The sequence below is a fragment of the Carassius carassius genome, chromosome 18 (genome assembly GCF_963082965.1).
Source record: "Carassius carassius chromosome 18, fCarCar2.1, whole genome shotgun sequence".
NCBI lineage: Eukaryota > Metazoa > Chordata > Actinopteri > Cypriniformes > Cyprinidae > Carassius > Carassius carassius.
The window spans coordinates 16,411,924-16,539,610 of NC_081772.1; the positions used below are offsets into that span (position 1 = coordinate 16,411,924).

At 37.5% G+C, this 127,687-nt stretch overlaps 2 protein-coding genes across 2 annotated transcripts; one reads left to right on the top strand and one right to left on the bottom strand.

The window, feature by feature from the left end:
* The first annotated feature begins 2,811 nt into the window (after positions 1–2,811).
* LOC132091724 (nesprin-2-like) lies at positions 2,812–93,850 on the top strand. Its single transcript, XM_059497850.1, has 99 exons — positions 2,812–2,947; positions 6,091–6,152; positions 7,003–7,098; positions 7,191–7,268; positions 7,372–7,464; positions 11,049–11,239; positions 11,353–11,552; positions 12,302–12,402; positions 12,807–12,914; positions 13,009–13,146; positions 13,904–14,068; positions 14,490–14,602; positions 15,238–15,406; positions 16,670–16,766; positions 17,142–17,335; positions 17,506–17,676; positions 18,605–18,742; positions 18,918–19,019; positions 19,938–20,114; positions 20,198–20,356; positions 20,444–21,514; positions 21,656–21,790; positions 23,349–23,530; positions 24,157–24,235; positions 24,590–24,699; positions 24,841–24,982; positions 25,053–25,204; positions 25,598–25,751; positions 26,079–26,650; positions 27,350–27,505; positions 27,600–27,750; positions 27,965–28,123; positions 28,204–28,371; positions 28,838–28,939; positions 29,140–29,343; positions 29,555–30,001; positions 31,778–32,032; positions 38,845–40,572; positions 41,400–41,591; positions 41,989–42,144; positions 42,928–43,169; positions 44,180–46,223; positions 48,508–48,842; positions 51,468–51,615; positions 52,581–52,781; positions 52,926–53,185; positions 53,266–53,416; positions 53,504–53,647; positions 53,817–53,957; positions 57,029–57,211; positions 57,312–57,449; positions 57,528–57,713; positions 58,464–58,586; positions 58,670–58,852; positions 60,243–60,332; positions 60,461–60,547; positions 61,067–61,141; positions 61,614–62,132; positions 62,232–62,426; positions 63,105–63,206; positions 63,653–63,856; positions 63,940–64,101; positions 64,333–64,458; positions 66,818–67,023; positions 67,213–67,336; positions 67,483–67,665; positions 67,774–67,920; positions 68,205–68,384; positions 68,474–68,629; positions 68,766–68,921; positions 69,653–69,823; positions 70,018–70,148; positions 70,453–70,657; positions 71,793–71,975; positions 72,086–72,199; positions 72,306–72,464; positions 72,805–72,948; positions 73,321–73,412; positions 75,853–76,084; positions 76,201–76,395; positions 77,790–77,915; positions 79,252–79,407; positions 81,147–81,308; positions 83,048–83,214; positions 85,091–85,253; positions 85,909–86,096; positions 86,532–86,682; positions 87,055–87,237; positions 87,323–87,460; positions 87,579–87,773; positions 87,895–88,114; positions 89,928–90,025; positions 90,169–90,295; positions 90,820–91,022; positions 91,123–91,323; positions 91,436–91,564; positions 91,690–91,881; positions 92,844–92,893; positions 93,041–93,850. The coding sequence occupies exons 1-99, from the start codon at positions 2,860–2,862 to the stop codon at positions 93,246–93,248; spliced, it is 20,829 nt and encodes a 6,942-aa protein (XP_059353833.1). The 5' UTR covers positions 2,812–2,859; the 3' UTR covers positions 93,249–93,850.
* LOC132092547 (estrogen receptor beta-1) lies at positions 93,374–114,794 on the bottom strand. The gene is made up of 11 exons (XM_059498829.1): positions 114,606–114,794; positions 112,246–112,372; positions 110,491–110,974; positions 110,221–110,387; positions 109,576–109,692; positions 108,535–108,858; positions 106,440–106,578; positions 101,070–101,203; positions 99,315–99,498; positions 95,772–96,003; positions 93,374–93,431 (listed from the first exon to the last, which is right to left on the bottom strand). Exons 3-10 carry the CDS (start codon positions 110,895–110,897, stop codon positions 95,790–95,792), a joined length of 1,686 nt encoding a protein of 561 aa, XP_059354812.1. The 5' UTR covers positions 110,898–110,974; positions 112,246–112,372; positions 114,606–114,794; the 3' UTR covers positions 93,374–93,431; positions 95,772–95,789.
* Positions 114,795–127,687: the final 12,893 nt, after the last annotated feature.

Here is a 127,687-nt window from a genome sequence, read left to right on the forward strand (position 1 = left end):
AAAAAACGATTTTGTTGTATGAAAACTAGTATTGATTATGTGGACACTATGTAAGTGTAGTATGGCAGCTGACTTGTATTTTGCCCGACAGTGAAAGTTAATTAACCGTATAAGGTTATACAGGTTTTCATGAGTTTCACATACTGGAATAAAGGTGCTTTCCAGCTTTTAACTTTTATGTGCTTGTGTGCTCATGCTCATTTATTTCACACTGAATTTATGCAACAATTTGTAACACATTTTAGTTGTGACATTATTTGAATGTGTGTTAATTTATACAAGAAAAGTGACACATAATGCACGTTTAGGAGTTTGTTTTCCTAATTTCTCCTTTGCAAGTGAGCAGCTCGGGTGTAAAAATCAAAAGTTGAACAGATTGTTCCAAACACACCAGGTTTGGACACCCACCTCATGTCCTATGTCCCATTCTTTTTGCTAGGGCATGGGTTAAACAGCACTGTCCTTGTGTTTAAGTAATATGATTCTTTCTAACTGATGATCAATGGCAGCAGCATCCCCACCCATGCCTGTATCACACAGAGTCTTTTCAGTATGAGGCTTTGTCTGGTCTTGCTGTTCCACTAATTAGATGTTTTGGGGCGCTGTCATTGTTATGTAATAGATCTGTGTTTGGAGGGTGCAAACGACAGGCTGTAATAAAGGATACACTAAATTTGCCTTGAAATATGGATTTCTGTTTTTGCATGATGACCCAGAAATGTGTGTGTTTAGTTGTGTGAAACTGAAGCCACCTTTGAATGAGTGTCACAATGATTGTCCCTGCAATAATAATAACACCACCGTCAGTGTAATCTGATACAGTTTCACTTGAAGTGGAACAGTTAGAGTGAGAACGTGTATTACACTGCACATTATGAGTTGCATGATCATAGCATGTAGATGTGCTTTTGTTTATAAGGACTTCTAGTTGGTCAAAGCCTGTCAAAAACAATTCTAGGTGATATTTCACCCAAAATCAAATAAAAGCAATCCTGCAAATACTAAATCTAAATATTTAATTCATAATATGTAGGTTTATGTATGCCATTTGTTTTTGTATGTTTATATATATATATACACACTAATATACGTACACACACACATATATGCGTGTGCTGAATGAGTGACTGTATTCTGGAATAATCGGGAGGGAGTGTCCTCTAATGAACATTTAGTAATTTTCACATTTAATAACAAGGTCATGAGTGTTCAGGAGAGTCCTTGAAGGTATCACTTCCTGTTATGCTTTCAGGTAACCCGTTTAAAGTGAATATGAGCTTGCATTTGTGTTGATGTCAGCATGTAGGCTACATGTGCAAGAACAGCTTTTTTTGAGACCTAAGTTTTTTTTTTTTTTTTTAGAAGCTATTTCTCTTCCTTGTTTTTATTAGTCAATATTTTCTACTTAATCTGTAATTTTGTTTTACATTTTTTTTTTATGTTCGGTCTCTCTAAAAACAACGAATAGCGTTACAAAACTGTTTTTAACAGGAAAAAATACAGGTAAGGCAGCTTTATTTTTTTAATATGGTGTTTGCACCTCTTTATTTATTTATATATTTTTTATTACGTGACAGCCTAAAATGTGTTATAGAAATACCTGACAATCTTTTTTGACATTTTATTATTTTTGTTGTTGTTGTTTTTGAGAACAACATCATAAAAATAGTTGATAAATATAAATGTCATATGTATATATGTCTATGATAATTTTTATTATGATCAACAATAATAATAATAATATAATAAGTTAATTATTTCAATTATATAATAAGTTATATTTACTTTTTCATTTTATTATTGTTGTGAACAACAATAAATTGTAACTATAAATGCAATGTAGAATACATTTAATATCATAAGTTCATCAGTATATGATAATTATTGTTAATACTTTTGCTTGTACTTTTTTAATTATTGTTATTATGTACAACAAGAAATCTAATTAAAATGTTATGTATAATATTAACAACAATAATAATAATACTAATAATTATAATATTATTAAATTAAAATATGATCACACAAGTAATATACCATTTTATAACCCCTCCTGAATATACATTAGTCAGTGTAGCATTTTAGAAATGATTAGATCAAGTCATAAGCCCACAGGCTGCCTGTGTGTTCATATTTGATTTATCTACTTCCCTTGAATCGTACTTCTGTCTTGATTCACTTAGTAACTTACTGTTCTGTATTCATTTATTAGACTTTATTGGCATTGTGTGTGGGTTTGGAATATGATTAGCTTAATCTCCCCAGGACACTTCCTTCTTTGCTTTCCTTCTTCACATTTGGTACTTTGTGCTGATGTTGTTTATCTGTTCACAAGCCATTTCTCTCCCAACCTAATTCACAGTACCATCAGGATTATTTATGTAATGAAGAGTCGACGGAGCTCTTTATGTTGTATCACAACAATGTAGTATTTGAGACCTCGCCTCAGATGTTAGGTTTTGGAATGTAATCTGTACGTTATTAAAGAAAGGGTCAACCTCTGTACCATATGAAACTGTATTTTCGCCTTTTTAATTTCTCATATTTGCTAACTGATGCTTGCTGTATCAGTCATGTGAAGTAGTTTCCATTGCAAAGTCTCCTGATCAACATCAAAACAAGTTCCCTCTTTTTTTATTTTATCAGAATGTCTCCAAGAGCACAAGTGAACAAATATTGTGCTTACTGATTTAGAATAAATGAGATCTAATAAAATGATTACAAGTGTGCTGTGTTTATTATAACAATAACACTACTTCAGTTATTGTAATTTTCTTTTACAGTTACCCCCCCCAACCCCCCCCCCCCCCCTCATTATTTCCATGGAAATGAGTGTGTGAGAGTGTCGAAGCAGCAGTAATGGCGTCAGGGGGAGAAACCTGTGCTTCTGCGGAGGACAAGGGGGGTGTCCCGCTGGACATTGATGATGTACATCTACTCCTGCAAGGTCAGTCCTCACTCTAAGCTTTTTGATCATTGTGATAGATTGCTGCCTTTTAAAAAAATTGTCTTCTGTAGCCAAAGTGTTTTTTTAGATTTGCAGTCTGAAAAAAAAAGACTTGAATCGATGTAAAAAGTTAGTCAAAGCTGATTGCATAATTCCACACAGAAGAACCTCGTTTGGTCAAGCTGTTTCTTTACTCAGAGCATCACATCAGTGGAATTCAATACCACAATCAATTAGAGAATGTACAGCATTTAACTCATTTAAGCAGTATTTTAAGGAATGGCTTCTTTAGAACCAACAATGTGAACATTAATGTTGTTTATATATCTTTATAAGCTGCTTTATATTGTAATTGTGTTCCTGTAGCTCAAGTGGTAGAGCATTGCTATAGCAAGGTTGGGGGTTTGAATCCCAGGGAACACATGTTAGGAGAAAATTGTTAGCCTGAATTCAATGTAAGTCGCTTTGGATAAAAGCGTCTGCTAAATGCATAAATTTAATAGAATTTTATTTTTTAAATACATATATTACGGTCAGTTTGTATAATTTGTTGTTCAATTTTGGTTGAATTTGGTTGTTATAGTTTATTTTCTATTTTGTTTCATTTTTTTTTCCTCTTTTTTTTTTTTTTTTTTTGGCCGAATGACATCTGGCAAAGGGACTACCAATGAGAACTAGCCTTTGGGCTAATTTGGATACATTTACATTCACGAATATTGATTAATGTACACTGTCCCTTTTTTTATGAAATAAACAAATACAGCCTCTTTCCCAGTAGTCTCCTCTTTCGGAGGTTAAGGGAGGATTCCAGATGGCAAGTGGGAATCGTAAACTGTTGACTCACCAAGTTTTCAAACAAAAACATGTTCTGGGAGGGTGTGCTAGACGTTTATCCTAGAAGTAGCGTGATATGCTTTTTCTAGAACCTGCTCATCACCATTCTGAATAAACGTACTAACTTTAACCTGGCAACTTTATAGTTAAAGTGTCATTTCTGCACCATCAAACAATTAGCAAACGTAATGAATGGCAAACATATAGTCCTTCCTAAAACATCTTTAACCACTCAGGAGTCATTTGTGAGAGCAAGAAGCGATGATTTTTTATTTTTTTTTGCTGTGATGTATTAATTTTTTCGAATGATTATTCATCTACCAGCTTGCTTCACTTAAACTGTAACTGTTTTATAAAGCCAAATCCCCTTGAAGACCTTTGAACCTTAAGTTGTTGGTGTCTCTTCTTTCATTTCCTCTGACTTGTGTGTCATGTGTCTCAGCGTTCCTGTCAGTTAAAACCATCGGTTTGTGTGTGTGTGTGTGTGTGTGCTGGACTTAGTTCAGACCCTCTTTGCTCGCTGGCTTACGGTTGCTAGACAACCAAATGTTTGCTATGACGACAGGCCAGTCTTAAAGAGAGACAGTCTGTCTGAAGTCATGTTTGAGTGACATCACATGTTTGTCTTCTGTGCAGTGAAATCACTTCAGTCATCTGGAGAAATATTAGCACATGTTACTTTTAACAAGTTAGCTGTTGTAGTTTGATTACATTTTATGAATGCAAATGGAGATCTGTGTTGGAATGTATATTATATCTTTTTGATATCATATACAAAGGCCTTTCTTAATTTATGAAAGTAGTACTTTCAAGAGCACATTCAGTAACCAGTGTTATTTTAGTTTTTATTCATATTTTGGATCAGTTTTTATTTTTATTATTTCCAATTTTATTTTAGTTGTAGTAATTTTGATGTGATTTAATTAGATTGAATTAGTTTGTAATTTAGTAGTTGTTTTCATATATTAAGTAGTTTATGTATACCGTATTTTCCGGACTATAAGTCACACTTTTTTTCATAGTTTGGCTGGTCCTGCGACTTATAGTCAGGTGCAACTTATTTATCAAAATTAATTTGACATGAACCGAGAGAAATGAACCAAGAGAAATGAACCAATAGAAAACATTACCGTCTACAGCCGCGAGAGGGCGCTCTATGCTGCTCAGTTCTCCTGTAGTCTACACTGAAAACATAGAGCGCCCTCTCGCGGCTGTAGACGGTAATGTTTTTTCTTGGTTCTAAATAAATGCGACTTATAGTCCAGTGCGACTTATTTTTTTTTTTCCTCATCATGACGTATTTTTGGACTGATGCGACTTATACTCATGTGCGACTTATAGTCTGAGAAATACGGTATAGTATGTATGTATGTTTGTATATATGTATGCAGTTTTTTTTTTTATTAATTTTTATTTTAGTTTGAGTTGAGATGTATGAGATGTTGTCTTGGCAACTTTCTTAAATAACTGTTTAATATTTTATTTTATATGAGATTTTCATTTTTCTTTTTCCACTTTAATAACCCAGAGTAACACCAACATTTCAGTTTTGTTTTTCATTTTATTTTTGGACAATTTCAATATATATTTTTTTTGCTTAATTTAAATTTAATTTAAATATTTGCATACATGATTAAATATTTCTTAGATTTAAATGATTTAAAATCCTGAAATGATTTTTTTTTAAACTCCATTGTTTATTGAAATGAGGGAACATCATTGTACAGCAGTAAAGTGCATTTGTGGCTATGCAAACAGGATGTCCAGTATCTTATGGGCACTGTCAAGATAAATGACTGACTCGGCCTGTTGGATCCTGTCCCATGAAGCTAAATTAACCTCTCCTATTGAGGGAAAGGCCAAGTCTACCATTTATAGCATGGGAAGAAAGTCTAAATTAAATACAGCTGTGATGGAATGGGATGCTGGTTAAGCCGACTGAGTGTCTGCATTGGTGTTCAGTGAAACACTAAATGAGGGAAAATTTCACACAGAAACAAATGAATATGGTGTCTCTCAAAACTTTGTTTGAGGTTGAGGGCGTTGGCGGCTCCGAGATCGGTAAGTCGAGCCAGGTTTCCAGATGTCATGCAATGTTATCTGCTTATAAATAGTCCTATATGAAGACATGCAGTGTTTTTGATGTGCTATAAACCAGAAAGCCCTGAAGCTGTTCTCTGGCAAGATGTGTACATACTTTTTCATGGATGTATTCTAGTTGTGCCAACATGCACATACGGTTTCCTACACATACATACAGTTTTTTTTAAGTGTAATTTTGGTCTGATGTAATGTTATTTTATTAACAGTGGAACAGGAGCAGATTCAGAAGAGGACATTCACAAACTGGATCAATGCACAGCTCTCCAAGGTAAACCCAAGAACAGCTCATACTATGACTACAGTCTAAAAGTATTAAGAGTCAAACCGAGGCTGAGGCTGTAGCTGAATCGCTGACTCACTGGTCAGCAAGTAAATTCTATTCTGCTCCGTCTGTCTTTGAGCATTGCATATGGCAAGGAGCTTGATTTATTTATAGTTCCCCGCCAGCAGCATCACACTTCAGCAGGTTGTAACATGAGCCATTTAGTCCACCGCTACTTGGCCACATTTTAAACACAAGCGCTCTTAAATCTGCAAGTGATCACCTGTGTAAAGCTCCAGTGATCTGCAGGGCAGTCTCTGTATAGCTAGACTGTTGCACCAGATTAACTCTTTAATGCATTAACTACTACCCAGTTTTTAAAAAAAAAAATTTTAATAGAATGGTTTATTTAACATTTATACAATTGTTTTGACTATCATTTATGATACATCAGGCTTTTATGGCTCATATAGAAAAATACAGGGCTAATACTCAGGAAAAAATTGTTTAATTTTATTCAGAGGCTTAAACTGACCAAAAATATGTAATTTGGTGCAAAAAAAATTTTAATTATCAATTAGATGACAGAATGTGTACAAGTTTCAGAACATTTGTTTTTCAAAATGTTGATAATGTTCTTAATTTAGATATTTTAACCATGCATTTAGATATGATACAGTAGGCTTTAGGGTTAATATGAATAAATCATATATAATTCCGCAATTCTTTTGTTTTAATCCATGCTTTGTGTATTTGGCTGTTTATTGGTACTTCTGCCACCAGAGCTTGACATTAGGAATGTTCCAAGTATTGCCCTGTGAACACCTTTCAGATCAAATAATAATGTGTGTTTCAGAGGAACCATCCAGCTGTTGTCCAGGATCTGTTCTCTGATCTTGGAGATGGGACTCGACTGCTTGACCTACTGGAGGTGATGAGTGGCCAACGCATGGTGAGTGCTGAATATCACACTAAGATTCAACCAAGAAAGTATTTATTTTTACTGAATGCTACACACAATAGAATGTATTTGTTTCTCTGAAGAAGCGCGAGCGGGGTCATGGTGTGTTTCAGCAGAGAAGCAACATAGAGACTGCTTTGAAATTCTTGAAGAATAAATCAGTAAGAGTTTTGTGATTCTTACAAGACTGATGATAATTTTCCATCTGTTAGGACATTAACATTTATATACAAATGACGTAAACGACTGTTTATGTTCTCTCAGATCAAGCTGGTGAACATAAACATCCCAGACATCATAGAGGGGAAACCTTCCATCATTCTGGGCCTGATATGGACCATCATTCTGCACTGTCACGTGAGTATAACAATGAAAACAACATGTCTTTACAAAAACTAGCATATATACTTTCATCTTTCTTTGCCTTGAGCTGTTTTTTCTTCTTCATTTTAGCTTCGAGTGGGCTTGTACTTTTTGAGATGTGAGAGATGTGAGACTTCCAGAAGAGAATAGTAATATAAGAATAGTTGCTTGCCTTGAACCGAGCTCTGCACAGACTCCTGTTCAAGATGCTAACTGCCAAGCGCATTTTCGAATGCATTCGTCCAATGGATTGGTTTGCAGCGATCGAACTGAAGGACGCGTACTTTCATGTCTCCATTCTTCCTCGACACAGACTGTTTCTTCGGTTTGCTTTCGAGGGGCAGGCATATCAGTACAAGGTTCTCCTATTCGGGTTGGCCCTGTCTCCCCGTGTCTTTACGAAGGTCACGGAGGGAGCCCTGGCTCCTCTCAGGGAACAAGGTGTCCGTATTCTCAACTACCTCGATGACTGGCTGATCCTAGCTCACTCTCGAGAGCGGTTGTGCGAGCACAGGGATCTGGTGCTCAGACACCTCGCCCGACTGGGTCTTCAGGTCAACTGGGAAAAGGGCAAGCTCTCCCCTGTGCAGAGGATCTCTTTTCTCGGTATGGAAATAGACTCGGTTGCCATGTTCGCGTGGCTTACGAACGAGCGCGCGCAGTCACTGCTGAATTGCCTGAGACAATTCGAGGGCAAGAGAGCGGTTCCACTGAAACTGTTTCAGAGGCTCCTGGGGTATATGGCGTCCGTGGCGGCAGTCATGCCGCTCGGGTTACTCCATATGAGATCGCTTCAGCACTGGCTTCACCACCGAGTCCCGAGATGGGCACGGCAACAGGGCACGCTCCGAGTGACCATCACTCCGGCCTGCCGCCGAAACTTCACCCCGTGGTTGGACCCCTCATTTCTACGGGCTGGCGTGCCCCTAGAACCGGTGTCCAGACATGATGTTGTGTCAACAGATGCCTCTGCCACGGGCTGGGGTGCCATGTGCAACGGGCATGCTTCGTCGGGCTCCTGGAAAGGACCCCGACTTCAGTGGCATGTCAATTGCCTCGAATTGCTAGCAGTACGTCAGGGTAGTCTATGCTCCCGCCGCATGTCGCAACTCGCTTGCCATCTCCTCTTGTGGAGTCACAAGCATCTGAGGCCGCTTTGTGCCATACACATTCCGGGCAGGCTCAATCGTGCAGCCGACGAGCTCTCATGGCAGCAGTCTCGCCCCGGGTAATGGAGACTCCACCCCCAGTCGGTTCAGCTGATTTGGGAACGCTTCGGAGACGCTCAGGTAGACCTGTTTGCCTCTCCAGAAAGTTCCCACTGCCAGTTGTTTTACTCCCTGACCGAGGGCACTCTAGCCACGGACGCCCTGGCACACAGCTGGCCACTGGGCTTGCGCAAGTATGTATTTCCCCCAGTGAGCCTTCTTGCACAGACATTGTGCAAGATCAGGGAGGACGAGGAGCAGGTCCTCATGGTTGCGCCTTTCTGGCCCGGCCGGACCTGGTTCCCCGAACTTGTACTCCTCACGACAGCCCCTCCCTGGCCAATTCCTCTGAGGAAGGACCTTCTTTCTCAGAGACGGGGCACCCTCTGGCACCCACGTCCTGATCTGTGGAACCTACATGTGTGGGTTCTGGAAGGGTCATGGAAGGTTTAGGTACCTTGCACCCACAGGTGGTAGCTACCACCACTTCAGCTAGAGCCGTGTCCACCAGACACGCCTATGCTTTGAAGTGGAACCTCTTCGTCACTTGGTGTTCTTCACGGCGTGAGGACCCCTGGAAATGTCCGATTGGGTCAGTGCTTTCCTTTCTTCAGGAGGGGTTGGAACGAAGGCTGTCTCCTTCCACCCTCAAGGTCTACATGGCCGCCGTTTCGGCTCACCATGACCCTGTTGAAGGTAAGTCTCTTGGGAGGCACGATCTGATCATCAAGTTCCTGAGAGGAGCAAGGAGGCTCAATCCGCCTCGCCCTCAGCAAGTCCCTCTTGGGACCCCGCAGTGGTTCTATCGGCACTGCAGAGGGCTCCCTTCGAACCCTTGCTCTCAGTAGAGCTAAAGTTTTTATCTTTGAAAACTGCGCTCCTGACAGCTTTGGCTTCAGTGAAGAGGATCGGGGACCTGCAGGCATTTTCAGTTGACGAAGCATGCCTGGAATTTGGGCCGGATAACTCTCACGTTATCTTGAGACCCCAGCCTGGGTATGTGCCCAAAGTTCCCACCACTCCTTTTAGGGATCAGGTGGTGAACTTGCAAGCGCTGCCCCTGGAGGAGGCAGACCCAGCCCTGGTGCTGCTCTGTCCAGTACGTGCGCTCCGCACCTACGTGGACAGAACTCAGTTCCCTGGGTTCCTCCAGCACTGTTTATGTCCAACACTTGCGTACATGCCCTTTGGTCAGCCCTGTGTGGGACTAGGTGCCTCCATGTGTTGTGATTCCCCTTTTCTGGGCAATCCCACATGTGTATGTCCACAGTAAGTCTCTCCGCAGCATGTGTCTTTCCCTTGGCAAGCCCCTTGCCAGCTCTGTCGTTGAAACTTCCACTCTGCGGGCTGGGTACCTCAGAGTTCTTGTGTATCACCACCTTGGTGGATACCTACCTTCTGTAAGTCCTCCCACGAGCAGGCAGCCTGCTAGCATACGTCCAGCTGGAAAATGCTACCCAGTGTATTCTGTGTGAGCTATAGGCCCTCACTCCTGCTGGCCTTACGACAGGGTGCTATCACTCACACGGGTCGCTGTAAGACAGCCATGTGGCGTTTTGTAAGGGACCCCATTTGTAACGTCGAACGTGACCGAATGAAAGGGAACGTCTTGGTTACGTATGTAACCCTCATTCCCTGAAGGAGGGAACGGAGACGTCATGTCCCCTTGCCACATTGCTGTTCCACTGAATGGCCTGGTCACTGGCTCGGCTCCTCAGCGAAGACTTGAATGCAAGTTATTCGCGTTGCTCCTTATATACCCGCTCTGCGGGGCGGAGCTCGCGATGCAAATCCCGCAGACCAAGGTACTTTGTGAATCATTGGCTCGTTTTGTACCACTCAAAGGTGATTGGGCTCTCGGGCGAGATCCCATTCGTAACGTCTCTGTTCCCTCCTTCAGGGAACGAGGGTTACATACGTAACCAAGACGTTTTTCAAAATGTTGATTATGTTCTTAATTTATATATATATATATATATATATATATATATATATATATATATAAATAAATTCTGCAATTCTTTAAAAAAAGTTTTAGTCCATGCTATTTGACTGTTTATTGGTACTTCTGCTACCAGACAGTTGCATCCCACTATATATGAACTAGCTGTTTTAAATGCAGTATTTTTATATTTAACGTTAGTTTATCAGTATGTTTGAAAGTATATTTTTTCGATTATTGGTGATTACATAGGCTCTCTCTCATGCACATGCCTGTTTTTAAACACCAAATAGTTAAGAACAAAGTCTCTCTCTTGCTCCACCCATGCACGATACTATCGTGTATCGTCGATCTCATGGCCTGACGATATGACGATTTGAAAAATGACCAAATCGCCCAACACTAATTCTCACTTCTCATTACTACAGATAGAGGAGCTAGCCAGAACTCTGTGTTATGGATCCCGTTCATCCTCCCTTGACTCTCTGTCCAGTCTTGATTCTGTTCCTGGATCTCCACGCAGTAGTCCTGTTCCCCGAGGAGCATCCCCGCTCCGCACCCACTTCCGTCTGTCTGCTAAGAAGGCTTTGCTCCTGTGGGTTTGGGACCAGTGCCAGAAGTGAGCTTTCATCTAGCTTATACTTTCATGCACTCTGAATGTTGGTCAAAATGCTTAGTCTGTTTAATTTCAACACCAATTGTTCCTCTAAAATGATTGTTTTCTTTCTCAAGAGTTGGTTGCTCAGCCGGTGTGAGGGACTTTAAGTCCAGCTGGAGGAGTGGTGAGGTGTTTCTGGCCATTCTCTGCTCTCTTAGACCTGATCTGGTGGATCTCTCTCAAGTCCAGACCAGCAGCCACCGGGAAAACTTGGAGAGGGCATTTCACCTTGCTGAGAAGGAGCTCAGAATTCCCAGACTGCTCGAGCCAGAGGGTAAAAGCTTTTAGCAGCATTATCCATTATCCATTAAAATGATCTATTCATAGTGATATTTTTTAAAATAAAAATAAATAAAATAAATATAAAATAAAAGCAATTTATTTGTTTTAAGTCATTTTTTTTTCTAATACAGTGGCAATGTAAAAAATGTGATTTTTAGAAAGGATTTAACTTATGAAAAAGTTACGTAAATTAATACATTAAAAAAAGCATGTTTATCATAAATATACATTTTTCTATTTTTTTGTAGTAATTTTTTTCTTGCCAAGCTAATATATTTTATTAGGTAGAAATTGTGAATACAAAATAGTTCTTTTCCAGTTGATTATGAACAACTGGAAAATGAATGGGGTCTAAAAATATTTTTGTGGAATATGTTGTAAATGTTTGTCAAAAAGGTTGAGAAGAACCTCTGCTGGAAAAATAGATAAATAGTGAATGCTAAATAAATACTAAATACAAACATATTTCCCAGATAATATTTATAATATATTATAATAATAAAATTATATTAACAATTATAATGACAGTATAAAAGCCAATTTAAATATGTCTATATAATATTTTTGTTTTATATTTTTCCTACAATATAAGCAAGTCTTTATATGTGAAAATATACAGGAGTCTTTGTATTTAAGTAACAAGTTACTTTGCAAAGGGATCATGTTTTGGGGCCCTGGGCATCAAAAAGTTTATAAAGGTTATTGACGGTTTATGTACATTTAAATTGTCTTTCCTCTCAGACGTTGATGTCAGTAACCCTGATGAGAAGTCTATCATGACATACATTGCTCAGTTCCTGCAGTACTCCAACGATCTGCCTGTAGCTGATGATGATTTTGAGGTAAGACCACCTCCAACTGAATCTCCCATCTGGATCTGCGCTGTTGCAGGTCTGGGTTTCTTTATTCTTTCTTATGTTCTTTCTCTTTCTACCCCTCTTTCCTATATCATATCCCTCCAACTTCACTTCCTCCTCCTCTCTGTTGCCCCCTTCTGGTTGGATGCAGCTTCAATCTCTACTCTTTCCCACGTGCCTTCCTCCTGCCATCCTCCCTACACACTTCACTCCTGCTGTGCTGGCCTCCTCACTCCACCAGGTACGGACGTCCCAGAGCGCTTGTGAATTCCTCCACAGATTTCCTCTTCAAAATATCATTCCAGAATCAGCCTCTACTTGTTTCAGCATGTTTTCTGATTTGAAAATCAATCTCTAATTCAGTTGTATGTTTCCTGCCCTGCCCTTAGGCTTCACCCAGTCAGAAAGCCAGAGAGATGAAATGCTGGCTAGAGCGAGCCTGTCAGGAGTTGTTGGGGGCATGGATTTCCACAGAGGGATATGCAGAGAGGTATCAGGTATGCTGAATGTGAAATGGTAGCTCATCACGTCCTAATGTACAACACACACTTTATGACAAGCCCTGAATGTGTGTCTGTGTTAATATCCAAGGCATTTCAGAACTTTGTGGGGACTTATTATGACCAGCGACGTCCAGTTATTCCAGTTCTCAGTGCAATGAGACACTACGCTAAACCAAGTGAGGAGCTGATGGCATTGAGAAAGGCCTGGGACACCATGGAGGAGAGGGTGAATTCTGCTGATTACATGATTATATGATTATATCTGCTGATATGTCACCAAATACAAATTTACACAGAAATTCTAATCGTCTTGGGAATAGACTGGAAATTCCAAACAAATCACTTATATCGTTCTTTACAGCAAAAGTGTTTATGAAGTTATAGTTGTCATGGAAAAAACATATACAGTATCAATACATTTTCAGAATCGTATTTTCTTTAAACATAACAAATGCAGAAACAATCTTATAGCAGTATAACGTACAAATATTATTTGTTATAATTTAGATATATAATAACAAGCATAACAACCTAGAAATTAAAATTACATTGAAAATAAATTAAAACCCTAATAAAAATTAAAAAAACATTACCTACAGTAGTATTTTTTATTTTTAGCTTTGCAATAAATCATTGTGTACTATGAAAAGGCTCTGAAGATAGATATAAGGTTTGCTGAATGTAAAATCATAAATAATGCTTATGTTGCTCAATTGTAAATCATTTTGGATAAAAGGGTCAGCTAAATGCATAAATGTAAATAAGTTCAATTCAAATAAATTATTTAAATTATATTCTAAATTATTTAAAATTCTGTAACAATTAAAAATAAATATATATTTTTCATATATATTCTTAAAGAAATATTTTTATGTATGAAATTTTTTTTTTTGGCTTTTTTTTAATGATGGGATCAATGATATAAGTTATATTCAAATAATTAAATGACAAAAATCTTTTTTGTACACCTTTATTCTCCCCAGTTGCAAGAGTTCAGAACAGAGCTTGATGTTGGTTTGCCAGCCCCTCTGAACACACTGGGCCGGTGGCTCCAGCATATGGAAGCTGTGTTGTCTGAAGACAGCGGGAGCACAGAAGATCATGCACTTGCTGCTAGAGATGCCAGACACAAGCAAGAACAGCTGAAGGTCAGTGTGAAGACCGGTATTATCATTGTAACGGAGTACAAACTTTATAATCGTGGGGAAGAAGGAGGCGGGAACTGGCGAACATTCAAATGAAACATTCATGAGAAAATAAACTCAAAACAGCGCGACAGCCCCTCGCGGACGACTGCCGCTCACAAACAAAACCAAACACAAAATAAAATCCAAGCCTGGTCCTCTCTCGTCCTTCACTGTCATCGCTCCTCTTTTGTATCCTTCCGATCTCCTCTGTGGGACTCGAGACCGGTGAGTGGAGCAGCTGTCGCTTATTTCCAAATCACTCCACAGGCCTCGCTCCGTTCTCACGGCTCTCAGCCCCGCCCCACTCATCACAATCATGCTTCACTGTGTATTTCTGAAATATCTTTATATTTTATGTTTATTCTTCTTATTGTTTCCTCAGGTCTTGGTTGAGGACTTAAGCCAGCACTTGAACATCCTTCATCACTACCGTAACACAGATGATGATGGCTGTCTTCAAGTGCCAATTGAGAAGCTGGAGGAGATCAAGAGACGGTTGGACAACAATATCTGTTCAGTGCTTCCTGCTGAAATGACCAGCATCTGTAGTGTTTAGAACTCCGGATGTCTGATCAGCTCCAAACCAACACAATTTGCTTGGTTTAATAATGCTTTTACACTGCGTGATAAGGCTCGGTATGGCTCACTTTTGGGGGAGGTTTCCACTGTGTATAGTACCTAGTACTTGGTACTGTTTTAGTACCACCTCGGTTGAGGTTCCAAAGAGCTGTACCAATACTAAAATGTGACGTGTAAACATCACTGATTGGTCAGAGAGAATTGCCATTACCAGCGTCATTGGATTTGCAACACAGACACCAAACCCGCTAGACTTAAATAGTAAGCAACAGCCACTGCAGCATCATTTGTTCAAATGGCTTTTAAACGACTTGATTTAAATGACAGTCTTAAGAAGCTTAAAAAAAAAAAAAAAATGGCTGCATCGTGGTCAGTAGACAAGGTGGCAACTATAACAAGCCAAAGTAAAGCACGCCAAGCGGAGTCGTACCTCGCAGTGGAAAAGTGCCATAAGATGGTCTTTTCAGCAGCACCTTCCCTCAGTTACTCTTAATATTGTCCTCTTCAAGATACCCAGGTTTGTTTCTAATGTTCCTCATTCTCTTTGATAGTTTCACCAGTGCCAGACTGTCAGCCAAGTACCACGGCCTCAAGCTACAATACAGGGAGCAGATGCACCAGGTTTATGACCTGCTGGGACGTCTGAAGTCTAAGCTGAGCCTGTGGAGAGGACCTTACGGATCCCAAGAGTCTGTGCACTCTCTGCTACATGATTGGCATGTATGTGGCCCTATAGAGCAGTCATTACTAATGGCAAAATAACCTGCCATGAGCTTCCTTCAGAAACATCTACAATCACTAAAAGTAAAAAGCTGTTTGTAGACATTAAACAAACTACACCATAGTTGCATAACTTCAGATGTTTTTTAATTAATTTAAAAATTAATTTGAAATCTACAAAATGGAAAGTTTGAGTTAGAATATGTAGCAAGAGTATAAGTATAAACACAACAATGCTATTAAAGCAGACTGGTGAGTAGATGATGTGATGACATTTAATGTCCTTAATGAACTTCTGTAGTCCCATTTAAAGGGTACATAACATACACAGTTTCACCTAATCTCATGTTAATCTTGAGGACCTATAGAGTAGTACTGCGTCCTTCTTATATCCAAAAAGTCTTTAGTTTTATCATATTTATAAAAGAAAATTACAGCTTTCCGATTCTTTCCGGAAAAAGCCGAGCTCCTGTAGGCGTGCGGTGGGCATAGCTATAATACTGATGTTTCGTGTTGTTTCCATTAACATATATTCACTTATGTGCTGATTTCCAACAAAAGACAGAAATCTGATGCAATTGTACTTCCATGAATGGGGTCTTTTATCACAGGGACAGCTCTATGTTTTAATAGCAAACGATGTGTAAATCCAGCATCGACTTGGGCCTTGTTTATAAAACAGTCGTCACTCAAATGACCAGAGCACACAAAGGCACTTGATACACTCTGTTGTTACCCCGGAAAAACAAACTGCGTCCACTGTTCATGTAACACTGGGTTCTTGTGGAAGCTGAACATGGTAAAATTTCCCTCACATCCAAAAACGCAATTATTTGGAGGCATTCTCGAACAAATCCTATGCTGCGCTGGCGACGATTTTGAAACGCGTTGATGTGCGCGGTCACGCTCTCCTCTGGTTAACGTGTGCGCGGGCGTGCTTTTCCGGGAGAGATGCTAATATAAAGACTTCCGCTCTCGTCTACATCATTAGATCCATGATCGAAAAAAACCAGCTGAAACTTGTACCAACCCGGAAGTAAGATTTTCGGCACAGAAATTCTCAGTCATTCTTCTAAATATTTTTTTTTAAACTTTCGCCATGTTTAGCATGAGAATCCATCTCTTTAACACTGTGAACAACTCTGAATACACCAAACACCATTGTACCCCACCCCCTTTAACCACTTTTTAGTGACAACATTTTTCAAGACACATAAAAGCTTAAAAACAATCAATTGTAAACCATGATTATATGCCTTTTAGGACACTGTTGACAAGCAAGGCCTGGTGTGGATGTTGAAAGAAGCACTTCATAAGCTGAAGGACACAGCAGTCAGTTACACCAACAAAGCAGCTCTGGGTAAGTTTATACCGTTTACTGCTCTGTTATATATGGTTTTTATGAAAGCTAGTGCTTCTTCCTACGGAGCCCCGAACATGACACGCAGGAAAAAATATTAGGCTAAATCGTGTGCACGATTTACTAATTCATTCCCTCAATGTACTAAAACATGCACACGATTACTATAGCATTCCCTCGATTTACTATAGGGAACCCAATAGTAAATCGAGGGAATGCAATAGTAATCGTGTGCACGTTTTATTAAATTGAGGGAACGAATTAGTAAATCGTGCACACTATTTATTTATTTTTTTCTTGCATGTCATGTGCGGGGCTCCGTATGTTCCTGTACCTTATGCCTTATTTATCCTTTATCCTCTGATTCTTTTCCAGCTGACGACGCGCCTGTAGTAAACAGGAAGGTAAAGGAGGCCGATAGTGAGACGGGAGCCAGTACAGAAGCTGCAGAAGCAGTAAGATCCACCATGGAGCATGTTCTGGCTGCATGGGTGTCCTACAAAGACTGCCTGTATCTATTACAGGTCTGGCAGGGGCAGGAGGGACAATCAGAGGAACAGGGGCAGGAGGTACTGTAAAGCATTTGTCATTAAAGACAGGATTCAAAGTATACAGTGGCCAAAAAAAAGTTGGACTTAAAATGTATTAATGACACTTCTCTTAAGTTAGGGCATAATGCTTGAATGTGGTTGCTTTTTATCAGAGGTTCATTTGTCTTGTTATCTCTTTCATAATGCAGCACAAGCATTTTTCATCCAGCTTGAATGAGTGGAGATCACGTCAAGCCCAGCTGAATGAGGCGGGAAACATCCTCATTGATATGAGTGATGCTTCCACCAGCCACTCTCTGACTGAAGAGCTCCGCAAACTGAACATACAGTGGGCTGACTTTATAAAAAGGACCAAGTTTGTGAGTTTTGTTAAGACCGAACACTCTAGTTTTCAGCTGGGTCCAAAATGAACACTTGCCTAATGCCAAAAAGCAAGTAAAAGTTGTCTTTGTTGAAGAAATAAAGCAATTTCTAGTAACATTAAAAGAAACGTGACCTAATTACTTTAAGTCTGTTTGGATGACAGTCTGAGTGAGCTTTTTGAACAAAGAGACAAAAGCTCAAGCAGTATCTCTCTCAATTTGAATTTTGACATATTTTCAATGGAAGTTATTCCGTTTCAGTATCTAAGGTGCCTGTTATAAAACTGACACGTCACATGATATATCTTTCATGTTAAACCACCAATTTCAGTATATTATTTGACTGTGAGAACCAAATATTGTTGTATTGACAACAGAAAATATGATGCAGGTGTTTCTCACAAAATATTAAAGGAAAAGGCTAAATACATCCTATTGTCAAGGACCAAAATGATGCAAAATATAGTTTCATAGCTGGGAAGAAATATTTATTGCCGGTGAATTAACTCAGTTCATTCGCAAGCAGGTGTGGCAAAGAGTTTTTATTTTGAATCCTGATTATGTTTCAATTTCAACTTGTTCTACTGGATTGAATAAGGAGTTTTGGCTTTAAACTGCTAAGACCCAGCCTTTTCTGATTCTCTCTGTAAGTTGCAAAACGTGTTGGTGAATCGTTACTACTATTTTCATTTTCTTTGAGTAGTACACTGACAAGCTGTTACTTTGGCCCATTGTGATTCAAAACCACAGGAGCATTCTGTTTCATCATTTGTTTTTGCTTTTCATCAAAGAATGTGCTTGCTCTTGTTCTTTTGTCTTTTAACATTCTACACCCTTGAAAAGATTGTAATTGTTGTTTTAAAAAAAAGATGTTCTTGTTTAACAATCAAAGAGCTTATACTATTGGAAAATGGCATGTTTTCAGGCAGTGGCCCCTCAGCCCATCGCTGCAGTCCCGGGGGTCCAAGCTGCTCAGTCCCTGATGCAGGAAGCCGGCTGGGTGCTTAGAGAGACTGTGGAGGTGTCATCTGGACCTTTGCGTATTTACAGAAAGAAACTTCAGGTATTCAGATCATTCTGTCGTAGCTGTGCTTCATACTGTTCATATTTTTATACTAGATATTTCTTCATTTATTTGTCTTTTTTAATAAATTTTTTTACTTTGTCTTGACCGTTTCTCACACCCATTTTTCACTCTCTTGTCAACGTTATTTATGCTTGTCTTTTTTGTCACTCAGGGCATAATTAAGAAGATGTCAGCGTTCAATTTGAACTCTTTTTCTCCATCTCCAGACTGCAAAGAAGAAACCCTACAGAAACTCAGACAAACTCTTCCAGAGGTCAGGCAATATTCCTTTTATGTTATAGATGTATGTATTTTATATTTACACTAAGAGACCGGGCACCCCAAATTTTATTTATTTATTTATTTATTTTTTACTTTTTTTTTTTTACTCATCCTCAGTTATCCTGTGGAACACAGAAATACAATTTTAAATAATCTTCCTGAGCCATCAAGTCTGTGAGTGAATAAATCACTCTGAGTCAGTCCTTTCCAATGAACTTGTTCATTAGACTGATTTGTTCATTTTTGTATATATACATTTATTTGAAATAGGGCTGTCACGATATCATATTTTTACTGAACAATTATTGTGGCTAAAATAATTCACAGTAACAATTTTATTGCAAAGTCTACAGAAATTTTATGAATAATGTGACAATGCTGTCAGTCAAATTCGTCTTTAACTTTATTTTCTGTTTTGAATTATTTTCCATTCTATATTTAATTCTACAGTATACAGCTTTTTTATATTTTATTCTTATATTATTATTGTTTAATTTCTTTTTAATTCTTTCATAGCTATATTTAAGTATATTTTCATCTGTGTTGTATTCTTTAATAATTGCACTGTCCATGGAGCGGACCTGACTCACATGTCACTGCTGGTTATATATGCTCTATATAATTATGTATGTGACAAATAAAAATCTTGAATCTTGATCTTGACAAAAAAGGCGTTTTGGGAGACAGAAAGTTTGTAACAATAACTTCACAAAAGTGTACAAAAACAACTGTTTATCAGCACTTCTAAATTATTTTGTGCACTGTAGTAGTTACATATAACCCTTTAAGGTACAGTACTACCATCTATGTTAGAGTGTCAACCAACTCTCTAAACACTCTGTTTCTCTAATGAGAATAATTGATTTAACTAGGACAAACTGAACAAATCTATGGACATGTTTCTTGGCAGACCTTTGAAACTTTGACCCGGGTTGATCAGGTGTGTATTAGACTCCAAAAAGTGACATCTCTGCTTGAGGGGAGGCTGGCTGAGCTTGAAAACTGGAGCACAGAAGCCCAAAAGGTCTGCAACCACCTAAAAGAAAGGCAGCATAGGGGCCACCGGGTCCCTCATCCCAGGGTTACAGTGAGCAAAATCAAGTACTTGAGTTCATTTGGTTGATTAAAACAGTGCTTTCACATTGTCACCTCTTGTGTTTCTCATTGCAGGGACTGATCTCCAGAGGTCTACATTTGGAAGGACAGGTAGTGACAGAAGGTGAGGACCTGCAGGTGCTTGTGACATTGGTGCAAAATAACTCTTCCCTGCCTTACCTCAGAACAATGGCAATACAAGACCGACTGCAACGGAATGTCTCACACTCTCAGGTGAATTTCATTGCAGGCCAGTATCGGTTAAGGAAAGCTTAAAATCATGATGTTGTAACTTCTCATATTCTTCTGTGTGTCTGTCAGGAGGTTACCGAGATGCTCAGTTCCCTTGGAGTGAAGTGTGAAGGACAGCCTAAAGGTGCACAGTCTGCTTCCAAGATCATACAGGCATATTCTCAGCCTGAATCCCAAGTTGAAACCATTCAACACCATCAGAATCAGACATTTTCTAAAAGCAGCAAACATTCTCCAGAGAGCCCAGTAGAACCTCGAAGCCAAGAACTCTATTCTTCTCAGCTGCAGTCACAGTTGGAAGCCACAAGTGACGTACAGCCCCAGGTTCTCCCCCAGGATCATGATAAATCCCTGAAAAACCAAAGAAAAGCTGTATGCCAAGTACAACAAGCAGAGCTCAAACAGACTTTGTTGTCATCTGTTGTTGGCAGGGAGGTTCAGATGAAACCCCAGACTCAAGTTCAACTCATCTCTGTAGACTCGAGCCTAACCAGTAGCTTTGAACCATCAGACCTTCAAGCCGCCTCAGTAAACTCAAGCCAAAACAGTGGCTTTGTACCCTTAGACACTTTACAGGTTATCTCTGTAGACCCAGTCCATACCAGTGACTTTATACTTTCAGAGCTACAGGTTGTCTCAAGCCAAACCAGTGAATTAATGCCATTAAACTCTCTCCAGGTTATATCTGTAGAATCAGGCGAAACCAGGGACTTTGAACCATTAGACCTTCAGGTAATCTCTGTAGAGTCAAGCCAAACCAGTGGCACTGAACAAGCAAACCCTCCGCAGTCTTCAACTATGTCCATTCCAAGCACATCGATTACACCGGTTACCATGACTGAACTAAGAATGCCAGTCGAGCAGAATCTTGGTTCACCAACAAAATGGCAGCCTCAGACTTCCCTGACGACTCTACACCAAAGACAAACTGTTCTATACAAAAGTCACAGCTTTCCAGAGCCATCAGAGGCTCCAGGTGTTCCCCATGTCCTGGTACAGAATGAGGTGTATGCTATAGCTCAGGCTTTGGCCAGGAGCAGACTGGATCAAGCCAAAAAGCACCTGCGTGAACATATACAGGATGTCATCACTGTGATAAGTGCCAGAGACAAATCTAAAAAACAAGCCAAGAAAAAACAGGCGAGGCCATTTAAAAATCTGTAGTTTTCGATCCAATAATTATTTTCAATCAAGGAATGGATAAAAAAAAATAACACATGTTTGGTCAAAACACATACACATAAGCAGTTAAAGACTTGTGATATTTTTTTGGTTCTATAGGCAGTGTCACGTCTTCTCAGACCTAAAGTGTTGGAGACGTTTCTAGAAGCTGTGAAGGGAATGGGGTTTTTCTGCTCTGATGCCAAGCTCAGAGACATGGACCTCCTCTCTCAGTCAGTCAGGGCCCAGTGGGAGGTAAGAGAGAGATCATGGTCCTTCTAGCTGTGCATTAGTGTATGCTGCTCAGTACAATCGTAAACTCAAAACATCAGAACTGGATTGCTGTGATTGGTCTAGGTTATGCTTGCGAATTATTATTTTTTTTTATATGCCATTTACGTTTCCCTGAAAAGTTTTAAAGGTACATTCTATTTGGTCTTTAGTTAGCATTAACATTTTGGGTAGGGATGCATCGATCCGATACTCAGGATCGGTATTGGCTCCGATACTGGCATGTTCTGCGGATCGGGTATCGTTCAGAGAAGACTCTGTTCTGTCCCATTTATCACATGTTAATGTCTTTATTACTGTGCTATACATTTAAAAGAAACGTCTTTTACATTTCTATATAAATGTATATACTTGTTTTTTCATGAATGTATTTTACAACAATACAAAGAGCAATGTGAGACATCTTACCAGATTTTAGACTTATTCATTTTTATTTGTAAATAAAATATTTCACTAGATTTTATAACATTATTGTGCACCCGTGATATTTCTAGAATCTAGTGTATCTTTTCCTGCTGAATTATCCACTAACCTAGTTTATAATAGTATTTTTTTTCATAGATTATGATTATATATCATGGGGTTGGCCCACACGGTGCATAATTAAAACAAGTGGACATGTATTTATTATTTTTAATAAATCTTAAATTATGCATGTTTGCACACAGGTTTTATTTTAAAATGTACATGTATACAGTTATAAATAGTAAAATGTGATACAGTGCATGTATTTAATCTATTTAGTTTTTTGTTTACTAAACATTGGTATATTCTGATACTGGGTAGATCAGCTGGCTTGATTGACCAATGCCACTATGGTTCTTAGGTCACTTTGTCCCAGCATTTATTAAATCATAGCATCTTTGGATGGATCTACCATATATATCACCCTGTCCTGTTTAGTCAGTGTAATTCTGTGTGTGTGCAGCTAACACATTCCTTAATCTACATGCCTCTGCATGTGAACGTAAATGCATTAAGTCTAAATTAATCTTTTCTTTGCTCAGTATCTGTAACTTTTACTAACTACATGGATGCTCTATCAGTTTATGAAGTTATTCCTGTCCATCAAGTCTCTGAAAGTTCTTAAATCTTATTCAGTAGTTTTTATTTAAAACTCAGTTTTATCATTTTATAATCATCAAGGGTTGATTTTGTTGTAACTGGGATCATTTATTGACTGCATGCATGTTTAGACAGGTTGATATAGACCGTTTCTTGTTTTAAGTTAATGTTTATATCACATTTTGCATGCATTTCTCTCTAGTCACAACCAGTTAGCCAAGTTAGCAACCCTCATTACTTCAGCACTCTTTCGAAATGGCCATTATGCATCCACCACAAAGAAGACTCCTTTTGCTGACTGATATTAACTCCCATTAACGTAAACCTTGATGTTAATCCCCAAATCATGATTGTAATACTTTTTTCAAAATATTTTTTGTCATAAAAATTTGTCTATTTCATTAAATCATTATTGTCAAAGAGTTTGGAATTAGTTTGTTTTTGGTTTACACCTCAGGTATGTGCCACAGCAGCTGAGCGGTCAGTGCATCTGGAAGCCTTGAGAAGAATTACAGAGAGTCTGCAGCCCAGAGAGAGTGTTCTTCTAAGCACCACCCATCTGAGAACAGACACAAAGAAGGTGGAGAGTGTTCAATGCCGCACAGACTCCACAAGTGACTTGGCACCATGCCAGGATGGGTACGTAAGAAACAGTGTGGAAATTTTGAGGTTATATAATTAAAATATCTAGGCTATATTTTGTTTAATATATATATTCTGATACAGTATACATTTTAGAAATACACATTTCGTAACCACGTGTAATAGTAGAAAAAATCTATTTCAAATAAATGCTGTTTTTACAGCTTTTTCAGTATTGACAATCATTCATTATGGAGCGCCAAATGAGCATTTTATTTTAGCATATTAGTGATTTCTGAAAGATCGTGTGACCCTGATTTAATTAGAAATGAGAAAAGAGAGTTATTTTAAATTATAATTGTATTGTTTTAATGTATTTTTGATCAACGCAGTCTTAGTGAGCATAAGAGACTTCTTTAAAAAAACATAAAAATATGAACAACCCCACATTTTAAATATTATTGCATGTCTTTTTCAAACTCTGGCCTTTCTTATAGACAGTCTAAACTTACTGTTGTCTCTTATGTATTTGTGCTTGTGTACAGTACATGCCTCAATTTCATAGCATACTGTATACATAGTATTCAAGTGTTAGGTTTAGTATATAGTAATTATATTTAGCTTTATATAAATGTTTATAGTACTATATAAGTATAAGTAAATGTGCATGTGTGTGTTCACAGCAGGGGGGGAGCAATCAAGAATTGTGTCCTGTTGAGAAAGACTGTACTGCTGGATGACCTAAGCATCGACCATTCACAGGTGCACGTGATCATGTGCTGCTTGTGTGTGTTTGTGTGACATTACTGTTTCATGTATTTTTAAAGAATGTGGTATTTTTTTTATTATTATTATTTCTCAGTCTCTCACACCAGCATGACTTTACACTAGCAGGTACTTGAGCATCTGTGAGCTCCAGATCTGCGAAGTGTTAACATGGCACATTTGCTTTGCCAAATAAACCTCTGATTGGATGTTGTTGACCTTCTTAAGCACATGGACCGCTCGGAGGAGTTAATCTGTTGAGACGGCTAGGGCAGCTGAACATTGTATTGGCTTGTTCTAGGGTCGTTTGACCCCTACTTTTAATGACCCTATGGTCATTCTCTCTCATAGCTTGTTGTCCAGACCAACATTGTGGAGATAAAACCGATACCAGAGAGGGCCGTCATCCAACCCTGCTCAGCACAGGAAGAGAAGGTTACCACAGAGGAAACTCAGAGCAGGTAAACACGTTTGAAGTTTCTGAACCTTCAAGAAATTGATATATTTCCCTACTCTGTAAATACTATCTAAAGTATAAAAAAAATATAAAATCTATGTTAGGACCTTTCTATATGCAACTTATATGCTCCTACATTTTACAGTAGCTACAGTGCTGTTCAGTCAGTCTTTCAGCTGCAGCTGCTTAACAACAGTCAGCAGCTGGGATCAGAGTTTCCCATCAGCCTCGGCAGCAATGCTAGTACCTCTGCTGACTCACTGAGAACTCAACTCCAGCACCTACTGGTTAGTCTCCTTCACCACTTTCCTGCATTTGAGGTGCATTTTGTATACAAATAGCTGTGTGCTCATTTAGGATCTTAAGAACCGGACAGAGGCTCTGTGGTGTGAGTTTGAGCTTCAGTATTCCCAGAACTCTCAGCACATGGAAGATGGCTGTAATATGGAGCAGGAGAGAACTCGGCTTATTCAGCAGTGGAAGGAACAACAGATGTCTTTTCAGGCCAGGTGAGACATGTGGTCATTCCAGAATGTCCTGCAATCCTCCCATGTGGAGCTCTATTTCTGTGGTGCACAGAGTTGTTGTTGTTGTTGTTCAAAAGCTGGTCCAAAATTGTCACTTATAAGCTTTTATGACCATGTTACAAGGGAGCTTGCTAGCTTTTGGAGCAGAGCTACTGTTAGCCAAAAGTATAACAAAAGTGTCTACACAAAAATACTATAGAAACCATAATAATAATTGATTCTGTCTACACTGGATGTGACATGACAAATCCCTGACAGTAACTTGATTTGCAACGGTTGCTTGTCATGTCCAGTGTAGACATCCTCAAGCTGTCGTATACAGTGTTGACATGGTGTAAGTGGCTCAAAAATAATATTATTTTATATGTTGTTCAGGTTGAAGTCTCTTGAAACTACGGTAGAGCTGCTGGAGTCCGCAGACATTAAGATCAGACTGATTTCTGATCAGATCAAACAGATTAGTCAGAAACCTCTAAATATTAAGAACTTTGCTATTGCTGATCCCAAAAATCTACATGAAGAAATAAAGGTAATTATCCTTCAAATTCATCTTCGTGCTTGCAGATACATGTAGTTATAAATGTTTTTCTCAACTCACAATTAGCAAATCGGACAACTGACACAAAATATTTTTTTCTTTTAAAATGTCCAGCTTGTGCATATTTTCCAAAGTTAGTTGTGTATTTTAGATCCATTTCATGTCCTGTTTTCTTTGGACATTTGCAAAATGCTGGACTTTCCTAGAAGAAATGTTTGCTTCCTCATTCAAAGCATACATTTAAATATTTGCGTAATGTACCTAACATGGACTGATGTACTTTGCATGTTCAAACTGACTTCTCTGTTCTTTGTTCAGCGTCTAGATGAAAGTATCGAGAAGGAGCTGTTTTTGCTTAAGAGTGATGGTGCTCATCTGAGTTCAGCTCATCTTCCTCTGCAGCAAACGCTCCACAACTGCACAAAATGCTTGGACCAGCAAAGACAATGTCTGAGAAAGAGTGAATCAGCCCTGGTGCGCCTTGTGAATCTCCTGTCCCATCTCCAGCAGATGAATGCCAAACTCAAACGCAACGCATCAGATCACAGTTTAGTCTCCATCCGGCAAAGCCTTCAGCTGGCCAGGGATGAATCGGTTCAGTTAGACCAATTGCTGGATGATGCTGGTATTAGAATAACTCTGGATGATAAACCAGGCAGCTGTCATGAGATGGTTTCAGCTCTGGCTCTGCGTGTCGAAGAGGTCGAGGCCAGACTGGCTGTAGGGCTGAAGCAGTCTGACAGAGAAGGGATAGGAAGAATGGAGGGAGAACAGAGGGACAGAGCATTCGGTAGGAAGAGGATGGGCCTGCAGGTCGCCCTGAGGGAGGTGCTGACAGCAGTTGAAAAACATGGGCTGAAGGAGCCCACAATTCCTGCACTACAGCACAGGTCAGCAGACTTTAAAACAGGACTGCTTCTATGTTTTTTTTCCCCTTCCTTTGTTTTGCATGCAGTATTTTCAATGCTAAATTAAATGAATCAAAAAATGCTAGTAATGTATATTAAAGTAACAATTGCAATATACAGTTGAAAAAAGTCAGGATTGCTTCTTTTTCCTCATGTTTTGCATTAAACCATTTAAATGTTTAAATGTAATTAATTTTATATTGTATATTGCAATATTTTAAATTAACATTACTAGTTTTTTTTTTATCTAACTTTATTATAACAAGGTGCTGATTATGGTCATTAAAATAACAGTTACAATATACAATATTAATAAAAAAAAAAAAGGTATCTTTTTCTATATTTCTAAGCATATTTAGTTTAACTCAATTTAATTTGATTTTTTAATTTATACAAAAACAAGTTACTAGTTAAATCAATTAAAATAACAGTTGTAATGTACAATATAAAATAGAACGAACTTTCACCACAATATATACTGTATATAGACATGTACCGTTTGGAGATAATATAAATAATGATTGATGCATAAGTGCTTTCTCACAGTAACACCTATATTTGATCCATTTCGGATAGTAAAATGTGGAATGACTTCTGAGAATTTTCCAACTTTAAATTGGTTACAATAAAGAAGACAACATGCTTCTGTCTCTGTCTCACCAGTGTCTCTCTCTTTCTCAGGTTACGCTTCATGACAGACATGGAGAGTAAACTGGTTGCACTACGCTCAGAGATTAAGGATCTGAGAAATACTTGCCCACAGACAAGCACCTCCGAGAGAGGCATCAGCGAGCTGCAGACGCAATGGGAAAATGCACACAGAGCAGTCACAGAGAGGTGACGACAAACACACATGATTGTACAGTAGGAAAGCTCTTTGTGAAATGCCATCTTGCAAAATGGACCCATTGCTTTCATACTTCTATTTCAGTCATGAACAGTGTGTCTCTCTGACTGATCTGCTGAAGAAGTTCCAGAGCTGCCGAAATCACTTGGGCAGCATTTTGCAAAAAGCAGAGCAGACTATTGGTGATCAGGCCTCCTATATAGGCAAAGACAACCTGCAGCTCCTGATCAGTAAGGTACAAAGTTACTGGAAAATACTGTGTACAGGGCTTCCATTCCCGGTGGACTGCAGATGGCAGTATTAACTGCATCGTTTTAGATTATCTTTAGTACTAACTGCAGATTGATATATTTGAAAATTTATTCATAACATATTCGTTAGATAAAACTGGAGTCAGAAGGAGTATGAATAAATGCATGCCTATTTATATTTTGTGGATGTGTGTGCAGGTGAGCAGTTTAAAGTCAGATCTCAGTAGTCTTGGGGACGGGGTGGAGGAGTTGAGATCTGTGTGTCGTCAGCTGCAGTCTCTGTTGAGAAGGATCCCAGACTGTGCTGACACTCCATTTGAGAGTGAGGCTGATTCCCTCATGGACCGCTGGCTTGATGTATGTTCCCTCAGTAATGTCAAATTTCTTACTCTCTTTCTCTAATAATGTACAGTATTGACATTAACCTGCTATTTCAGGTTACTGAGAAGACAGACTGTCATCTGGACAACCTTCAAGCTGGCTTTTCTCTTTGGGAAAAACTCCTGCTGTTGGCTGGAGAGGTGGAGGGCTGGAGCGCCCAAAAGCTGATGACACTTGCTCAGTCAAACCCCTTTCAGACAGAGGAGGACGTGTCTGTCATGGAGGTAAAAACGTTTTTAGGTCATAAACAATTTTAGGTATAACTTTCAAATACACTTATTTTAGAATTGGGGGTATTTTGGTGGTTAAATTAGAAAAATATATCATTGTAACTTCATCAACTGAACATCCATGGAAAAGAAACATGATATTGTTAGTGATATTTACACTACCATTCAAAAGTTTGGGGTCGGCAAGATTTTTCTTTGAAATAAATTGATCAAAAGAAAATAAGGACATATGAAATGTTCTATTCTATGCGCCTTATAATCCGGTGCACCCTGTATATGAAAACAGTTCTAAAATAGGCCATTCATTGAAGGTGCGCCTTATAATCCAGTGCTTTTTATAGTGCGGAAAATACGGTACTAACTCCAAGCTTTTGAACAGTTTTGATGTTTCATATGTATATTAGACTTGCATAAATGGTGAATTCTTTGATAATAACATCAATATAATTGTTTTGCACAGGATGAGCTCAGGATTCAAGAGGAGAACATTGAACATTTCCATCGCAGATCATCAGAGATCCAGGAGCTGCTGCAGAGTCGTGAGTTCCCACTGGAGCTGCAGGTGATTTTCAGACACATCAGCCAGTTTTCACAATGCTAATTTATTTAATTAATGCTAGAGAATGTGTAATGAAATTTGTATGAAAAATTATGTGAAATGCTCTGTTCTGTAGGTAAACCTCATGTATTAGTTAGTATTAACCAGCCTAGCTCTTTAACAAATCTTCAGATTTTAGCAAATTCACGAGTTCATTTTTAAAGGTTATTGAGAGCCAGCTGAGAAAGAAGATGGAAGAGATGAAGGAGGTCTTTTCTGAGGCCAGTGATGTTTTCAGGCAGCTGGAAGCTGCCAAAGGGAAGGTGGCATCTGATATTGCAGATCACCTGTCCTCCATTCAAACTATCACAAATGCACTGACCTCACTGACCACATCTGAAAGCCCACATGTCTTCAACACCATCCAGGTGAAGGTTTATGCTTTAAGACTAAGCTGTGAACACAGTCAAATGTAATGCAGCTGTTCAGTGAAGTTCAGTTTTGGCCCATTTTGGTCTTGGCTCATTTGCTCAGTGGCTCTGTCACATACTGTACTTGAATTTCAGTTCATTTAAACCCTCAATCAGTTCAGCCAAAAAAGTTTTTTTTATGAGCTAATCCTACCATTTTTACTGACAGGGCTTATCGGAGGATCTGCTAGCAGAGGCAGAGCAGGCCGATGCATTACTGCAGCAGATAAATCTTCTGGCCAGCATTGCAGGTCTAGAAAACCTGCAGGTGCTGGCTGAAGATGGAGCTCAACTTCAAGAAAGCATTTGCACGGCTAGAGAGCTGGTCATACAGAAGAGAGAGCAAGCGATGAACCCCAACAGACCTGAAAATCCCAAGCACATCAAGCCGCAGAAAAACGAAGTTACTGCACCTGAGTTACAGTGTGAGTCTAATGGTAAAACAGAGGATCAGTCACACAGAGGCCAGACACAAGACCCTCTTCTTGAGTTGAAAGAATTCAAAGAGCAGGCCTGCAGCTGGTCCAGTGAAGTGCATCTGAAGGGCGATTTTCAGGTTTCTGAAGATGAAAACAGACAGATCACACTTGAAGAAGATGACAGCACAGCAGTGCAGGTAGTTTTATTGTCAAGGGTATGTTTGTTCTCAAAGGGAGTGTGTGTTTTTAAAGTGGCCTGAACTGAAATATGAACATTATGAACACAACATACGTTATATTATATTATACTACAAACCCAATTCCAAAAAAGTTGGGACACTGCACAAATTGTGGATAAAAACAGAATGCAATAATGTGGAAGTTTCAAATGTAAATTTTTTATTCAGAATACAAATTAGATGACATATCAAATGTTTAAACTGAGAAAATTTATCATTTTAAGGGAAAACAAGTTGATTTTAAATTTCATGGCATCAACACATATCAAAAAAGTTGGGACATGGCCATGTTTACCACTGTGTGGCATCCCCTCTTCACATGCACTCATGCAACCCCACACCATCAGAGATGCAGGATTCTGGACTAAGTGCTGATAACAACTTGGGTTGTCCTTGTCGTCTTTAGTCCGGATGACATGGCTTCCCAGTTATTCCAAAAAGAACTTTCAATTTTGATTCGTCTGACCACAGAACAGTTTCCCACTTTGCCACAGTCCATTTTAAATGAGCCTTGGCCCAGAGAAAACGCCTGCGCTTCTGGATCATGTTTAGATATGGCAACTGCAAATGGCATGGTGGAATGTGTTCACAGACAATGTTTTCTGGAAGTATTCTGAGATCATGTTGTGAATTCCATTACAGTAGCATTACTGTATGTGATGCAGTGCTGTCTAAGGGCCCGAAGATCACAGGCATCCAGTATGGTTTTCCCTTACGAACAGAGATTGTTCCAGATTCTCTGAATCTTTGGATGAGATTATGCACTGTAGATGATGATAACTTCAAACTCTTTGCAATTTTTCTCTGAGAAACTCCTTTCTGATATTGCTCCACTATTTTTTGCCACAGCATTGGGGGAATTGGTGATCCCATCTTGACTTCTGAGAGACACTGCCACTCTGAGAGGCTCTTTTTATACCCAATCATGTTTCCAGTTGACCTAATAAGTTGCAAATTGGTCCTCCAGCTGTTCCTTATGTACATTCAACTTTTCCAGCCTCTTACTGCTACCTGTCCCAACTTTTTTGGAATGTGTAGCTCTCGTGAAATCCAAAATGAGACAATATTTGGCATGACATTTCAAAATGTCTCACTTTTAACATTTGATATGTTATCTATATTCTATTGTGAATAAAATATAAGATTTGTAAATTATTCCATTCCTTTTTTTCCTCACAATTTGTACAGTGTCCCAACTTTTTGGGAATCTGGTTTGTATGTTGTTATATTACTGACAATAATATATTAGGTGTTTAATTTGCAGTAATAGTTGAACAGTTTGTAACTGTAATGTAACGCCATAGAAGGTTCTCAGACATCTTTATCTGCTGCACAGTCCTGTTTACATGTAATTGTGTTAATGTTTTTGTTCAGGATGTGTGTGTTGGTTTTGGTGAGAGTATGAATGAGGAGCTGAGGTGTGCGATGTTAAAACAACAGAGCCACAAGAGTCTGGACTATCTACAGGGCCGGACAGAGGAGAGTATTCATGACTCAAATGCTTTAAAGGTAAAAGACGCAGACAAAAAGCATTCACCCACAATCATACATACTTGTATGTAAAATACTGTACTACTACACTTACACTTTTGGTTTGTTTTAGAAATGTATTTATTACTAACAGGGTTATATAGTTTCATCCTTTTCAAATTAGTAGTTTTCAAAGTATTGAATATTAGCCTTCTCCAGTCGCTTAATGTAATGAGACTAACTGCCTTGGTGGATTCTCGGTAGGCTCCAGAACAAGTGAAAGGAAACCTATTAGAGGTTGAGAAACTGTCTGAGGTCCTGCAGGCAAGCTGCTATGAAGAGGGACAGACTGCTCTCTCCCAAGATGTTCAGACGCTGTTTGGAAAGACAACAGCCCTGAGGAAGATCTTGGAAGATGAGAGGACTCCGGAATGGAACTCTGATCCAGATCAGTGTTCCATTCAGTGCATCAAACCTCAGCCGCATGGAGTATTTACAGAGGAGCTACAGTCAGTTCAGGTAGTTGTGGTGTCTCTTTTGCACTGGAAGTGTTTAGGGAGAAAAAGGTTTTGGTACATTTAGGGCCTGATCTCACACACACAACACATTTTTTTGGCAGTGAGAGGCTTTTTGTTTTTGTTTCTGCTAATATGACAGTTTCCTTGACCACAAACAAAAAATTTCAGAGTGCTCTCGCTATAATCCTTGTTTAGACTGACAGGACAGCTGATTCAGTGGTTGCCTGGGAACATTAAAAAAAATAACTGCTGCTCTTTTCTAAATGACAAAAAAGTCGGTCCCCAAAAAAACGCATCTTGTATTTTCAAACTTGTGTTTTCTATCTGATTGGGGCCTTATAAAGTACAATTAAGCAATATCAGTTGCTTTTTATTGTTCCAAACCTGTATGACTTGCTTTCTTCTGTAAAACAAAAAAAAGAGGATATTTAGGCAAAACAAGTTTATTTATATAGCACATTTCGTACAGTGTTGGGGAGTAACTAGTTACATGTAACGGCGTTACGTAATTTAATTACAAAATTATTGTAACTGTAATTAGTTACAGTTACTAAGAAAAAATGAGTAATTAAATTACAGTTACTTATGAAATTTTTTACGATTACAAAGGGGATTACATTTGAATATTTACACACATCCACATACAGATTTAACTGATTTCTTTCCCAAATTGCACTGACTATTCTGAGACATACCGCCCTAATAATTTCCGGGATGCGGAAATACAGTCTGGTTCGTAGAATCCAGTCATAAAAACGAAATGCCTAACGCGGACGGAATATGCCACATTTTGGATGACTAAATCAAGAGTAGGTCAGTACACTTGAATCAAAACATGACATCGACTAGTGTCTGTGAATATAAAGCCCCAAAAATGCAAAATATGACTTGCACATTCTGCGTGTCTGTGGAAATCAGGCGCGGACTGGACACCGGGAGAACCGGGACAATTCCCGGTGGCCTGGCAGTTGATTTTGTCCCACTATTTAATATCATTATTGTATAATTGCCTGCCGAATGTACTAAAGCGATCATTTGCGAATCCGCCATTTGATAATTAAATCTCTAATAAGTCATGAAGTGTTAGTCATGACTCGCGCGTTCTCCGCGCCTCCGCCAAACGGTTTGGATCAGACTCAGAGTAATCAGAGTAATCAGAGTAATCAGAGTGAGAGAGAGTGAGAGAGAGTGAGAGAGAGTGAGAGAGAGTGTGAGAGAGAGAGTGAGAGAGAGAGAGTGTGTGAGAGAGTGTGTGAGAGAGTGTGTGAGAGAGTGTGTGAGAGAGTGTGTGAGAGAGTGTGTGAGAGTGTGAGAGAGAGAGTGTGAGAGTGTGTGTGAGAGAGAGAGTGTGAGAGTGTGTGTGAGAGAGAGAGAGTGTGTGTGAGAGTGTGAGAGAGAGAGTGTGTGTGAGAGTGTGAGAGAGAGAGTGTGTGTGAGAGTGTGAGAGAGAGAGTGTGTGTGAGAGTGTGAGAGAGAGAGTGTGTGTGAGAGTGTGAGAGAGAGAGTGTGTGTGAGAGTGTGAGAGAGAGAGTGTGTGTGAGAGTGTGTGAGAGAGAGTGTGTGTGAGAGTGTGTGAGAGTGTGTGTGAGAGAGAGAGAGAGAGAGTGTGTGTGAGAGAGAGAGAGAGAGAGAGAGAGAGAGTGTGTGTGAGAGAGAGAGAGAGAGAGAGAGTGTGTGTGAGAGTGTGAGAGAGAGAGTGTGTGTGAGAGTGTGAGAGAGAGAGTGAGAGAGAGAGTGTGTGTGAGAGTGTGAGTGTGTAGACTGCTGGAGCAGAGAAGCAGAACTCCTGTTCAGGGTTTTAGGTCAGTTTCATCTGTAAAGATGCTTTTTTGTCTTTGTTTTTTTATTTATTTAATCAAGCAGCAGGACGTTGCTCATCAGTCATCACTCAAAATACTATATAAAGGACATCATTATTATCTGTTGTAATGTTACAGTAGTAATTTAGCTGAAAAAAAAATTCCGTTTTTTTTTTTTTTTTTATATATAGGTTTAGGGGGAGCTACGACAGACAACAACACAACCCTGACGAAAATTAACATTTTAATATTTAACTATAAATCCAGAGAAAATGGTTACTATTGTTTAACTGTGATAACCAAAAATGTTAAATTATTTTACAAATGTATTTATTTAAAAAATAAATACAAATCCATTTGCAAAAAAAACAACAACAAAAAACAAGGTTATTTTACTTTTATATAGGCTAATAAAAGCATGGTTATTTTTTGTAGGGGAAAACATGACTCGTGTATTAGGATTTTTCTATAAAGATATTGTAGAGTATTGTATTGTAAAGTATAGTTTTGTTCAATCTTGAGTATTAAAGTCATGAGAGAGATGGATAACAGGGCAAAATAAAGAGACTGAAGAGAAAAATGGAAGTGAAGGTGCAGTTCAGGAGAGAACTTTTAATTATTTTGCATGTCCCCAAATTAAAGATTTAAACCTTTTTTATGTCAGGTCCATACAAAAAATAGTTTTGTCCATGAATTTGTTTGTATGAGTTTGAATTTTCCAGTCTGAATTTTTTTCCCAGTCCGCCCCTCCTGTAAATTAATGGCAAAGACATGGTTTCATTTACTACACATAGGCCTACTGAACCTCTGCCCCCTCAATATAGGAGTACACAAGCACATAAACATAATTTCTAGAACTGCTCTGTGTCACTTCATGTGCATTTGACTTATTTTGAGAAAACTATCATCATATACAGAGACAGCAGTTTCAAAAAAACACCAATGTTTCAGGAGTTTATTACACAGAATACGTCACATGCTTATTAGATAACTGTATTTAAGTTGATGTATATGCTTTTATTTATTATTCTTTAATTTTCACAAATTTAGAAAAGTAATCAAAAAGTACTCAAAAGTTATTAGTTACATTACTTTAATAAAGTAATTAAAAAAATGACACTACTATTACATTTTAAACAGGGTAACTTGTAATCTGTAACCTATTACATTTCCAAAGTAACCTTCCCAACACTGCGTACACAATGGTAATTCAAAGTGCTTTACATAAAAGAAATTAAAATAATAATGAAGAAAAATAATAACAAGAATAAAACAAGCAATTTTAAAACTTTTAAAATCATAAAAAAAAATTACTAATTTAAAATGAATTCAAAAAGGTTCGAAATGATTTTACATGAACAAAAAAAACAGTGAAAATATAGTGCAATCAGTTCGCACATTGCACAGTGCTCATTCAATAAATGCACAGATGGGTTTTGAGTCTAGATTTAAATGTGACTAGTGTTTTAGCACATCTGATCTCTTCTGGAAGCTGATTCCAACTGCGGGCGGCATATTAACTAAAGGCGGACTCCCCTTGTTTTGTGTGAACCCTTGGTATTTCTAACTGGCTTGATCCTAGTGATCTGAGTGCTCTGTTAGGTTTATATTCAGTGAGCATATCTGCAATATATTTTGGTCCTAGGTCTTTTATTGACTTATATACGAGTAAAGGTACTATAAAATCAATCCTAAATGTAACTGGAAGCCAGTGTAAGGACCTGAGGACTGAAGTGATATGCTCCGATTTTCTGGTTCTAGTCAGAATCCTGGCGTTCTGCAGCATTCTGGATGAGCAGCAGCTGTCTAATTGTCTTTTTGGGAAGGCCGGTGAGGAGCCCATTACAATAGTCCACCCTGCTGGTGATAAAGACATGAAAAAGTTTCTCCAAGTCTTGGCTGGAAACAAAACATCTAATTCTTGCAATGTTTTTTAAATGATAGTATGCTGATTTAGTTAATGCTTTGACATGACTACTGAAACTAAGGTCTGTCTCCAGAATCACACCAAGATTCCTGACTTGATTTTTAGTTGTTTAACCCCTAGAGTCAAGGTATGCATTTACCTTGAAAACTTCATCTTTGTTTAGGTGCTTAGGTAAATCTGGGTATCATCAGCATAGCTGTGATAGGCAATTTGGTTCTTTCTCGTTATTTGACTTAGTGGGAGCATAAGTCAATAATGTGAGAGGGATAATGTGTCTGGTGAGATGGGCTGTGTCTCTGGTGTTTCCGGTGGCTGTGATATGTTGTCCTGGCTTCCCTTGCTGTTTTCCAGAAAGTCGTCCTTGGGTGCTGAATCTTGTAGCTGTTTTGATACATCACAGTCTGTCTGTGAGGAGCTCTGTGGGCAGGGCTCAGCCGGGATAGTGTCTATCAGAAGTGCTTGTTTTGGCTGCATGGAGTTGTCAGTGTCCTTGTGGGATATGTCAACCACATGATGACTCGGACCCGGTGTGTGTGTGATGAATGGATTGATGCACTCTGCTGAAGGATTACGGAGGGAAAAGTAGATATTGTCCTTAAACACTCTAGCACCAAGTTTGTTTGGGTGGAGGCCATCCGGTTTAAACAATTGTCTATGGACCCAGAAAAGATTGAAGTTGTCGATGAAATTCACTCCATTTATATTACGAGATCTTTGTACTCATGTGTTCAGCCCAAGCAACCGTGAAAACATATTTGTTCCCCTTGCTGGGAGTGGTCCACTGATGAACGACTGAACTTTGAGTCTTCGAAGTATTTCAAAGAGTTCACTGAAGTCCTTCTTAAGGAGTTCTGACTGCTCTTTCCGAATATCATTTCCCCCCACATGGATGATTATTCAATTTGCAGTCTTGTGCTTCATCAGAATATTCTGAAGTTCCTTGTTCACATCAGAGGCCATTGCTTGAGGATGGCACCATGTTGTTGTAGTCCTGCTACTGATGTTTCTGATAATAGAGTCACCCACTATCAGAGTCCTTGGCTCGGCTGCGCTCTGAGCTGAATGCCACTGTCTGCTCGACCTTGAGAGCCTGCTAGTAGTGGTGTTAGCTGCTGGCTGATCCGATCCATGTTTAATCACATTTGGGGATTCCTCACCCACATTCATTAATGCTTCAAATCTGTTCTCAAGATATATGGGGGTGGTAGAATACCAGTATTTACTAGCCTTGTCATAGTCGTATCTGGGGTAGAGGAAGCTACAGCAGCAATACGAGAAACTCTTGACAATCTGATGTCTCGTGTTTCTTTGGGTCTCGCTCCCTGTTTGTGCCATCGATTAGTGTGGCGATCAGTTTCGGCTTGTTCCTCTACACTTGGTATAACTGTTGAGATCCATAAGATTCATGTGACTCACCGGCTGTATGCTGAGAAGGTCCATGACGACGATCTGCTAAGTGTTCCGTCTGTTTTGGAAGTCCAGCAAGTAACTTTGTTTCAAGAATCACATTCCTTTGTAGAAGTTTGCAGCAGTTCATGCAACAAGTAGATCCAACAGGAGGCATTTTCTCTCTCTTCTGTTTGAATGTAGGTAGTTGTTATCCCGTCTACGGAATGTAAGCTGCTGGCAGTGGGAGGCAAAGTTTTCTTTTTGCAGTATTATTCCAGTCCCAAAGAGTTTTTAGTTTTAGCGTTTGTGCCAAAAATCTATTGTTTGAGCACTGTGCTGATCTGCTGAAGTAAAAAATCTGAGAAAAGTACAGAAATAAAAAGCAAAGCGCAGAGCATTAAGCTAGAACGTCCGAATGCTAGCAAAGACGGAAGCTGCTCTAATATTTAGAAAAAATATTAACTAATTAAATATAAAACATCTTGTTTTCTGCAGTAGAACGTAAATCAAATCGGTTCAGAATGAGTTGAGGGTGAGTAAACAATGATAGAATTTGTAAAATTAACAGAAATCTCTTGTCTGCAGTTATTCTTTGACAGAAGCGTACTTGCTTTTTCTTTCTGGGTCTGGTTTTTGGGCAGCTGGAGAAATGTCATTGAGTGTACCACTGTGGCGTGGGCACAGAATCACTCTATCCTAGCTAAAACCTTCTAAATGGAGTACCCACTCTGCTCTGCGTCTAGGGCCATTATTGTAGTTTGGCACCTCATTGCTTTTAAGTGCTTGTTTTTACCTGCTTTCTGAGAAAATTACTGGATGTTCCTTGTTTTGCTTTGTGGCACAATACTTGAGTTATGGCATCAGAAATGCACCTGGTTTATCTTTAGACTACATTATCAGCATTTTTCTGCTCTGGCTGATGGTATCTCAGGAAACAGTTTACATGGAGAACTGAAAATGTGTCACAATGGGTAGTGCGCATGCTGATGCCATAAAGTAAAAACAGTAATATTTAGAAATTTGATTAAGCTTTAAAAATAAGTTTTGTTGGAGTGAGTGAGTATAAGGATTTTGGAGTATAAGATGCAACTAAGTTAGAAGATAAGTTACAGGTGCTGTCCCATGAATAGTTTTAAACGTTAGAAAAAACATTTTTTATTTAGTACGTATATGTAATGGAAGCCAATGCATGTTAAAGTATCGGGGAAATTTGCTGACGAGCAGTTGTGTAAGTCAGTACCCGCACAGCCGAATTCAAAAAATATTTGAAATGTCTTGTATACCAAAATAAAGAGCAATGAAATAATCAAGCATCGACATAACAAAGGCAGTGATAAGCTTTTCTGCATCAGGCAATGATAGAGAAGATCGACGTCTGGCTATTTCATTGGTGGAAAAATGCCGCTCTCGAGACCGTTTTATTATGGGCATCAAACATCAATTGCAGATCAAAATTAACACCAAGATTGGAACAATTACATTTATGCAAAGCCATTGACATACCAACAAATAAAAGCTGATTGATGTAGACTTTTTAAAACAATGACAATTGTATTGGACAAAAAGTATGTATTACAGTTTTATATAAAAAAAAAAAAATCATATAACAAATGACCAGGGGTTGAATAAAAACACATATATTGCTGAATTAAGTTTATTAATGTTGTTGGGTCATAGTAGTTATGTTTTATTTTGCAGGTTGCCACTGACAGTGAATGGTCGGATGATATAGAACGTATGGATATAAAATTCTTGCCCTCAAAGGAAGTAAGTAAAACCGAACATATATCACCTTGTTCAGAAGAACAAGCAACCAAAGATGTTGAGAACCTTCCATCAGGCCACGACTCCAATAAGCAGCAGTTCATGTCTCGATCTAAAGAGAGGGATGAAACTGGATCTGTATTAAGAGAAGATGACTGCAAATTCACAGATGGCTCATCCTGTGAATCACTAAAGCCTGTCTTTACCATAGTGCTGGACTCTGATCTTACCAAACCCAACCAGATCCCACTGACACAACCTGTCCCAGCTTCTTCAACTAAATGGGATACGGTTTCAGTTGTTCATGATGGGACTGCAGAGACATCAAAGGATGGATTGAAACTCTTGGAAGTCAGACCAAATGTTGATGTAGCTGTAGATGAAGAACATACTGTCATAAGCTCTTCTGATGAACCTGAACATTTATGTGCTGATCTTTCAGCATCAGAAGTGCAGTTTAAAGAAAACAGCCACACTGACAATATTGAACCCACTCATTCTGCTCTAGACCTTGATTTCATGCATAAACCAGAGAAGGACTCATCTACTCAAGCATTTGACCCAATGCTTTTATACCCAGAGAAGCATCAAGCAAGCTCTGGAACTGCTAACAGAGTATTTACCATCATCCCAGATGTTGAAACTCCTACATTATCACCAGACAGGTATCAATCACTGCAAGAAACACAATGTACAGGTCCTGATGACTCAACCACAGATGAGTTCTCCCATTCAGATGTAAAAAATCAACAGAAGAATGCCTATGGTACTGAGAAACATGAAGGCAGAACGGCTGGACTAGGTCTTTCAGAAAAGTCTGATGTGAAATCAAGTAGCTCTGAAATGCAGCCAGGACAGAAAGAGGCTCTGCTTATCCAGCCCCAAACGCCTGAGATCATAGAGGCTGATGTTCAAAAAGATGAAAAAGAGAAGCAACATGAAGTCACTGATGCAGAAGCATCAAGCCAAATGTATGTCCTCAGTGGAGGAGTCAGTGAGTCAGGGTCTGTAGTTCACCAGCAGGATGTCCCAATTTTGGAGAGTTATAATGAGGATGACAACAACACCTTTGAAGAGCCTTCAAATGAAGCAAATGCACTTCAAAAACCTCCAAAAGGTGTTAAAGGTAGGAAGAAGAACAGAAAACCAGTTGGTGTAGAAAAAGCAAACAATATCAGTAATAATAAGCTGAGCACATGTAAATCTGAAGAAAAGAACACAACTCACTCAGAAAGCCTTCAGACTTCTGAGGTCAGGCCATCGGATGCCATAGATATGGCCTGTGTCAGTACAATGACTGTGCCTTCAGACTTCAGTCAACCAGACACTGCAAAGCCATTGAGTACAGAAAACAAACGAACAGTGGACACTGTGCAGAAAGAGACCTTGACTCAAACTGAAACGGAGGATGGAAATTTTGAAAACATTAGCATCTCACTTGCCGGAGGCTCCAATATTAATACCACAGATATGGTTTTAGCAGCAGTGGAGGCCGTACAGTCAACACATACGAAGGAATCCGAACTAATGCCAGAAGATTCTTCATCTGTTGTGACAGCTGACTGTATAACACAATTTTCTACCACAGTCCCATCAGAGTTACAACTCAGCCATGCTGAAGCTCAGAGGACAGAGTATTCAGATGGCACTTTCCCTTTGCAGGTAGGATTCACATAGTTAAATGCTTAAAAAATATAGGCCAATCTATTGCACATCTCATGTGGCATCATTTACAAAAACCTTGGTGGTCATGTTTAGTACCTGAATGAAATGTTTTTAATGTGCCTTTTTCTTATTCAAAACCTTTTGAAACTTATTTAACGATTCAGAAGGACAACATTTATAATATGTCACATGGATAGTGAACTTGCAGTGCTTTTGCTACAAGCAGTACATTATTTCTTTTCATGTTTTACAACGTTCACAGTAGTCCTTCAAAGAAGCCAATGGTTAAAGAATATCAGTGAATGAAAATCATTGAAATGAGTTTAAAAGCTCTAAAATTTGCACTCAGACAATTACATAGATTTTCTCCATTTGTAGTTGATGTACAGTATTCTATTCTATTCTATTTTATTCTATTCCCCATAGGCATCATTGCTGTATCGTTCCATGCGTTGGCATTCTAATAGATTTAACCCTCTAGACTTAGCATGTATGTTGTAGCACTAATCAATTTGCTTTGATATCATGTTATGCAGTATTGTTTCTGTAAGCAATAACTTCATTAGGCTTCATTATACAAATTACATTCTGTTAGTGTTACTTCCTGCAGTACCGCCTCCTGAGGTTGTTTTAAGCTTGAATGCACACCACGCCTTTAGAGGGAAGACTCCATTTCCAACTTGGCAGCATTCCTTGTTCTTCTGACTCCGTGACTTAACGAGTCAAAACCAGTGCTGTTTCCCTTTTAAATGGGCAAACAGGTGCAAGCTATTTTGTGGTGAAACCTTTCACTGAAATATCAACTGACACTTGCTTTATTGTAGTATGAAAAAATGCATGGAGCCAATTCAGATTCATCTGCCGGGAGCAAAATGTTCAAAAACAGAGGATCAGGAGCAGACAGTGAGGATCAAACGAGGCATGCGGAGCAGCATACCGGGACACGTGCGTGGGCCACTTTACTGAACACCATCACTAACGCTCAGCCTCTTCTGATCACCAGTCACGGTACTGAGGTACGTAATGTGAACACTTTATGATTTTGTTCTGAATTGTTCTGGGAAAAACTAGAAGAACAACAGCTAGAAAAATATTTTGGTAAATTAAACATTTACACTTTTGAGACAAAAATGGCTTCAGAAAAAAACTGTAATTTGTATTTCTGTATCTGTTATAAATTAAAACCAACATTTACTTGTGCTGTCAAATATAACTGACTGTTATCTGTTAATCAACTCATTTTAATCTGTATTTGACTTGAAGACCATATACAGTATTCCTTCTGGGATGAAATTGCACAGGAATGAGAAATTTCCTGTACTATTTTCTGCTTTTAACTTAAGAATTTTATTTCTGTCTGTGTTTTTAAAAAAAAATCATTTTAGTTTAAATTTTTACTTTTCTTTTTTGCAGGAATCTAGACCAAGGAAAGATTTCTGGCTTAGGAACACATCACTCTTAGAGTCTGACAGCTGTCTGGTATGGACTGTCCTGTGGGTTTTCAGATGTCGGTACAGACCGGCCCAACTTAACATTGTACATATGGCTCATCAGCTGGAAGAAGTTGAGGTACAGGACATTACTTCATTGCACTGGTTTCTCCAAAAACTCAAACAGTTGTTGACTGTAGAAATTGTCAGTTCTAGTCATGGATATACAGGCTATGAAACCAGATACATTTGAAAAATTTTCATTTCAAAACGTTTTCCATCCACACTAGTGTTTTCAAGTGTTTTCCAAAAGTTTCTCACCCACACTGAAACATCGGAAAACATTAAATTTGCCTTTCTGAGCATGTGTAAAACCTCAAATAAAGCTCATTGAGATGATACCAATGGAACAGACATACGTTTTCATGCAGTTTTTCTGGCACTGTTATTTTATTTATGAAAATATCCCACCATTCACTGGCGTCAAAGTCACAATTACTCACTCCTATTTTGATCTAAAACCAACTGCTCTATTTTCTGTTTTGTTGCAGGACCGCAATTGTGAGCAAATTTTCTGTCAGCACTGTAATATAAAGAGTGTACGGAGTAAAATATATTTAGCAACAGTGTAAAAAGCACATAACAGGCACAATACTGCTATGAACGGATATCTATTGGTACAATGTGTGTCACATGACTAAACATGCATTATCGTTTTCACAGTCCATGCTACAACGCGAAAACGGTGTTATCACATTATATCCACTTTTGGAGAGCGTATTCAAAAAGCAGTTTTCCTTGACAAAAATGCCAGCTCAGTGTGGCACATTTAAAAATAGTTTAAATCTGGCTCGCAAGTGAAACTCTTGAATTATAACCATTTAAAATGACAGTGTTATGACATGATATCTGTGTGTCATAGATCTGCCAGCAGCATGTCTTGGAGCAGGTGTCTAGACTGCCTCGACGTGAATCTAATGCAGGATACACTACAGAGCTTGAGCTGAGCATAGAGGGGAGATGGAACAGAGTTCTGCTGGATACCTCAACCATGGTGGAGTTCAAAAAAGTACAGCTCCAGCAGGTCACACAGTACCACCAGCAAAAGCGGGTTCTCACGGATACTCTACACAATCTGGAGGCTGAGCTCAACACATTGACACAGTGAGCATCCTTGACATTTTCTGTGTGTGTGTGTGTTTAGAGAGGACAATATCCAAATTTTATTGTGGTCCCCACATTTTTGGAAAACAGCATATCAATCATACAGAATGATGTTTTTTTTAATTATAAAAAATGCAACAAAAAAAAATGTGTTTGGGAAACTTTTACAAGTAATACATTACAATTTTGCGTTACTCCCTAAAAAAGTAACTGTAACTAATTACGTTACTTAGTTACTTTTAATGGAAAGTAATGCGTTACTTTTTAAATAAGAGCAGGGCTTGATTGTTTTTAATATAAGAAGTTCTATAGCAGATAAAAACCCTTTCACACAAAAAAGTGTAATGAATAAACCTCAGGCTGAAAGATAAGTAAATTCATGTCTGTACAATAGAACACAGGAGAAGAAGGTTCAACACTATAACAAAAAAACAATGAAGCACAATTGTTAGTTTATCAAAAGGCATTTTTTCTTATTAGTATGGTTAAACTGGATCATGGAAGGTCAGCAGCAAAGACATTAGTTAATAAAATAGGATTAGATACATTTGTGTTAAACCTATTTAATTATTGCAGGTTTGCGTCATATTCTGAGTTTGCATTTCACTGTTTTAATTCATTTTGATGAATACTAATCATTTTTTTTTTGCAAGTGGATGAATTAATGCACATTCACATTTAGTCTAGAACTACATCATGTTCACACAGCACAAACAATGAATGCCTTTGTACTTCCGATTTCTCCCAATATGGGGACAGGAGACTTGTCAGTCAATAAATGGGAAAAAAAATAACTGGCATTACTTTTTTGAAAATGTTATTTTCTTGTAAACTAAAAAGTAATGCATTACTTTACCAGTTAACTTGAAAAAAGTAATCTGATTATGAAACTCATCTGATTATGTATCTGTGTGTGTGTGTTTATAGTAAACTAATGGAAATAGTCATAATAAAAATGAGGGGGTGTGACAACATTGATGAGAAACCATATTATTTTCACATTTTTGAAGGGATTGCATTGACAGCAGCACCTTGCAAGTGGAGAAGCTAAATGCATTCCTGAAGAACATGCAGAAGAAGAAATGCACACTAGAGGAGCTCCTACAGACATGCTCTCAGATTTCAGCCCATCTGGGTGAGGCAGAGGGACCTGTGGTCTGCATTGAACCTTTTAGGACTTTACAGGAGAGATGGCAAACTATAGAGCAGGTTGCCTCCAGCAGTCTGTGGTGTGCTAACGTCTGCACAGCAGAAGCATCTGCAATCCTGCAAAAAGCCAGAGATCTGCACCATGAACTGGAGCTTCTGGAGAAGTCAGTTTCTCTTCCGCATCCCTCTCAAGGACAGATGGACTGCCGAAGTGAGCTACAAGAAACTGTCAGAACTGCAGACTTTGCATCGTTAACTGAGCACTACTTGTACCTTCTTGAGGTCTCTCAGGCTCTTTCCTCAAGTCCCCTGGGAAAAAAAGAGCTCAGAGATGTGGAGGATGCAATGCAGGGCCTGAATTCTCAGCTTACACTAATTCAGGAGAAGCTCAGCTCTCAGACTTCGAATGGCAATGGCTGTTCACCGATCACAAGGATTATCAGGGAATATGTTACATGGGCTAAACAAACGGAAAGCAAAGTCAGCAGGAGAAGGAGGTTGGCTCTGTTTCCTGAAGAGGCAAGTCACCAGGTCAATCACATGAAGAAACTGCAGTCTGAAACATCTCTTAAGAAGTTTCAGTTGGCCACTGTATTGAAAGAGCTAAGAGAGGAAGTTACAGGACTTGACAAGGAGGATTCCATGTCTCCCACCATTGCTTCCCTAGAGGATTTGTATGTTAAGATTACAGAGAAGACCAAATGTGCTGTTGCAGAAATGAACAGAATGTTTCATATAAGAGAGAGACTGTGGAAACAGATCACTGACAGCAGCTCTTGGTTAACCTCAGTATTAGAAAAAGAGTCTGGTAAAACAGTGGCTTCTGAACCTAAAACTACTATCCCAGAATTGAGGGTTCAGCTTCAAGTATGCACAGAGGCTTTGAAGGAAGGCGAGAGACAAGCAAATAACTTGGATACTCTGTTAGATGAAATAAAAAATGTGAATCACGGTCTGAGTGTACCCGAAAACTTTCAGCTTATCAATAGGCTAACAGCGTTACAAGAAGATGTCTCTAGGGTTGTGAACCGTAAGCAGGCCTTGCACTGGGTGCTTGAAGAACTCCTTCATGCTCAGGAATCTTCTGTTGAGGAGCAGAACATCATCCTGAAGAATTTGAGACAGACAAGTGCTGATGTCATGAGGCAGAAGTATCCCATAACAAGGGACTCACTCTTGGCTCTTGAACCTGTTCAGCACATCCTGATGGAGCTTCTGTGCAAGGTGCCAGAAATTCCATACTGCCCAGATTCTCGGAGGAAAGAGATGCTCAATGCTGTACTAGACCTACAGAGGAGAATGCATCTGCTGGAGTTACAAGCGAAAGAGCATGAGGAGTATGTCATTTTAAGGCAGTGCATGGAGAACTCCAGAGAGGTGGTGAAGAAGAGCTTGTCGCAAATTGTAGACTCGAGTGTAGGAGCTGACATAAGGCTTGGTTTTTGTCAGGCTGTTCTGGTGGAGCTAGCTCTGGTGAGAATGACATGTCAAGGGGCCACTGACCACCTTGAGGCCATTTCGAAAGATCTCTATCCATCCCAGCTGACAGCAGAAAGGCAAAAAATCTGTTTGGTCATTGAGCAGCTCACCTCTTGGGAGCTCACAGTAAAAAATGAGGCTAAAACCCTTGAGTGCTCTCTAGGGGAGAGACTCAGGAGTCCTACAGAACTCAGTCCATTCACTGAGCTCTTCAACAGTGTCAGGCAGCAGCTGAATGAGTGCATCAGCTTGGAGCCAGATTTTGAGATCATTGATGCAGAGCTACGAAAGCACTGGATGCGAATCCAGACCGTTGAGTCTGTACTACGAATGCTGGAGCACTGCAGGAAAGCAGTAGATGCTGAAAGCTACCAGATGACCATTGGTATTGGCCAGAAAACTCTTAATGATTGCAGTATGCGTATGGTAAGATCTATGCGTCCACGCATTTTTAAATCACTAATACCACTGGAATGCTACTTTTGTAACCATTGTAGTTTTCTAAAAGTATGACAACTTTGGTATTTTTTAAGGATTTTTAGTTGGACTGTGTATACAGTCGTGGCCAAAAGTTTTGAGAATTACATAAATATTAGTTTTCAAAAAGTTTGCTGCTAAACTGCTTTAAGATCTTCGTTTCAGTTGTTTCTGTGATGTACTGAAATATAATTACAAGCACTTCATACGTTTCAAAGGCTTTTATCGACAATTACATGACATTTATCCAAAGAGTCAGTATTTGCAGTGTTGGCCCTTCTTTTTCAGGACCTCTGCAATTCGACTGGGCATGCTCTCAATCAACTTCTGGGCCAAATCCTGACTGATAGCAACCCATTCTTTCAGAATCACTTCTTGGAGTTTGTCAGAATTAGTGGGTTTTTGTTTGTCCACCCGCCTCTTGAGGATTGAAGTTCTCAATGGGATTAAGATCTGGTGAGTTTCCAGGCCATGGACCCAAAATTTCAACATTCTGGTCCCAGAGCCACTTAGTTATCACTTTTGCCTTATGGCACGGTGCTCCATCGTGCTGGAAAATGCATTGTTCTTCACCAAACTGTTGTTAGATTGTTGGAAGAAGTTCCTGTTGGAGGGTGTTTTGGTACCATTTTTTTATTCATGGCTGTGTTTTTGGGCAGAATTGTGAGTGAGCCCACTCCCTTGGATGAGAAGCAACCCCACACATGAATGGTGTCAGGATGCTTTACTGTTGGCATGACACAGGACTGATGGTAGCACCCACCTTTTCTTCTCCGGACAAGCCTTTTTCCAGATGCTCCAAACAAACGAAAAAGGGCTTCATCGGAGAATATGACTTTGCCCCAGTCCTCAGCAGTCCATTCACTATACTTTCTGCAGAAGATCAATCTGTCCCTGATGTTTTTTTTGGAGAGATGTGGCTTCTTTGCTGCCCTTCTTGACACCAGGCCATCTTCCAAAAGTCTTCGACTCACTCTGCGTGCAGATGCGCTCACACCTGCCTGCTGCCATTCCTGAGCAAGCTCTGCACTGGTGGCACTCCGATCCCGCAGCTGAATCCTCTTTAGGAGACGATCCTGGCGCTTGCTGGACTTTCTTGGACGCCCTGAAGCCTTCTTTACAAGAATTGAACCTCTTTCCTTGAAGTTCTTGATGATCCTATAAATTGTTGATTTAGGTGCAATCTTAGTAGCCACAATATCCTGGCCTGTGAAGCCATTTTTATGCAACGCAATGATGGCTGCACTCGTTTTTTTTGCAGGTCACCATGGTTAACAATGGAAGAACAATGATTTCAAGCATCACCCTCCTTTTAACATGTCAAGTCTGCCATTCTTACCCAATCAGCCTGACATAATGATCTCCAGCCTTGTGCTCGTCAACATTCTCACCTGAGTTAACAAGACGATTACTGAAATGATCTCAGTAGGTCCTTTAATGACCGCAATGAAATGCAGTGGAAAGGTTTTTTGGGATTAAGATAATTTTCATGGCAAAGAAGGACTATGCAATTCATCTGATCACTCTTCATAATATTCTGGAGTACAGTATATGCAAATTGCTATTATAGAAACTTAAGCAGCAACTTTTCCAATTTCCAATATTTATTTAATTCTCAAAACTTTTGGCCACGACTGTAGATTTCCCAAATTAGTTTGTTTGAATTCACAAGCTGTTGATTTGATTTGTTTTGGTTTTGATTTTGATTCTGATTCATTTGGTTATATTTTACTTATATATAAATTTTCTCTCTGTCGTCTATTATATTATACTGATTCAAACCAGTAACTCATCTTTTAAAAGTCTCAAAGTTTTAAAAGTCAATAATTTCGCATATGGGCAACATTGGTCACATAGTATGTTTTTAACAAAAAAAAAAAAAAAACAACAACAATATCAGTTTTTATTTTTTATTTTATTGGATTACACTGGTGATGTTTTGTTTGCTTTACATGCAGCCACTACCAACCATTTAATAGAAAGACATTTATTGCCATTCAATTCATGGTCCACAGATTTTTTCTTATATATATATATATATATATATATATTTGTTGTAATACAGACTGTGATATCTGCAGCAGGGAAACTGCTATACAAAAAGCAATATCTTGGAGTTGAAATGAAAATCACGATCATTCGGAAAAACGGAATGTTTACCCATCTCTAGTTTTTAGAGAGCTATGTGTTTTGTTTTTTCCAATTTCTAAATAGTTTGTGTTTCGCTGTCCAGGACAAGCTGCTCCAAGCTTGGGAGGCACTGAAGCATTACCACTGGGCTGTTCAGGGTGCAGAGAGCTTCTTTCAGCAGATTAGATCCAATCTCATGATCCCCTCTGATGGTTTCAAAGGCTACAAAGAGGAGCATCGCTATATTGATCGGATTTTTAGCACTCTGGTTGAGGGTTTCCAGGCCCGCTTGTCTGAAGTTGGTGCTTCTGTTCCCCAGCAGACATGCCTCTCCATCCCTCTAACTGAGCAGCTTCATATCGAGGTTTTGAGTCACCTTCTAGTACAAGAAGCCAAATTTGAAGCTCAGGCTCAGCTCAGACTTGAGGTTTTACAGAGGTTGGTCATACTCTATAAAGCATGCTATGGGTTGTTTTTCTATAAAAACTTAATTACCTTGACTTATGATTCAGATTGTTTATTTACCTTTATTTTACCAGGAAATAATCCCATTGAGATTCAGAATCTCTTTTTCAAGGGAATCCTGGCCAAGACGGCAGAATAATAGTTCCATTTTAAAAATACATATACAAACATTTAACAGAAAAAGACATTTTGGCAATTTAAACATCATCTCAACATATTCACCAGCAGCACTCAGTAACAGCACATGTGCATTTAGTACTCAAATAGTTCTTTATCCTCATTTTAAATTGTGTCATTGTCGGTAAATAGTCAAATTTTAGCTTATTCTGCAATTTATACCAGGAAAAAGGTGCAAAAACTTTAAAAGCACTTTCACCTAAGACAGTTCGCGTTCGTGGAATATCATACATGATTTGGCCATATGATCTAAGATTACACGTCCTGGTAGTGTCTTTTGGAGTCAGAAGAGAACATAAGTAAGGAGGCAATTTACCAAGTATGGCCTTAAAAAGAAAAATATACCAGTGTTCCAGCCAGCGATTGTGCAGAGATGGCCAACCAACACTCTCATACAAGTTGCAATGATGAGTACGAAAATTGGAATTAGTCACAAATCTTAGTGCTGCATGATATACGGAATCCAGCATTTTCAAAGAAGCTTTGTTTGCATGCATATATAAAATATCACCATAATCCAGCATTGACATAAATGTTGTTTGTATAAGTGTTTTTCTTGTACTAAAAGAGAAACATCCTTTGTTTCTATAATAGAAACCTAACTTTACTCTTAGTTTTTTTGTTAGACCCTCTATATGCTGTTTGAAAGACAAATTTTCTTCTAAAAGGAAACCAAGATATTTATAGACTGATACTCGTTCAATTACTTTCTCGTCTAGTGCAGCAATTTGACTAGCATCTTCTGTTTTCCTTGATTTAGAAAAGCACATCATTTTAGTTTTATCAGAGTTTAGTACAAGTCTCAATTTCTGAAGATTCTTCTGAATAATTATAAAGGCAGATTGCAGATCCTCTATAGCACTTGTCAATGCTGGAGCAGAACAATACAAAACAGTATCATCCGCATAAAAATGACATTTAGCATTTGTTAAATTTTTACACAAGTCATTTATATAAATAGTAAATAAAATGGGACCCAAAATGGACCCCTGGGGAACACCATTTTGTATAAATAATGAGTTTGAGGACACACCATCAACATGAACACTTTGTGTTCTGCCACTCAAATAGTTGCCAAACCATTTGACAGCTTTTGGAGACATTCCAATATCCACCAATCTCTGAGACAGAACATAGTGGTCAACTGTGTCAAATGCTTTTGAAAGATCTAAAAACAGTGCAGCACAATAATCTTTAGAATCAATAGCACTTATAAAATCATTTAACACTTTCATAGTGGCAGTGACAGTGCTATGATTTTTACGAAAACCTGATTGCGAATCATGTAAAATATTTTTTGTTAATAAGTAGTCTTTTAACTGGTCACTTATAAGACCTTCTAAAACCTTGGCTAAAGCAGATAGCTTAGATATAGGCCTATAATTATTTGGGTTTGATCGGTCACCACCCTTTAATAAAGGAGTGACATATGCTGACTTCAAAACACTTGGTATTAATCCAGTTTCAATGGTCAAGTTGAAAATGTGTGTCAAAGGTTCTGCAATATGTTCAGCAGCAATATTTAAAAAGTATGGATCCATCCCATCTGGACCAGCAGATTTCTTAGTATTTAACCCTATTAGAGCATCATACACCTCCTTTGTTCCAATACAAACAAGATCAAAATCATTAGGTACATTTTCCCTAGTCAAAGAGTCATCCTCTTGTCTCTGATGTTTTGTTGAATGGTCAAACAACAACCCAGAAGATATAAAGTGCTGATTCAGGGAATCTAACATACTTTTCTTGTCTGTAATAATTTTATCGTTTAACTTCAATATATTTGGCATAACAGTATCCCTAGCGTCAGAAGACAGTGATTTTATAACTTTCCAAAATTTTGAGGGATTAGCTGAGCTATCACATAATTCATTTACATAAAAATCTGATTTTGCTTTATGTATTTGAGAGACACATTTGTTTCTCAGGTGCCTAAAATTTTGCCAGTCTGAACTATTTTTGGATTTCTTTGCCATTGACCAAGCAAGATCACGGTCATGAATTAAATCAAACAATTTCTCTGAAAACCACGGATTATCACGGCCTTTAATTTTATATTTCCTAAAAGGTGCATGCTTGTTTATAATATTTGCTTTCACATATAATTGTTGCTTTCACAGTTCCCTCCGATGGTAGTTGACATTTTCATATCAAATTGGAAGATGATTTTGTAATTGTAAATAGTGGGGACTTTACATTTTTGGATTATTTGGGGAATATGTTTCTACAAATAATCAAGCATTTTCTCAGAAAACTCTTTAAATGGTACCACTTACGGTAGAGTACTTGAAAACATTTTCCTCATAAAACAAGGCCAAACAATTAGTCTGGTTGGAATACATCTATTTGGTTAAATAAAATGTACTAGAGGCAGTTTTATTTAGCTGCCTTTAAAGGTTTAATCTTTCTGCTCCAATTTAGGTACATGAAAGACCAAATTGTTCACATGAGTCACCATGAAGAAATGAGCCAACTTCTCAAAAATGTTGATTCTCGAATCTCTAGTCATTGCTTAAGGCAAAAACCGGCTGATTCCGAAGCCTGCCAAGATCAACAGCTGAAAGTAAAGGTTTGTGTTCATTATATACCATACACAGTCACTTAATTCCATTTTTTTTATCATGCATGTTTTGATTGGTTTAAATTCATTGCAATAATGTCTATGGAGTTCTTAAAGGGACAGTTCATCAAAAAAGGAAATTTTGATGTTTATCTGCTTACTCCCAGGGCATCCAAGATGTAAGGGACTTTGTTTCTTCAATAGAACACAAAGAAAGATTTTGTACTTAAACCGTTGCAGTCTTTCAGTCTTATAATCTAAGTGGATGGGAATCACAGCTTTGGGAGTCCAAAAAAATACACAAACAAAACCAAATTAAACCCTGTGGCTCGTGACAATACACTGATGTGTAAAGACACAAAACCATTGGTCTGTGCAAGAAACTAAACAGTATTTGTGTGGTTTTTTACCTCAGATTTTCATCTCACTGTCTGTCTTGAGCGCTTTCTTCTCAACAGCAGGCGCCTGACGCATCATCATCATCTTCTTGCTTTACAGCAGATCACAGACTTGTAAGTGCACCACCACCACCACCTATCTCTCAAATGGATAATTGACACTCCTAATTGAGATTATAGATAGTGTGAGTTGTCCATTTGACAGATAGGTGGCGGTAATGCACTTATTAGTCTGTGATCTGCCATAAAGCAAGAAGAAAATGATGCTTCAGGCATAAATTCTGATCCACTTACATTATAAGGATGATAGATTGCAACAGTTTGAATTAAAAATCTCAGTTTGTGTTCTGCTGAAGAAACAAAGTCACGTACATCTTGGATGCCCTGGGAGTAAGCAGATAAAAAAATGTAAATATTTGAGTGAACTATCCCTCTAAAATGATTTGGGGAACCAGTGAAAACTTGCTTCCCTTTTGACTCCTGAAAATAAGTCTTTCTTGGTTCCCTGTGCTGCTACTTGTCTCGTAACACTGCAAGTATGCTAGATCTGTGTGCATTAAAAATCTTCATCTGCAGTTGCTCCAGACAGAGCTAAAGAATGTTGCTAAAAGGCTTGAGGAATTGAGGGAAAGTTGTCCCGGTCTACGCTGCAAAGCGCCTGTGGATCTGATGCTGGGACAGCTCTGGAGGTCTTGGGCAGTGCTGCAGTGGAGAGTAGAATCACTCAAAGCCAGCACGACTAATAAAGAAGCAGAGTGGAGAGACTTTGTGATACGTGTATGTAAACATTTATTTTATTTAATATTTTTATTTTATTCATTTCTTTTTCTGCTTGTTAAAAATGTAATTTCCTTATAAAATGATTAATGAAGTGAGCTGTTTGTTAACCAATTTCTATTCATGTTTGGGTCTGCTGTGCAGCTGAATAAATCAAAGGAAGGTCTTGACAGACTGCAGAAGGATGTTCCAGACTCCTCTATGGTGGCGGGATCCCTGGTGGATCTTCAGGTTGTTCTGAGCCTCACTGAGCGCCTTCAAGATGGAATTGAGCAGGAGCATCACACTTTGGCATCTCTACAACACCATGTGGCACGATTGCTTGGGGTCTCAAATTTGCAGCAGCTGAAAGTGTGCCCTCAAATCTGCCAGGACTTGCAGTCTTTACAGGGTCACTGCAGAAGGTATGACTTATATACACACAGACACATGAACGCATATATGTTAAGATATACTATTTATAAAGCTTCTTTTTCATGTGTAGCCTCAGAGATCAGAGCAATAACATCCGTCGGGAGGTGCTTTTTGAGATCCAGGAGTTGGGTCGTGTGCAGGAGGAGTTGAGTGCCATTCAGCAGAATGTTCTCTCTCTTTTGGTGGTTTTACAGTCAGAGTCAGCTGCTCAACACTTACAGGTTGGTGTCTGTGTTTGACATTCAAGGTGTCTGTTTCCGCAGTCCTTTGTGTTGATGTTGTATTCATTGTGTTTTATTGCACTGTAGGAAGTTAAAATGGAATTGGTTTCACAAAAGGCTCGACTGCAGGATGTCATGGACAGAGTGCAGACGAAATGGAGCTGTGTACCCTCAGAGATTCAAATCTTACAGAATGAGCTTGACATCTCCATGCAGGAGGCTAAGGACAAAGTAATTATTAAAAAAAAGCAAAAAACAAAATAAAATAAAGCGATACCTTGAACATGTGAAAAAAACAACGACATTTGTTTGCTAATCTTTTTAAAAATATATATTTAAAATGCCACCTGCAGTTTCAGTATTTTGGTGTTGTGTTGATTTAAATTATTATTTTTTTCAGTTGGGCATGGTCATGGAGAGAAGTGGTCCTCTCTGTAAAATGGGTGAGCTGATTACAGAGGTGACCGTTGGCTTGAATTGTGTGCAGGCCCTGCTGAAGCAAACGAGTCCTAATTTTTCTGAGGCCAAACGTGCACAAAAGGTACTTCTTTCTTGCTTGCATTCACATGACCATTATTGACATAATCAGTCAGTTGCTTTGTTTTTTTTCTTTATTTCTTTTTTCTTATAATAATATTTTATTATGTTCTTACTCTTTAATCTTAAAAATAAGTATAAAACAAACAAATTATAGTGCCATAGTCATTGTAAACAATTTTTATTATAAACAGCAAAACTAATTCATGTAAAGCAAAACTGAAACAACCGATGTGTGAGTAAAGTGCTGTACAAATAAAGATGGTAATACACTACACACCCAGATTTTTGCTCTGATTTACGGTCTGGACAAGTTGATGCTAGTTACTGAAAATCACAGCCAATCTGCAGATCTGAGTTGTCGGATTACATAGAAAATCCTGTAGGGTATGATGGTAACAGACCCTCAGGGCCTGTTCACTCTAATCAGTTATCGGTCTGATTTGTTGAAATGGTTCCATGTATACCTGACCATATAAATGTGTGTCCACAAAATATAATTATATAAATCCAATCTTCAGTTCCCACGCTACATGCAAATTTAACGGGGTTCACATCAATGAAAGCAACAGATGTGCACTGCATTTTATTCATCATCAGCTAGTTTCAACATTAAAGACCACAACAGCAGACAAAGTGCGGCATCAGCACTGGAGTTAGTCTTACTACTTTTAATGAAGATAATGCATGATGACGCCTGCGACTTACTTGCCGTTTCATCTGTGGCAGTTTGTGTGTCGGCTTGCTGAAGAGATAATCAGCTACTCATCCGCGGCGATGCGTGTTACATTAGCACCATCATATCTGGTTATGACATGTCATATAGTCTATAACAAGCTCTCGCACATTTATTATTTTAGTATTTTAGGAGGACTAAAATGTACATATGTGATTTCAACAACCAGATGCATTTAGACTTCCAGTTTCATCTGGAATGCGTCCCAGACTACCTCCTGATGTGGTCTAAGCGATCAAATTTAAATCTGTCTCCAAAAGCGTTTCGGAGGGCATTCACACTCTTTCCATGATCGGATGGCAAACTGATCAGAGAAGACTCATGAAGTGACCAGGGGTAAACAGGCCCTTGCATTTTTTTTAGCTTCACACTATAAATCCATCCAGTCAGTCCTCCAGTGATCCTCAGTTGTTTAGCGTATGATGGCCAGTTTTTCCTTTGTAACTATTTTTAAAGTTGGAAAGAGTATGATCTTTTTAGATTTTAAAAGTCTTGTAGTGTATTCCTATGGAGCCGAAAGAGTCTCAATAAAGATAAATGCACACACTACATTCACATATGCACACATAGGATTCATACATGCACACACATAATTCATAAATACACACACAGGATACACAAATGCGCACAAAATTCACAAATGGACACACAACATTTAAAAAGCACAGAAGATTCACAAATGCATACAAAATTCAGAAATGCACACAAAATTCAGAAATAGACACACAATTCAGAAATGCAAAAAAACATTTACAAATGCACTCAAGATTCACAAATGCACAGGACAAGATTCAGAAAAGTATTTCTGATGCACACACACATATATCTTGATTTACAAACTGCTTGCGGTCTGTGAACTTCACTGCATTTGTGTGTGAATTATGAGACTCCCCTGACTTGGCTCGACACACAAAAGTCTTTTTTTTAAACAGGGAATGATCTGCAACCAATCAGATATCTCCCTTGTTTAAGCCAATCACAAGAACGCACCCCACGTGGGGGATTGTTTACTTATAAGCCAATCAGCAAACGACTCCCTTTCCTCAGCGAACAACCCACTTTCCTCACACAGCGAACGACTCACTTTCCTCAGCGAACGATTCACTTTCCTCACGCAGCGAACGACTCACTTTCCTCAGCGAACGACTCACTTTCCTCAGCGAACGATACACTTTCCTCACGCAGCGAACGACTCACTTTCCTCAGCGAAAGACTCACTTACCTCATGCAGCCGGCGACCCACTTTGCGCAGTATTTTCTGTAGTATTGTAAAATACAGTATTGTATTTTCATACAATTTCATAAATAAGTAGGCTATAATATGCCGCACCACAGGCATATCGCGCTGTGTGAACGCGTTCATGTGATTGGCTTATAAGTAAACAATCCCCCACGTGGAGTGCATTCTTTTGATTGGCTAAAAGAAGGGAGATATCTGATTGGTTGCAGATCATTCCCTGTTTAAAAAATGCATTTGTGTGTCGAGCCAAGTCAGGGGAGTCTCATAATTCACACACAAATGCAGTGAAGTTCACAGACCGCAAGCAGTTTGTAAATCAAGATATATGTGTGTGTGCATCAGAAATACATTTCTGAATCTTGTCCTGTGCATTTGTGAATCTTGAGTGCATTTGTAAATGTTGTTTGCATTTCTGAATTGTGTGTGTATTTTTGAATTTTGTGTGCATTTCTGAATTTTGTATGCATTTGTGAATCTTCTGTGCTTTTTAAATTTTGTGTGTGCATGTGTAAATTTTGTGCGCATTTGTGTATCCTGTGTTTGTATTTATGAATCATGTGTGTGCATGTATGAATCCTGTGTGTGCATATGTGAATGTAGTGTGTGCATTTATCTTTATTGAGACTCTTTTGGCTCCATATATTCCAGCCTTAAACCTGGGTTCACATACCTCTCCCATTCAACACAAAACCGAATGTGAGCGGTTTGCACCTTTTATTTGCTTGATGTTACATGTTAGTTGCATTATATAAATCCCATTGGAAGTCTTAGCATGTTTCAGATAATAATAATAATAATAATAAAAAAAACATTTTAATATTCTGGAAAATACATTGTTTGTTATAGTTTGTATAGAGAGAGAGAGAATGTGAACACTTGTGAACAAAATTTCATTTTTAAAATGTATCTAAAATTATTTACTTTTAATATGTACAATAAATAAGATATACAAATAAATTAAGAATAAAAGTGAAATAATAAGGCTTCATCACATATTGCATGAACTGTTCTTCCAGCTCTCAAATTTTAATTTGTGTCCAATGAAATATGGTGTCAAAAGTAGCTGAGGTCTGATGTGCATCTGTGCCTGTGTGTGCAGCGCATATGGGATGAGCTGGACCAGTGGCACACGCGGATAGCTAAGCTGGAGGCTGAGGTGCAGGATCTGGCTGAGCAGAAGCCTGAGAGAGAACACGTCCTCATGGACCAGCTCACAGAGCCTCTGCAGCTCTATCAGACCACAGCCAAACAGGCCGAGCAAAGGACCGCCCTCATCAGCAAAGTCAGATGTTACCAATAATCATGAATTCACAACATATAATGCCACTTATAGCATACACTGTACCTTGACTGACTTTGTCTTTGTAATTTGGTCCCATCAGATCCCTGCCTGTCTGCAGGACTATGAAGGTTTACTCAATATCTCCAAATGCTGGTTAAGAGAGGCTCAGTCCTGGCTGGTCGCTCCAAGAACCTACACCACTGCGAAATGCATCCACTGTCACGCCAACTCCCTCAAGGTCAGGTCGAAACCTCACATTAAAGCCATTTTGCTTTTACATAGTAACTTGTTAGTAACTCATGTGATGTGTCTGCAGATGATGCTGGATGAATCAGAAGGATACAGGGGAGCTCTGGAGGGCTTGCTGCCTGCCCTGCAGGAGATCACTCTGGTGTGTGACACCAGCCCTCAGCAACAACTTCTCCAACTGTCTATACAAAACATCACACTCGTACAGCAAAGCATTCTGGAGCCTCTCTCTAACCTTCAGCACCTAGCAGCTGTAAGAACTATCATTACACTCCAACAATTATAAATAAATTATATTTACTGTTATATTTACTTATTGTCTAAGGATTTGCAGTGTCCAAGTGTGGTTCAATACTAGTGTTTAGTTGTATCAGTTCCAGTGAAATTTCATGATTCCTGATTTGATACCCGTTTTGGTACCACAACTATTGAACACAGTTCCTTTATACAGTATATATTAACGTAAGAATATTAAGACATTGAATCAAAACAATAGTGTGTGTGTAGCCTTTAAGTATTTCTCAGTTAGGTAAAAAAAAAATTGTGAACATAATAAAACTAATTAATAAATATGAATAAAGTAAATGATGCTTGACTATTTCAGTAGAGAACCAAATGTTCAAGAAAAGCAAATATTAATTTTTTATGTTTACATTAGATGTGCACTACTGTTCAAAAGTTTGGGGTCTGCAAGATTATTATTTTTTTATCAGTATTGTGGAATAAATTGATAATATATTATTATATATTATTAATATATTAACAATTATTCCAAAATACTGTTTTAGTATAGTTTTGATAAAATAAATGCAAGCTTGGTGAGTATAGAAGATTTACTTAAAAAACGTAAAACACGTTGACATCTGTAACAGAATACACTTCATTTGAAGGGTTTTATGAGATTCCCTTACTTGAATTACTTTCTAGAATATAATACTGTGATGAAATTTCTTAATTATGTTGTCTATATTTTAATTGGAATTCACTTATAACTTGTTTTTAGGAGATGGACGCCATTGAAGCAGAGGTAAAGACAATGGAAAAAAATATAACTAAGATCAGAACAATCCTTTCGACCAGTGACACGGAGAACATTTCTCCTGAGGAACATCTCGAGAACATACAGGTACTGTACATCATGTCTTGCTATTCTCTGTTAGGACTGTAAACATTTACATTACCTCATATCCCTCCCATCCTCTGTAACAGGTCATTCTGGATAATGTCCAGTCAATGAAGAGGACCATTGATGAGATTGAGAGCTGCAGGTCAGGTCTGGGGCTTCCTGCTGGGGCAGAGCAAACTCTCACAGCCTTCCGTCGGGCCCAAGAGCTCCTGCAGCCCATCCAGGAGCTACAGCAGCTCAGTGTGGAGCAAAACGCAGCTTTAATGGTCTGTAGCTCTAATAATTTGCTTGTGTTTACCAAGAGTTGAGGTTTCCTGCTTACTGAGCTCTATTATGGCAATTTCAAGGTTCCTAATATTGTTTTGGGAGTCTCGTACAATAATAGTTTTATTATTTCAAAATATGCAATTAATGTCCTTCCTTTCCATGAGCCTGCTCTCCTCTGATTGGTCAGGTGGCCCATTCTGTTTTGATAGGTCTACCACATGTGCCCTTGTCTGAAAACCGTACACCCATTGCCATTGTTCATATTTTGAATGCTTGATAGAAAATATAAACATCTATTATTTATCATACTTACAGGTTGAGATTCAGTGGAGCCAGCTGGTCCAAATAAACTGTGTACTGAAAGAGTTTTGTGAATCCTATGTTGAACTCCCCCCAGAGATTAGAGAAACAGTCAGTTCTTTCTTTTGGGAGACAATAACTTTACTTATTTTGCTTTATAACTTTACATATAATTTACATTCACATACAGCTACATGACATACTGCATGAAAGGAAAAATTCGAAATTCGACATAATAGGGGCACTTTACTTATTTGCTACATGAAAAGCAGCTTTCTGTAGTTAGGGTGTTTTTTTTTTTTTTTACACAACATTAAAATGTTAAACTTTTACAACTTGTATAATTGCAAAAGAGGAAAGTGTTAAATATGCATTTACATTTTTCTATTTCATGTTGAGTTGGCAAATTTAGCACCCCCCACCTACAGGAATGTATTCATTTATATTGATTGCTAAATATAAAATACATATAACTTCCACAACTGGTTACCATTTTATTTAATTTCACTTAAAAAGAAAGAAAGAAAAAAAGAAGCTATTTTGTAGATTATTTATTCCTGTGATGTGAATGGCTTTTTTAAAAGTTTTAATGTTTCTTGTAGTCCTTAGATTAAAGCTGCATTACGTAACTTTCTTTGTTTTTAAAGTGATCCAAAATCAAATACTGAGCAAAATAATAATAATAATATTATATTGCTATGTTTAAAATGACCTTTGTTAGTTCATCTTATGAAAGTGCAGTAAATTTGTAGTGTTTTTAGTGACCGTGACCGGCACGTAACCACTTTCATATCTGTGGGAATGAGAGGATGAGAAATTCCCTGCATTTAAAGCCAACTCAGAAAAGGGATGTGTGGGAGCCTTGATTTTTCTGATTGTGCTTAAAAAATAAAGTGCTTTTAAACTTTAATATAGTGTGGCGATAAATCATTACAGGCATGGCTTTATTGGCGAAGGCAGTAGTATCTAGTTGAAAAGCTCTCATGGCTTTTCTCATGATCTTTATCATGTGACCTTGTAACATTGACTGTGGTTTGCCAAAGTTTTACAACTTGATGAAGCGAAGTATTTTACTGATTTTCTTTTCAGACCTCTATTGGGCAACCAGCTGAAATGATTCTCCCTTCAAACCAAACCACAGAATTCACGATGCCTCATCTTTACACTGGAGATGTGAGGGTAAGTCCATCAACACCTTAGAAGACATCTAAAATGAGGATGAGTAAATAAGACTAAATCAGCTCATTAGTTCTGTCACTATAAAAACCTAAAGATTAATATGTCCTTGCATAACCCTGGTGTATCAGGTGTCCATGGAAGCCCGTTTCATTGAGGAGGAAGATGAAGATAATCAGTCTTCATCCTCAGGAACTCTCACAAGCAGTATTCCAGAGGTAAAGCCCTCAAAACCTTCAATTTATCTCCCAGGCTGAATGTATCCCTTTGCCGTAACCTGAAAAGCAAACATTTCTGGACTCGTGTACGGTCTTGAACTTTTTGCTATGGCTGTTTATTTGCATGCATTTAATTAATTATTTGTATGTATACATTTATGAATGGAAAGCATTAATACAAATCTAAGTATAAATTCTTAATAAATGTATATAATACTATTTATATGCATATTCATATTTACATACTTTTTTAGATCTATTTTCTCTATAATTTCACAGGAATTGGTCGTAGATGCTTTTGTTAGTCTTGGAATTGCATGATCGCAATTATCTCAGCACTGTTGCTATTAGAGTATATGCTAAACACTCATTGCAGAATGCTGGATATAACTCCACTTCTTCTTTCAGTAACAGCTTTCTTCATTTGTCTTTATGGAGCCTATTTTTCTAATGCATTGGCCATCATCTCTAATAATTTTTAATCATTTCATCTAATAATTTGTCCTTTTTCTGTGCCAGGACCCAGGTGAGACGATAGAAGAGGAAGATATTAAGACAGGCACTGCCTCTGCTGTAACAGAGTGTGTCATTAAGGTAAAGACTGACCCCAACAAAGTTATCTGACTTTTATGGCAGACAGTGATTCATTGCCATTATTCCTCACATTCCTCATTGTGAAATGGATAGTTCTGACTGATTGGATGATCCCTGTTCAAATTCATTGTAAAATGCCAATAAACACACACACACATATACATTAATATGTAGTTTATTCCTGTGATGCAAAGCTGAATTTTCAGCAGCCATCAGAATCACACGATCTTTCAGAAATCATTCTTAATATGCTGATTTCTTATTATTAGCTGAATTGTTAGTTTAAAATTGCTTAATATTTTACATGTATACAATACGAACAGAGTGGGATCTATTTACAATGAATGTACTCCATGAAATTAGCCCCAATGTTGGCTTATGTGCTTTTAGATACCTAAATGCGTCCTTTAACCATGGTGAAACCACTGCAAAGCTGCTAGTGGCTTACTGTTTTTTGTTTGTTTGTTTTTAGGAATCCTCTCCTGATGAAGTAGTAGATTTTCCTGCAGATAAGCATGTAGTACAGGACACCAACACAGGAAGTTGTTTACTGGAGCCTTCTGGCTTCCCTGAAATGCCTGGCATAGACCGCAGACCAGTTATTGAAGAGACAAGTTCTCTACCTGCACTAAAATCCCAACACTTGAAAGAATTTACAAATGATAGTAGTCTGAAGCCTGACAGTGCAAATATAGCTAAGGAAAAGCAAAACGAGTGCACAGAAACCAAGCTGACTGAAGCAGTCCCAGCAAAGCCAGTAATATGCTCAGAAATCACCATGTTAAAATCTGAATCTGTAGATCAGAATGAAGCAACTGTAAACACAGACACAGGTACAAGTGATCAAGTGAAAACTACAGCCACAAAGCCACCTGTAAATGTTACTGATGGTGACCAGACCCAGACAGATTCTAAACCCATAGACGCCGCAGCTCCTCTTTTGCTCTCCTCCCAGCTTATAGAATGTGTGCCACAGGAAGATAAAACACTGGTAACTCTATGTGAAATAGGTGTAAGCTCACATGTGTTATTTCATTTCCACTATGGTCCATGGTTCATATGACTTAATACTGCCCTTCCTTCTCTTTAGGATATACAGAAAGATCTGATTGAGGCCTCCGTTCACGAGAGCTGCAACCAGTCTCAATTTCAGCACACAGCATCAGTCAGCGATCTGTCCCAGTCTGAAGGAGGAGAAGATCAAGAGAGTCTAGTTCAGCTTCTCAACTCTTTGAAGGAAACATCGGAGACCCTTGGATCATGTCAGGAAATCAGTTCTTTAGAGGTCAGTTTCAGCCCTGCAAAAATGCTTACTAAAACCAAAGAACTACCCTAAGAGTGAACAAGTGTCTGTGTGCATTTTCTGACATTTACAATACTGTTCAAAAGTTTTTGGTTAAGACTTTTTAATGCTTTTGAAAGAAGTATCTTTTGCTCACCAAGGCTGCATTTATTTGATCGAAAATACAGTAAAAACTAATATTGTAAAATATTATTACAATTGAAAATATCTTTTATATATTAAAATGTAAATGTATTCCTCTGAAGGCAAAGCTGAATTTCTAGCAGCCATTACACCACTCTTCAGTGTCAAGAAATCATTCCAATATGCTGATTTGATGCTGATTTGATTCTTCTTAATGTCAGTGTAGCATTTATTTGAAACAGAATTTTGTGTAACATTATAAATATCTACAGTATACTGTCTCTTTTGAGCAACAAAACGCATGCTTTCTGAATTCATTTCTTTAAAAAAAAAATTACTGGCCCCAAACTTTTGAATTGTAGTATAGTTATAACTAAGAAGGGTCAACATGTGAAGAAGTTAATCTGCAGTTTGGACAAATTCAAGGTTATATTCATATCTGAAAAAAGATTCAGACAAGTGGATGACAGAAAACATTTCATAGAGGCTCTAAGACGGATTTAGCTTTTCTGCATCTTTTATTTCCTGCCTTCACAGACGAGACAGCATTTGTTAGAGATTTCGGTGTTTGCATTGAGTTCCAGTGAATCACAGATGGGAGACTCAAACAAACTCCTCAAGGACCTTTCAAGGATCAAGGTATCACCAATTCACTTGCAAAGTCTACAGATTGCAAAGCCTACAGAATAAAACAAAACTTAAACAGAAAAAAAACACCTTTCCTTAGGTTGTACAATACTGTCTCCTCTTTACATCCGTCCTCAATATGTAAATGACATTAATAACATCCATTTACTTTGGAGTTTAATCCACAGCATGTGTTTTAAGATTTATTTAAATAAATGAATATATATTGCTTGTATCTTCTTTGGGTACCTTTTGTCACTATAATATGTGACCATGCAAAAAGAAGTTACTGTGTTTTTGGATTATTTTTAAAAAATGTTGTTTTAGAACTTTCCAAATACACACAAACATACTTCAGTATGCAAATGTATCTGATGACAAGGTAGACCCCAACATTTGCTAATGTAGGATTGGTCAGTAACGTACGTGAAGTTCTGATCTAATGTGTTTTCTCTAAGAGTCTGCAAAGCGACACCTGGACTTTGAAACTTGAGCGGCGGAGATCAGTGGGACAGAATATTGTTGACCTCCAGAGATGTTCTGAAGCTCTTCTGAACGGTCTGCGGGGTCTCCTGGAGTTGGGCTCTGAGCGGCTGCTACGCAGTCAGGATGCACAACCACAAAACTGCAGTCAGCTGCACTGTCTGCTCACAGAACACAAGGTACACGGCTGACCAACTTAGTAATTACATTATTATTTAATAATGGAATGACTCTAATGATATATGGAATTGAATGGTAACAGAAATACTTCCGAGATTTGAGGCAGAACCTTGTAATGGTGAAGCTGCTCTACCAGAAGCTGCCAGAGGGGGCACTGCAGGCCCATGCAGAGGTGGAGCTTTTAATATCAGCTCTACAGGATCAAGCACAAACTCATGGTGTCCGAATGCAGCACAGCTTAGAGGTACAATAACATGAACTTATTCAGACCGTAATGTTATCAATCTACCCCATTTCATAACACATTCACATCATAATTTAGTATTTTGTATCATCATTGCGTCAATCAACACTATTGTCATGAATAGTTCTAATTTAATAAACCAAGATTTTATATGAGTATATGAGATTTATAAAATTAATTAAGAGAAGTGAGCAACAAAAGCTCCCTCAATGCTCTTTATGTGTGTTGTAGGAGTGGTCTCAGTATGAAGCGGTCACTGAAAGACTGCGTAAGCAGTTGGATGAGATGGAGACAAACATGTCCAGTCTGGATTCAGAGCCAGAGGGAGACCTGCAGGGTCAGCTGCAGTCCTATGAGGTTAGTTAGGTTAGCAGCCATTAGTACACTAATGGCTGCATTTCTTTGAGCTAGGGCTGTGTTTATTTGATAGGAAGATTTTAATATTCTATTACTTCACATGAGAATTACAGAAATGCCAATCAGTAATCTTAATCAAAGTTTTTGTCTTGTTTTACAGTTTAAATATATGAATTTTTCTTTTTGCGTAATTGTAAATCTTGAACTAGGTTATAGAATTGGTTTTCTTTCTCTATTGGCAAATTTCTCTGTGGTTTATGTTAAAGACTTTTTTTTTCTCCTAATATTTAACGATTGACTATAGCCATTCAACATTACAGTACAATTGTGAGCTATAGGTTTGAACATTTATTAGACTTTAAAAAATAACTTCTAATTTAAGTGAACTTATGTGAATCTTCACATAAACCCATTATAATGTTATATGTCATATTTAGCTGCATGTGCCCTTCAGCAAGTAGAAAATTTAATATACAGAAATCAATAAAGTTATCAAACACTACATTCTAAATTAAATGTAGATGAATCCTTCATCTTACAAAAGTCATTGATTTTCTTTTTTTTTCTTTTGTTCTTTGTTTAGCACACATCACAGTAGCTGAGTTATTAGGTTATTTTGGCTGCTTTAAAGAGCTGCCACTGCTGAACATTGGGAAGTCGTGGCCTAATGGTTAGAGAGTCGGACTCGCAATCAAAGGGTTGTGAGTTCGAGTCTTGGGCCGGCAGGAATTGTGGGTGGGGGGAGTGCATGTACAGTGCTCTCTCCACCTTCAATACCACGACTTAGGTGTCCTTGAGCAAGGCACTGCTCCCCAGGCGCCGCAGCATAAATGGCTTCCCACTGCTCTGGGTGTGTGTGTGTGTGTGTGTTCACTGCTCTGTGTGTGTGCACTTCGGATGGGTTAAATGCAATTCTGAGTATGGGTCACCATACTTGGCCGAATGTCACGTCACATGACGTGGATCTGAACTCTTTAACTTTTCTGACCCACTTCAACTTTTAAAGCCTCTACTAATAAGCTGACGAGATGCATTTCATAGATGTTCTTAAATCTAACTCGTATACAACAAATACTTGCATGCACAGTTTTAAGGCAGGTTTTTTGGTAACTGATGACATAACTACAGCATGCCCTGCCGCATTTGTGCATGCAACTGAAGAGCACATGCTACAGACACTGGCTGACAGTACAGGAAAATTATTTTCTACTGTCATACAGCCTGACAACATAACTGACTGCAGTTCACTGATGTTCTACTGAAGCTCCTTGTTACCTGTAGCTTTTATTTCAGTGCCAGGCCTGGCATTGAGGTGAAGTTATAGAGCACGTCTGAAAAGTCTCCCGTTTGATGTGGTCGTAAAGACGTTCTTGTCTGCATTAACTCGCTAATTTTGAAAAAAAAACCTTACTTTTCAGGTTTCTTTTGTTTTACTGAAAAAGAAAACAATTGCAGGTTATGAAAAATATTTTTTTCAGTACTCTGTCCCTGGTTGTGTTGTATTGAATAAATAAAAATCCTAACCAAGTTAGACGCAGCATAATGCACTCTTGTCTGTATTACGTCACATAGAAGTATTTTATTAGCTGAGCACATTATTGAGCTTTGAGGACTCCTGCACATATGAATTATTTGGATGGGTATCTACTAAGCAGTAAAAGTAATAAGTATCTGAGACATGTAGGCGTGTGGAGGAGGGGAGGGTCTTCTCTTTTCTTTGGTTATATGTTACATGAGAGTTTGGTGCTTTTTTTGGTCCAGCACATGATGTTCCTGATTAAATTACTCTGTGTGATAGTTGCCATATCTGTGGAACTTCATGTTCTGCGGCCTGCATTGGCTGCTGTTTTATTATTTGTTTCCCTCACTATTACAATTTCTCAGCTTCACTGACTCACACGGAACAGTCAGTAGCATATGGTTGGTTGCGTTCATATTATTTTCCCCTTTATGTCTACCAAAGCTCATTACTCAGGTGGATTGATATACAGTAGGAGGAATGGCAAGCAACCCTTTTTGTTTCTGTAATAGATGTACAGTGCATCAAACCCACAAGCCACTCCATCTCCATCTATATACATAGAGAGAGATAAGGAATATGTTAAGTATCAAGTATAATACACTAATTTTGTCACCCAAATATTGTTATATTATATGCCATTTGAAGTCTTTAAACTGTCTGTCTTTTTTTTTAAAGCAAATAATGAGGTTTTGATATTAAACTTTAAAAAAATAAAACAAATACTTTATATAAATAGTTTATTGTTTGTTATAACATATTTTTATAGTCTTAAGTGTAAGGTAATAACCCACTTTTCTTTTTTTTCTTTTTTTCTTTTCCACTTTCTATTATTGTCAGGGGTTTCAGAAGGTCCTGGAAGACACGAGGCCTCAGGTGTGGGAGATCCAAGACCGACTCGGGATCCTACAGGAAAAGGGCTGTTGCCGGGAACGGCCAGACCAGCCTGTACCAAAATCACAGCTGTTGATACGCTGGATGGAGCTTCAGAATCGACTACAGCAGAAGATACAGTCCACACAGAAGATCAGAAAGAATTATGAGAGGTGTGAGAAAACCAGTGATCAAATAATAAATAAAAACTGTTTGTAAAAATTGTATAATTTTCCCCTCACAAATGGATCATCAAATTTGGAGGTCCAGGGTAATAAAATGTTTAAAATCCCTTTGTTTAGAAGCCACATTGTTATATCATGTTACAAAAAAGGTGTGTATTTCTGTGCGCTTATTTGCAGGTTCCAGTGCAACTCAACAGAACTAGAAGTGTGGATTTGTCATGCTCAAGAACAGGTTCAGAAGTGGAACACGTTGTCTGATTCTGATCCACTGAATTCCAGAACAATCTTGTCTCAGCTCACGGTGACTAGAATTTGATTTGTGTTTATATTATTATATATTTTTTTATAATATGTTAACATTACTTATTCTTAATTTTTTATGACATGTGAACATGCATCATGCCCGAGATGCAAAAATAAGAATGTGGCTTTGTTTGAATGTTGCAGGAGTTCTTCAAAGAGCTAGAGGTCCGTTCGGCACAGAAAGCTTCTGCAGAATGTGCAGGCACACAGCTACTGCAGCAGACTGAAGGTGAAGCTCCAGGTCTGCGCAGACGACTGGCTCAACTTGAGCAGGAATGGATGAACTTGACTAGTGAGCTGCCCACCCTCTGCCAGAAACAGCAACAAGTATGACTAATGTGTCTCTCTTAAGTTTTCTCTCTCCCTCATCGATCAATTAGAAGCGAAACTCTAGCAAACAGATATTAAGTAAGCATCCTCTTGCCCTCCTTCTAGCTTTTGACAAACCAGTCTCACAGTCATATCTTGGCCAAATTGCCCTCCTGGCTCGAGCATGTAGAGAGACGGCTGGAGGATGAAAGCTCGGGGGTCCGATGTGCCCTCGGTTCCTCTCAGCTGTCTAGACATCTAAAGGCTTTGAAGGTAATGCACCTACACTGTGGATCCATCATCAATGTTGAAAACAGTTGTGCTGCTTAATATTTTTGTGTAAACTGTGATTCGTTTTTATGGATGCTTTGATTAACAAAGTTCAAAAGAAAAGCATTTATTTAAAAGAAATCGTTTGTAACATTAGACATGTATTTATTGTCACTTTTGACCAATTTAATGGGTCTATGTTAAATAAAAGTATTAATTTCTTTTTAAAAAATCTTAGAAAATATATACATGCAATGTTCCACATTTACAATGTTTTCACATACTAGGATCTCAAGGCTGAAATAACCAGTCACCAGCCATATGTTGACGTTCTGAATCATCAGTCTGTGGAGGGGACAGGATCAGTGAATGAACCCACTGATCGCAATGAGCACATCCTGTTTGCTGAGCAGCTGGGAGCTCTCAATCTGAGTTGGCTTATTCTACAGGTCAAAATTGACAGCAAGGTGAGTGCAGAAGTACAGCAAAGTTGTAGTAACCTACATAACCTGCCAAAGCCATCATATTTAAATGTGACAAGTTCTTCTGTCTCTAGATTCATGATGTTGAGGACCAATGGCAGACCTGCACGGACAGAGAAAAGCGTTTGCACTGTATGCACAGCTGGATCTCTCAATGTATGGAATGGGTGAAAAACAGCTGGCGACCAGAGAGCTGTTCACAGATTGAGCAAACGTTACAAGAGTGTGAGGTGAGTCTCTTATCTCCCAGCTAGCTTGAAGAATTTATGTACAGTTGTTATTTGTTGGTGTGAAGGTGAGTTAAAGGAGTGCTTTTAAAAAGGGAAGTAAGATATTTGAGAAAACTTTGACATTGCTTCATTGCAGGAGACAGAAGAAAGGCTGCAGGTGAACTCTTCTGAGCTGAAGGCTTTGGGAGCTCTTTACCTGTTCAGGCAGAAGGACGGTGAACATCCTGGAGATCAAGCATTCTCCAAACAAGTGAATTCAGCCATCCAGGACTGCCAAGCTTTGAGTCGACAGGTAAGTTCTTAAACCCTGTGAATGAATGCATCAGTAAATTTGTGAACACTGGCCACATACACTACTTTTACAAAATGTTGGGTTGAGTAAGATTTATTTTCTCTTTTTTTAAGAAAATAATACTTTTAATTCACTAAGGATGATTAATTTGTCACAATTTCCAGGAAAGATATTAAACAGTAGATTTGTTTTAAATATTGATAATGTGTCTTGAGCATCAAATCAGTATATTAGAATGGTTTCTAAAGGATCATGTGACATTGAAAACTGGACGTCTATCATAGGAATAAATTACATATTAAAATGTTACAATAGAAAACAGTTGTTTTAATTTGTAACAATATTTCAGAACATTATTTTTTTTTACTGTATTTTTGATCAATGAAATGCAGCCTTCATGAGCACACGAAATTTCTCTCAAAATCTTTAAAAAACTTAGACACCCTAAACTTTTTAATGGTAGTCTACATACAGCAGCTTTAAAACACTGTGCTTTTTTATTTTATATTACAGTATTTAACACCAATCAATTGATGTTACATCCCTTATGTTTTGGATATTTGGTTAGAGGTATGCGGGAATATAACATTAGAAAGAATTCAATTGATTTGTGTGTAACGATTGTTTTACAACATCTTTAAATGTGTCAGATGTGTTCAGTCAGAGTTCATTCATCATACCTGACCTAGTGAAGAAATGTTATTCCTAGCTCTGTGTGTGTTTTTTCTTAGATAAATGCTCTTAAGTCAGGTTTACAGGAAATCAAAGATGAATGGACTCGCTTTGAATCTAAAATGAGTGCAGCAGAACTGCAAACAACTGGGGTGCTCTACAAGCTGGAGCTCTGCAGAGTTCCTGTGTTCTCATCTGAGCAGAGCCGAACTCATGTGGAACATCTGCAAGTGAGGAAACTGCTCTAAATGAAACCATTCCATTGCAAAAGATTGTAAAAGTTTGACTTTTTCTAAATTGTAAGGTTGTTAACATTATTAACCAGTTTTATTCTGCCAGTATGAGAATTCACACATAAATGTTCAACATTGCAAAGATCACAGTGTGATTTATTGGGTATATTATTATCCATGCTTCCTAACAGGAGCTTGAAGGGGAACTAAACCGATCAGAGACTGGGACCCAGTTAACTGAGATGTTTTCTGATTTGAAAGACAAACTCAACCCTTATGTGTCTGAGCTTTTGTCTGATCATCTAGAGAAAGAGAGATCCCGGTAAGTAATTTTACGTTACATATCCTCCACTTACTTTAATTCGCCTTTTAAACTTTGAAATGGCACCAAACTGACAATATCTCTGACATTTAGTCTTTGTCATTGTTGAAGAAGCTACTTTAAAATGGCAGTGTCTTTATAGATTAGCAATTGAATTGAGTTTATCTGATAATTTATTTACATGAATCATACAAACAAACTCACTCACTAAAATGAACCAGACATTGCTATGCAAAGAAAGAACAGAACATGTTTGTTTCGTTTGTCTGGACCTATGCGGGTATTAATTCTTGCTCATTTTCAGACATCAAGCAGTGATTGAAGATGTGCATGCAGATTTACTTAAGGCCCGGAATGCATTGCCGCTTTGGCTGGAGTATGAGCATCTCGCAGGAGAGTGCTGCGTTCAGCTAAATCAGCACTGGGAGAGGCTTAGAGAGCTTATGAGTTCTTCAGACAGAGAAGAAAACACTGCAGAGCTGCTCAACAGCAGGATGCAGGGCATCAGTGTGAGTAATGAATAGTATCTAGGCCCCTTTAACATCTGTCATTAGGATGTGTTTCCTATCCAGTACCTGGATATTCTTCATCTCCAGTGTTATCAGACAGAGGTTTGATCACACTTACATGTACCCAAGAAAAAATGGACAATGCCAACCGCATATTATTTGAAATATTAATTAAATGAGACCCTAATATGATTATTGTCCAAAATTACCTGAAAATGACTGAAAGGTACAAAACACGTTAACTACAATATTAAAAGGTTAGTGGCTAACAAAATGGAAAACCGCAATAACTATATAAAATACTAAACCAATACATACCACAGTAATAATGATTAACAGGAATGTTAAACTGCTTGTTTCAAGGGGTACAGGTTTGGATTAAATTTTTGTCATTTTAAAGAAAATAACATTTTGCAAAGTAACGAAACCTAAATAGTAGCCAGTTTTCAGCATGTGCTTGTTAAGTGCTAAATTGTTCTAGTCCTACAGATGGGTCTGCAGTACTTCAGTCCAGTTGTGGTTTTGAAAAGAAGGAACATTGAGATCTGAGCTGGAGCTTTTCTGAGTGGGCTAAAAATACCAAATGAGACCTGTGCTACTCTTAACAAAATATGTTCAACACAAAAGAACATGGAATCACAAGTCTGTTCTTATTCAATTCATTTCAATTTGAGTGTTTTTTTTTTCCATTTCACATAGTTTGTTAATTAAACATTAATAAAGAGATTTATACACTTTTATAATTCCTGTCTAAACATAAACACAAACAAATAATATATTTAATAGATGTTAATGTATGTTGTTGATAAAACAATTTCATTTATTGTATGTGTATATATATATATATACACATACAATAGATCATTCATTCGGTGTCATTCTAATATGCTGATTTGATGCTCAAGAAACATATTAACAAAATTTTATTGTGCTGCTGAATATTTTTTTCAGGATTCTGTAATAAATAGAACATTCAAAAGAACAGCATTTATTTGAACATTATGAACGTCTTTACAGTCACTTGGCCAATTGCTGAATAAGATTATTACTTTAAAAAAAATGTTATGACATGATATGTTACATCGTTTCCTGTGCGCTCTTCTAACCTAATGTCTAAAAAAACTGTCTTCCACAGGGTCTAGAGAAAGACATGCCGGTCTTGCAAAGCAGTGTGGGAAAAGTCCTGGAGGCCTCGAAGCTTCTCATTGGGCAGATGAATCCCCAGTCATCCTCTCTAATCAAATCAGAAACCATGTTGCTATCATGTGACCATGCGCATCTTTGCAAGGCACTTTCTGACATTTGTGCACAAGTTCAGGTGAAGGGAACAAGTTTATATCTTTAGAGTCTGAATACAATATTATGTAAAAGTAATCAGATTTATCTGCAAACAATATTGGCAAGTGTTTTGCTGTTCTCTGTCCATAGGAGGAGCTGGAGGAACACTGCCGTTTCAGCAATGAGCTGAAATCAGTGGAGCAACAACTTAAAAACTTTGAGAGCATAATGACCTCCTCTGCTACAAGCATGGATAGACTAAAGGTGAATCTGTCAATCTTGTTTTCATAAATCTTCCTTTATTATCCTCTTTGTGTTTCAGAGCAAACTAAAAGTTTGTTTTTATAGAAATTGTTTTTTTTTTCCTAAGATGGTTCTGTTAGATCTAAGTGGTCTGAACCCTAACCTTGCTGCTCTGAACCAAACGAGTTTCAGACTCTCCTTAAGCTCTACAGAGGAAGAGAGGTTACAGTCCCTCAACGCACAGTGCGTTCAGGTCTTCTCTCAGGCTACAGACCGACACAGGCAAGTGAAACTTCACTGAGTTAAAGCTGTTCAGTTCTCAAACATTTTGATTTAGCCCTGATCCCTAAAATATCTTAATAAAAGGAATAGTTATATTTACACATGAGAATTTTGTTATTAACTCACCCTCAATTTGTTTCAAACTATTTTAAAAAGTCTCTTGTTGTGTTCCATTGGGAAAAAAATTACTGGTTTGGAACGACAGGAGGGTGAATTTTCATTTTTAGATGAACTATTACTTAAATATTATTTCTGTTCCATAAACAAACCTTTTACACCCTACAAATAAGCTTTAACTGAACTGTGTCTGGTGAATGCCAATGCACATATCTGTCTGCAGGAAGATGTATGGAGAGCTGCTGCATGCTCTGAACTTGCAACAGAAGTGCCAGTGCTGGATGGAGTTCCAGGACAAAATCAAGGCTGGGTTATCCAATCAGACGTCTGGAAACTCTGCTGCTGTAAAAGAGCAGCTAGCTGCACATCAGGTAGAGCATACAGTTATAAAGTTAAATCCATTAGAAAAGTATTTCGCAATATTCAGTTTCGTCATGTGATCTTGCTTCTTAATGACCATGCAAACATGCAGAACATATTCAAATTAAGATTTGATGCTTAAACATTTACAGATTTACTGCTTAATAACTTTGATAATTGTTTTTCAGCATTCATTGGTGAATAGAAATGTATAGAAATAACATTATTTGAAATATAAATCTTTTGTAACATAAGTGTAAAATAAAATACTCTTATTTTTAAAATACTCTTAACGACGGGAACTCTTGGTTATAGTGTATAATTTATTTTTTAGACGGTTGTACAGAGCTCATCTATTCATATATTAGTAATAAATCTTCCAGAAACTGAAAGTGGAGGTCCTTATCTGCCAGCAGCTGGCTGCCTCAATCAGTGAGGATTTGTGCTTCCTGGAGAGCAGTCAGAATGAGGACAGGTGAGCTTTTATAACACTACACTCAATAAGTTCTTCCCTAGTTATCTGTGAGCGCAGAATTTTCTTACTAACCTCTAGTGTGGGACTTTGACATGGATAAGAAATCAAAGCATGTGTTTTAATCATTTATTTTGAATGGAATGTCTCCTGATGAGTAATTAAAGTCGAGATTCTCCAATGTATTATTTTCCCCCACGGGCTTCAGAAGAGGCTGTAACTCTTGGGAGTTATGTGGTGTGGAAGAGCTCCTTGAGCTCAGCGCTGGAACAAGCTGGCTCGCTCTCTGGAAATGAAACCGCATGTGCTACCGGCATGAATCATTGAAATCATTTTTCTATTCAGCCGATAAGTGCTGCTTCAGGTGGAACTCCTGCATGGTTACGTTCAAGATGTTTCTTGGGACTGTTTTTTTTTTTTCCATTACAGGAACAAATGTAGATCATGTAGAGAGCCACATAAATGTGGCAAGGCTAATGGCCAGTGGAATTGCAGTTAGTTTTATGGTGTTCACATCCCTATTTTGTGTTGTTTATTAGTTGTGATATCTATGGTCTCTTTTAAAATAAATAAATAAATAAATAAATGAAATCTGTTAAAACCCCGATTTAAAGGGATAGTTTACCCAAAATAAAAATCCTGTCATCCTTTACTCACCTTCATGTTCAAAGTACAAACCCATATAATTTATTCAGTTTTTAAACACAAATAAAAGTATTTATATAGAAATCTGAGAGATTATGGACATTGAGAGTTCATTCACACAGAACTTTCATGGTTCATAAATGCGATAAAGGGATCATAAAAAATAATCCATATGAACCGAACAGTGCAATCCAAGTCTTCTCAAGAGACATTACCACTTTGTGTGCTGATCGATACCTTTGGATTACTTTTACAATGATTTTATGACCATTTTGAAGTGCAAAGGTTTTGGGTGAATAGACATTCAATGCAGGAAAAGAAATCTCTCAGGTTTCATTAAAAAATATCTTAATTTGTTTCAAAGATTATTGAAAATCTAAAGACTAAAGGGTGAGTAATTGATGCTAAAATTATTTTTGAGTGAACTAAACCCCTTTAACCTGATTGAATGTTCTACACTATGGTAACTTTTGTGCAGTGGCCCAGTAGTGCATAACACAGCGAAATCTCCACAACACAACGGAAAACACGCAACAATGAAATCGGCACAACACAGTAGAAATTGCACTATGCACACAAACATATATATTTGCTACTTTTAACACTTGAGATCCCCTTTTATTAAATTCAGTGCTGCTTCTTTTTAAGCACTGTTACAGGGATTTAATACAGGGTCCAATGATCAAACAAAATCCAGATTTAGATATCCAATATATTTTTTCACGAACCCTTGAAGTTTCTGTCGGACAATGCATTATACATCACCCCATAACACAGTCCCATAGTGTCTACATTACATGTAAATAACCAGCCTTTTTGACATATAGGTTATTTACACTAATTACATTCACTGATGTCTTGTTGGGCCACAAAAAAAAAAAAAAATGATGTGCACCAGGTACCAGCTGTATAGTGGCGTAGTGAGTAAGGCACAAAAAAGTAGCATTTTGATGTGATCCACCCAAGTTCAAGCCCACCTTTTGCCGGATTCGCTCCTCTTTTTTCTTATTTTTTTTTACCACATATATCACATATATATATCACATATCAGATTAGAAAGGCATTTACTTTCAATGTAGAAAATATTCGAAAAGTGGAAGTAATGTGCATAACAATTGTTTAATGAAATTTATCGGGTTAGGGGTATACTTTAGGTGTATGGAGGGCTTTATTTAAACTCTACATTACTATTGCATCCTGTTAATGTACAACAGAACTGAGGGGTGCAAACATCTGTCTACAGCCTATAAATAGAATATATTACTATTTTCATTTGGTGTAAACAGTGTATCCATAAAATACTTTGTTTTCAATTCGTATAAACCGCTTCTAAAATATGCTGCTTACATTGCAAATAGCCGCTGCCTTCTATAAAGGCGTAAAACTAACATGCAAGCTTTATATAGTGGTAATGGACTAACAAAACCCTAATTTTGAACGATTCACTATACCAATGTTTTTATGGACTCTTGAACTTTCACATACTGTATTATTACTGTAGGATTCATTCCTCGTTGCCACGTAAATGATGCTTTAAAACTAAAATTTGTATTAAAACAATTTTAATAAAGTACACTTTAAATTTCAAAATTACCCAAATTTTAAGTTCGTTAGACCATTACCGCTGGTATATAGTCCTTCGTTTTAATGCATCCTCTATAGTGGCCAAGAAAGGGAGCAGGAGCGCTTCTGTTATATTGTGGATTTTGTTGTGTTATGCACTACTGGGCCACCATACTTTTGGCTCAATGTACCTTTAACAAAACCGGAAAATGTTGACAAATTCAACTGTGAGCAGGAGTCATCTGATCCTGAGACTGACCGAGCTAAAGGCAGAATGGCAGTGGACGCAGCAGAGGGTACAGCAGCATGGCAAATGTTTGGAAGGGCTGGTGGGACAGTGGCAACTCTATAAGGCTGGCTCAGGGAAACTTTCAAAGTTAGTCAGACACATCGAAGAACTTCTGCCCCTAGCAGGACTTGTACCGTCCAGCTTAACGCAAGTCCAATGCTCTATAAAAGACTTTGAGGTAAGACGACTGAGTATAGAGAATATAATGATCCTTTCAACTCTTTCAGATCCTAATGTTGTACTGCATAGTCTGATCCAACACCATCATTATCTTTCATTTTTTCTATCTCACAGTGGACAGATGAGCAACTAAAGCTTCATGAAGAACTCTACAGGCAGACTGTGGAGGCAGGAGGACACATCCTTCTACTGACAGATGCACAGACGCAGACACATGTGCAGACTGAACTGGATGCTCTCAAAGAGATGTGGGAGAGAAGCTGTGACCTTGTGAGGAAAGGAAAGGCTCTCGCAGACACCATAACTCATGTATGTGACTCAATTCTCACATTTCCCAGACCGTGCCTTAATTGGTTAATATGTGAAAGTTTCCATTGACAAATAATAAATAATGTTGTGAATAAATTAATATTTTTTTCAATATATATATATATAGAGAGAGAGCTTGTTGCTTTATCGCTTTATTCATTATATTTTTCATCTTTGGAAATCTTTTCATCTTTGGACAAATGTTTTAAATGATTTTGCTTGGATGTTGCAAGAATGCCAAACAAGCCTGCTAATTAAAAAAATATATAGTATAAGCATAGCAAGGATTTGGATCAGTCTGATTAGTGCTTGACACCCTTGTCTTATTGCATCCTTGGTTATTGGTTGGTATATGGTTATTGTGCGGGTCTTTCTTAGCCACCATTGACCTACATACCCTCCTGAGCGTTTCTCTAATAGAGTGCTTCATTTTGAGGATGAGAGATCAGCTGTAATCTCGCCATAATCCATAAATGAGGCAGCTGGGCCATATCACATAGAACAAGGGCTTTCAAAACCATGGCTGCTAGCCCACTATGCAGTTCAGTGTCTACATGGATCATCTGTCATTGTTCACACACAATCCCACAATGCCCTAAGGCCTAAAGTAGAGGTAGATGTGGGAACAAAGCTTGGAAAGTGTTTCTATTCCATTCTACTTGATTTTCAAAACCTTAATAATGTAAGATCACACTGGGTTCAGAGCAATATACATTGCCACAATGGTCGTACCAGCAGCATAAATTATGTGGACTCTTAATGACAAGGTGCAAATTTGAAATTATATGTAGTTTATTAGCACCCTGGAGCATCTGGGCCATATTTGAAGGAATAACTTTGACTATTGCCAAATGTAAATTAGTGTTCACCAATAAAGCAGTTGGGCTCTGTGTCACCCTAAACTAGAGGCTGATCCCCTGTATTGTTAAATATTATATAACACCAGTGTCATGGCCACTCATAACTGGCTCTGATTGGCTCTTCTGTCATCATCGTTCTGAAAGGGGGTTTAGAGAGTTATGAGGGTGGAAGTGTGTTTATGTGTACTTTTGCTCACAATGATTGGGGGATGGTGTATCCCCATGTGAAAGGGAAATCCCTCTTCAGTGATCTGAGATAACACAGTGACAGCACTCAAAATACAAGCACATCAGTGGCTCTCATAACCAGAACATATAGACAGTTAAAGGAATGTTCAAGGATCGAGATCTGAATTATTTAATTGACATTATGCCACACAAACGTACTGTTGTTAGAGCTAAATACTGTATTGAACCTGGAAGGTTCTTTTAAGTCTAAAACTGTATGATCTGGTGTTGTTTTTCACAGTGTAGAAAAGGTTAGAGACAAACATCTTCCACCTTAAATGAAGAGATTCTTCTGTTTCTTTGCAGAACTGGAAGCTCTGTGAAACCGGCCTGGCTGATAGTGCTCTCAAACTGGAGGAGATAAAAGCAAGACTGAAGTGTCCGCTGCCAGAGAAGCTAGAAGATCTTAAGTCACACATGCTGCTCATCAAGGTAAGATTTTTTTGTGATGACAGGCAACCAAACAACCAGTTAAAATCCCAGATTCAGGTCATTCGGCTGTATTGATTATGTAATTGATAATGTTTTATTTTATTTATTTAACCTGGAAATAAACCAACATTTTGATGATTTGGGAAAATATTTAGAGGAAAAAGTACAAGAAGAAATTATGATATAAAATACAAAAATTATTTAAGATTTAGGAAATTATTTAGGACAGGTTTTTAGAAGATGGGAAAATATAGAGAAAAACTGAAAGGAAAAGTTATCTTAAGATAAAGAGAATCACAATTTATTAACCAATGAAATGCAGACAAGTTTGTGATGGCATTGTGCAGATGTTCTTGCTTCCACATAATAGATATAGGATCGACTCAAATCATGCTGAAGAACATGAAGTTAATAAAGCAAAAGGGAAACAAATCAAAACTCAACCATTCTGAAATTCATGTACACTGCCGTTCAAAAGTTTGGGATCAGTAAGATTTTTTAAAATGTTTTTTAAAAATGCTCATAATAAAAGTAATATTTTGAACTATTATTACAATTTAAAGTTTTATATTTTTATATTTTGGGACAGTAGTGTATGTTTTAATTGCAACTTGCTTTCACAAATTATGTAAAAAAAATCTTATATTTATTTATTCAGTGAAAAAAGGAGCATTTTTTACTAGTGTTCTAGTCTTTCTGGACCCTGCTCTATAGTGAAAAATCAGCTAACTTTAAATGTACACATTGCTTATGTTTTCTTGGCGGCTCCTGTAAGAATACAGTTGATTGTGACTTTTTTTTTCTCGCCATAACATGAGTAATAGTCGTCAATTGTTAGAGACTGTTTATTCCTGCTTGGCTTTGATGGTTGTCGAACGAAGTGCTTTTATCTACCAACGGAATTCTATGTTATTTTAATACACTCAATCTATTACCAAGGTCTTTGCTAAAGAAAAAACACCTGTTGATATAATCATGTCACTTTAGAAATGTGTTAATAACCCAACTGCTGAGACTGATTTTATTTCTTGTTGAATAAGCCTTGATGAGCAAGAGTCCTTTAATGAAGGTGGGTGAAACTGACATAGGAGATAATAGTGTCTATAACATGTTTGGCCTTTACCCCATCACCCCTTTCTATGTTGTTATGGGTACTCTGCCCCCCCCCCCCCTTCTCACTCCCACCTCCCCTTCCCCGCCTCCTCCCCTCCCCCGTCCCATCCAGCGGGCCTTAATCCCGAGTGCTAATGAGAGGGACACAGAGAGAGGGAGGACTAGGGTTAGCGTGCGACAGAGGAGGGGAGTTTAACTTGGTGCTGGTTGCCGTGTTATGCAGGAGGACGAGGACTCACTGCAGATTTGGGCTGGAGAACTGAAAGAGCTGACCACCATGAAGACAGACGTGTCCCAGTACGTGCTGCCTACAGACACCGCGCTGCTCCAGGGACAGGTGGAAGAACTTCACAGCCAATGGGAAGAACTGTGCTTGAAGGTGAGTGAGTGTTTGTGTTTGTGAGAGGAGAGAGAGAGAGTTAGAGTAGGAGGGAAAGAGGCTCTTGTCCAGCCAGCATTGAAAGGCACACAATGAGTCACTGCTGGAAGGTGGGGGGGAAACTTCACAGTGCCGCATGGCACAGAAAAAAAGAGGGAAAATGAGAATGTATGTGAACTGATCTAGATTTATAGCCATAATAATAATTTTCTCATCAGAAAGATGTGCTGACACAAAATAGCACAAGAAAAAATTTCACTTGCCTTAAAGGGACAGTTCAGACCAAAATGAACCTTTTAATTTACTTACCTACTTGCTGGTCCAAACGGTATAATGTTTTTTTTTCTTCTGTGGGACACATAAGGATACATTTTGAATCATAAAAGTCACTCTTATCCATGAATTACAAAGAATGTGTAATGAATGCCCATTCAAGATTCAAAAACTATGTAGAAATGCTCATAAAATATTATGAAAGTTGTTCATACATCTAATGCACTGTTTTAGTTTCAGAAGACATATGTTGGGATGTTACCGCTACAACAGGATCATTAAGTCATTAACAGCTGAACTCAAAAACGTGTTCAGTCCAATTAATGAACAAATCATTTAGCGACCAAATTAGAATCAGACTAGTTTTATAAACTGAATCAATCAGTTCACTCAAAAGATTTGTAAAGCCTTAAATTAATACTTTTTACTCACACCAAGCTGTCATATGAATTTAGGAGACTAGAAATATAGCACAAGAGACACATGGACCACTTTTGGTCCATGTGTCCTAATCTTCATTTACTTTCATAATATGGGTAATATTATTGGCCAGGATAGTTCTCAAAAAATGACTTTCTGTTCTGTCTGAATGAAAGTCTTTTGGGTTTGGTAAATTGATTTATCATTTCTGGGCAAACAATACCCTTAACATTAAAGCTTTGCTATAATTACTTAAAATTTGCTCTTTATTAAATAAAATAATATCTATTTTAACTTAACTGTCAATAGGCATTACTTAGCTAGCTCATTTTTTAAAGTTGCTTGCCAGGCATTGTAAAGGCTGACTGAGGACTTTTTTCTGAGATTATCTGTTAAGCGCAGGTGTCCAGCCTGCCATCATTAAGTGAAGTAGCTGAATGGCCTGCTGACATTTGAATGGAGTTGCTCTTGTAACTGTAAACGGCCTGAGCAATTAAAAACAGAAATGCCAGATTTAGGACAGATTGTTAGGTGGCCTACATCCAGCCCATAAACTTACCACCACATAATGCAGGGTGCCTTATTTAATCAACCGTTTTTCAGTTTGTGAAGTTGCTGTCATGTCTTTAATTGAAGCTCTGGCCAGACGCCAGGAGAGAGCCAATGAGGTCAGTTTAGGTTGTGCGTCAGTGTCTGTGGCCAACAGGTTGCAGGTGGAAACATTCCCTGGAATGAATGACAGATGGCAAAGCTGGGCCTTGTTTTCTAGAGGGAGGTCTTTTATTTGTCTTTGCATATGTTTTTGGGCAAGTGGCTTGGGCTCAAGGAAATGCATAAATAATGCATTTAACAACAAGGCCATGAATAGAATTGATTAACTAACCTCAGTGTCCTAGGACTTTCTTTTAACCTCATGATTAAAATCTTGTTTAGAAGGAAAACTACAATATCACATTCTCTTACAGCTCTAAGTGTGACATTAATAGATCAAGGAAAGAGTTTAGCCTAAGACACATTTTAACCCTTTATTCTTCCTTTTTGTTTAGGTGTCCCTTCGCAAACAGGAAATAGCTGATCGCCTGAACGCCTGGCTCATCTTCAATGATAAAAACAAGGAACTCTGTGACTGGCTGACGCAGATGGAGAAAAAAGTGACACATAGGGTCGAAAACCTTAGTATTGAGGAAATGGTGGAGAAGCTTAAAAAGGTAAAGCTTGGTTTCCTTTTCATTGCTATGATTTTTCTAATCACTTAAAACTGGATAATTCATCCAAAAATGAAGATTCCCACCCAGCATTTTGTTCTATAACTATATGACTGGCAATACCAAACTTTGATTTGTGGTCAATACGATTTTTAAAGAGGTTTCTTGTGCTCAGCAAGGCTTTAGTAATTTGATCAAAAATAAAGTAAAACAATAATATTGTGAAATGTTATTCCAGTTTAAAATAACTGCTTTCTATTTTAATATATTTTAAAAAAGTACTTTATTCCTGTGGTGACGGGGATGAATTTGGTCACATGATCCTTCAGAAATCATTTATATTTATACCAAGTCAGATGTCAAATCATAATATTTTTGCAAACTGTTATTTATATATATATATATATATATATATATATATATATATATATATATATATATATATATATATATATATATATATATATATATATATATATATTATTATTATTATTATTAATTTTTTTTTTTTTTTTTTTATGAAAAGAAAGTTCATGAGAACAGCATTTATTTCAAAGTTATATAAAAAATATATAATAATAATTTATTATTAATTAATTAAATTGCTCAAATCCCTGTTTTTGTGGTTACATAACCATAACAAAATGCCACTTTAAGATAATTTTAGACAATGAGTCTGTTTCTGTGTGCCTTTGTTATGGTGAGTTTGTGTTGTACATTTGTAAGGAGCTTAAGTAGGTCGGTAATATGGTATTATATGGTATACGCTATTATGAGTATCTACGAAGGATTAAAGCAGTCTCAAATGAACAGCACGCTTAAGCATTCCCAAGGGAGGCCCCACAGATTTCACAGTTCACAGAGGCTCTATTCTACCCACTCACATAGCATTTGTTAATTCTTACTCAAATATGCTACAAATGTACATTATTTCTAAAAAGCATGAAAGATTACCTTTAATCTAGTTTACTCCATGTACTATAAAATTGAGGCCAGAGTGCTGTACTGCAAAACTGTGTTTATTTGTTCATGCACAACAATAGCCTCGTATGTGCAGTTTCTCTCTCACCATCAAACCTCAAGTACTCTGCAGTCATTAGCACATAGTTTACCGATGAGATTTTGGAGGGTCACGTCACTAATGATCACACATCAGAAAGCAATATTTAGAATTTATTTTTATACATTTTAGCTAATTTTGTAATTTTAGTTTGTTTTACTGTTAAATTTGTGTATAGTTTTCATTTACATCATCAAGTTAAACTAAATGAAAACTAGGGCTGGGCGATATATCTAATGATATGATCAAGCATATCTAGTCAGTGAATCTGGATCCGTGATTACCGCTAAATCGCCATAGAAATTCGCACATTTTCATTTTCTGTCGGTCTCTTTAAGTCGAGCTTTAAATAGAAAAAATATAGAACTCTTTAGTCATTTTTGAGCGAGATGCTGACGTATTAATCAGATTTAATGATCTATGCTAAGCTATGCTAAAAGTGCTACTGTTAGAACCGGAGATTTGCTGAATGGATTTGAAAACGGTAAAACTCAACTGTTTAGCTCTAGGTGAGTCGGAGTGTTCCTTTAAAGAGGGCCCATGCTAAGAGAAGGAACATAGTTTTGACAGCTGTCAGATCCATCTAGAGACAAAGTGCAGTTAGTCGGTTTTATTTGGGACGGATGTGATAATGACTAAAGCACATGAGAGGCCGGTGCTCATTGTGCAGATCTCTTTTCAGGACTGTATGGAGGAGATTAATCTGTTCAGCGAGAACAAGAGCCACCTCAAGCAGCTGGGCGAGCAGCTACTATTGGCCAGTGACAAGGCTAAGGAGGCAGAGATTGACGGGGCCTTGCGTGATGTCAACGACCGCTGGCAACACCTGTTCGACCACATTGAGGCCAGGTGAGCAAATAAACTAAAGAACCACATAGAACTGTATTGAATAAATGCTTTGAGGAATAAATTCTAATTTGATAAAACTAATTTTCTTCTCTGTTTGCTATTGTTGCTCTGTATCCACTGATTAATGGCTGATCAAAGCTTTTTGTTTGGTTGAAAGCCTTAGTCTGCATCATTTCTGGCTTCCATTCAAGGACTGATTGAGTCATTCACTCATTCATTCATTTCTGTATTTATTCCTCATTTAGACTGTTGGTGGTGATTAAGCCTTTGATTAGACTTTTATATTGATTTTGAGGCTTTAACCATTATTTTATTCAGACTGACAAACAAAGGGGTGCTTAAGCTTTCAATGTGAGACTGATGGTTAGTAGTTCAAAAAGCTGATGCTGGGAAAATAATTTTCCTGTCCAAATACAAATATGTAGAGGAAAGTGATGTAAGAAGTGCAAATTGTGCTGAACTGTGTAATCAGAAATGCATATAAGCCTTTTTTAATGCTAACATGTTGATTCTGTGTGTATGTATGTCAGTTGTGTTCTGTATGATGTGAAAAAACATTTTGTACCAGGGTTTGTGGTGAAATGGTCTCACAAAGCTCAACAAATAGTAATAGTAAGCTTTGCTTCAATATTCAGGAAATACTAGCATATAACATTATTAAATTAATTTGATAATATGCTGTCATAATATTGTTATAAGTATGCTTATGTAATACTTAATAATAATAATTATTATTATTATAAATACTGTTCAGTGTTATTGACCAAAAGAAAAATAATAATGAGATCATTCATGTGTCCCCCAATGACTCAGCCTGTCCCATGATGCAATTCAGTTTACCCCTAATGTGGAGCAAGTTGCCTTATTAGAATTTTTCTATATTTTTTTTCTAAATTTTTCTATTTTTCTTTAACATTATAGATGACTTCCACAAAGTTCAGTTAATAGAATACATCCTAGAATACATCACATAATTTTATATTATAAATCATATAATTTCTCCTTGCCAATGTACAGCAAATTTTATAATAGAACTAATTTGCTTATTTTATTTATATTTACTTATTCGAAAGTGAGTCTCGAGTCTGCATGTACTCATTTATTTCTTGATGTGGTCTTCAGTACTTTGGAAGGTTACCACATCTGGCATATGCTCTCGTAATCATTCAGTCTGCTCAGTCTGCTGGAAACGTGTGCATACGGAGTGTCCTAAGCAAGCAATAACAACCAATTCAAGTGCTTCCCAGTCTTTTCTGTGATGTCACCAGCCTCTAATGTTATTGGTCAGTCCTGCAGTATGACGTGGTCTGAAGCAGCCAGATGGTGCTAGTACTGAAGGAGGGGAATTAGCGTAGCCTTCACTAGTGTCGTTGGCTTCAGCTTTGCCATATGGCTGTTCAGGCTTCTGCAGTTTGTCCTAGTCCCTCTGTATAGGTGGAGGGGGTGGTGGGGGGCAATGGTCTGTCACCTCATATTATCTTTTATGAACAGGGGCACAATGGGGCCAGGGGGACAGTATGTACTCAGGCACACTATAATCACACAGCCGGCCATCTGCAGGTATGGCTGCTCAGGCGGTTTGCGAGGCCATGCGGTCACTCAGACAACGTAACAAGAAGCTTCACACTGTCACACTTAAATGGTTCAATCTAATCCGTATGGGACAAACACCCTTTGTCTGTGCTTCAGTTTCATCTGACCTACGGTTATCAGACCTTTTTTAGTTGTGTTTCACGGCAAGCATAGCACGCTGAGCATTGATTTCATTGGGTTCCTGTCGAACTACACTGTCTGTCAGGTTTGAATCAAAACGTCCATGATAATTTATGGTTTCACAAGTTTTTCAAAGTGAATTTGCAATCTCTCTCTCTTTCAGGGTGAAAAAGCTGACAGAAACCCTGGTGACAGTGCAGCAGTTGGATAAGAACATGAATAACCTTCGCTCTTGGCTCACTCGCATTGAAGCTGAGCTGGCCAAACCCATTCACTACAGTATCTGCCACAGAGATGAGATCCAAAAGAGACTAGCTGAGCAACAGGTCAGCAAATCAAGAGTTTATACAAAGGATATAATCGAATATTCAGTAAGCTCAAATACCAGACTGTAGATTAGTATAGGTGTATTTTGTCTTGTGGGACTGGCAGATTTTTGTTAATTTTTTTTATAAATTGCATAAAAAGGTGAAAAATCTTGCGGATACAATAACTTATTCCAGATAAATTGTCTGAAAAGCAGCCTTGTGATATTTTTGCTTGAAATAGTGTGTTTTTTTTTATTATTTATTAAGAATATTTGATTAATTTAATTGTCTTTGATTGAAATAAATTATTTCTGATTACTCTTTTTAATGATATACAGATTGTTTAAAGGGCTAATTCATTACTGGCAAAATAAGCTTTTAATAAAACATGGCTGTCTATGCGTTGTAAACGTGAAAACATTTCTGAAATCAAAAAGGGCTACGGCATTCCCTTTTGCCAAAAACTTCAACACTTATAATGCACTTCTGATTTGAGGACCACCTCTCTGTCAGTCTGACAGTCCATTGGTAGAATGACAAAAAAATGTGGAAGTTTGATGTGAAGTTTTAAATTTTTTTTCCAATATACTACCAACATTATAACATAGGCATATTTTTCCTCTGTTTGATAAAGTGACAGGAATGACTTTAACAGATGCATGCGTGTGTTTAGGACCTGCAGCGTGACATCGAGCAGCACACTGAAAGGGTGGCGTCTGTGCTCGCCCTGTGTGACGTGCTTCTGCACGATGAGGATGCCTGCAGCAATGATGGAGAGAATGACTCCATCCAGCAGACCACGCAGCGCTTGGACCAGCGCTGGAGAAATATCTGCTCCACGTCTCTGGAGAGGAGGCTGAGGTATGGCCATTTATCCAGATGAGTCCAATCTCAAAGGCACATCAATGCTCACAGATGTTTATTCATTCTGTTGCATCCCTTTATGGGAAGGAAGTTTCAGTTCACTCTGGATCCAGATTAAGAAACTGCTGAGCAAGGGATATCTGTAAATTTTAACTTTGTGTGATCAAATTTGTTCATTTTTAATGTAACGTCACCAATTACTTGAGTCGAACAGACTATGGGTTTTGAGAAAATGACAACATATATTTTGTAAATAAGCATAAGATGAAATACAATAAATATTGTAAATGAACATAATTAAAGTAAGTGCCTATACATGCACACTGATTATTAAAGTACTCAATTAAATTATGTTATGATTTATAAAAAAAAATGCTTTTTTTTTTTAAAATAAAAGAGTCTTTGTTTTGAATCACTCTTGTATGTTTGCAGGATTGAGGAAACATGGCGACTGTGGTGTAAATTTCAGGCGGATTACTCTTCCTTCGAGGACTGGCTGAACGTAGCTGAGCGCTCTGCTGCTGAACCCAATTCATCAGACATCATGTACACTGACGCCAAAGAGGAACTTCAGAAATATGAGGTTTGATTCCAACAAAATGCTAAACTCTGAGTCTTCGAATGCCTGTGCTACTGGACAGCATTATGTTTACATCATTTAGTGCAAGTGAAATGTTTAATCCTGATGTTTTTGGAACACGAGTAATACAATTAGGTGAATATCAGATTTCTAAAGCAATCATCTATGGCCTGTCAGCAGTTTTTCATTTATTGATGTCTTAGCCATTCAAGCAGGACTTCTGAAATGTTTCTAATGTTAAAAACACGCTCACTCTTTGCATGGAAATGGAGTGTTAAAGTAGATATTTTTGAATATATATTAAACGGTCAGCAGTTCTGTTTTTTCCATTTGTTTTTGTAGTCATAGTTACTAGTGTTTGATTTGTTGTTTAAGGTTTTCCAAAGACAAGTGCGTGAGAGTCTGACCCAGCTGGAAATGATTAATAACCAGTACAGACGACTAGTGCGGGAGAACCGAGCTGATGCAGCCAGCAGACTCAGAGCCATGGTGCATCAGGGGAACCAGCGCTGGGACGCGCTCCAGAAGAGAGTGGCTGCAATACTGCGCAGACTCAGGGTGAGGACACAGACACACTACTTTTTTATGTCATCTATGCATTCGTTTACTTCTCTCCCAACACATTTTCTTTTTCCTCATTTAGCATTTCACAAGTCAGAGAGAAGAGTTTGAGGGAACCCGCAAGAGCCTCCTCGTCTGGCTGACTGAGATAGACCTCCAGCTGACCAATGTAGAGAACGTCTCAGAGAGCCATCTCCAAGACAAGATGAAACAGCTGAAGGTTAAAAACAAGCGTTTCCTTTAAATTCATTAGTTCAGTCAGTCTCTAGAAAGAGGGAATAAACGATGACAGAATTTCAGTTAAATTGAACTGAACTTTCTTACTCTTTCCCCTGCAGAGTTTTAAGAAAGAGATCACTCTGAACACCAATAAGATTGATGCTCTGATCGTTTTTGGGGAGGGGCTGATTCAGAGGAGCTGTCCTCAAGATGCTGTTGTGATAGAAGATGAGTTAGAGGAACTGCACACGTACTGTCAAGAGGTGTTCGGCAGGGTAGCCCGATTCCACCAGCGCCTCACCAGTCTCCGCCCGGTATTATATCATCTCACTTTTCATTACATTCTCTCACACACCATACTTAATGTGTTCAAATAACTTTGCATATGGGCCATGTTATATGAATAAGAATGATAGTGTTTTGTCTTTGGAGCAGCTGGATGTCTTTGATTTTGAACAGTCCAGAGGGACACTGGCCACCCCCTCCTCCAGCCAGCCCTCCATGTGCCTGCTATCGCCACCTCAGGAGCACTCGGGCCGTGAAACCCCCGTCAGTCTGGATTCCATCCCTCTGGAGTGGGACCACACCGGGGACGTTGGCGGCTCTTCTTCACATGATGAGGAAGATGATGCTGCCTTCTTCTCTGCCCTCTCAGGTGAATAAGTATAGAAGTGTTTTGATTGCTCAAGCCGTGCAGTGTCTTGCAGATGATGATGCTGGTTCTCAGCAGTCTTAAAGTGTGGTCACATTTATTGATGTTCAGCAAAATGTCAATAGGAATCCATGTGTTTGGGAATTTTGTGTAAAGATTTCCTCAACCAGATTTCGCAGTGGGTCACAAGTAGGTCACATTCGCCACATTGACCAAAAGAAAGCTGTTTGGTTTGAAAGTAACTACTGTGTGAGCAGTACTTCATGCATCACTAGGCTGTTAACAGCAGACAATGGACATTATCCTCATCATTTCCCTGAAACTTAGCTAATGTGAAAACACCTTTATGTAGCCAGACTGTATTGAGCAAGGTGTTCAAGCCATTAATAGCCAATTTCAACAAAAAAAGCTGTCTGACTTTTTTCTGGTAACCACATGATTTTTTTTTATGTTCCTTAATCTGGACATCCGATAAAATTGAAATAGATTTTTTGCATGTCATCTGTGGCTGAAACTTTTTCCAGAACTCTGACTGCTGGAATGGGTTGTCATACTGCTGATTTAGCCATTCATTTTTTCTCCATCCAGATGTCACAGAAATCCCAGAATTCACATCTGAGGTGACAAAGAAGTCTTTGGGAGAGCCTTTAGGAAGGCCTCCATGTCCCTTTATGACTGCAAAATCTTATTACCTTTTTTTGGTGCATCCATATCTGTACAGTCCCACACCTCCTTTCCACATTATTCTCTCTCTCTCTCTCTCTCTTTCTCTCCATCCTGTCCTGTTCCCACATCACTATCGGTACGCTTATGAATAGACTGGGTTTGCTGGATAATCAAAGGACTGGTATTTTTCCTTTCAGTGCGGAACTTTCTCTCTTAAATCAAAAGATGCAAGCATCCTCCCTTCACCCTGTTCTGCTATGTGCTTCTATCATGAAAGACTTGGGTCTGTGGGGAGATTGTGTTTGTGAAGAGGAGGGTTGAGAGCTGGCGTGTCCAGATCTCAGGGAGTATAAGAGGGGGCACAGGAAGGTTGCGTCCCCTCCTCTCACACGGCTCAGTGCACCTGCTCATCCTCCTCCAGAGCTTTCATGCTCATGCAAAAGATAATAACATTCATTTATCTAAACATCACACTCTTGAAGCTTTGCTCATTACTGGAGGAGCATACATGACATGATTGATGCTTTTGTTTTTAAAGGGGTCTTACATTTTTACATAATTGTTTTTTTTTTATCCACTTATTATTTTTTTATCCCAATAACATTAGTATTTTATATTTTCATGACCGTTTTTTGTGCTGTCACTTATCCTTCGAATTAAATGGCCTGGTTTTTCCCCTACTTTGGTCCACTAAGACACAGGCTGTTGATTTTTTTTTGTTGGATTACATATAGTTTTTTAAACTTCCTTATCCTGCAATAACAGACTTTACTAATTTAAAGTCTGAATTAAAAGGTAATTTTAAATTCAATAAAAATGTTACATATCATTCACCTGGATGTTATAAATTGCACTGAGTAAATGCAGCTGGATAAAACAAAAACTGTGTCCACCTTCATTTCAGGCTGCAAAGCAACAAAACATGATCATTTTAAAGGGGTGGTCCTTTTCTATACCCACTGTATATATTTTTCATAATACATTAATCTCTAATACTTCAAAAGATCAGAAAATGTAGATTCTTCGTGATCCCTGCAAAAACTAAGTAATTCCACTTGTTGTATCCATTTCTGTCATCACAGCTTAAATGAAAGTAGCCTGCTTTGATCACGGAGTTAAATCTGTCTCTCCCTCTCTGACACACTCACAGGACAGAATTGGCACTTTCAAAACACACATGTAGGGGAATCCTTCCAGCTGGACTCCTCCTCACCTACACACACCAGCACTCCTTTTAAACAAGGCTACGTGAGTATATACCCCTTCCTTCTTAATCCAGCACTTACATAAACACCAAATTTGCATGTTGTTGTCTTCCTTATTTAGTGTATGTGTAGTTGCATGAAGAGTGACTATAATGGAGCGTGTATGATGTGCATTGCAATGTACAGGTCCAGCTGATGTCTGAGTGCAGCGGCAGCATTAAGAGTGTGAAGAGGGTTTCTATGATCCTGGATGATGAGGAACAGCGGGAAGAACAAGGTCTCACTGGCCTCAACACCGCAGACAAACAGTCAGGTACTGACACTTTGTCCAACCCAGTGTCTGTCTGGTACTCTTCCTGATTGATTCACAAATGGTCTGTTACATGCACTGACAAAGATCACATGTGCAAGGGACTATTTGTCAATTTATTTAGATGAGTCTAAAAGCATAAGGCTATTTATTTATAATAACAGCAAATAATTACATTTTCATGCCACCTGATGGATGGATGGAAAAGATAAATTGTACATGGATGGATGGATGGATAGATAGATACTGTAGTTGGTAGATGGATGAATAGATAGTTGGATAAACTGAAGGATGATCAAATGATGTATAGATATGGAGGGTTGGTTGGATAAATGGAATGATGTTTCAGTTTATTGATGGATAGATGGGCGGATGGATACATAGACAATTAGTAGATTTGGTTAGATGAATGAAGGACTGGATTGTTGGATAGACGGGATAAAATTGGATGGATGTGCATGTAGAATTAAATTTTTCACTTTGCACTTAAAAGTTCACTTTCTGAACTTGTCTTTTGTTCTCCGCAGGAGTGATTGAACGCTGGGAGCTGCTGCAGGCTCAAGCAGTGAGTAAAGAGCAGTGCAGCACCAGAGACCCCCAGCAGCTGACCGCTGACCTGCATGACATCACTTCCTGGCTGGATCGGGTCACCCCTGAGCTGGACAGACTGCAGAAGCCTGAGACATCCGTCAGTGTTGAGATCTTAGAAGAGAGGGTCAAACAACTTAAAGTAAGTATCACAGTTCAAGTTTTGGATTGCATCTAATCTTTTAGATTATTAATACAGAGACACTAGAAAGTGTTTTCATACTTTGTTCCATATTACACAGGAAATGCAGAAGACATTTGCTCGCTATAAAACCATGATGCTGTCTCTGAACCTGGGTGGGCGAGAGCTGCAGCAGGGGGCTACAGGAGGAGCACCTGAGTTTCAGGAGGGTCTGCGCAGCATGAATCGCCGTTGGACAGAGGCTTGTGTGGGACTAGAGGGATGGGAGGACAGTCTGCGCACCACCCTAGGACGCTGTCAGGTGAGAGTTCTGATACACATTTATACAAAACCTTAAAGGAAAGATTGAAGCTATTGGGATTGATGTCACATGAAATTTCATCTCTCACTGCTGACCATCTGCCCTCTTGTAGGAGTTCCACCAGATGGTTCACTCTCAACTGCTATGGCTGGCCCATGCAGAGAGCAGACGCTACACAGTAAACTTGAATAACACTTCTGTGCAGCCCTCCATGCTTCAGGAACACATGAACACGCTAAAGGTGAGCCAGAGAAACCCAAACCAGAACAACATCAGCTTCTATAAGACGGTTCAGGCATGGAGGAGGACTCTAGTTTGTCTTATTATTTGTGTAGTGAGCTTATCTTTTGCTCCCCCTGGTGGCAGGATCTGACAGAGGAGCTGCAGGGCAGGCAGAAGCAAGTGAGCTCCCTGCAGGCGATCTTCTCCGAGCTGCTTCCTGAGGCTGGTGGGGAAGACTGTGCTGAAGCCAGGGAAAAACTCCATTGCATTGGAAGCAAACTACGACTTCTGTCACGTCAAGTCGACCAGGATCACCAGACAGTTCAGGAGAGATTAGTAAGTGTCTTTTACACTACACTTTCTGCAAACTTCATTGATCTTTGAGGATTTATTTGAAGCAGTCAGAATTTTATTTAAATTAAGAAGTTTGGGGTCAGAAATAATAATAATAATAATAAAAAACAATAATATATATATATATATATATATATATATATATATATATATATATATAATATATATATATATATATATATATATATATATAATATATATATATATATATATATATATATATATATATATATTTATAGGCATATATTACAGATATATATATATACACATATATATATATATACACACACACAGGCATATATTACTGATATATATATATATATATATATATATATATATATAAAAAATTAATGAAATTTATGCAGCCGCTTTTATCCAAAGTGACTTACAGTGCATTCAGGCCAGCATTTAAACCAGACGTGTTCCCTGGAAATCAAACCCACAACCTTTTGCGCTGCTAACACAATGCTCTACCACTTGAGCCACAGGAACACCATATATATATATATATATATATATTCATAGAATAATAGTTTCTGAAGGATCATGTGACACTGAAGTCTGGAGCAATGGCTGTTACAATATATTAAAATTAATCATTTTTTTTACATTATATTAAAATGGTATTTTATATAGTAATATTCAACAATACTAGGTTTTTTATTATTTAAATGCAGGCTTGATAAGCATAAGAGACTTCTTTCAAAAATATATATAAAACATTTTTAATAGTACAAACCCTTTGAATGATAGTGTGCATTAAAATAATTTTTAATTTTTAAAATAATTAGAGTTTTTTGCACACCATGTCAACAAATAAATATAATTAACTAAGGCAGTTACTGGCATACTACAAACAATATTGAAATTAAATGTGTACTACACATAATTTTTTTATTTGATTTTGTGACGAGGTGCTGAAATGGTCTGTCATGTGTTTGCAGGAGTCCACAACTGATGCTTCGGGAGAAAGGAAATCCACACAATGCTCTCGGTACAGTTTGACACAAATAAACCATTTTTATTTATGGAGATTTAAATAGTATAGAATATATATATATATAAAAGAAAAAATGCATATACACAGTATATATAGACATTTCTGTTTTAAGAAGATCAGCAGTAAAATGTTCTGTTTCAGGTCAAAGCGTGACTCATCCCCTCGGCGTTCATTCTTCTATCGGGTCCTGCGAGCGGCTTTCCCTCTTCATCTCCTGTTCCTCCTGCTGTTGGTTCTGGCCTGCATGGTCCCTCTTTCTGAAGACGATTACAGCTGCACCTTTTCCAACAATTTTGCCCGCTCTTTCCACCCCATGTTACACTACACCAACGGTCCTCCCCCAACATGAGTCTCTCATCAAACGTGCGGCGAAGCACCTCACTTTTGTCCAACCAATATTTTAATGGTGGTATTTATATAAATTGATGTTTTACTATTTATTCCCCTTTGAGAGCCATACTACTGAGTACTTTGTTGTTAATGTTACAGTTGGATATGATCAAAAAATGTTTGTCCCTTTTTTGTCACAATACTGAAAAAGAAAAACGTCAATCATTGTATGAGCTTGAATGTTAACCACTGATCATTTTTTGAAATATTTTTTAATTTTAAGCAAATCACACACTGATTTAGAGTTTGCAACTTGAAAAGATTAACTCTTTAGCCACCGTTTGTGGTGACATGATGAACGGCTGCTATTTAGGGATTGTGGTCTCATTCTTAAATTTTATATGGTCTGAATGAACTGTTCATATTTGCAAAGCCCAAAACATAAATGTATTTAAAAACTTCAAATGCACATGAACACAGTTTAATATAGCTCTGTGTAAATAGCACATTGTTACATATGCACTGCAAAGTAGAACACAAAGACGTGTACAGAAAGTACATTTTGAAAACATTTTACAAACATTTGTTCTGTGTTAAAAAATAAACATGGTCTACAACAAATCTGTATCACAGCTGGTACTGAATGCTTAGTTGCCAAAAATTGTAAAATCAATATTAGTGCTTCATATCATATCAAAAACAATTAATATCGGCTGCCACTAGGTAGAATAACATTTGAATATTTTGTGCGTTTATTAAAATTATGTACTTGTAACATCTATCTTTATGATTCTAATCTTTGAGTTATGTTTGGTTTTATATATCGATATGATTTTCTTTATTTTATCTTATTACTGTCATCTTAAACCAAACTATATAGGCTATAATCATTGCAAGCACTGCAATATTTTTATTTTTCTTGATTCTAAAAACCGGGCTTTAGATATTTCAGAGAACTCAAAGTTCAATTTCACAAGTACATTTTTTGGTAGTTCTTACAAACAGAAAGTATATCACAGTGGAATAGTAGCAATACATTGAGCGGTCCCAAGAAAATGTTTCAATGTCTTCTACAAGCCCTTTATGGTGTTAAAGGGGTGTACAGGGTAGACAGCAGGACGTTGAAAGTCCTTTTTCTTACAGAATAAAATAAGGCTTGATTCCGTTCTTCTGAGCATTTGGACCAGAATTTAGTCTTTGCTCACATTGCATACAAATCTCTCTCTTTAGCAATGACTGTTCTTACTGTCATTTTGCAAGTGATGGAATCTGATCTGTTTGTTCTGACAGTGTTGATGAGGACATGAGTGTGATGCTGTTGTTTTCTTGTATAAAAAGCGCAAGTTGCAAATGTACAGTTTAAAAAGAAAATGGAAAAGTAGAAACTGTAGGTTGCATTGTGGTGCAGATTTCATTGGAATGGGTGCATGAGGCCACAGTAGGTGCGTTTCCATTACAGATTTGCGCAAAACTTTGGTGATATTTTATAAATGTCGATAAACAAAGTATTGAGAAATTATGGCATTTTTATTAACCAATGTTATGCAACTAAAGCGTAACCTTTTGCCTCTTGCGATAAGTCATGGCAACAGATTTTGGTGGGATTTTGACTATATTTATTCAAAGGAGATATATGCGTGTATCTTTACAGAAGCAGCACAGAGAGCCGAGCTGGAATAAACACAAGCATTGACTAGATTGGCCACAATCAGCTTCAGTGGCCTTATCAGAGCCACGTGTGCCGTCTAAATTTTCTAAGCATTAATGGTATGGAAAGCCCCTTATACTGGAGAGGGGCCACGTATGAAGTGTTTCTTGGAGGTTATAGAACATCGAAGAATGTTCATATGACTTTTTACATATGCCATGTTTTGCGAATTATTCCTTTTTCACATTGCCTTAAAAAACCACCTCATGCGAGCGTAAAAACTTTTTTGCAATGTATGGGCATTTTGCGAAATTGAGGAGTTTCCATTAGGTATATTTTCAATTTGCGATGTCAATCTGCGCAATTTGAAGGGTAATGGAAACGCATGTTGCAATTTAAAAAAGCTTATGAAATCCAAAATCCAAACCATAATCGATTTTCAAACCTCCAGCAATTGGGTTTTGTAAAAAAGTACATTTCTAAAAGTACATACATTTTTTTTTTTTTGTGGTTCAGGCTACAATAAGACCAAAAAAAAAAAAACTGTTCAGAATGAGTTCCGTGAAAATAAAAGGGATTTCACAACAAATGTCAAATATAAAGAAAAAAATGGTGATTTTCATCTCGAGAAATCCTATTCCACTCTTTTTGTGTCTATTTTGTTGCCCATTCTCCCGAAACTCTTCAGCGCTGTAGAGAAAAATTGTAAACATTTAACATGATATTTTTTTTCATCTTGTAGTTATTTTAAGATTTATGGAAGAATTTTAGCTGGCAACATCCTGTGAAATGAATGTACAAACTAAATATTTTATAAAACATCAGTAAAACTATTTTTATTTATGTCAACGTCAGCACCTGCATTATGAAAGAACGACTCTTGCTATGTCTCACCAGAAGTGGTTTAGGGTCTTAAGGTCCCACCAGGGTCCCGCCATGCTGAGAAGTGCAGGTGAAGGTCTCCTGGACGCCTTTGCTTTCTTTGGGAACAGGAGCCGCTTGAGGGCCGGAGTGAGAAAGACGTGAGCCGTGCATGATATGAGCGTCCAGCATCTCCAGAAGCAGGTCATACAGAGGAACCATCTTCTTCATCTTCATGGAGTGGAGGTGGTCCATGCCTTTGTTACTAGAGATGGTGGATATAGTCAGTGGAAGTTTTGCACAAATAAAAAGTTAAAAATATTAATACAACAAAGGCTATAGGTGCAATGGTTCAAGGTACCCTTTGGAAAACTAAAGTGGTTTAATACTTTCAAGCTAACTTTTTGCAAAAACGAGTAAGATACAGTACAGGTTATTTAAAGTAGTTCAACAGAATAAGCTAACCCTTTTAAAAAGGTGCTGGCTACAATACTAGCTCAAAACTACACTAAACTTTTGAAGAATACATTTGGCTTGTAGTTCAAGCTAAGTATTTGAATGGAAAAAAAACAGCAACACTCACTAGTTATCGACAATAAGCTACTTATTTAGCTAAAAGTTTGAAAAGAGTAGTTAGGACAACAAGCCACTAACAAAAAGTAGCAGATTAAGCTAAAAGAACAATGTATTTTAAAATGTATATGTTTATAATTGTAAATTTAATCAGCTGAATTACTCTGGTAAAAAAAAAAAAAGGGGTTTTAAATAAATCTCAGTTCACTCTTGTACAGGTAAATATTTTATTTAAGATATATATATATATATATATATATATATATATATGAAAGTGATGTAACATACAGTCAAGTGTGGTGACTCATACTCTCTCTCACACACAGAGAGCAGTGGGGAGCCATTTATGCTGCGGCGCAGTTTTGGGGTTCAGTGCCTTGCTCAAGGGCACATCAGTCATGGTATTGCCAGCCCGAGACTTGAACCCACAACCCTAGGGTTAGGAGTCAAACTCTAACCACTAGGCCACGACTTCCCCATATATAAATGCATGTACATGACACTTGATATTTTGCTGGGTGTGTTATTGTGCTGATTTCCATGGACAGCTGACTCCTGAGTTTTTATATATTCTTCATAATATTATTCTGTGTGGTCCGTTCACAGCAGTAATAGAAATGTTAAATTTCCATCAAGTTTTATGGGCATTTTTACCGTAAAGTCATTTTTTTCTAATAGTGAATATTAAACCATATAATATTTTAGAAAAATAAAAACCGCACAAATAAATTAATGTTCACCTTTTATTTGTATTTAGCCTTCATACAAAAGAAATGTGAAATCACTGTCAAATAATCGTCTCAGACTCACCTAATTAATATTAATATAGTTAACTTCAAACTATAGGCTAATAAACTCTACCAGTCAAAAGTTTTTGAACAGTAAGATTTTTTTTTGTTTTTAAAGATTTCTTTTCTGCTCACCATGCTTGCATTTATTTGATCCAAAATACCGCAAAAAACAGAACATTTTGAATTACAATTTAAAATAACTTTCTTTTTGATGATATTTAAATATGTGATTTATTCTTGTGATTTCAACGCTAGATTTTAAGCATCATTACTCCAGTCACATTATCCTTCAGAAATCATTCTAATACTCAGTTGCTCAAAAAACATTTATTATGTTGAAAAAATTACATGTTTCTTTGATGAATAGAGAGTTCCAGAAGAACAGCATTTATCTGAAATATAAACCTTTTGTAACATTATCTCTTTAAAAATAAATAAATAAAGAAATCATAGTGACTACAAGCTTTTGAATGGAATAGTGTATAATGTTACAAAAGCTTTTTATTTCAGATAAATGCTGACCTTTGGATTGAAAATTGAAAAAAATTGATTTAAAAATACTCAATTATTTTAAATATTAATAATCCACAAATTGGCATATTAGAATGATTTCTGGATCATGTGACACTGAAGACTGGAGTAATGATGCTGAAAATTCAGCTTTGATCACAAGAAATAAATTACATTTTTAAATGTATTCAAATAGAAAGCAGTTATTTTAAATTGAAAAAATAATATTTCAAAATCAAATAAATGCAGGCTTGGTGTGCAGAAGAGAATTCTTAAAAAAAAAAACTTTAAAAATCTTACTAAGCAAAAATAGTGGTAGAAATAAATGTGCTTTAGCTGGTATAAAGAGTGTAAAAAGTGCTCTGAGTTGCTGCAAAGGAAAAAAAAGCACAACAACAAAACCGTTGCTGGAGACAAGCTTATTATTGAAATGCAAAGTGATTGCCTGCCAGCAGGAGGCACTGTGAGAGCAGTAGAACTAGCGGTTTCTCCAGTAACGGCTGTTTAACAGATTCTTTAACAGATAAAATGAAAATACTATCGAAACTTTTCTGAAGATGGTCAAATCCCTTCAGAGATACATTCAGATAAAACTCCCGCGACATGTTCTGATTTTGAAACGTGCAGGGCTCATGTTCATTCAACGAAGACAAACGTCACAAATAAATCAATACATGGGAAACACTGGTAATGTATAGAAATATCAGAAATGTGCTTAAAAAGCATATCACCATTATAGAAAAAAAATTATTTCATGATACATATTAATATTGAATTATTGTCCAGCTCTAGCTCTGCATGTTTGCAGGGTACAAACATGGGTCGATTTTCGCATTGTTCTGATCTCTGAACAAAACAACAGTTGTACTGAAAATGCTCATTCATTCTCTGCCAGCAGGTGGAGCGTTTGGTAGAAATTATTTTACAGCGTGGCACTGAATGTGCAGCGCTCATGTTTAATCAATGAAATCATAATGTTAGCCTTTTGAAGTTTAATCATCACATTCAGCCATATCGCAATTATCTCTCAAATGGAACATTGACACTCTATTTACAATCTCAATGAGGAGTGTCAATGGTCCACTTGTGAAATAGGTGGCGGACCTGGCGGTAATGCACTTATAAGTCTGCGATCCGCCATAATGCAAAAAGAAGAAGAAGAATGCCTCACATGCTTACTGCAGTTTGGACATTGCGTGAATCAGAGGTAAAACAAATACTGTTCAGTTTCTTGCACAGACTGATCATTTTGTGTCTTTACACATCAATGTATCGTCATGAGCCGCAGGGTTTAATTTGGATTTGTCTGTGCATGTTTTTTTTTACTATCATAGTTTCTGTTACCATTTGCCATGCATTGTACGACTGAGAGACTGCAACAACTGAAGCTAAAAATCATAATTTGTGTTCTACTGAAGAAACAAAGTCACCTACATCTTGGATGCCTATCTAATTTTCATTTGTGGGTGAACTATCCCTTTAAGACTTTTTTTCTAGTAGCAAACTAGTAAGACTAGGTGTCCAAATGTACTGTAATTGTGATAATTATTTAATAATAATAATTCTTGAGCAAAGAAATAAATCAATTTTGCCGTCTTCAAGGCAAATTACTGTGTTTATGAAGCACATTTTTTGAGTGATTTGCAGTCAAAGAAGTGACCCGTGTCAAAAGTTCCTCGTTCAAGGTTTTTATTGTCTGTACCTGACATGCCTTATGTGCGAGAGCAGCATGAGCAGATGGGCTAGTCTGGTTGAGCGCTGCTGGAAGCTCAGGCCCGTCTTCGAGATGGCCCAAACCAGAGCATCCGTCACCGAGTCCAGCAGACACAGCAGCTTCGACCGACTCTGCAGCTCCTCTCCTCCCTCCGCCGAACTCAGACACATGTCTGCAATGACGCACAAGCGCAGGTTTGCAGAGATTAAAGCCACGAGATGCTGACATTTACAGCCGCTTGAAATAATAGAGGGTGATACCCAAATAAGCATCGTATCCAAAGAATATCCCATTTAAAAACAACGCAACACATCTGGAGTGATCAAATAAGTTCTACCGAGGGGACAAAGTGAAGACATCTGTTGGGGGCTGAGAATGAAGAGATAATGCATAAGGAAAAGAAAGATCAAAAGTTCAGAAGAATCAGAGCAGGAAGAAATACTGCTTCCTTCAGACATTAAACACTTAGCAGGTACTGCCTGTTAGTTACACAAGCATGTGCTATGAAATGGATACTTGGAGCAAAGGCATGTTGTCTCCATTAAGACTTAAAGCAAGGATAGTAGTAACCCTCTGAGTTATGGGCCTGGAGTGAACACTATTTACTATGGCTTTGTGGAGGTCAGCAATCTTTTTGGACATTTGATGACAGAGACAGTAAGAGAACAGGAAATGAAGGGGTGTATGATCACTGCATGACACCAGCTGGAATCGAACCCACTTCTCCTGTGTGAGAATCACTGCTATATGTCTGGAGCACAAGAACTAGACCACAGAACTCATTTATAATCAACAGAGCCAAAAGACTGTTTATGGATGTTCACACTACTGGGTTTTTTTTTTTTTTTTACTTTAAAATTAAGTGCTACAGACAAACTGTATATATTTAATATATTTAATTTAGCTTGCAGCTTGTGCTAAAAAATGAAAACATAAAATCTGCCATTTATTAAATTATATAACAGTGAAAAGATACAAAATTATATTTAGCAATAAATCTTTTTATGCTTCACAATGTTTTAAAATTTTTATTCTGCATATTGTAGTAAATTTTACTAAACATTGTTAACTGATTATTTAACAAATAATAAAAAAATACACTACTGCTCGAAAGTTTTGGGTCAGGAAGTTTTTCTTTTTTATGAATACTTTTATTCAGCAAAGATGCATTAAACTAGTCAAATTTGTTCAGTACAGCTGTTTTCAACATTTAAAATACTCAGAAATGTTTCTTGATCAGCAAATCATCATTTTAGAATGATTTCTGAAGGATCATGTGAGACTGAAGACTGTAAAAAAAATATTTTACAAAATACTTAATGATATAAAATGTTACGTATTAATACTGAATGTTAAATAATTAAATATTAATTAAAAAAAATCAATTTACTGGCTTCAGTATGGCATCATGGGTCATGTGACAGTAAAAAAAAAAAAAAAAAAAAAAAACAATGTGTGTACTTTTAAACCACAGAGCCTGATATCATACAGACCATACAATTTCACAATAGAACATCTGCGGTGAGTTTGATTTCATATATTTTTCTAAAGTTTAAAAAAGATAAAAAACAAGAATGCTGTTTTTTCAGAATGTGTTGAAACATTAGACTGATATCCACTGTTTGTCCTACAGAGAAGGTCAACAAAACATACACATTAATTTTTTATATATATATAAATACATTTGTTTTAATAAAATATGCTTTCACGTTTCATAAAAGCTTCAATGAGAAGAACACTCACTGGAGTTGAGAAGGATCATGGCTTTGAGACAAGCATACTCCTCTCGCTGTAACTTCAGTTCTCTGAACCTGGACGTGGCTGCCAACAGCATATCAAAGATCTCCACAAACCCCTGCACACAGCTGCCTTCGTCCCTGACAAACACAAAGACATTTAGCAGTCTCACAAATTAGCTTCACACCATCAGAAACCCAGGACTGGGCCTCAATCTCAAACCTCAGTAGTCCTTTTCAAAAACTTGGCACCTTCTGAAAGTACAAATGGAGAAGTCTGTACAGAGCGTCAATGGAAAATCAGAGCACTAGTGCTCTCAGAGATGCTGAGAGGTGCTGCAATTGGGTCTGCAGCAGTGAATGAGACTGGAAACGACTCTAACACTTCATTAAAACTTATGAGAACAGAGAGAACAAAGATACTGTTACTTCCATTTAGCTTTAAACAAGACTAAATCACCATTGTACTTCATTACTTTATCTAAGTATTATTTTGTGGATTTTGTTGAATAATATTGAGAGTCATTAAAGGGAGCAGTAGCCAGAGAGAAGGCATGCACTTTTTTTTTTTTTTTTTTTGGCACTTTTTAATGCTGAAAAGCAATTTATAAAGTTAAACTCAGGGATTCAGTTTGCTATGATATGATGAATTCCTTATCCAAAACGCAGCCCATGAAAATACAGTAAATGTCTGGAAGCATATCAAATGGTGAGCATATTTAAAAGCATTTTTGGAACGGTTTAGAAGTGTAGTCCAGTATAAATTCTGTGTAGCATCTGTAACACTGGCCCAATTTTATTTTATCTATTTTTTTTGTCACATTACAACATTGGTACACACCATGTTAGATGGTACAAAGGGCAGTAGAGCAGAGGCAAGGTGATCATACACAAGCCATGGCTGAATCAGTTCCTGTCTTCCCGCAGCTCTCTAATTCAAAGACAATGTACAACCCGAATTCCGGAAAAGTTGGGACGTTTTTTACATTTTTATAAAATGAAAACTAAAAGACTTTCAAATCACATGAGCCAATATTTTATTCACAATAGAACATAGATAACATAGCAAATGTTTAAACTGAGAAAATTTACAATTTTATGCACAAAATGAGCTCATTTCAATTTTGATTTCTGCTACAGGTCTCAAAATAGTTGGGACGGGGCATGTTTACCATGGTGTAGCATCTCCTTTTCTTTTCAAAACAGTTTGAAGACGTCTGGGCATTGAGGCTATGAGTTGCTGGAGTTTTGCTGTTGGAATTTGGTCCCATTCTTGCCTTATATAGATTTCCAGCTGCTGAAGAGTTCGTGGTCGTCTTTGATGTATTTTTCGTTTAATGATGCGCCAAATGTTCTCTATAGGTGAAAGATCTGGACTGCAGGCAGGCTAGGTTAGCACCCGGACTCTTCTACGACGAAGCCATGCTGTTGTTATAGCTGCAGTATGTGGTTTTGCATTGTCCTGCTGAAATAAACAAGGCCTTCCCTGAAATAGACGTTGTTTGGAGGGAAGCATATGTTGCTCTAAAACCTTTATATACCTTTCAGCATTCACAGAGCCTTCCAAAACATGCAAGCTGCCCATACCGTATGCACTTATGCACCCCCATACCATCAGAGATGCTGGCTTTTGAACTGAACGCTGATAACATGCTGGAAGGTCTCCCTCCTCTTTAGCCCGGAGGACACGGCGTCCGTGATTTCCAACAAGAATGTCAAATTTGGACTCGTCTGACCATAAAACACTATTCCACTTTGAAATAGTCCATTTTAAATGAGCCTTGGCCCGCAGGACACGACGGCGCTTCTGGACCATGTTCACATATGGCTTCCTTTTTGCATGATAGAGCTTTAGTTGGCATCTGCTGATGGCACGGCGGATTGTGTTTAACGACAGTGGTTTCTGAAAGTATTCCTGGGCCCATTTAGTAATGTCATTGACACAATCATGCCGATGAGTGATGCAGTGTCGTCTGAGAGCCCGAAGACCACGGCATCCAATAAAGGTCTCCGGCCTTGTCCCTTACGCACAGAGATTTCTCCAGTTTCTCTGAATCTTTTGATGATGTTATGCACTGTAGATGATGAGATTTGCAAAGCCTTTGCAATTTGACGTTGAGGAACATTGTTTTTAAAGTTTTCCACAATTTGTTTACGCAGTGTTTTACAGATTGGAGAGCCTCTGCCCATCTTTACTTCTGAGAGACTCTGCTTCTCTAAGACAAAGCTTTTATAGCTAATCATGTTACAGACCTGATATCAATTAACTAGATGTTCTCCCAGCTGAATCTTTTCAAAACTGCTTGCTTTTTTAGCCATTTGTTGCCCCCGTGCCAACTTTTTTGAGACCTGTAGCAGGCATTAAATTTTAAATGAGCTAATTAAGTGGATAAAAGTGTAAAATTTCTCAGTTTAAACATTTGCTACGTTATCTATGTTCTATTGTGAATAAAATATTGGCTCATGTGATTTGAAATTCCTTTAGTTTTCATTTTATTAAAATTTAAAAAACTTTTCCGGAATTCGGGTTGTATGTATGAACTGCATTTTTGGGGGATAAATGCACTGAAGAAATGTATAAATCCAGACAAAATGAGTGTAATGTCATTTTATTGACTGTCTATGGTGTAAAGCCATGTTAGCCATGGTTAGTCAAAGTTAGCTGTGCCAACCTTGACCCTCTGAGGTCTATGGGTATTTTTGGGGCCTGGAGAAGTTTCGTCATGCCCTGACATTTGTGCTTTTTTCAGTTGCTTATACAGGTGCTGGTCATATAATTAGAATATCATGAAAAAGTTGATTTATTTAACTAATTCCATTCAAAAAGTTAAACTTGTATATTATATTCATTCATTACACATAGACTGATATATTTCAAATGTTTATTTCTTTTAATTTTGATGATTATAACTGACAACTAAGGAAAATCCCAAATTCTGTATCTCAGAAAATTTGAATATTACTTAAGACCAATACAAAGAAAGGATTTTTAGAAAACTTGACCAACTGAAAAGTATGAACATGAAATGTATGAGCATGTACAGCACTCAATACTTAGTTGGGGCTCCTTTTGCCTGAATTACTGCAGCAATGCGGCATGGCATGAAGTCGATCAGTCTGTGGCACTGCTCAGGTGTTATGAGAGCCCAGGTTGCTCTGATAGTGGCCTTCCGCTCTTCTGCATTGTTGGGTCTGACATATCACATCTTCCTCTTCATAATACCCAATAGATTTTCTATGGGGTTAAGATCAGGCGAGTTTGCTGGCCAATTAAGAACAGGGATACCATGGTCCTTAAACAAGGTGTGTGCAGGTGCCAAGTCCTGTTGGAAAATGAAATCTGCATCTCCATAAAGTTGGTCAGCAGCAGGAAGCATGATGTGCTCTGCGTTGACCTTGGACCTCAGAAAACACAGTGGACCAACACCAGCAGATGACATGGCACCCCAAACCATCACTGACTGTGAAAACTTTACACTGGACCTCAAACAACGTGGATTGTGTGCCTCTCCTCTCTTCCTCCAGACTCTGGGACACTGATTTCCAAAGGAAATGCAAAATTTACTTTCATCAGAGAACATAACTTTGGACCACTCAGCAGCGGTCCAGTCCTTATTGTCTTTAGTCCAGGGCGAGACGCTTCTGATGCTGTCTGTTCTGCGACAGCTGAAACCCATGTCTTGCATACTGTATGTCATGCATTCTTGAAGCACTGACTCCAGCTGCAGTCCACTTGTGAATCTTCCCCACATTTTTGAATGGGTTTTGTTTCACAATCCTCTCCAGGGTGCGGTTATCCCTATTGCTTGTACACTTTTTTCTACCACATCTTTTTCTTCCCTTCGCGTCTCTATTATTGTGCTTGGACACAGAGCTCTGTGAACAGCCAGCCTCTTTTGCAATGACCTTTTTTGTCTTGCCCTCCTTGTGCAAGGTGTCAATGGTCGTCTTTTGGACAACTGTCAAGTCAGCAGTCTTCCCCATGATTGTGTAGACTACAGAACTAGACTGAGAGATCATTTAAAGGCTTTGCAGGTGTTTTGAGTTAATTAGCTGATTAGAGTGTGGCACCAGCTGTCTTCAATATTGAACCTTTCCACAATATTCTAATTTTCTGAGATACTGAATTTAGGATTTTCCTTAGTTGTCAGTTATAAATTAAAAGGAATAAACATTTGAAATACATCAGTCTGTGTGTAATGAATGAATATAATATACAAGTTTCACTTTTTGAATGGAATTTGGGAAATAAATCAACTTTTTGTTGATATTCTAATTATATGACCAGCACCTGTAAACATCTAATTGGCTAAAGTCTAATATCACTGTAATCAGCACAAACTGGGCTATAATAATTTGTGAGCAGCATGTATGTACATGCGTGTGTTTTTGAGAAAACAATGTTTATGCATGGTTAGTGAAAAACTAAAAATTGTAAATCACTTGAATAAGGCCATAAAACTCATACAGAACATTGGTTCCTAGGACTTTTGAGAACTGGAGCTTGCAGCCTAGAATTTTTATTTCTAAATTATGTGAAAATCATCTTGTTTACTCACAGAAAACAATATACTGATTTACATTTTCTAAGACACTTTTTGTGTAGAAAGAGTCTATGCGAGAAGGTGTGAACTATCGTGCAGTATGTTTTCATTTACACCTGAGAAGACAAAGACCCACATAATGAGCTGCATAATGAGCCGGTCAGTCAGGTGTGTGTCTGAGAGGGAAGCGTTACAAGAAAGAACGTTAGGACAAAATAAATGTATATATTTTTATGTTTGTAGTTTATTTAGAATATATTTAATTATCCCACAAAATAATTTAATATTCACTTGCGAGTGCAGTTTATTAGGAACAATAAAGCTGACTTTCAAAGCTGAATTTTTTTGCATCATTGCTCCAGTCACACACTGATTTTCTACAAAAAAAAACATTTATTGTTATTAGTATTATTATTATTATTAATGTGGAAAAGAGCTGAGAATATTTTTTTCAGGTTTTTTTTTTTGATAAATTGAAAGAACAGCATTGTTTGTTACATTCACATTTATATTATTTACATCAAGCTTTTGAATGGTATAGTGTATATTGTTATTGAAACTTCATAATGTTTCTATGTTGGCACAGCTAACTTTGACTAACCATGGTAAACATGGCTTTACACTCTCAATTGACTACAGTCTGTACATCAAAATGTCATCAACATATAATCAGTGCCTTAAATCCCCTATACCTTATATATACTGTAAATACTGACCATCTAAAGCATGTGAGAATTACAAAAAAAAAAACATTCAAAGCACAGATAGATGAATGTGCCTGTTCATAAATTAGGAAATGGGAAGGATAAACACAATTAAATGAGACTAGTTACCTGCTGAGACTGAGGTCTGGGGAGAAAACGAGCTTCCCAGGATGATTAACAGACCGCCACATCAGTCCCAGCATCAGCACCTCTAACCAGCAGCACTCCAGCAAATGGACCTGGTCAAAAAGGCCGATCTCCACAAAACCTGCAGGGATAAAAAAGCACTTACTAACAACTGCATACCCTGCAATCCATAGCATTCAAACCCAATCAATAGTTTGCAGGTAATCACAATTAGCACAGTAGTTCATTTCAGCAGGCAACTGAATGAAACTGAATGAGATAAGGCTTGTGTCGCCACACAAGAAGCTTATCCCTGGGGATCGAAGAAGGGTATGAGGGAGGGTTTGCTGATGTTCCTCAGAATAAACAACTGCTCATGGTCAGAATCAGAACATGGTGATTCAGTAATAAAGACTCTGCCCATCTCAAAAGCCAAGAATTAATTAAAACTATAAATCAGACAAGAAAATAGGAAACATCAAACACATTTGAAAAAAGATTAAAGGTAGGGTAGGTAATTTCAGAGATGCTATCAAGGCAATCTAGTTTTGAAAGCATGAGATCCCCTCTCTGCAAATCACTTTCCAAAGCCATGCTTCCATCAAACACAAGAATACACACAGACAGACCAGAGGCTAACCAGCGATACGATGAGAGACACTGGTGCATATGTCAATAACAATGCCTTCCATTCTCGCTTATTCTGCAAAAGCATAATGGAACGCACTTTATTGTAGTGCAAGGGATACAGTTCCTTCATTGCAGATTTAAGGCTGATGATAGATATACCATACATGTGTTTGTAAATATGCTGTATATCAAATCTATTAGAAAACCCCAAGGGACATGTTGAATGAAAAAAAAGAGTAAAATTGTATTTCAAAGCTTCCGGGTTCGCTCACAAAACTTTTGCATTTCTCAGGAAACGTTTCTGTTTTCTTGCAAAAGTATTGCTTTGTCTTTTTTCCAACTTTGTGTTAGCTTGCAAAATCACTGAAATTTAGTTTTCCCTCCTACTTCTACATTTTTTAAATCACCAATTTTGCGAGAGAATTTAAAAGTTTTAAGAGCAAATGTTACTAGGGGGAAATATCACAAATGTACAGTACCTGTAGGGCAGGGGTGTCCAAGTTCAGTCCTGGAGGATCAGTGTCCTGCAGAGTTAAGCTCCAACCACCACTAACACACCTGAACCAGCTAATTAAGATCTTACTACACACTCTAGAAACTTCCAGACAGGCCTGTTGAGGCAAGTTGGAGCTAAACTCTGCAGGAGACGGCCCTCGAGGACCTGCTGTAGTAGCTCTGTATTAAACACACTGATGCATTACACAAGTTCAATGTTAAATCGCTTCCAACCAGAAAATTAATTTAATCCATCAGCTATAAAAATGGTTCTTCAAAGTTCAATAATAAATATATTTTTGCAGCCCAAAACATTGAAAAGATTGAAAAGAATGAGCATTTTTTTATTATTTATTTTTATTTATTTTTTTAGAATAGAAATTAATAAAATGCATATCATCTGTGGTTAAGCATGACTTGAGGATATGTTTTGTTCAACAACATCAATTACACACAGTGGTCAAATTGAATCTGAAACTGTGTGCTTTAAAAACATTCATTAATCTAAACAAATAAAATACTTACCCACACAGTCATAACCATGTTTATTTGAGTTTAGGTGCTTGAGAAATGAAGTGAAATTCAACTGTTGTACACCTCATGCAGCAAAAAGCATAAATCAACTGTACACATTTTTGAACATGTTATAATGTAATAATTGTAATTTACAATATCCTAAATTCAGATGATGACAAATTATCCTCAAGTAATGTTAACCACATTCCTTGCTGTACTCATAAATGGAAAAATGCTACTCTAGTAAAAACCCATTGGAAATTCTATTGAATCAGATTTGCGGTTTTGGTTTCCAAACTGACGCTGACTGACTGATGCTGCTCTTTTCCATGTGGATTTGCAGTTATGCAGATTTGTGTTATTTGAAGTGTTCTATAAACGCACAGAAATCTATTAACACACTTTGCTAGTGCTATAACTGAATGTTTTTTTCTTATGAATCTGGTTATACATTCACCTGGGATCTTCTTGGCCCAGCTGATCATGTGAACAAGCTCTTTGTCCGCCAGGTTGGTCAGAGACATCATGACGTTGGCCTCAGTGAAAGGCTTCTTCACATCCTTCATGAGGTAAATCTCGGGTGGCTCTGCATCCATGATTCGAGCGATTAGCTCCTCAGGGCTCAACGCCATGGTAACCACCTTATTTCCACTGAGGGGACGTTGGACACTTTTGATTTCTTGAGATCTCGGGCCACTTGTTCTCATCCTGCCAGAGAATCGTGTCAGTCGGTTCTGCTGTGCTCCTCTTTGTTGGTAGCTGCTACGATCTCTCCGTAACCCTTTGAAAAAAATCGGCATGTAAATTTCACAATTCACTTCAACCTAATCTATGCTGGTTTAAAGCACACAAGTAATAGTCTATTGTGTGTTTGTTTGACCAATGGTAGACAGAAGGGGTGTTCATGAACAATCATCACCTTTGCATATATGTTTGGAGCCAATAGTTGTATAGAAATTACACACTTTCCCTTTAATTCCAGCTTTGGATTAAACCAGTGGTTCTCAAGGCTGTGAAAGTAGACTGTCCTACAAAAACGGATGAGGATAGACGCCAACAGTCTCCACAGCAACACAGGCTTAATTCAACTAGCACTGTATTTTGGAGGTACAAGCCCTCCAAGACACTCACCCAACTCAAAAACAGCTTAAAAGACCACATATAAGACAGTCTGGTTCAAATATGTGTGAATTATTATTATGAGAAATCTTAAAAATGATGTATGATCAGATCAATTTTGAGTAATTTATATGGGTTGTTTTGGTGCAACTTTTGACCAACATCTACAGTATAAATAATCAGGGCTCTATCACATTATCATTACAATGGTGATGCATATAAAACTTCATGGCATGATAGCTGTTTAATATTGGCACATAAATTCCAAAGTCCATGACTTTGGACAAAACTCAGCAGCAATCTCTGATGAAGTAATTGGTAACTGTGTGGGTGTAGAAAGGGTGTTGGTAGGGAGGAATGGAAAACAATAGAGTCCCACCACATTTCATCATTCCAACTTCATAACATTTTCGGAGACGGCAGGCCTGGCAGCTTTTGCGGCGGTTCTTGTCAATGGTGCACTGGTTGGTGGCGGGGCAGATGTAGTCATTGTGTCCTGAGAAAATGAATCAGATCAGATGTTTATAGACTGTAAAGCAGAGTGACCAGTGTGGCCTTATATAGACATTAAAATAGCACAGCTACTGTATGTACAACATTGGTTGTCTGGGAGAATGGGAAAAAAATAGTGTAGAATCATTATATAAAAATATTTGAATGCAGAATCCATGATTGACTAATTAGAATAAATTATTCCAGAGTTAAATGAGCATTTCTGAAGGAAAATCTGGCCGTTAAGGCATCATAATACACTGCAAAGATGGCTGTTTATGGTTATGCAAGGAAGACAAGACCGTTCACAATTCAATATGCCATCACGTATAAAAGTCCAATATAAAAGTCTAATCACAGTTTTTAGTGTTTTATTTTTGTATTATTTTAGACAAATAGAATTTTAATATAAGCCATTTATTAGTTATAGGTCATAACGTGAAAATGATTGTCATATTAATTAGATTAATATCAGTGCATCCCTAATAATAAGTAAACAACAAAGTACATGAGTCATATCAGAGAGCGATACCTTGTATACTCCTCTTGAAGAAGGCTTTGCATCCTTCACACGACCACACGCCATAATGATACCCAGACGCGTAATCGCTACAGACTGCACAGTAGTGCATGTCAGCTTTTCCTCTCAAAGAGGTAGAAGTCTCCTCTGCTACTGCTACCCTCTTCGCCAGCGGTTTGCTATGGAGCAGAACACATGCATCTGAGTAGCTTTTAAGCTAGTAGCTAGACAGCCAGTATTATGTAATTGTCTGAAAAAAAAAAAAATTGTACTTTCACTTACCAGTTTTCCTCTTCGCCGTGATCATGTGGTGTAAGTTCCGCCCAAGTCCCACCAGTTGGATGGTTTGGTTGTAGTCGAGTCTGTTGCTGATGCAATGCAAGTGAGGAAACGTGGCTATGAGGTGGCCAAAACAAGGTGGGGCAGTCGGACAGAGGAGATGTGCCGTAACCCAGCAGAGAGGGACTGTAGAAGGGCAGAGTGGTGAAGTCATGACCGAGGTCTGTGTAGGGTGATGGGATGCAGATGGGGTGGCTCTCCACCGGCAGGGATGGAGAGGAGGAGTTAAAGGTAGGAGAGAGGACGTGGCCTCCCATCCTGCTGGAGTCAACTTCCTGCAGCTGAAGTAGAGAGCTGTCTCCCTCGGCATACTCGGACATGGCGAAGGCGTACGAGTTCAGTGCTGTCATATCATCAACAGGGAACTGTTGATGTACTGTAAATCATGTTGACCTCCTCACACATCGATACTGAAACCCGCTGCAGCCTACACAATGATTATAGTGTTAAATTAAAGCACTGCTAAGATTATTCAATAGTGAGCAGTTATGAACAGTTTTTAACTTTCAATCTCTCGAAGAAAAGCACATTCAAATAATCAATGACCTATTGAAAGCTAATTCAAATGGCTTTCAAACAAAATCGGCATACCAACAACTTTTAAATCTATGGCTAAATACAATATAATCAGTCTAGAATGCATTTTCCAACTTCAGATGCACTCATAAAATGTTAAGGTCTCTGGTGGCCAAGGATTTTTTTATAGGAGTTTCTATATCACATTATTTTTCACACAAACTAAGCATTACACAAGAAAATATTGTATTTTTGGAAAGTAACAGGCATCAAAAAGCTTCTGCACTAGAATATAAGTTCACAGTTATTACTACTGCTTAGTCATATACTCAGTAGCTAGGTAAACACATTTCATGTCATAATGGTTACTATATTGTGTATTTTAGCAGAACCAGAATGCAATGTATTTACCAATCAGATTGGAACTGTCCTGTTAACACTAAAATTGAAAAGAGTCAGCAAGATATTTAAAATATTTCTCTGTTGGAAAAAGGTCTCTCATACTCATCAAGGTAGCATTTATTTAAATATAGATAAAAAAAATGCAATATTGTGAAATATTATAGCATTTTACAATAACTGTTTTCTATTTCTATTATTGTGTGTGTGTGTGTGTGTGTGTGTGTCAACTTACTCTTATCTTTATCACATTATAAATTCATGTAATGATGTGTATACACAGTATACACATCATTTACATTTAAATTAATTTGATAGACGCTTCTATCCAAGGTGACTTAAAAAAAGTACAGATTTTATCTGTTCGTGCATTCCCTGGATTGAACCCATGACTATTGACATTGCAAACCGCCTGCTCTAGAGGAACTCTCATAAAGCAGGTCACACTACAATTTTATAGCAGATATTTGTTTGAAGCTATTAGCTTGTGAATACTGAAAAGCAACTGCGTGTCTTGCATATCTGCCTATTTTAGGTCAGTCTAATCAACTTTCAGCCTGTTGCGTACATCTCAATGATAGTATGAATCTAGGTTGCATTCGTAAAGGCCTAAAGATCTGCCTCAGGAACATTTACATTTCTCTTACACAGAATATCCATAAAAATTGATCAACCCACGAAGACACATTTTGGTTTCTCTCAGCTCTTTGCAGTGCTGCATTTCTAATGGCACATGTAAGTTCTTACAAATTTAACACAGAAGTCTGTTAAAGTGACTCTTACCTATACAGTGTTGTAGACTGGCAGAAGAGGCAGCTGGCCAAAAGTGAGTCTGCCGTGGACTTTTGAACCTTTGTTTCAGTGCAGAGAGGCAACTGGCCAAAACATACCCTGCAATGAGCACAAGTACCTGCAAAATGACAGAATGACAGAAAGAAAAAAGTATGATGCTGTGAATTGCAACTGTTTTAACATAAAATGGTAAAAACTATTATTTTTATTTACTATTTTTATAAATATGAATTATATTCCATGAATTATTATGCAAGTTTTTATTAGCAACATTAATTGAAACATTAATTTGCATCGGCATGATAGGTAATAAAGATGTCAAATTATATCCTTTTTTGCAGATCACACATTATAGAAAAAGACTAAAAGAAATTATTTTAGGATCATCATGGTGTTTTGTGAACTGTGTACAAGTGTTGGCAATGTTTTATGGACAGTCCACTTACGATGAACTACTGTGATTCATTGTGGCTTTCTATCGTGTTGTATTATCATTGTGGTTATCAGCACATTTTAGTAGTTTTGATACATTTTGGTAGTGTATATGAAATATACGGTCATAAATTGTGAAATTGAGGAAACATTTTCAGTGTATTTTTGCATTGAATTTCTACCTCAGATTTTTTGTGTGTACATTTTTATTCATTGCACATTGTAAATTTAGTGGACATTGTTTACAGTGCAGGTAATTAGTTAGCTATTTCTTATGTAAAGTGTTAAATATGCATTTAGTATGCAACTTCATACAAATCACAGAAATCTTGCTGTTTGAGGTTGGTCAAACGCTGACAGTAAAATCCTCTGTTCATTCCCACCATAATGATAACGGGGAAACTATTCTTCCCATTAAAAACCTAGTAACCTTAAACCCTCTTAACTCCTATAAATCCTCTGAGAGGAGGCTAAGAAAGAATAGGATAGAACGGAAGACGGAGGAGACTCTGAAAGCGGGCCAGAATGAAGCTGCCTGCGTCAACTCTCTCCTGACAACCAGTCTGGCCAGATGCATGATCTTGAGGCAAAAGAGCGCCCGGTCACCGGCCAGCAATGCATACCAAAAACAAAAGCCCAAGGCCGTGGTGTGATCTTCCCTCTCACTCCCTTGTCTGGCGGAAAACGGATAAGGGAGAGATGGAGCGACGGAAACCATGCTCTGTGCAGGAGTTGTGGGAACAAGGAGGAAGACCACCGTTGAGCTTGATGCAAACCCTTAAGAGTAGTATGAACCTTCTAATAATGAAGTGCATCTTAAAAATACAGTGCTATATTATTAGTCTTCCTGTAATTTTAACAGTAGCACAGTGTTAGCAACAGTAGGTCATAGGTTTGATTCCCAGGGAATGCAAGAATATAACCACCAAAAAAATAAAACACCACAAAAAAATTAAATTATATATATATATATATGTATATATGAAATAAAAAATGTTAAATTATACAAAAATATATTTTTATAATAAAAAAAATAAATAAATAACAAAATAAAAAATAAGGCAAAATTATAAAAAGAGACATTCTTAATTTAGATTTTAATAATTTTATTAGTGCACATGACCTCTTAAGAAGCAAGAAGATTTAAAACAGTTGGAATAAATGAAATACGAGAAGAATTTAAAAGCCTTTTTAATGGAGAATGAATCAAAAGAAACAGTGAAGCACAAACTGCCTGTGGTTAAAAAAGATTCAAGAGTTAAAATCATGCACTATATAACAGTACATGTATTACTTATAGACTTATGTCTCCACCCCACGTTAAAAACTACACATACTGTAACAGCAACTGATTTGTATTACTGTACAACAGTTTTGTAAGAACATTGCATATTAAATATCACCACCTGCTGAAGCCACGACAAGGTCCAAACTCACTGACACCATTACTGACTTTTGGAACAAAATGCAGTAGTTCTGCAAGTAATCCATACATATTTGACTGGTAATGTTCGCTGAGACTAAGATCACTTACAGTAGTTTCAAGATGGACTTGTGACAGATACTTAATTATCTGAATTATATGATTTAATATGAATATTTATAACAGTTGATGACAGCAGTCCTCCTTTGTCTACTAGAAACATTTGAAAATAGTCAGATTTCTGTTAATAAATTAACCAACTGTAATATATTCAAACTATCAGCCTCACGTCTCGCATTGCCGCTTATAAGTGAACGGATAAGATGTTCTGAACACTTCCATTAATTAACATGCTTGCGTCATTTTCGATTGAACAGTGCACGCGTAAACATGCTTACTGTAATCAAGCTCGAGCGCTGAATGAATCACAGCAATGGGATTGATAGGATATAGGGCGATAGTTTACTAAAAACTGGATGGAAGACAGTGAACCTACCTGTTGCAATCGATGTTTAGTTGATCAACAGATGGTCCACTGCGGCTTGATCTCTGAGTCGATAAATATCCCAACAGAGAATTGTATTGCTTGATTTGATCGCTGTTAAAAGCCTATGTAATAAGGAAATGGCCAGTGTTTTGATGAGCTGTCAGGATACATGTTAAAGAGTGCTCTGCTCCGTCTGTCACTGAACGCACGCACTTATTTAAGAGTCTGTACGTCACTGACCACACCCGCCCGAATCACCTCCTCCTGCCGAACATCTGCTCTTCAACTCCGTAGCCTACGAACCGGGTCATTGTTAACAACACCTGGATCATTCCATGCATTATCTTTAAAAATAAATAAATGAATAAATAAAATAATAAAATATAATATGGAACTGTGTAAGAGTATAAAAAGAAAGTGTGTGTGCATGTGTGCGTGCGTGCGTGCCTGTGTGTACAACATGTATAATGACATGGGTATGACACAGGTATTACAAGGAGAGGGTGACTTATGAGGACATAACCCATGTCCCCATTTTCAAAATGCTTATACAGAATGAGTTTTTTTTTTTTTTTTTTTGAGAAAGTAAAAATGCACAAAGTTTCCTGTGAGGGTTAGGTGTAGGGTTGGTGCAGGGCCACAGAATATAAGTTTGTACAGTATAAAAACCATTAATGTATTATAATCTAGTCATCTTTATTTACTCTATAAGCACTACCCCACAGAATATACAGAAACTATAAGGATTTTTCATGTCTTGGCAATATGATAATGAGGTTATAACGAACGTGAACGCTTATAATATTACTTTAAAAGCTTTTTATTGAAAAAAAAAAAAACAATAGGTTAACAGTTATAGCTGGTCTTTTGCCTTCATAAACTCTGACCTTGCAGTTTAAGCTTAGTTATTAACAGGCCAATTTTATGCAAGTGCATGGTCAAACTTGACCAAGTGACAACTGTCAAAACAAATACAACGATGATATGAACCATGTGCAATTTCAGTACAGTTTACAAATGTTTAATCCAATAAATCCCAGGCTTGTAATTTCATTTATGTAACTGAAGGTAAGACAATTTTTGGTCCAAAAAAAATATGGGGGAAACAAATGGAAAACAAATAAATAATTTAACTGGAGATGCGGTACTGATATTGTTGGCCTATTTACAATCACAGTTTCTGGACCTGAGGGAATGGAAGTGGATGGTGGTAAATTGTGCACTTTAACAAGGGCTTACAATGCACTGTAATGGTTCTGTAAATGTGGCAAGACAGAGTCGCCGCCACAGGAGACCTGGGCTTCAAGCAGAAGCTGAGATGCTTTTCTGTGCACCTGCATTCAGGTTGTCAGATGAGCAGTCATGTGTCCTGCTGAGAAGATTGCCCTGTTACTCCTGCATCTCACAAACCCCAGTTCTTAAAGTCTGGAAGTACAGGGCTGGTGATTACAGCTTCCTTGCCAGCGCTGGAGACTAACGTGTTTGTTGGCTACCAAATTATGAATATCACGACTCAACTGACCAACACATTTTTTTATAGAGGTAAATGAAAGGCCATGGAAATGATAATTTTTGCATTACGTTTCCATGACTGTCCACGAGAGAAAAAATAAATAAAAAATAGAGAGAGATTGATCACAGCAGTCACTTGAGAGAAAGAGGTCACATTTACTTTCACTCCTGTAAGTAGATTTTTAGAAACCCCACTGCAACAGCATTTACTAGTTTTATTTGTTTGTTTTATGGAATTTATTGCCAGGTTGAAATAATGCCAAATATAGTGTTATAAATGTACATACTGGTCAAAAGTTTGGAATAGTTTTTTTATTATTATATATATATATATATATATATTAAAAATTAGTCTCTTTTGCTCAACAAGGCTGGTTTTTGATTTGATTATTTTTTTATTTTTTTTTAATCAGTAAAATAAAGTATCACTGTGAAATGAAAACGTCATTTATTCTTATGAGTTAAGCTGCATTTTCAGCATCATTACTCCAGTCTTCAATGTCACATGATCCTTCAAAAATCATTCTAATATGCTAATTTGCTGCTCCAGAAACATTTCTGATTATTATCTATGTTGAAAACAGTTTATGCTTCTTAATACTTTTGTGTAAACCATGATTCAAACTAAAGTTTGGGGTCAGGGAGGCATTAAAAAAAATAAACAAATTTAATTGATTAAATTGATCAAATGTTACAAACAATTTAATTTTTTCAAATAAATGGTGTTCTTTTCAACTTTCTGTTTTTAACATTGATAATAAGGACCATAATTAATAACTGAGCACCAAATGAGCTGTGACACTGAAGAATGGAGACTTTTTAGGTGCTAAAAACTTAATTTCCCCATCACTGAATATCTGAAATTTTAAAAATGGATTAAACTATAAAACAGTAATTTCAAATTCAATTAACAACCTATCAGTGACATGAAGTGACTGAATTATTTTACTGACTTCAGAAAAATTTACCAAAGTAATTTCATTTGAGCAGAATTAAAATATTATATTTTTCTTCATGTGTTATGTGATAATTGTATATGATTGTGGTGTTAAAAACAATGGCCATAACATTCAGATCATTAAAACATAAAGCTGAACAGCTAAACAGCAACATGGGGCAGATAAACCACAGGTTAGCTACATCTGAGCTTGTGCTCCATTGTGTCCTCCTCAGCGCACTGTACTCCAGTAATCTCAGTGAAGAGAGTCTGTTCCTCAGGAGCGCTGTTCTCTCCTCTTCAGATCTCATTATTCCTGCAAGAAATAGGCCTTGTTGATGAAATGAGACAGAAGAATAAAGAACAGACGAGGCTGGCTGAAGTAACAGTGATGTATCTAATCGAGACAGGTCTGCCTTGGTAATAATCACTATTCAGTGATGGAGACCCTTTCCCAGCCTTCCCATTTTAATAATCACCACCATGAAGCACTCTGAAGCAAGGAGGAAAAATGGAGGGGAAAAGAGGGAATTAGCTCTATAATAAGAAAAACTGTTCAGTATTCAATTTGCCTGCCTACTGAAAACTATCAGCAGCAAAGGAAACTGTTGTGACTCAAAAGCAATATTTGCACCAAAGCCACAAACGCAAGTGTAATATACAACAGTTCAATCAATGTTTTAATGTTGAGTAACTTACATGTAAGACACAGTAAAGGCAGTTGCTTTGTTTACTTTTCTTCTGGCTATGAAATTAATAATAAACAAAGCCTCAGCAAAACAGCACATCCCGGAATGGCTGTTTTTATTTTTTTTTCAAAGAATCTGTTGAACGAATGATTTAATTTACTGATTCGTAAACACGATTGCTTGCGATCACCTTCTGGTCTAAGAATGTAACCTGCAGAAAATCTCAAACCAAACAAATTTGAGGGCTGGAACTAGCTAGAACTTTGGAGATTGTTACTGCTAAAATAATGGAAAACACAATCATCAGCATGTTTATGATGGTGTCAATTATCATCAGTCCAGTCTAAAAATACTTCTTTTTTTATGATAATTTAATAATGATAGGCTATTTAAATGTGGCAATAAAACTATATATGAATCATTTTTCCTGTTTGCATAAGAGCCAAAATATAAATTGCAGCGTCAGAGTGAGAAAATGCCAGTGGGCAGAAAAATGTCTTCCTTTAGATAAACGTGCAGTAAATGTGCCTCAACATCAACAACTTCCTCTCTCACTTCTACAAAGCTTCACGCTGACCTCTGATGACCTTGTGGGTCATTTTAAACCCCTGGCATTGGCATGACCCTGGCAGCACAAGTCAGAAAGTTTTAATTCCTTGTTCAAGAGGCCCTGTGTCAATGTTCTCCACGGTTGTTTGTGGCACTGAGTCTGGGATCTTCCTCTTCTTTACAAATCAATCGTTCTCTGGAATCTGATACTTCTTCTTTTCTTGTCAGCTGTTTTCCGGCTCCAGGGCTCTTGTGACCTGTGCACCAGATGGCAAAGATGAAATGACGGTGGGATACAGATTTGTTTAGTACGACAGATAAGATGTAAGTATATGTATAAGATACACTCAATTAGGATTTCTCCAACTGTGTAGTTGTTGGTCAAATGATCAAATACTAAACTCTCAATTAATTTAGACTGTTCTCATTATTCCACAAAGGACACATGTATATTACAATCTCCTATCTATTATCTGATAGTTGTATAGCTACTTTGAAGACTAAAGTTGTCTTGGAACACAAAAGCTGTTTTACACAAAGCTGCAATTATTTCTGGATTCAATAAAAACATCACGGATGCCAAAAGACCAAAGATTATTTTCCTTACTGTTATTCTATGGCTGCAATCTTAATACTAATTTATAAAATATTTATTTTATTATATATATATTTTTTTAAAACAATATTTAACATTTATTTCACCTAAGTTTTGATTTGCACATTTCTTGCACATTGAGACCTTTATTATAGAGCAAAAAAAGAAAAGAAATACAACAACATGCAACATGCAGAGAGTGGCATATTTTAAATATTAATTTGAAATAAAACATTTTGAAAATTAAAGGTTCCCCTCTTTCTCTCTCTCTAAGTTTAAGATGACTAAAATTACTAAAAATAAAGAGAATAATCACTTGACTTGTAAACTAAATACTGGATAATGTAATCTAACAATTTCTAACCATAAATTAAGACTTTTATAACTGGGCCCATTAATTAATGTAATGTTATAACAGCTGAATGGCAGCAGTAAAGAAAGCCCTTTTAACAGCCCACCTACTACTCCAGCAGGTCATTACATTTACAGTCACTTGAAACGAAGGCTCTCTAATTTCACTGCTGTCTGAGTGAGCCTTAAACTTTATATTACGGAGTAATTTTAACTTATATAATATCTAAGGAATAATGTGATAAAAACTTTTTCTTAACTGAAGACAGCAGTTGAAGAGTATGAAGAGCTCAGGGTCACAGACATCATGAATTATTCAAATCTGCGCACAGTTTAACAAATTTTACTGGATATCTGCTGAAAACACTATTATTATTAGCCTATATAAAGATGGTATTCTGACTGACTTCTGATGATATTTTCATAGGCATGAATATATTAGATTAGAAATATGAAGAGCTGCAGAGGCCATATGATCATAGGTTTGTAACTGTGATTGACAGAATCTACCAAAGATTGCAGAATCTACCAAAACACAACGTATATTATTATTAAATATCACACTAAAAGAAATTACAATGTGCTTAATGCGAAACAGATTACCAGTAGTGACAAAAGAAAAGTGGAAAACATTGCAAATCCTTCATGAGAAAAAGAGACAGAGTGAGACAGAAAGGGAGAATGAAGACATTTGCGAGGGCCACAGTCCAGGCGGCGCGATCCCTGTAGATTTATAGACATTCTTGCAGGCCAGTAAAAACAGACATTACCAGAGACAGTTTGAGCCAAAGCCCATCACAACACATTCATTCAATAGTTTGTTCAGTAACATCTCCAGCTTTGCAGATACATGAACCAGACTTGCAAAAAGCTGGGAAAACGTTTTAGCTAACATATAACATATTAGTGAGTAAATTCTGTTTTTTCACTGAAAGGAATTAGAAGACAATTAAAAACAGGCAAGTTTACCCATACTATCCATTTAGTTGGATAAAATCAATTCTCTTAAATATATTCTGTTTCACTCACAGTACAGAAGTAAAATTATTTCTAAATGCCATTTCATGCTTTAATGCATTTAGCACAATGCATTTGCACTCAGCAAAAGGAAATGCATAATATTGTAGAAGACTAATCAGATGTTTTGGCTCCCACTTGCATTAACTCAAGGAAACTGTGAGATCTATGATTAAATGACTGTTAAATGTATAATGGAAGAGCAACACAAGCATGAGAAATTTATACAACAGCAAAATATAGAAAAGCTACATCAAAGAAAGAAGTGAGGGATGCTGACAGAGAGAAAAACATGAAGCAATATTGTGAACCAGTCTTGGGTTCCTCTGAGGGACTGATTTCTTGCAGTGGGACAGCTGGATTTATTGCCAAGCCATGCTTCATTCTCCGCTAGTACATACTGTGATGTGGGAGTAGCTTTTTGATTCTGGAAAACCATTAAAGCCACAGAAACAGAAAAATAAATGCAATGAAAGCCATCATTTTGATTTTGCTGTCAGAGATTAGGATGTATTATTTACTTTAGAAAGAACTAAGGGTAAAAAGACAATATTTGACTGAAATCCTGCTGGCAGACATGGTTGGATTTTTTAACATTGTAAAAAATATCTACACTGGCAGTTTTCTGATATGATGTCACTGACTGCTTTATAATTCCATGCAAACCCTTGATGATGTAATCTAAAGCCTTTTTTCATTAGATTGTAGGTGGCAGCTTATATTACTTTTGATCTTCAATCATTATTTGACAAGAGAAATGTTCTGCTGATAGCAAACAAACAACTCCAGCACTCCGCTCCCTCTCACAGGGGGGTTGGGAAATTCAGCTGAAAAGTTTTGCAATTTTTACACTATAAGATCTTAAACAGCCATAATAATATTTCAGATTTTCTGAATTCTAAATGTTATTTTATTATTTTTCAACTTAGATTCAATAAATAGTCTACTAAAATCGGCTTTTTAAGGATTTTAAGGAAGGGAATTGATAAAAATGTTACATTATAAATGCAGTGCATATCTCATCCCTTTGAATTATTGCTGCATGACAGATTAAGTGCTTGTAAAATGACCTGTAGATAATGGCATGGGTTTTACAAATGCTCTAAAGTGCAATTCCATCTGATGTTACAGCATGGACCCAGATTCTGTATCTGCATATTTTGTTTTGTTTTCATTACTACACCCATATTCATTCATTTAGCAAATTTCATATCAGTATTAGACGATTACAGTTCTAGTGGCTGGCTGCAGTGACAGGTAGAGCTGCAAATTATGTGCATAGCAGTAAAACGGGCGGTCATGAGACTGTATAACCAGACCTATATCTTGTTTCAGGGTTATGTTTATGAAATAATTAGTGGATATTACTTTTGGATGGGCAGGCATTCTGACCACAGAGTCTATGCACGATTGCCACTTTCCTTGGTTATCATTACAACCGTTCACTGAGACTGCTGAGCAATTATGTGAGTAAGCAACCAGCGGTTTATTGTTATTCAATCATCTATTTCAGATTAACCAGCCAGACTTTATGGCAATGGCAAGTGCAGTCACGTATTCCCCCATGCTTATTATAGTAAAGTTCATGTTCATTCTTCAATAAGAAACCAAATTATTGTCAGATGTCAACTGGCAGTCAAATTTTCTGCTGAGGAAATATAACATTATGACAATATGAAAACTTAAACCGCACAGTTAGTGGCGCCATCTTCTGACATAATTACATCCTCACAGGCCTCCAAAGTATTTGTAGTTTAATCATTCTACAGAAATGGTGTAAAATGTTGTCCCCCATACACATACATATATATATATATATACACATACATAGAGAGAGAGAACTGACACATATATACATAAAATCAATATAACTTAATATAATAACCGTACATATATTTAAATAGTGGTTTATATGTTTTCCTTTAAACTTAAAAACTAAATATTTTTTCATATTTTTTCAAACACCTCATCCTATCCTAATGTGCCTTGTCAAGTTCTTAAGAAAAAAAAATTAACAGAAATAATAACTTGAATACCTTTTTTTTTTATGGTCACCAGGATGGGGCATATTGTGTAGAGAAGAAAAAATATATATCTTCAAAGTCCTTTTAACATTTACAATAATAAGTATACATTTTTACACTAGCTGTGTAAATTGAAACATAGCAAATGATAGAAAATAGTTCTGAAATATTCTAACAGCTAATATAGGTTCCAAACGTGTAGTAAAATTCATTATCCCATTCATTACAGCAAAAACAGTAATGTTGTTAAATATTATTACAACTCACCTTTTCTTTTTTCCTCATATTTCTGTGATTGCAAAGTTGAATTTTCAGCATCATTACTCTAGTCTTTAGTGTCACAAGATGCTTCAGAAATCATTTTAATATGCTGATATAGTTGTAATGATTAAAAACCTTCATATTCATCCGGAAGAAGGAGGCGGGAACCGGCGGACAATCAACATGAAACTTTAATAACAAAATAAACACAAAACAGCGCACCAGCCCCTCACGGATGACTGGTGCGCGCAAATAAAAACCAAAACACAACTAAAATCCCAGGCCTGGTCCTCTCGCGTCCTTCACTGTCGTCGCTCCAGTTTTATATCCTTCCATCTCCTCTGTGGGACTCAAGACCGGTGGTGGGTCGCAGGTGTAGCGGATTTCCCAATCACTCCACCGGCCTCACTCGTGTTCCCACATCCCTCGGCCCCGCCCCACTCGCCACAATAGTGTTCACTTATTATCATTTATTACTGGTGCTCAATTATTAATAATATATCTTATTTTTATACAGTTTTAAAGCAGTTTTGCTGCTAAAAATGTTTTGTGGATTATACATTTTAGAGGATTCTGTGATGAATAGAGAGTTCAAATTGAAATATATATTTTCTGTAACATTATAAATGTATTTACTGGATTCGTATTTACAGTAGGGTTACTAATAGAATGTGTCCTTGCTAAAATATAAGTATTAATTTCTGTCTTTCTTCTTTTTATTTTAATCTTATTCACCACTTTTTAATAGTAGTGCATCACGGTCTCCACAAATATAAGCAGCAAAAACTGTGTCAATCTAACATTGATAATCGTAAGAAATGTTTCTTGAGCATCGAATCAGCATATTAGAATGACTTTGAAGGATCATATGACACTGAAGACTGGAATAATGGCTGCTGAAATTTCAGCTTTACCATCACAGGAATAAATGTCTGTATAAAAAAGAAACATAAAATAGGATCAAATACATAATATATAAAATAGTACTTTCAAACCCTAACAACTTGTAGTACATAACTGCAAAAACACTTTATAATCACAGCATATTTTTTATTATTGATACAAGCATGATCAGCCTTTGTAAATCATGTTTGGTAAATCTACTACCAATCCAAATCAGTTTAACCTTTTTTTTGTGTTAGCCATTAAACATATACACACTGTACTGCAATCTCTTTTTGAACTGAAGAGGGCATTAGCACATAACAAACAGCTGAACTCACCAGCAGCTGTTCTGTAGTGTCTCTTTCCTTACAAGTTTCATTCAACTCTGGCTCGTGCTTCCTTAGGGAGAAACTTCACAAAGAGCTCTTAGCAAATAAGTTTGATGAGAAACCAGTTATTTTAACAGTCACACTGCTTTACACTGTAGTAAACTATTAAGCTAATTATGTGAGTATGCACTGCTAAGTTCATTTGAGAAATGTGACATAACACCACACATCTACACCCCTTGTTTCCTCTGCATCTGATCGCCAGCATGGGGCAGAAGGTTATCAGTAAAGCAGCAACAGGGAAACACGCTGTTGTCAACCTGAGGGGATACAGGACTGCGCTGTAGCCATCTGAGTGAAAGGAGGCTTGAGAGCACCCATAAGCTGTAATCTCACACCTGTAGAGACAGGCTGAGCTGAAGCGAGAGCGAGGGTGTGCCAGCACAATGCCTACACACCCTGCACAGGGCCGGCACGCGTCAGCCTCCACCGCAGCCACTGCACCCACACTCCGTCATACACGAAACCACAGCCCTCGGGGCTCTGGCTTGCTATATGATACTCATCTGATCATTTTACAATGTACGCTATACCTTAACATGACTAACACAATTGGCTGTGTTTTTATTTGAGTGGCACCACAGTTTCTGAGGCTTAATTAGAAGCACATGTTGGTAAATCTGGAAATAAACTGAAAGTTTAGTGCTTCTTTTACTGTGGTTTGACTATCTATCTATATACAGAAGTATAGCAGCCATTGGCACTGTAGCCTGGCTCTTTCAACACTATAAAACCTTCATGAAACTTAAATGGAAAGTTCAAGCATAATAATAAAATAAATAAATAATAATAAATGTTCTCACCCTCATGTTTCTTCTGAAATACGCCCAAAAAAGATATTCTGAAGAATATTTTTGCTGTTTTGTCAGTGGGCAGGCAATGTGATTGGACCAAAGACTTTTGAAATAATTTGTGCAGAAAGTGTATTTCCCTTACTGGTTAATGATGTGATGTTCATTTGTTTCGTCTCAGTGTATTAAGTTTTGATGAGCGTGTTGGCTATTTTTGCCTACATTATAAGTCAGTGAGGTCCAAATCTTTCAAACTCCACCAAGGACATAAATTTAGTGAGATTTGTGTCCCATTGACTTTCATAATATAGACAAAAACAGACAAAATCTTTATTTGTGTTCCACAGAAGGTTTGGAACAACATGAGGGTGAGTAAATAATGACTTATTTTTAACTTTTGGGTGAACTATCCCTTTACGATCAGTGTTTTATCAGTGTCTTATGTTTATAAGCAAACAGTAAGGGTTTTCAAAGTGCCTTGTCCTACTTGAAGAGAGCTCTTGATGAATCTGTGATTTGAAGACAGACTACATAAAAGGTTTGAAGACTCACTTCCAGATTAGTAATGTCTAAGGTGTGTATTTAGATGCCTTATCTGCTGTGAAATCAAATGATAAGAGGAGGTCTGGGAAAAGAGTCACTGAATGCTGTCGTTGCTCTCTTTCCTAATCATATGCTGGCATAACACTCTTTACAGACCAGACATGCCATTGCATGATTTCACCATCAGCATTTCTACAATACTCCACCCGAGAGGAATTAGATTGCCTCTGAGGGATAAAAATCCAACTTCAGTTTGTTGCATAACCTCTGTTTTTCACCAACTTCAAAATTTATGGAATTAAATGAGCCGCGATATAGCACAATCTGGTGCATAAATGATTTAGTGCTCTCTATATGGGGGTGGTGGTTAAGGGTCCTGGATTGTGTCCCAAGTAGAGGTGACCCTGTAACTGTAGAGTTGTAGAGATCCCAATCCTCCTCTCTTACGAATATGCCCTTAAAGCTCTGAATCTCAAACAACATAGAAAACAAGTAATCATACTTTTGTTTGATTTAGAAGATATAATGCTAAGTGAAAGCTGTGTAAATTAAAGGCTTATGAGCTATGATTCAGTCAAATACACCCTACCTGGAGTTGCTTCTGAGGGCTAAGGTGTTGGCCAACCCACATGTAAACACCCACGAGTCCTCTTACCTCACATTGATTGACTCTAAAAGTGAAAACTGCTTTCTATCATAATTTTAAATGGTTTTAGATGGTTTAATTTAGTAAACCATATTTAGATCTTAATTTTTTTCAAACTAACTGCTAGCAATCACCATGCCAACTGACTAATAGATGTAGATATAATCATGGATTTAAGGTTTCATTCAAGGATTTATGATCAAGTTCACGTAAAAGAGTGAACTCAACCTTGAATTATAATTAATGATACATTACACTCAACTCTTAAAGGATAGCTGTCTAACTTTCACTTTGATTTCTTTGAAAGAGTTGTCATGGAAATCATTTAGCATTATGCCACGACTTGCCTAACATCTGTTAATGACGATCATTGCTCAAAGTAAACAATTTCCATGGAAATTGGTCTACTTTCAGATCAGCAGTTGCATGTTTACAATCCCTTCAGTATCAAAAGCAATTACACAACTATGCATGCAGAGGTTTTTGGTCTGAGAGTTGCACTCCTTTGCCGTTTCAAAACCTCTGTGTTTTTGAGGATGTCTGGTTAAATCTGGTGTTTCCTGGAATTTAAAGAGATTACAATTACAAAAATTACAGTTCTGTCTTCATTTACTCACCTTCATGACCTGTAATTGACTTAACTTTCTTATGCAGAAAAAAGGAGTGTTTCAATTGTTTTTGCCCATTGCAATGAAAGTCAAAGTGGTCCAAAACAACACAGACTTTGACTGCATATTTCAATATTTCTTTTTTCAGTGTTCCACAGAAGAATGTCAGTCATGCAGTTCAGGAACAACATGAGGGCGAGTAAATGATAACAGAAATGTCATGTTTAGGTGAAAATCCCTTTAAAGGGGTCATATGAAGTTGCTAAAAAGAACATATATATATATATATATATATATATATTTTTTTTTGTATTTGGTGTAATGAAATGTGTCTATGCAGGGTTCAAAAAACACATTATTTTCCACATACTGTACATTATTGTTTCTCATCTATGCCCCGCCTTTCTGAAACGCGTCGTTTTTTACAAAGCTCATTGTTCTGAAAAGCAATGTGTATGCTGATTGGCCAGCTATCCAGCAGTGCGTTGTGATTGGCCGAATGCCTCAAGAGTGTGACAAAATTGTTACGCTCCTTGCCATACTCTGATGCGTGTCCCGCTGTCCTGACATTTTACCGGCGTGACAAGACAATAACAATAAAACCCATTACAAATGCATTTGTTGCATCCAGTGATTACATAATTAAGCATAATAATGACTTATACTGTGTTCTTACGCATTGTGTTGCATCGTGCCACGTAAACATAAAACCATGTCTGCATTTTTGGTCGGAGAAACGAATGCAGTTAAAATAGAATTATTGAGATATTATGAAACACTGCTCTGAATGGAGCTATAATATTGCTAATGCAAGCAAGAAGCTTTCAGCAAGCCAAAAACAGACAGAAAAACTGCTTGGATGTGCAAAATGATAAATGATGCATATTGCTTGTCAGATCATGTCACACACACACACACACACACACACACACACACACACACACACAGTATGCTGCTGTCTAAACAACATCACCAGCACTACACAACAATTTTATCTGTTCCAGCTATAGAACAATCATTGTGGTTTGTGTCCTTATCACACTGACACTTAGCTTAGGTTCACGCTGTGATGAAGTTTTATTGAATCAAGATAAGACTCCACAAATCAAGACAACTATAATCTTATAAGCAACAAAAATACAAGGTTTGCATCCTTTGTACTCTTTTTAATTGATTGCATGGCAAATGGCCGGTGTAGGGCTTGTCAGAAGTAGGCATGTAAAATTAGTTTAGAGTTCTGTAAAAGCTCTCTATTTCACCCCAGTAATGCTATCAGATCTCTGTGCTGGCAAGT

Excerpts from the sequence above, each read along its gene's own strand:
- LOC132091724 (XM_059497850.1), top strand. The coding sequence starts at position 2,860 with ATGGCGTCAGGGGGAGAAACCTGTGCTTCTGCGGAGGACAAGGGGGGT. Across the intron at positions 72,200-72,305 it reads CAAGCATGGATAGACTAAAG|ATGGTTCTGTTAGATCTAAG; the intron begins GTGAATCTGTCA and ends TTTTTTCCTAAG. Across the intron at positions 86,097-86,531 it reads TCTCTGGAGAGGAGGCTGAG|GATTGAGGAAACATGGCGAC; the intron begins GTATGGCCATTT and ends GTATGTTTGCAG.
- LOC132092547 (XM_059498829.1), bottom strand. The coding sequence starts at position 110,897 with ATGACAGCACTGAACTCGTACGCCTTCGCCATGTCCGAGTATGCCGAG. Across the intron at positions 109,693-110,220 it reads CTTCAAGAGGAGTATACAAG|GACACAATGACTACATCTGC; the intron begins GTATCGCTCTCT and ends TCATTTTCTCAG. Across the intron at positions 96,004-99,314 it reads TCGCACATAAGGCATGTCAG|TAACAAAGGCATGGACCACC; the intron begins GTACAGACAATA and ends CACCATCTCTAG.